Here is a 135404-nt window from a genome sequence, read left to right on the forward strand (position 1 = left end):
CCCCCCCCCAAAAAAAATTTTTTTTTGAGAGAGACAATTGCTAAGTTCGATGCTTCATCGAACGTGTGGTCTCGATTCACTGACAGAATCGTCATCTCGTAGCGGGCTATCAGGTTCAGAACGAGGAATAGCCAAGGTGCTTTATATCACAAATACTATGTGGAATAGCCTGCACAATGCAGATGAACAACTTCATGACTCTTGCGTGACGGCCCTTGTCAGGCGAGTGCCTTCTAGGCTTTTATACAAATTTCGTTCGCAGAAATAGCCGGTCTCAAGGTGGCAGGTGGTCTCGTGAGCTAAAATTGACCAGAGGCAGAATATAATAGGTATAGCAGCATAAACTAGTGCTGATTGATTCATCATAGCAGGTATGCAGGGACCTGAATAAGGAAGAACGAATCGTGCTTGACATTCATGAGCCCTCGGTTGCACGTGGGTTAACGGTCCACCAGCCCGATACTGTCGGTTGTAAATCTCGCTACCGAACGATAAGGGTCGCGTCAGCCTCAGTCACCGATGCCCGAATGGGCGCTAGGAAAGTAGCCATCTATGTCGACAATTGATTGGCAAGCCTGCGGACGGATCTGAAGATCGTTATCATGTTGATTTAAGGTTCTTAACCTTAACTCATGCATAGCTGGTATTGGGTCCATTGAAACTCCCATTTCCCAACCGAGTGATGAACATCCAAATAATACTGCATCAACCCCCGATCGCGCGAAAATGCATCCCAATTCGCAGCCTCTTCTCGCGTCTGGATTTGTCGTGCTCAAGTCTGCTTGGCATCCCCGAACACGTGGGCCCACCCGGTGCCGTGGTTGGCCTGCGGGATCCCACTGCTCAGGGTGGATCCCGGGCGATATAGACGGATCCTTGTCAGGGGAATGATCCAGCCCAGACTGTCGGTCCCAGAAACGGCAGCCCACCTCAGGAAACTCTGCAAGGCTCGCCCACCTGTCGAGAGGGAGAAAAAGCATACATCCATGCTGGTGTGAGACATCAGCTGACTTTTGAATCATATCGCGCAAAAAGTGCTGCATTCGAAGTTTCTGAGAGGTGGTGCTGTCGCGGGGACGTCTACAAAGCAAATCTGGGTGCCATACTTCGAACTAGGCGATACCAGGAGCTTGGTTCACATCGTCAGCACCAAGCGCGCGCACAGTCACACCAAAGCAAGGCCTGCGACCAGGCCTGCGGTTAAGCCCAAAATGGCGGTGGACGCTGAAGATCTCATCGTTCAACCTTTTAAAGAATTAGTTGAGCGTGGGAAGGAAGCTGTCAGGAATGCACAAGATGCACAAGATGACGAGGCCGACCTCGGCATCGTCAACCAGATGCTCAAATCTGCGAGCAGCGTCGTTAAAGAAGGTGAACGAGCGCTTCAAAGACTTCAACCACTGTGGACATCGCAGGTCGAGAAGCATGGCCAGGCCTTCCTAGACGCCATCAATGACAGTGGTAGGCATCCCATTCCCAATGCAAGGCATAATCACAGGTCAGATATTGACAGATGACCAGAAGTCATATCAGAAAGTCGGGTAGCCCTGGATGATCTGTTGTACGATTTCGATGACTTCATTGAGGTGGAAACTTTTGACGCAGAGAGGTTTTCCGACATTCAGAGTGCCGCCAAGTCCTTTGGTCGAACAGTCATTGAGACTATTAAGCGGCTGCGCATCGAGAAGTCTGATGCTACAGCACGACCCGCAACACCAGCAGACTCCCGGCCTGAGCAGCCTCTCTTTCCTCCTCTACCTCCGCTCCCGCCATTACCGCAGAAATCTTCTATCTCTCGGCCACCAACATCACATACAGTTCGAGAAGCAGACGAATTTGCGGTTCATCCATTACGGTCTACCCAGCACTCACTTAAGAGAGGCCCCAGTAGCCGTAGTGAGATTTCAGCCAAGAATGCCGTGAGGAGGTCTGTAGCTTCCGACGCCTCTAGCTTTGAAATCCGCTCTGCAAGAAGGTTGAATCTCCAGCAAATAGTTCAACCAGACACAGAGGCTGTGACTCATGCTTCCAGGCGGCCCTCCAGTCCCGAGGTTCTCGGAGCTGAGTTCGCCAATGTCCACCTCTCGAACGGGACCTCATCGCCTATAAATGGCAACGGGGAGATACAGCCGCTTCAGCTACTCGGCACTGCTCCACGAACCACGGCATGGGTTCACGAACAAGCTACATCAACCCGGCCACGGTCCGTGAGAGATTCGATCCCTGAAGAAATGCCCATGCCATCCAATGCTAGCAGCAGGTATACTGTTAGAAGTTCGGATCGCGACAGCTTGATCTTCGATGCCCCGACAAGTCCAACTACGGCAAGGACTTCTGTATTTAGTACTAATGAGTCGTTTTATAAGCACATGCCGTCCCTACCTCCACTTCCGGACTCTGCACTGCGCCTCAATTTACATCCTCCGGCACGGCTTGAGACGCCGATGGAAACGCCGCGAACGCCACGTGAGCCAGAAATACGATCCCCCACAGCTGAACAAACCTTCGACAGCGGACTAATTCTAGCCGACGAGGCTCCAGGAGGCAACAGAGTCGCAGCTAATGACGACTCTGCTCAACCAATCTGGTATTCCCGGAAGGTGAACTGCGAGATCGGACCGCGAAGCAGTCTTTTTAGCATGGGTGGCTTCTGCAAAGGGGCGCACCTCTTTGCTGAGGGAGGAATGGAGGCTGGGACAAAGTCTTCGTATGATTATGTGAGCTTGCACAGCTGATTCTGTAGGTTACATCTGTGAGCTGACAAATTCTCAAGATGAGCAAAACATACGAGGCTTGTTGTGTCGATTGCCAATACAGTCAAGATATGTCCAAGTTACTGGCGGATGCGAAGAAAGACAGTAGGTTCTCCTTGACTGGTAAATCTTCTGCTTATATTAACGATGCGTTTTCAGAGAAGGCAAACTTCCTCACGCACGGAGTCCGCTACAGACTTCGATACCTATACAAGAGCCACGTGTTTACCAATACCCCCGGCGTTAAGAATTATGGCTGTCTTTTTTGCTCGCAGGACGGGCATACGACGCGAGAGGGCGATGCCACTGTGTTTGGCTCTCTTGATAGTCTGTTCGCTCACTTAGCACGCCACCCACAGCCACTACAACCCGTGGCCGGCATCAAGGTCTTATATGGTACGGAGGAGAATCTTACTGATGAGGACCTCCAAGAATATGACTTGTACTTTCCAAATTCCCCGCTTCCAAGCAACATTCCCGACGACGAGACAGTGAGGCTAGCCCGTCTACCCGTCGCTCGCGCCACCAAGTCCCACGACATCGGTGAGGAAGAGGTGGAACTGGTAGGGCCAGGAGGCAAGAAAGAGCGTCCACTGCCATTCCTTGCCGGTGGGCGGATCATTGGTCTCGAGTTCCTCGAAAAGTGGGAGAGCAAGTACTGCATCGGGTGGCACGATGGGGTGCGCGGTTACTTTCCCAGCAAGATTGTCGAGCTCGAGGCCCCAGCCCGGGGTGAAGTAAGACTACCAGGCATGAACGGTGATGGGGTCACTGTCAAAGCACGTTGGAAGTGGGCGCCAAAAGACTCGACTATGGGGTGGCTAAATTTCAAGGCCGGTGATACGATCAGTAATGTTAGCTGTAAGGTTTCCCTATTTAAGCCCTCTCGTAACTATATCATGGACACAATCACTAATGGTTTGTACAGGGACATTCCAAGACCAGTGGTGCTGGTCCGGCATGACTAAGAACGGCAAGGTCGGCTTTTTCCCACAGTCGCACATCAAGCCAGAGTCAATCCGTGAGGCGCTCAGCAACAACTCTTCGGCAGCCAGCATCAAGTCGGGAAACACCACAAAAACGAAGAAAACCACACGTTTGTTTAGTATCAAAAGATAATCCACCGGTAAGTACAGGCGCCATGCGCGCCTTGTATCCACCGAGATATCCAGGGGAAGGTCATTTCTAAGGATCCCTGAGAGGCGCATAGAGAAAGGGGATTCGGCGTCACTCGCCACTTTGAAACGGGTTGAATTAAATTTTCACTGTTTAGGGCCACCTTACCTAGATCGCTGGCGAATCTCCTACCATAGATGAAAGCGATAAGGATTTGAGGAACACGTCGGCGTCTGAAGCGTCTTAATATCTAACGTCTTGGACACCGATCAACATTCAATAGTTCATTACGGGCTACTTCTACTGACGATTGCATAATCGAGGAACGGTTTTGAGCAGTCGAAGTGTGATTATAATTATACTTTAAAGCTATTGTGTCTCCAAAAACAGGTCAAAACATCATCTATCACCAATAAGTGGCATACGATGAGTTACCAGACACTAATTTTGCGAACTCTTTGCCAATGATCTCGTCTACAAGTTTGTTAGTACTGCCGTAGCATAGCAGTGTACCAAACTGGTGCTTACCTGTTCTTTCTGATGGGTGTAGCTCGTCATACCTGTGGTTACGTTAGTGGATTAGATGGGCGGATTTTCTCGAAGATACTTACCACAAGAATGAAGAAAGTGGGTTTTCAGAGGTTATGCAATTTGAACCGTCCAGAGCACAGTGGTTATAGAACCCGGTAACATTAGCTGGGGCGTCTAGGTACTTCTCGGGCTCACTGCGGATGTCAAGGATGAGCTGATGCACGTTGAAGATGGCCACCGAGGCGTCGGGCCACCTTGATTTGATTTTCACTTGTACTGGCACACCATAGTCAAACATCGTGTTCACGCTAGTTGTGTACTCCTTCATCTTTTGCTCGTACTCGGTCATATTGTAGGTTGTCTTATCAGTCCAGTAGTGGTCGTCGCCAACTCCCGAATTTTGCGGAGCTGCGTAGAGGGGCGAGTATTCCAGGGGAGCCTCATTCAAGAGCACGAAGTGGCGGCCTCCAGTCTTGTAGATGGCATCGAAAACATCCCAAATACACTCGACAAAGTTCGTGATGGTCAATCCAGATTTCTGGGAGTCTGTGAGGAAAGCATTTGTCCCCAGATCATTGGTCCCAATCCAGAGAGCGTAGACGGTGTTGTCAGACTGTCGGTTCGGATAGAACGTGTTAGTGCCCGCAGCAGGGTCGACATATGCTACGTCCTCTAGGAAAGAGGGTATTTCGTCCTCCAGAACCGACGGGAAGCTGCGGTTGATTCCAGCGAGATAGCGAGAAAAGATTTCGTTGGAACAGAAAGCGCCGCTCACTAGGTTGAGATTTTGTTTAGTCTCTGTGGAAGAGCAGCCAGACCATGGCCTAAGAGCAACCCTCAGGCAACATCGTCTGATGGAGGGGGGCTATGTTCATACCGGCATAATCATAGTACTTTGCGCCCAACAGCTGTGTAGCAAAATGGCCCCAGGCATAGCCTCCGCTCGCAGTGAAGTTTGAGCCGGCTGTATTGGTAGCCGGTGGCGGTGCGCTGCCGTTGTTGGCGAAGTACGCAGACAATCGGCCCTCATCAGTGTAGCTGTCACCGAATGATACGACGTTGTCGACACTTTTCAGTTGACTCTTGCCACAAGACGTAGCAACAACAGCAGCAGCCGTCGCAAGCAATTGAAGGAGAAGCATATTGGTCACTGGAGATGCCTAAAGGGTACAGAAGGAAACCGAGGCTACGCAAAACACTCTTTCATATAGGTCGCGCTGGCTAGGCTATCTACTTATTTCGCGAGTCCGGTGGACCTGCTACATTCATCCGGAAGCGAGGACGACCAGGGCAAGGTGCTGGTGGGTATGAATCTGTAGTAGCAGTCATTGGCTAATTGTGAGGGGTATCAACACTCATCATAGTTAAAACCCAGGAATACTGACGTGCCGTGTCGGGAAGACGGGAGTCAACCCCCAAAAGATCCATTGACTAATAGGAAAGCGGGAAAGTGGAAATGCTCGTGTAAGTCGGCATGCATTGTGGTTGGAGGAGCTTCAAGAGCCGTGGGCAGAATGCAACCTGGGGGTCGAGAACATCGGGGTAATGTGGAGAAATTGGAGAACCCAAACCCCAGACATGCATCACCCCATGCCCAAGCCGTGTCGTCATGATAGGGAGTTACAACTAACGGTGAGGACGACAGTAGTTGTATGCAGCCTAGCAAGGCCCGCAAAGCTTGTCTGGCGTGAAGGTGGCTGGGTGAAGGAGGGACACAAGAGAGACTTGCAACGAAAGTAAGGGTGCTCATATCCGTCAGCCCGAGGAGGCCAGTTCCGAGCACAAGGCGCAGGTCGCTATCAGTTCATGCTAATTCGGCAGCAGGAACTAAGTAAGCATGCTACCTTGGCTGCGAAGCTGGTCATCTTACTTCCGCTTTCTTCCAGAACTGCAACCCAGCCCAGGCTTTGTTCAACTTCAAGTTTCCAAGAAACTTGGATGTTGAAGCGGCCAGTGCGCGAAGCTGTCTTTGGCCGCAGCTGGCTGCCTACTGTCCCGCCTGGAGCCCTAGCTTGGTTCACCGCCCGGCAAAAACTGCCCACCGCCCCCAAAAGCCGGCAGAATCGCCACCGCCTTGGGCGCGCACCATATCAATTCTCGCAGGCTGCCGTGAACTGCGTTTGCTTTTCCTTTCTCTCCTCAGTCTTAGGTGAGTTACCGAACCCGACCCATACTGCCAATCGTGAATTCTAACCCCTCCCAGTGCACGGGCGTTACGTATATCAGTGAGGATTCGTCCGAGATTACGTTTTTGCTAGTTGAAAACTATAACATGACCACTTCTATTTGGGCAATGCCTGGGTAGAGAATTTTTGGCATACTCATCTCGTAAGAGAATTCCTTTTTTTTTCATCACTTTGGGTCCCTTGCGGATCGGAGCGAAGAAGAAATTTCAACAGCCGCAGCTAGCACCTGCCTCGCCTCGATGGGTAGCACATGCATGTGAAGGGTCGTAGACGGCACGCACTTTCTACGGACCCCGCGTTAACGACGACAGCGCTGTATGTTGACGCGTGCAATGCAAACGGACTGTTTATGGGACTTCGGCAAAGGTTGGCATGTCATAAATCCACTCTCATGTGTACCGCGACCAGGCGCGCGACGCGAATGGACACGCGACCTTTCCGCATGCAGCAAAAACGACGATTCCCTCGGTGTTTTCGTCAGCAAACGCGACTGGCGGACTCTGTTCAGCCCTACTAGTAGATCCATGACGCACATCGACGTGTCGTGGTTCATAGATGGTGAATTCACCGGCGTTACTCGGCCTTGAAGAAGAGCGCTTGGGCATCACAACATGTGAACAACCGCTAAGTTGGTATCAATGTGCTGATCTGCCCCGCGACTACGCCGCCACGACAGGAGCGCCTCGCTCAGAAGGAGCTGCCACGATCACTGTACAACATTCACTTCGGCACGACGTGACACAAATCAACGTGGAAAATCTTATTTATCAAGTTCAGATACTCGGTTGCGTTACGCGCTCACCCCAAAATTCAACCCTTAACGAGCCTTCCCCCAAAGGCACGGCACTGTCTGGACACATTCTTACATCGGGGAAATCAGCCCCATCAACTCTAATAATAAGATGATGACCACTGGTACTGAGATACCAAGGGCATACCAAAGCACATTGGCAAATGCTTAGAGGCACTGCGAGTAGTAGTCGTTCGAATAGGAGCATGACGAACCGCTTGCGCAGGTCGTACATCCGCTGTACCCTGAACCTCCACATTGTCCGTACCTGGCTACCGTGCAACCGCCGCTTCCGCCGCCCGCGGTTGTTGTGGTTGAAGGTGCCTTCGTAGTAGTTGTTGCTAGAGTCGTGGTCGTGGGTGTTCCGCCACCGCTACCCCAAGCGTTCAGCGCAGATGTGTAAGCTGGTTTCTTAGCCAGTGCCGAGTTCCACGGCAAAGGCGCACCGCCGGAGATCCAGGTGTACTTGTCAGCAACTCCCCATTGAGTGATGCCAACACACTTCGAGACTGCCTTGCAAGCATTGACAACGCTTGCGTAGTCCTTCGCCTGCTGCTCGAGGGTTGAAGATGTCCCTGGGGCCGGAGTGTTGATATCAAGCTCAGTGTATGCTACCTCAACGTTCAGGGCAGCGAAAGCGTTCAGGTTGCTAATGAGATTCGCCTGATTGACGTTCCCGACAGACATGTGGCCTTGCAAACCCATGCCATCAACTCTCGCACCATATGCCCTAATCGTCTTGATAAGGTTCTGCGCACCAGTAGACTTGGACCCGGGAACATCGCAGTTGTAGTCATTGTAGTACAGCTTGGCAGATGGGTCGACCGTGGCGGCATGTGCGAAGGCAATGGGGATGAATGCCGGTCCGATGGCCTTGTACCAAGCGGAGTCAGTCCGATACCCTCCATTCTCGGCCAGGGCTTCGTTGACGACATCCCAGGCGTAGCACTTGCCCTTGAAGTGTGTCATGACGTTGGTGATATGGTTCTTCATGATCGAAATCATCGTCGCATTGTCGAAGTTGCCGTTGGTGACTAAAGAACCTGTCAGAATCGCAGTCGGACTCGGATTACAAGTATCGAGACTCACCCCATGATGGTAGTTGGCTGTGCCATACCAAGGTATGACAGCGCATGGATTGCCCCGTGCTTGCTGCTTGGGAAACGATTTTATCAGCATTTCCGTAAGAGAACGAACCCCGGGAAGGCTCTGTGGCGTCGAATTTCATCTCATTCTCGCAGGTGAATGACCCGAAATCCTGGCTGTTCGTCCCAATGGCCTTTGCAGAGGCATCGTTCAACACGTTCGGGTTGATAGCAGTCCCCCAGTACAGTTTACCGGCAGCCTTCGCGCGAGACGAGAGGCCGTCTGCAGACACAAGGCCTGATACAAGCGAGAACACGCAGATATCCCGAACGGAAACCATGGTGGACACGTCAATAAGGAGAAGGGTTGCGGACAAGGGAACCGCAGTTACTATCTGTGCGGGTAGCACTGATTATATAAGGTCAAGGAGAAGCTTACCGTGAAGATGCCTCCTGATTCCAACCTAAAAGTAGGCAAGACCGCATAGGACTATTGGCGGTGCGGCCATTGTAAATACTACCTTGCCTGGCAGGATCGTTTGTCATAGTGTGTGCTCACCGGACAAGTAGAGGTCCGCCAATCGTCATGAGCAACGGGTCGCCTTATCTGAGTTTTCATGATTCACGTGGGATATACTCTTAAGCCTTTGGGAGCCCACCACTAGGTCTCAGCTCGGAAGTTGTCCTCACAGGGCTCAGCGTGTGCCCTAGAAACCTAGGCGCACCTATGGCTGCGTAGATACCGTCAAAATAGCAAGCGTTGATGATATCTCGTGGCCACGGCATGGCAAGATATTTCCCCTGGCCCGTGGATTCCGTAGCATTGAAAATTGTGGCCCTTGCCAATGTCGATCCCGAAACGGAGCTGCGGAGGCAGCAGCCCGGAGCTGGCGCCCACCTCCGGAACGCGGACGGCATAGTGCGATCCCAATGACCAGGTAGGGGTTGCCGCTGTCGCCACTCGGTGTAACATCATTGAGACGAGGTTCCGCGATTCCGCAAACAGTGCAATAAAGGTCGACCTTCTCTGGAGCGCAAGATATGCCTGACCACGGCGAACACGCCAAGTCTCCGGATTAATGTCCTGGTTACCTTGAATAGGAAGTTTCAAAATTCAATAGTAGCAATACGCACCGTCCAGCATAACATGGTACGACATCTGTTGGGATCATTCTTGCCATGAGAGATGCCGTATTCCGTGCAGACTCTAGTGAAGGCAGCGAGCTAGGCACTCTCCCTAGACCTGCCGTTTAAACGAGCCATTCTCGCTCCCACCATGGAGAAGAGGCCAGAAAAGAAGATTGTCCGTCAAATCGATGGCCGGAGCGCGCTTGTTGCTTCAAGTCTTTTGTTTTCACTTCATCGTTCGGCCACATCTACACAGACCCGCACCAGAGAACAAGGGTCGTAGGCATGGTGCTTGAGACAACTTCTCCGACGGCCTCTACATTGGTATTTTTCCCACGTCTCCTTCCCGCACTCCTGCAATGAATTAACGGCTAGCTTTTCATGGCCCATGTCTCTGGGGAAGACGGCGTTGATTGCACCGATCACGCAGTCTACCGTTAGTGCCGTCTGAGGGCAATGGGGGATGGTAGGGGTGGGGCTCAAGGACACCCGACTGCCGGCGCTTCGGACGTCTTCCGACGGAACAGGAGTCGACGACTTGGGCTGCCTCTCTTCCAATGTCGCGACTCCGATCAAACCAGTAATAAGCGCCCTCGGTGGCCCTGAGTGGATCCTATCGTCAGATGATATGAGCCGATCAACGATTGGAATAAGTGCGGACCCGATAACCGTCTCCGCCCAATGCTCCCGTGCCACCTCCGAATCTACGGGGTCAGTACAGTGGCGATAACTTGAACGTCAAATGGTTAACGGTTTCCATTTCTTGAGCTGGTTGATATAAAGATTGCTACACGTTGGAGTTGGTGGTCAGATCAATCATATTGCTAGCCATTTCCTTATAGGAACCGTACCCAGCCATCAGCTTGTAAAACCTGTTGTCGCCTTACCACTCATTACACATAATGGCCGGCATCGTACCAAAGCCTTCGGGCCCGAACAAGCTCTTCAATAACCCCGGCCAAAAGTTTGGGGATTTTAGGGACGATATCCTGAGGGATGGATATGTTGTTGTCAAAGGCGCTGTCCCACGAGAGCGTGCAGAGAAGTACGCCGAAGAAATGTACAGCTACTTAGAGAACTTCAAAGGCGGCCTAGGATTCAAGCGTTTCGATCCCTCAACGCATACGGAGCAATACTTACCAGTCATCAACGAGAAGGGCATGTGCTCAGGCTACGGGGTCAACCACGAAACATTCACATGGGACATTCGCTGCGAGCCTGGTGTCGTCGATGCCTTCGCCAAGGTGTTTGACACTGAGGACTTGATCGTATCATTCGATGCTGTCAACTTTGCTCTACCAAACCGAAAGGATACCAAGGAGAACAAACCCTGGCCGCACCAGGATCAAGACCCTGAGAAGCCTGGCTTTAGGTGCCTGCAGGGCATCGTCAACCTCCTACCAAACGGCCCCAAGGACGGTGGTCTGATTGTTTGCAAGGGTGCACACCACCTTTCCGAACAGTTCCACGAGGAGTTCCGCGACGAGCCCGACAAGGTCTGGGCATGGACGAAGGAGTGGTATGGCTTCAGCGACAGGGGCATGAGGTGGCTTGCAGACAAGGGAATGGAATGGGTCAAGGTCGAGTGTGAACCGGGCGACTTGCTGCTCTGGGACTCACGAACTCCTCATTACAACCTTAGCCCTACCGGAGACAGGCCACGATTCGCTACATACACTTGCTACATGCCTGCCGCAGATGCCACTCAAGAAGATCTGCTGCGCAAGAAGGAGGCCTTCGAGAAGCAGCTCGGCACCACACACTGGCCCAACGCAGCCCACGTTCGCGATGTTAGCCAGCCGTTGATGCGGAAAGATGGCACGCCTTGCCCGTACAATGATGACAAGCCCCGACAGCCGATCAAGCTGGATGAGAGGGGAATGAAGCTCACAGGCATTTCTTATATTACCGCGAGCGCTTAGTGGAGTAAGTAAGTGCCTCGGGATGTTTGAACAGTGTATGTAGCAAATTGATATCAATGTCGATCCGTTCTACTATAGAAAGTTTTGCAACATGAACTTCATCTGTGATGCAGTAACTCGTTCATCGAAACTTTGGCGACGGCTCCTTGTGATCTACTTGCTCATTTGGCAGTGGCTCACACGGTCCTGATCCCTGGTCCAACATTAGCGACACGTATAGTTTGGGCAATATCGATGACTTACGTAGACCGTTCGGGGGAAAGCCGACTTCACTTGGTATAGAGCCTCATGCGGCAATCATGTCTGCCAATAACCAACTGCCGTGTGCCCCGAGATAGCTTGGTAAAAGAGATGCGACCTTTTCAGTGAAGTTGCCCACAGCGTTCGTTTGGAGTCATCCAGAATCTCCAACAAGGGACATATCTTGAACGGCTTTCGACAAGCCGCCTAAGTCCTTTTCCCCAGGCCGGCGCCAGTGGATTGTAGTGCTTGTGAAAATCGGGTAGAAGTCTTTGTCGTCAGGAAATACTGCTTTGTCGCAGCACTCATCTAGTTGCCGCATTTTGGCCCATTCAGAGGCTTCAGCAGTTGCATAACTATAGTGTGTCAGTCACTGGCTACAATTATAGGAGGGTAAAGGCCAGGCGCATCGTTCGCGCCTTACCAGTTCAGGGGGCTACCTACTCTTCCCAAACGTCATATCCAGTCCCGATGAATATCGCTGGTATGGCCTTCTCGATGGCGGCTGAGTATATGTCTCTGTACAGATGTACTCCAAATAAAATGGAATCCTCCGATACCTCGTCAAAGCCTGATGGAGAATCGACAACTTCGAAACCGAGGGTTTGGAGGAATTTCTTGTCAGCGTTGGTGAAGCAGGGCTCCTGAAATATGCAGCGTATCTTGATCTTATCGGATGCCTCCAGCCGCTTGACAATTGTAATAAAGGCGGCGAGTTGAACGTGACTTCGCCGGCGAATTTGCCATGATCCGTCTTCTGGGTCGAAAGAACCGAGGCCCAGGCATATTGCCTTCGTAGGACGCGACGAGCATTCTTTTGATGACAGAAGCTCTTGCAGACGGCGGCAGCATTCAGACTCAGCCCATTGACGAGAGAATTTCTCATGGTCCAACTGGATCTCTTGAAGTGAAAGGTGCGTGGATGCCCTTGCCTGTGGTGAAGGTTTCGTGACTGGGACCGTGGCACTGGCCAATGGGACGGCTTTCCTCTTCCCAGTTTGGCGGTGCCGTTTGCTCGTAACAAACGTCCAGGATTCCTCCTCACCTTTCGGTGATGAATCGCCTGACCGTTCCATAGCCCGTGTTTCTGCGGATGACTGTTTCTACCATAGATTCCCTAAGCATGGGAGCCCTAAACTCACCGCGCCTTGATCAACTACTGCGACCAAGGCGAGCTTCCCACTCCCCCCAAAGATGGTCTACGCTTTTTACCTCTCAGTCAACAGCAAGTGCCCCTCCCTCTCAAATGCAGTGCACGCAGAGCTCTTCACTAATGTTTGAGTCGACTCCGCAGATGATTACTCAAGCGCAACTGGCTGGTTTGTGGTCATAGAATTCGCGGTGCAAGGGTACTCCACACTATTAAGCTTTGTTCCAAAGCGCCGATGATTTCCCGCATACGCCGCCAGACTTGTAACAATGGGAACACCGCGGACCGTTGCGACCCCATGGCTTTTAAGTAGCGATGTCTGCCTATATCATGATGCTAATGGCTATAATTACTGACTACATTCGAAGATTGTAGCCCGTCTAAGGCCCTTATGTTGTGTGAGGTGAACTTGACGTCAGCCACCTGCACATTGGATACAGACTGACTGTAGCATCACGAGCCTCGCTAAAACGTTATACAAGCTGGATTGAAGACACCAAACAATATCTCGGAAGAACAATACACCATAAACCGTGTTACAAAGATGGATATTGGAGCCAATTACAGGCATGGACATGAGAGGAAATTTAGTGTTAGTTGCGGTATCACTACCACCAATTCATGCTGTCCAGTCACTTCAATGTACAACTTGAATGATTTGTCTGTGAACGAGACCTTGCCATATATTCAGAATGTTAAGATGCATTCAGACTACAGGTATAGTATACTGCCAAAGGCAGGATGAGTGCAGTAAGATTGGGTCGTCGGTTACTGTTTGCGAGCGCAACTGAACAGCGCAACCCAATAGCCAATGTAGGTAGGTAGGCCCTCAAGGTTGCCACAGTCCAATCATGGTCGTCTCCTACATAGATCGCGCTCCAATATTGTCGCAATCACCAAATCCTACCTTGATACCTTGCTTCATTTCCAAGTGGCCTACATAATACCGGTGACGCTATTGAAGATGTCGGCCCGTCGCGTAGTCCATATTTAGTTCCGTGCATCTTCAGCAGCTCCGAGTGAGGAGCGTGGTAATACGTAGTATGGGGCGAGCCTGCATCTGGAGGATAAAAATGGCAACTTCGCAGTGTGTCGTTGCAACCCCACCAAACCGACAAATGCCTATTTCAGCGCCTCGTGGTACCTTTCGACCAGACCAAATGCTGACAGCATAAACAGGCTTTTTGCACTAATTGTCAATTGTTTGCTTATGGTGATCGCCTGCAGAGGCATCAGTCTGAGTAGTCACGAAGTGCGGCAACCAAGCCCAACCTCTAAGATAGTCTGTCAAGTGCTCCTGTACGGTCGAGACAAGTGATGGACGAATCGGGAGGGATGAAGGCGTCGCGAACATCTGCGGGAGAGCCCGGTGGGCTGTCGCGATCCTTCGAGGTACCCGGCCCCCGGAAAAGACATACTAAAAGCCTGAAGTGCCATTTCAAGCGGCACAGGCAATTCTGGCAATGATCTGAGCTTGTTGGCCAGGACCCTGAGTCCACAACATGCCGGTAACAAACAAGCGCTCCGCTGCTACAGCCATCTTACATCACCAACAAACTTCGATCATCACATCGCGAGGCCACGCTGATAGGTTCGCCATAGCAGACAAGCGGATCAATCTTGAGATCGTCGTTCGACGCTTCATATCTTCAAGGCTGCTTGGATTTGGGGAAGCACCATCGCTAAGGGTGCAGCTGATGCAGGAGAAGCGCCCAAAAATAGCCCCCACCGAAGGGCCGTTGCGCAAACTAAGACTCGGCATGCTGGTGCCACCACTCTTCGAAATCCTTCGTCGCCCGGATGGGATTGGCAGATTTCAGCCCCGAATGCTCTCGCCGGCGCTTAGGTGCCTGCAGTGTGCCATGATCTCGCCATTCAGAGGGCCCGGGGGCCAAGCGATCCCTGCCCTGTAGCCCCCAGCCGTCCCCGCCGCCCATTGGCCAGATACCAGCGAATCACTCGCGATGTCACCTCTCGCCAGCGACTCGCCCAGCCAGGTAAGCGCCCGGTGATTGGCTCCACCAGATCGACGACAAGGGGATGCCAGGGTCGGGTCCATCTTGTGCAGGTCTTTGCACATGTACCAGGCCTTCTCACTGGTCCAGCCCGGCCAGAAATGCCGCCCGCGTTGATTACCCTGGGCCATCGCGAAGCGGGGATTATCCAGTCGTTGATATCGAGCATGCGAGTCCCATCTGGCCAGAGGGCCACGAAAAGGCCATGCATGCAGGGCGGCGGTTGGTTGGTAGCTCTCTAGCCCTCTCAAATAATACCCAATGCGCATCTCGCCATGCGACCTGTTCCCGTCCTCTTTAATTCTGCTGTCGTAATTCTATAGTCTTGGAAACAAGCTACACTTTTGGCCTCTCTACTCAAGGCTCCTTTGTCGTTGAGCTGTGGGACAGTATCTTTACAAATCTTGGCTGGCGCCATCTCTACCCAAGTCATCCCTGTGTGACCATATCCGGATTCTTACATACTCGAAGAGCTCGTTCCCGATAGGACCGCTCTGAGGTGGCTGACTGTTGAGTCGAAACGACGAAATCTACCAACACTAGACACAAGAGGAGTTCGAGGAGCCTGTGAGAGGCACACTGAACACGACCTGAGAATATTGGTCTTATTCTTTGGAAGCCGTCCTTTTCTCCACACCAACAAACCCGACAAAATGATGTCCTCTCTATTCTTGATTATAGCCGCGTCCACGCTGGCAGCCGCGCACACCATCATCACATACCCAGGCTGGAGAGGCGACAACCTGATATCGAACTCGACCTTCCCTTATGGCATGCAGTGGATGTATCCATGTAAGTAACAATTTCTTCTGAAGAGCTTCAAGTCCTCTCTTGGAGTTCCCTCTTGTGCCGGCCGTCTGCAAACAGGGACGTCTTGCTAACAAGACAACACAGGTGGCGGTATGCCCCTGACGACGAACAGGACCTACTGGCCAACAACCGGTGGTGCAGTCGCTTTCCAGCCGGGTTGGTTTCAGGGTCACTCGACGGCATTCCTCTATGTCAACCTGGGTATTGGCTCCGACGGACCGGACGGCGGCCCATTGAACATGTCGCTGCCCATGGTCCCGCCGTTCCAACTCCTTGGCCCATCCAACAACCCGTTTCCCGGCACAGTGTGCTTGCCCCAGGTACCGCTGCCCACCAACCTGACGGTCAAGGCTGGTGACAACGCCACCATCCAAGTCGTCGAGATTGCTCAGCATGGTGCTGCGCTGTTCTCGGTAAGCCACCATTCTCCCTCTCCCCGGGCATCAGGCGTCCACTAGGAAGAAAGTAGAATGCCAAGCTAACATACTGGCTGACAGTGTGTCGACATCATCTTCGTCGAGCCCGGCGACAGCCGTCTGGCCGAGGTCAACGAGACCAACTGCCTCAACAGCACCGAGCTCGGCTTCGCCGAACTCTACACCATCACTACCAAGGCCGTCGGCAGCACGGCGAACGCAACTCTGTCGAGCGCAACATCTCTCGTCCGCTCTAGCTCATCGTGGCTGGGCTACACACCACTGCTCCTCGGCGCTTTGTGGTTCCTCGCCTAAGACGATCCCAGAGCACATGCTGCTGGCGCAAGACCGTTGATACTGGAAAGGAAGGGTGGTGGGGGGTTAGTGTGACATAATCGGCCTTTTTAAACACTCTGTACATTGGCATCTCGACAGGCGTTTGTGGCGATTCTTGCGGGTATTCCCAACGGGATTTATTGGATTTTTGTTGATGGCTATTTGAAAGTGCCCCTGTCCGGTCTGTTTATACACGGCGCCGAGAAGAAAAACGGGCCAGCTGGTTTTCCCGCTTTCTGAGATAGGAAAGGGGGGCGAGGAGATGGAATCTGATGAGATCTTATACGCCATTATACCAGTTCTGCTCAGGGATCTTTGCGTTCCCGTAGCGAAATTAGATATTTTCATGCTGAAGAAAATGGAAAACATCACAGATCTCCCTCGTGCTTATTTCATAACAATCTGTCGTCCACGCTGTGACGGACCCAGGGCATAGTCCTTCCTTCAGTTTCCAGAAGCACGAGGGAGCCGACCAGGTCCAGAAATCGTCGTATAGGAGAAACGCCGAATTCGCACTCTCAGTCCAGCTCACTAATCCGGTCTTCCGGGAGTTGCTAGCTACTGACCGGCCCACGAACACATCCGGTCGCAGCAACCGCCCGCCGTTCTGCGACCTGACGACATCCATCCCTTCTGCCGGCATTCTTCGGCAATCTTGAAACTTGACATGTGTCCTTTGCGCCAATAAAGTCCCACGTCACAACGCCGGGCGGCAGAGCAGGCCAGGCCAACCCTAAGAGGCCAGCTGCCAGGGCGTCTTTGTCCGTTCTTGGTCACATTTGCCACAGACGCTTGTCGAGAAGGAGCCGCGGTCATTGGCATGTAAGCATGAAATCTGTGACTTGCCATCCGTAATGAGGACGTGTTTAACATAAGCCGGTGTCAGATCCTTACGTACCACTGTCACAATGTGCCGTGCAACCTGTTCAGGATGAATCACCGAGCATCCCATATTGTAGATCATGCAGTTGTATCATTCATCTCATCATGATTTCATCTATCTTGGGGGGTTCCTCTATCCCATCTTCCTCGAGAACCCGTTCTTCGCTTTCTGACGCTAAACCGATGATATGATATGAGCCATGAAGGCCGATGGAATTATTGGCTTTCGTTACCACGACATGACTTCTCATCGAAGCAAGGCCAAGCATTCATCGGCTACTTCCTTAACTCTTGGCTCGATGGCTCGATCCTTTGCTGCCACAACGGCTGGGATGAGGGACTCAGAATCACTCTTGCCCAGGATGGTGACAAGAGTGCCTGCAGCAACGAGAGAACGGAACATGACTTCGCTGTCCTTCTGGTTGGACACGAGATGGCCGGTGGCACCCAGCAGCTTGGTGAGCAGCTCCTTAGGCAGGCCGCCGCCCTTCGTAGCCAGAACGGCATAGTTGATGGCCACGGTGCTCAAAGCAATCAGGAGGTTACGGTTGAATTTGCCAATAGCCTCACCGCCAGAAAGACCCAAGGTTCTGCAGATGAACTCGATAGCGTTGTTTGCCTCGGACGGTTTAGCAGCAACTTGTCGTCCTTCCTTAGTCGCAAACAGATTGGCAATGGTCCGTAAGGCCATCATCACTGAGTTCTCGTTAGGTTGGCTGCCCTGAGGATATCCCTCCAGACTCGCTGCAATCACTGTCTGTATCGGACTGCCGATGCTGGAACTGGCTGCCAGAAGTGGTGAAGTCGCTGCGCATCGAAGGAGATCCAGAGGAGCCAGACGGTCGGCGTAGTCCCAAGACGTACACATCTTGACAAGTATGCTTAGCGAATCTTCATCTGTGACGGGCTTGTTGGCCTCCAGAGACTGTCGTAAAGAGTCGAGGAGCGACTGGGCGGAGGGGTTGAGGGAGTGGTCTTTGCGACCGGCGGAAACTAGACCAGAGTTGACACTCAGAATCTTCTTGAAGATAGCTGTGCCATGTTAGCATAACTTGTCCTTCCACAACGGCAGTAAATGGAGCGAGTTTGACTTACGTTCATACTTGGCCGCGGTGATGGTGAGATACTCCTTCTGAGGTAGCGCCTTGGCCCTCGCCGATACTTCGGACTCGCCTGGTCGATATCTCGACTCAGTGCCGTAAGGATCTGGCCCACCTGAACTGGTGCCCTCGCCGATTGTGGCACCTTGTGTGTTTTGCACAATGAACTGTGCAACTTGATCCAGGTAGTTGAGTGACAGCTCGTTGTCGTTGATGAACTTGGTAGCCGTGTCGTAGGGATTTTCGGATAGGTTGTACGGCAGCTTCAGCGACGGTTGACCCTCCTCAATGGCGACGTCAAAGACAAAGTCGTACTCCTTGCCATTGTACTGCTGCTTGCGCCCACTGCTGGCAGCAGAATCCACGACGGTGCCGACATGAACCCACGTCTGGGCCCCCGAGGACCAAGTGTAGGCAGAGATAGAGCCGTTGGTCTCCTTTATCATTTGCACCTGTCCTTCTTTGGTGCCTGCTTTCGACGTCAGGAACTCGGGACCGGGCAGCTTCTCCTTGTTGACATCGCCCATCTGCTGCTGCGGTATCGAGGAAGACTTGACGGCCTCGTCGAACAGCTGGAGGACCTCGGCGCTCGCCACGCGGTCTGGGCTTCTTGTATAGATGCGAATAACGCCATCACTTGTACCGGATACGATGTCGCCCGTCTGCGGACATACAGCAATGGCCCAAACCGAAATGGCAGGATGTGTGATGGTCTGTACGCACTCGGTTCCTCTCCAGACGCGAACGGTCCTGTCCTCGGCGGCACTGACAATCTCGCCCGAAGGCAGAGCTGCCAGACGATAAACGAAGCTCTCGTGTCCATGCAGCTCGGCCACGGGCTCACCGGTGAGCTTCCATAACCTGATTATGCCGTCATTGTGGGAGCTCGCGAGCTCAGCACCCGTCGGGTGGCCGGCGGGCACGCGGCACAGACCGCGGACGACATCGGGCGTGGCAATGGTAGAGCGCGCCTCGGCTTGGCCGCCAGCTACGTTCCGCAGGTCGAAGATGCGTATACTCTTGTCGGCGCAGGCGGTCGCAACGGCGTTGTCGCTTAGGGGCAGAACATCCCACACAGAGCCCTCGTGGCCGACGAGGGTGGCCTCACTCTCCCAGGTTGCGGTGCTCCATACTTTGGCCGTGTGGTCCCAGCTTCCGGACACAAAATACTTGCCACTCGGGGCGGCGGCGAGGGCGCAGATGTTGTTGGAATGGCCGGGAAGGAGGCGCTCGGCACTCTCGGAGGACACAGCGGAAGGCTTTCTGACGTCGAGACACGGGTCCTTGCCTCCAGAAACGACGAGGCCGTCGGGGAACTCGTCGCTGGGCGGGAGGTAGGCCAGGGCGTTGAGGTAGGCATCAATCTGGTTTGCTATGGTGTCGTCGTACTCGGGCGGAGATGCTGCTGTTCGCTTCCACGATCGGACTGTGCGGTCTCTCGATACAGAGACAAGGAGCTCGGGGGAGGGGAAAGCCAGGTCACGGATCTATAAGGAGCAGGAGCAGGAGCAGTATTAGACGACGGCGGATGACAGATGGGAATGCCACGGGGGCGGGGCAGTTAGAAACCGTGGGATTGTGTATACTTACATCGCTCTCGTGGCCGGTCAGTTGGGCCGACAGCTTGAAGTCGGCCATGATGAGGGCGTACTGGCTGTTTATGTGCAGCTTCGGACGGACGGTCTGGTAGTGTACGTATGGCGGACAGTCGTATGTGTGTGTACCTTTGGCGGGGTAGTTCCTGAGCACTCGGGATCCGGAGGCCAACACGCCGTGGGATCAGACGTAGCGAGGTGAGGAACTGTAGTCGAGGGAAAGATGGAGGTGATGATGAGGACTGGTCGGAATGGTTTACATGAGGCCCGTGGATTCCCTGGGAACTCTGGGTCGCGAGGGTCGATTTCAAAGCGGGATGCCACCCACGAGTTACTGCGCGGGCCAACAGGGTGGAAGCCAGTCGAACAATCGTCACCGTTGCTCCCCCCAGCACCATCAGCTCCACCATCACACGCGTGGACACCTCTCAGCTCCCCGGACCAGCTCCCAGCTCCCAGCTCCGACCACTGACCAGGCAAGGCCAAGAGGAGCCTGGGCCTGCCTGGAGTTAGGAACGTCGAGGACCTCGGGAGCCACTAATCAAGGTACGGAAAGGTCCCTCTGCTGGCGTCTGGTTTTAGTGCCCTGCCGCCCTGCCTGCCGCCCCTCCATGCGCTGCCCGTGCTCACTCACACCCTGACTGATGGATTTCAAGTCTGGAGGGCGACCCGCACATTGTTTCATCACTAACGACCGGGATTCAGGGTCTACCGTACCATCCTCAAGCCTCGAGGCCAGCCCGTGACGGAGCGCGGCTTCACGAAATTCGGCCCAGATTCCGCGACCTCCCACCGCATCCCCAAACCCACCACGTCCTCGACCGGGACCACGGCAACGACCACGACCACGACCACGACCACGACCACGGGCACATCCACGCCCACGAATCTCTGCTCGGCTACGCCTCCCCTTGCTCACGACGCTCACGCTTCCACGAAGACAAACTCAGTCCGTCTCGCGCATGCTTACGACCTGACACGACTCTCCCTTTCATCTCAATCTCTGTCCTCCTCCGCTCGTACTTCCCGTCCCTTGCTTGGCCACCATGGCTTCCGATGGACCTCGACAGTGTGTGCCCTTGACCTGCCATGGTCATTCGCGGCCCGTTCCACACATCGGCTTCTCTGCCCTGGGCAAAGATGGCGCCTACTATATGATATCCGCCTGCAAAGGTTTGTCTACCCCCACCCTCCATATCCCTCCATCCCGCCCTGCGCAATTCTTCCGCGACCGCTGCTGACAACCCGGCACCCCCTCCCCCAGACAACAACCCCATGCTCCGCGATGGCCAGACCGGCGACTGGATCGGCACCTTTATAGGGCACAAGGGCGCGGTGTGGCAGGCGAGATTGAGCCCTGACGCTTCTGCCGCCGCCACAGCCTCCGCCGATTTCACTGCCAAGGTCTGGGATACCCACACCGGCGAGTGTCTCTTCACCTTGTCGCATGCCCACATTGTGCGAGCTGTCGCCTACCCTCCCGACAACTCCGAGTTGCTCGCCACGGGCGGCCTGGAGAAGAAGTTGCGCATCTTCGACTTGTCCGAGTCGGGCAATGCCGCCCCCGAGGATGCCAAGACGTCGACCGATGGCATTACCGTCAAGGCCGATTCTGCCTTCGAGGTCGGCGCCGGCGTGCACACAGCCTCGATCAAGTTCATTGTCTGGACCAGAGACCCCAACATCCTCGTCACATCGTCCGGCAACACTCTGCGCTGGTTCGACTTGCCCAGCCGTAGCGTGATCAAGGAAGAGGTTTTGGATGGCGAGATCGGCTCGTGCGAGTTCAACGCCCCCGCCCCCGAGCTGCAGGAGCAGTCCGACCTTGGAGGGGGCCTGCCCGTCCTGGCCGTGGCCGCCGGCAAGTCGGTGTACTTTTGGGGTGGTGCCCGTGCTATGGATGAGCTCAAGCGCGTCAAGCTGGACTACAAGGTTGCCAGCGTCGCTATCGACACCAAGCAGCGGAGATTTATCGTCGGCGAGGATATTCCCGCCACGTGGGCGCGTGTCTACCGATGGGACGACGGCAGCGAGTTTGGTGCGTGTAATCGGATTATCCTTGCCCCGTGTGCTGCTTTACTAACGAGTTTCCTAGACATTCACAAGGGCCACCATGGTCCTGTCTGGTCGATTGCCTACTCGCCCGACAACAAGCTCTATGCTACTGCTTCCGAGGATGGTACTATCAAGCTGTGGAAGAACTGCGACGGGCCGTATGGTCTGTGGCGGCAACAAGGTGACGGGAAGCCCGCCGAATAGGATGGCGGGGCTCCCCTCCACCCACGTTCGCGGTCGTCTACGGCCTCGAGTGCTTTTAGTCACCCGGACTACAGCCATTCGAACACACCCTCACCCCGTCCAGACAAAGCCCCTTGGGACGGGCTACGACAGGCTTTTGGGGGACACGGCGCCTAGAAGGCCCACCGTAGGGAGCCCGTACTTCCTCCCTGGGAGGAGCCAAAAGTCAGAGATCGACAATGGCGAGGAGACTGAGCGGCAAGACGAGATTAGCTTTACCGAAAGCTTGAATCAGTCGCCTGGAATACCGTACAGGTATGGTGGGCGGATGGACAACTGCTCCATCTCACAACCACCAGCAACAGCGTAGGACAGCGTTTGATTACGTTGCTCATTTATGTACACCACACACTGCCGAATCTCAGCCTTAGGCCAAGTATCCTAGATTGGCTGAGCATACTCAGAATAAATCTAGCAAAAGCGATACTATCAAACCCACGATCCGCTCCTCATGAAAGTCCCGTGATACGAAGGGAACCAGGAAAATAACATAAAGAACATCCCATAAAGCAATACTGTCATTTACACTGCTGTTCATGGAGAGGCATCTTCTCTGCCCGATCCACTTGACTGTAACATTATCCACCCCTTAGATGGATCAAGTGTATAAGCGATTTGACGTAGGGGCCACTAGTATAAGTGCGGCGCTGCTGCGTAGTTCAAAATTCCGTAGTGTTTTAGCAGGGCATTTTGACATGCGTGCGTGCTGATATTTGCAAGGAGGTTCCCCCGGCTTGGACAATATGGACATCTGATTGAGTGCGAGAGTCCAAGTCACCATTCGTTCCCCTTCTACGCCTTGCGAGCCAGACACGCTGCTCGTTCTTCATATTTGTCCCTTGCATGCTCCTCTGGTCTCAAGTGTAGGGGAGCGAGCGTATATGATCTTAATGTACGATACGACTGCATCGCGCACACGTGTTGACAGCAGTACTTAACTTCTGGTATCCACTACGGCATCCGCATATTTTGGGAGCATCGAAGTACCTAGGTGGCAAGAATTCGGTCATTGATAGGATACGGCCCAGGAAGCGTCATACCAGTCTTTGCCCGTAGCTCCATAATCGAGTGACGGTATTGGAAACTGTACATGGGTATGCTCAAAGAGCGAGGTTTATTCCTACGGCTATGGCCTCACTTGACATGGGAGCTGGACTCATGACCACTAGGGGTTCTCCCAGCTTGCTTCTATGCTCTCCAGAAGGAGCACATATGGGAAGGGGGACGGTGCTCTGTATCTTGATTCACGATTGTGGCAGGGCTATCAGTTCCCCCGCATCGATGATGTATATTATTTTTTCTTCACCGATTTTGAGTAAGTTCCCATGGCATTGATTGGTGTTAACAATACTTGATTGTTGTAGTGTTTTCAGTGTTAATAACAAGAGCAGTCAGGCTTTATTAAAAATCGAAAGGCACAGCCTCGAAGGTGCTTGTGGTTCATTCTTGCCATTTTGACTCTCTTACAAATATCTCGTTTATTTTTGTTCAACCAAACACCTGCGTAGGTGCTTCCACAACCCAAAGCTGTCAGGCCGCTATTGACGCTCGTCTGAGCAATAATAAACGGCGATTCCCTCGAACAATCAAAGGCTTCCGTTCCTCGACTTGTCCCGGCAGATGCGTAGCTAAGGCTAAGACCTGAAACGTAAATTGAGCAACACTCACCTCCCCTGTAGCGCTCTTTAGGCATCCTGTCGACCTAACATTCACAATCGGCCCCAGGACCCAAGTGCGGTGTTGATCAAAGTCGCTTCACGATTTGTTCGCCTCATAATAACAAAGGTGAGTCTACTTACCGTCTCGTATTCATATTCACCTGTTATTCACGCCGATGGTTCAGTTGGTGTCGACGCTTTCTTGCGATGGGTTTCCAGTGGGCTGGTCATGGCCTCGTTGTACCTTCCAGAATTATTCGTGCCACTTTCCAGTGTCAATCCGGTCACAGGATCAGGATCTCAGACGCGCCTTCCTATCCGATTTTACTCGGATTTCCCACTGAACGGTACCATCTACTTCCCACTCCCAGCCCATGACTCTATTCCTCCTCGCGCCCCTCTCGTTGTCTCACCTGCCTTTCAAGCCATTCGGTTATATCACCCGAATGACCAGCCCCACAAGCCGAACCCATCAATTTCGTCTGATCTTTTGCCCCCTTTCGAGTCATCTGGAGTCCCCTGCTTCGAGATGCCGTGGTCGGACCAGTGCGGTAAGGTCATGAAGAAGCCCGGAGAGTACTCCAAAAACCCCAATACCATCCGTGCCCGCGCTCGAAAGGCTCGCCTCACCCCATTCCGTCGAGAGATCGAGCAGGCGAAGGCCTCTGACTCCAAGGCCATTACCCGCGCCTGGAAGATCCGCACCGAGACTGAAGCCTACAAGATGGCCAGTGCGGGCGACCGGAAGGCCATCCTCGAGAAAGTCGAGCATGATGTTATGCAGCGTCGGTTCGTCTTCATTGACTTTATGGGATCCATCACCGCACTCACTCACTGCCGTTGAGAAGTCTCATCCGGTGTTTGCCTTTCGTTCGACATTTCGTCCCACCCTATCTTGATACTGCCCCAATGCTCTAGAAGATAACTTTTATACTAATTTTCCGCCTCGTCCTAGTCGAGAGAAGGGTTACGACGCCGAAACAAAGATCAACCGGTTTCTCCAGCAGCACGGCAGCGACATTGATTCTTCTGCAGCCCCTTCTACGCCCACCATGGACAGTCACTTTGACCAACGCATCAATATGGGAACGCCTGCTTCTCAGGGTTATCCGATGCAGCCCATGGCCCCAATGGCCCCCATGCAGGGTGTTCCGCTGGCCAGCCAGGCTGGCAGCCGCTTCGCCACCCCGGGTTCTTTCTTTCCGCATGTCATGTCCAGTGCTGAGAGCTCCAGAGCTGGCACACCCCGCGGTCCTCCCCCGTACCATCAGGGCCAGTACATGTACGGCGCCGGTCATGACGGTGCCGAGGCTTCCGCCCGCTACCAGATGGAGGCGGCATCAGACGCCATGAGCCGCGCCCATCTGATGACCAAGGTCAAGGAGCTCGAGAAGACGGTCAAGGGCCTCACCGATGACCTAGTCCTTGCGAAGAGCACCATATCTTCTCAGGAGAAGCGCATGGCTGACCTTCATGAGCGAATGCTCCTCTTTGACGGCACTGCCTCTGGCATGAGCAACGCCGAGGCCGAGTTCGCCAAACAGGCTGGCAAGCTGCGCAATGTCGTCAACGGAGTTCAGACCCTAGCCCAAGTAGCTGCCAAGATCTACGCAGACCTCGCCGACGGTAGCGTTCCGAGTGGAAGGGTCAGTGTTGACCATGGTGTTGTCGAGTACACCAAGGACGGCGATGCCCAAGGTATCAACGGGTACGGCGTTGATAAGAATGGTAACAATGATGACGCCGTGGACGATGTCCAGGATGCTGCCGGCGCTACTCGTGTCAGTGGTGGCCAGGAGCAGCATCACGGCTTGGACTCTCCAGAGTAACGAACCTCGGCTTGCAGTTACTAGTACCAAGATCCATGGTCCAGGTTTGCAGCATCACATTGACAGATGAGAGTGGATTCGATTTGAGATCGGAATAGGGATTATTTTCTGCTTGCTTCGCGAATCTATATATGACAATGGTGGACGGACTGATGGGAACACATCGCGTTAGTTTTCGCTAAACTACTGCTTTACTCGACACGGCATTGGGGTTTCAGGGGAGCTTCTCAATACAGGCACAAGGTAGAGAAAAGTCCCTTCCACAGCTAGATGAATAGAAAAACCCGAAACTAGACTTCACTGCCTATACCAAGACCGTTATAACAAGTATAAGATACAACCAGGGTGGCCTCATTGTTGAGAAATTGCGCGCCAATAAGTATTAGGGCCAACAATAACCAGTCTGCTAGCGATGCGGAGTGCTGTCGCCCCTTATGAGACGCCAGCCAGCTGAATGGATGTCAGCCAATCGTTTGATCGGCTACTTCTGAATTCGATGCTATATCTATGTACTAATCAGGACCGTGGCTAGGATCATCCCCAACTACCAGGGGCATGTGGGAGTGTCCCTAAACGAGGTGAGCCTGAGGTAGACGACAGGCCGCACGTGCTCTTTTCAAATTCACGATAAATGACAGATACTAGTGTTGGGGGACGGCAATGGACTACGAAAGTATCAGAAGATCTCCCAAAACTACTCAAGAACAGTCTCTATTCAACCAGAGGATCTTTCTGTCTGTCTGCTACTGCCGTCTCCAGGCTTGAAGCGTGCAATCTTTAGGTAGCTTTAGTCCAAATAACAACCGCAATGTACCCATGTGTGCAGTCCCTAATACATTCCAACGAAGAAATTATGTCCGTGAAGAACTATCAAACCCAATCTCCCCCGCTTCGCAATAATGCATGCGTGCTTCGACATTACCAAATTCCCCATCCATGCAGTTGGCTCTATGATTTCTGTGCATTAGGTCGTCAAAAATAATTACAAGGCAACATTCAAAACGTCTCATATCCCACAAAGTAACAAGGCCAGACTTCGCTCAACGACCCCCAAAGAAGCTGTTTCGGAAGCGGTCCTTGATCCCCATCTTCTGCTGCGACGACCTGCCGAACGACTGCTGCGACTGCACACGCCGGTGGGCCGGAGGCCGGAACTCATCCTCGTCATCTTCGTAGTCATCCTCGTCGTCCCGCATGCTCATGGCGCGCTGCTGGTGCTGGTGTTGCTGCTGGTGCTGGTGCTGCGGCGGCCCGCCGTTGAGTCTCTGGGGCTCGCGCGGGATCGGCAGCTCGCCGCGCATCGCGCGCTCCACGTCCTGGTACTGGCGCTCGTAGTCGTCGTGCTTGGCCTTCGCCTCGAGGAAGCGGGTCTCGGCCTGGGCGCGGCGGTCCTGCAGCGAGCGGATCTCGGCGTCCAGCCGCGCCATCTCGTCCTGCTCCTGGGCCATCATGCCGTCGTACTCGTGCACCTTCTGGTCCAGCGGCTTCAGCACGCTGGTCATGATGCTGGGGCTCTTCAGCCGCTGGATCCCCACCGCCGCCGTCGTCGACTGCGAGTCCGACGACGTGGGCCGCCCCGAGTTGTCGTGGTGCCGCCCCGGCGACCCGCCTGCTGACGTCCGCGGCGGCGAGTTGTCCGCCGGGCCCCCTGACGTGGGCGGTCTGGCGCCCGAGGGGGCGCCGCTGCGCCGGCCGTTCTGGCGCTGGACCTTGTGGTAATTGTCGCCTCCCTTGCCCACGAGCAACTCCTCAGACTTGCTGCCCGAGTAAGACGGAGGCCTCGACCTGCCACTGCTGGATCTCTGTGCAGGGAACGTGTTGGTCACGGGAGGCCGGCTCTGGTCTGTTGTCGGACTGTGCTGCCCGACCGCACCGCGGCGCTGCTGCTGCTGCTGCTGTTGTCCATGTGAAGGGACTGGCACGCGCATGGCCGCGCCGGCATTGGCGTTGCCATTGGCATTGTCGTTGCCATTGGCATTGTTGCCGGGGATCCTGTTGCTGTCCAGGAAAGCATAGAAGTCATCGTGGCTGTCAAAACGGGCCGAGTGCGGTTTGCCTGACAGCAGCGCGTCGTCAAAATCGCGGGGCGCCTGGTGCGGGCGGGCCCTGGGCGAGTTCAGCGCCGCCGACGGGTATTGGGCCGTGACGTTCATGATGCTCTCTCTCTCTTCTATCTTCTACAGTTGCCTAACCCTTCACAACTGCGACAAACAAGATATATGCACGACACACTCAAAATTCGATAATAAGATGCGGGATAAGAAGTACGGATTGGGAAAACTCGTCCTCGGTCTTCGCCAATTGGGCTTGGGGCCTTTTGTCTAAGACCTTGAAATCCCAGGAGGTTGGTTTGCGCAGGCCCGCCTTGCCATCCCCAGCCCCCATTTTCGCGGGTGGGCCAGGGGTGGCCGCCCGACGCAGCCACCCGTACGACAACGGAATTCGTTGCCTCCCCCCAGCGCTAGCTTCCCTCATCTAAAGATTCGCATCTGCAGTCCAACTAAAACTACATAATCTGCGTCGAGCTGCAGATACGACCATTTTCTTCAAGGCCGGACCCTGGCAGTTGCCGGTTTAAAGTGGGGAATTCCGACCTCCTCGTCGCACACACGCAATCAGACAAACTCAGCCATGAGCAGCAAAGAAAAAGCCTGGCAGCGGCGGACCTATGGAAAGACGCACCTGGATCTTAGATCTTAGACACCTGCGACTGCCCGAAGAGTATTTGGAGCGTTTGCTCTGCGATCATTAGCAAAGATAGGCTTAGCACCCTTCCTGTCTCATTTGACGGGTCTTCGATGGCGACCGGGATATCCAGTGCGATGGGAGTCAAATAAGCGTAGAAGGTTTCAAAGTTACAGATCTAACCTCACTAACACGCTAACACGTGGTCTGCATGTCTCAGTTTGCATGGAGACCGCACATGTGCTATAAGCCAGACTCCACAATTCCGACCCGGGGCTGCAATCGAGTATAGCATCGTTGAGAGCACGCCACGGCGCTGGGTAGTCGCTTTCGCTACTAACCACGCCACATTGCCCTGAACTTTGCGAGAGGTCTTTTTGGTTTTGAAGTAGGTCAAGTTGTGGAGCGAAATAGAACCAGGTATGACTGGCTATTGAAAGAAAGTAAGGGTCTCGCAGTGCTATTATACCTTGAGCCACTGTGAAATTCCTTTCATTCTGAAGTGAGCAACGACACGCATGTGAAATCTAGTCAACATATACATATGTAGTACACATCACCTGCTGGATTTACATCGTTTTTCTTCCGTAATCCTACCATGGTTCTTTTCCAGTTGCCGACCTTCGGAACGAGCTGAGGGAAATACTAGCTTGGCCATAGTCGTAACATAAGATGAGCTCAACACAGTGGGGCCTGACGGCGTCCCGGGGCATAGGGACAACCGCACACCGCACAGTCAGCTGTCTTCAGAACGGATTCAACTATAAATTTACCGCATGGGAGACTTCAGGAAACGGTAGAAGTCTTCATACAACAAGCAATCAAACGGGGATATGTTCAAATTGTAAGGGCCATTCACCGTATTTAAGTATATCATGTAATTGCCGCTCCGATCTAGCGTCGCGATGATCAAGCTTGATTGCAACGAGGGCAATAGTAGGCAGGACTCCCGCACCGTCCGCCTCCAAGACGTCATAGAAGTTCCGTGATCCACAAAAGACACAACAACATGAGTACATTACAAAGCTAGTAACCCACAGCCATAAATGACGTGCGTGCGATTTATATATCTAGTCTGTTTCCCCCACAAGGTTTTGCTAGCATTTCTCATCAAGCAGGATACCCCCTATACACTACCAGACTTATACTAGACATACCTATTCTTCAAATATTCGCAATGGCACCGAGAAGACATGAAGGAGAGCCAGCCGACGCGAGTCGCCTTGGCGAGCCGCTTAAATTCGAATTCAGTGGGAAGAGCGCGCACAACCGTTTTCTCAAGGCGGCTATGACAGAGAGATTGTCGACATGGGATCCGAAGGACCTGCCGAAGCGTGGCATTCCCACGAAGGAACTTGTCAATGTGTACCGCCGATGGGGAGAGGGAGGATTTGGCGTCATCCTTACGGGTAACGTGATGGTTGACTACAATCAGTTGGAAGCCGCAGGCAATCCTATCGTCCCTCGCGATGCTGCCTTTTCCGGCGAGCGTTTTGAGGCGTTCAAGGAGCTCGCCACGCAAGGCAAAAAGCACGGCAGTCTCGTCATCGCGCAGGTCTCACACCCCGGTCGGCAAGTCGCCGAGAATATCAACACCAATCCCATCAGCGCCAGCGATGTCCAGTTGGAAGGAAACGTGATGGGCATGACTTTCGCCAAGCCTCGCGCCATGGAGAAGAGGGACTTCGACGAGGTCATTGGCGGCTTTGCGCATGCTGCAGAATTCCTGTACAAGGCTGGGTATGACGGTGTAGAATTACACGGTGCACAGTAAGCCTTCCCATCTTCGAACGACCAGACGCACGTATTGATAGTCTTTTCAGCGGTTACCTGCTTGCCCAGTTCCTATCCCCTACAACCAACAAGCGGACAGATCAGTACGGCGGGTCGCTGCTGAACCGTGCTCGCATCATCTTTGAGATCAGTGATGCGATCCGGGCTCGTGTCTCTGATAAGTCATTCAGTATCAGCATCAAGCTCAACAGTATTGAGTTCCAGGACGGTGGCTTCTCGACAGACGATTGCAAGGACCTCTGCGTGGAGCTAGAGAAGCATGGTTTCGACTTCGTCGAACTTTCGGGCGGCACCTACCAATCGTTAGCATTTGGCCACAAGCGCGACAGTACAAAGAAGAGAGAGGCTTTCTTCCTGGATTTTGCGGATGCTATTGTGCCTCAGTTGAAAAAGACAAAAGCCTACGTTACTGGTGGTTTGAGAAGCGTGAGCGCCATGGTCAAGGCACTAGATAGCGTGCACGGCGTAGGCCTGGCCAGGCCAATCACCCACGAGTTCGATCTTCCCAACAAGATTCTGGCTGGGAAAGCAAGTGGAGCCGTTGACTACAAACTAGATGAGCAGGACTTTGGCACCACCAACGTTGCGGCTGGTACTCAGTATGTATCCGTCTATGTTCAACGACTTGATTCACGACGCTGACACTAGTTAGGATTCGACTTGTTGGTCAGGATAAGGAGCCGCTTGATCTCACTCAGGATAAGTATGTCGAGATTTTCAAGAAGTCGGTAGAACAATGGAGCAAGCAAATGGCAGACAATGAGGACGGCTCCAAGTACGGCTATGTTGACATAGAAGGTACAAAGCTAGAGCCTTTCGGTACAGCGTATGCTTCAGCATAACTGGACTGCAAGACAAGAAAGCCCTAAGACTATTTGATTTAGCCCAGTCTGCAATGGGATGGATTCGCAACGTACGCACCTGGCAACACTTCATTGGGTGCCCCCGGTTTCATCATGTGGGATTACATGCCTTGCATAGACTTAGCACGGGTCACCTCGGTGTAAGGTACGTTTGTTAAGCATCAAGTAGTGGCATTCATAACGTTTTTCTACACATAAGTAGATACTTACGTCGCATGTGAAGAATAATGAGTCCAATAATACATAACACATCATCCACGTTTGCCATGGACCATGTTGCCACGAGCACATCTAAATCAAATCACCCACAATACAGATCACCTCTGCAGCCAACCACTGACCAAGCCTGGCCTCCATCCAAGCGACAGCCTTCTTAACAAGCAGCTCCCAGCTGTCTTCCTTGGCTGCCATGTCTTTACGAAGCCATGCAATAGCACAAGCTGTCGCCACAATTTTCTCATCCTTTGCATCATCAGAAAGTTTCTGCATTGCCACAGGTTGAATCTTGTCAGCCTTCCAACCCATGTTGCTCACCAAACCGTGGTTCCACTCCCAGTAGCCCTCGAAATTCTGCATATTCACGAGGGCTTGATATTTAGTCTCCGAAAGCTGGTCTTCCTCTTGTAAATCGCCTGCAGGCTCAGTCTCGCTGAAATCTGGCTGTACCCTTCGCGGCTCATATTTGGAGCTCATCAAAGCTAGAGATTCAGGTTGGACATTTCCAAGGTCGCACATCATTGTTTCTGCCAAGTCGTAGTAAGAAATACCTTTATACATGCCTGCAGCACGCCTTGTCCTTCGTACCTTGGCTTCTGTAGGTCTGGGCTTTTTTGGGACATAATCTGACCCCGTAGCAACGAAAGAGCACCACATCCCGCCGACTTGGTACTGAACTCCCAGACGCACCGCCTCGCGTTCAGCCATGTCCGGAAAGAGTCCCGGGTAGGTAGCCTCAATGAGACCGCTCTGCTCGCCGCTTTCCCTAGCATGATAGATCCAGCCTCTACCTTGCTCCAGTTCCGTAACCACCTTCTTAGCTGCAAGCTGATGAATAGTCTCCCCCTTGGTGGCAAGGACGTTCACAGCAATCTGTAGTTCCAGGGGGCCATGATCAGAAGTACCGCGAAGGATAACCGACTTGGGCTTTCTCTGAGCTGATTCTTCCGACATAAGAAGGTAGACTGTGGTACGATTGAAGGGAAAGAGAGGCGGAATGGTAAAGGGAGCTTGGAGCTGCTTGGGGGTCTCTATGTGAGGCAGATGAGAGTACCGGCCTCTCTTGTCCCCACCAGTTGAGTCATGGTCCAGGTCAATGGAGTGGTCGAATAAAGAGATCGTTGGTTTTGTTGTTGAGTCAACAGATGGTTCTGTTGATGTGAGCGACGGGAGCACTGGCTCATCTACAACCCGGTCGACGACCTCAAAGTCGTCATCAACAGACTCCAGAGCACTTTCATATTCCATTTCCAGTGAATAGTCCTTCACGTGCGGGTAAAGTGCCCCCTTGAGCATGCGTATGACCTTGCTGCCCATCTCCTCGTTGTCGGCAACGGACTGCGAGAAACCATTGCCGGCACGCGCGACTCCCTCGATCAAAGCGTGACTGACGTTACTGCCGATACCGAGACTGAAAACTCTAATGGCACCGTTGCTCGCTGCCACCTTCTTGTTGATGAGGTCGAATAATTGATGATGACCCCAAATCTCACCGTCTGTAAGCAAGAAGACCTCGACGTTCATATCCTTGTACCTGCGGGTAAATGCCTCCTCCAATGGCGCATACATTTCCGTTCCCCCGAAGTCTGCTGCAAACGTCTCGATATGGTTCATCGCCTCATCCATACTTGCTTTATCGTAAGTCCGTGACTGCTGCCACAAGAAGCTATACTTCGAACCAAAGCTGCAAATGTTGAACTTTACTCCCACGTCCAGAGATTTGATAAACAACTGGAGTGCGAACTTCAAGTCGCGGATTTTGTCGGCCATGCTTCCACTTCGGTCACACACAAAGACGATTTCAGGTTTTGCGGCAGGCAACTGAAACTTCGGCACCAGGGTGACCATAATGGCTCGCTGGTTGGGGATTGACGGATGCTCTTCAAGTATAGCTACCGGGTTGCCCGCGTCGGTGATCTTGAGCTGCAGAATGAAGTCTTTGTATAGCTCTGCTGTTCCAAGTGCCAGAGTCGCTGAGGCCTTCTGTAGCGAAGGCGTGGCGTCAGGTTCAGTAGACGTCCTGCCCAAAGTGACGGCCAATGAGTGAGAGGGAGACTGGATGGATGTGATGCTAGAACCAGTCGACGCTTCAGCATCTACTGTAATCCGAATACCGCCGTCTATTTGCAGGTGCGACGTTACCAAGTCACCGGGGTATGAACCATATCGCGGTGCAATGGCTGTAGGGATAACCAAGCGAACGCCGTCCACCTGCGCATCATGCTTAAGCTCGCCCAAGTAGGTGATCTGCACCACAACCTTGTCTCCAGCGGGGATGTTGCCGATGATGGTTGTGAACACATCTGCTGAAGTGGGTAACTGTTCCAGGAGACCTGCAGTCTCGCGTCGTCCAATAGTTTCGCGGTACTCTTCACGAGCTTGTTGTTTCTCCTTCACAACACCTCGAATAACACGCTCGCCAATAGTGCAGATGAACTCGACCACCGTGACACCATCAAATAGTGGGAAGGAGTATCTGATCTCGGGTATATGTTCTGCGAAGTTGGCAAACGTCTGCGTCAGTGTGGTTCTCGAGATGGAGGAGATGATGGAAGTGTGAGCATCGAGCTGCACCTGTGGGAGGTACTTGACCCGTCGTGAGGACGGGTCTAAGAAGCATAATCCTGATATCCTATCCATAATGTGGAAATGGAGTAGTTGTAGGAGGTTGGAAGGGAATTATAAGAGTTGTGAAACAGGTTGGTAGGATGGCTTTCGCTCATTAATATGGCCGACGTCTATGCGTCCCTAAGGCACAACAACCAACAGTCTCAGGCTGGTTCCCCGCTCTTTGTTTCCATTCTCACGGCCTAGCAAATGACTTACTGGAAACTTCGTGTTGGGCCTCAACATGGTGCTTCATGCATAAAACATCAAATATTTGCTACAAGAAAGGATAACAGTGCTCCATGGAATATCTGGAAAGCTGTCTGAGGCAGCCAGAAACGCGATATGCTGCATAATCGCCTTAGGGACCAGAACAAGTGCCAGATAACGTTCAGGGCTTTGTTAATTGACTGCCCTCAAAAAGAAATTCAAATAGCAGTGCATTGTGCCTGGTGCATGTTGACAGGAGGAAACTCTGCAGTTTTCTCAAGCCAACTACCATATGCTTCAGCATTCATGTTTGTTGCACCACTGTTACTTGACCTTCTTTCATCATGTGTTATGCCAGTAATATTCATGCAGCATTGAGCAAACTTAGAAGCTGAAAGTGGTAGTTTCGGTCCAGCTTGGTGGGCGATCCTCAGTTCTTGTCCCCCATAGTGACTCTTGACTTCCTAGAGTTATTTCCATTGTCCACCCTTCAGTGAATAATTCATGACCGATCCAGTTTCTCGGCCAGGTTGCTCCATTGACTGTGACATTTTGAATATAGACGTTTTCGTACGCCGAATCGAATCCAACCGTCTTGATGATAGCGGTATTCCCGGTGAGACCATTACGAATGCTGATTTCCTCGAAAAAAGGAGCGGAGATGAGATACACATTCTGCCCAGCAATGGGGAAAAGCCCAAGCATGCCAAACACTACAAATGCTCCCATCGATCCACTATCGTCGTTTCCAGGAAGTCCGCCATTTGAGTTATTGAAGGAAGCTGGGATGTAGGTGTGCAGGCGTTTCGTAGAGAGCGCTGGCCGGCCGGCGTAGTGATAGAGGTATACAGTGCTGAATACCGGTTCATTGGATATGTCAGCGAGTCCAGAAGAATGGAAGTAATCGAGGCGGCTGATAAAGGCTTCATCGCCACCCATTAGGTTGATAAGCGATGTTGTTTGATGAGGTACAATGCTGTGCTGGTCAGCCTTCCACTTCCCCAGGCTTGTGGTTTATTGACTCACAATTGGTACTGCCATATACTGGCCTCGAATGTTTCTGAGGGGTTGGTTGTAAGCGAGCAGAAGTCAGCCAGTGCCGAACAAGCTATAGTGTCTTGATAACCCCAGGTACCGTTCAAATATTTTGGCTGAAAGAACCCGGTGAAGCCCGAGTCATTTCCTCTGATCATAGATTTCTGGTCATCCCTCCAGAGATTCTGCCAGTTTGTGCTCCGCTGAACATACTTGTTGTAAATTTCCGTCTTCCCTAAGCCTTCGGCAAGCGTCGCAAGGCAATAGTCGTTATACGAGTACTCAAGTGTACGCGAGATACTCCGTGAGTTAGTACCGAAGCCAATAGGGTCAAAGTCAAGATATGGAATGTAATTCAAACTTTTCCAGCTTTGCAGGCCGCCTCGTCCATGATAAGACCATTCTAGTGGTCCCACCTCTGCGTCTTGCACAATTGCATCGAGGGCAAGATTCCAATCGATGCCCGTGAGGTTCTTCACATAAGCATCGACAAGCACGACGTCCGCATTCGATCCGCCTTGCGTCCAGCCATTGCATAAACTCATATGGCAGTCTGGCAGCCATCCTTCATGCTGATATATATCCAGCAGCCCGTTGACCATTTGGGCCTGGGCGACGGGGTCGACAATAGTGAGCAGAGGATGTTGAACCCGAAAGGCGTCCCAGATGCAGTAATAGGAGTCGAAGTACGGAATGCCGCTGTCCCACTTGGGGTTTTCGCCTGTGTAGTTCTGCGGAGAGATCATTGAGCGGTATATGCCGCTCCAGAAGCTGGTCTGGAGATCGTCGCTAGCTCCTCCAGGATTGATGGAGATCGGACTGAGCTTTGCACGCCATTCTTCTCCAACCTGCGTCACCAAGCGATCAAAGTCGCTGGCCGGCTCAGGGATTTCCTCGGCTGCCCGAGTGCAGGCTTGATCCGAGCTGATGAAGCTGATACCTACTCTTGCTGTGAGGGTGTTGTCGACAAGGTCGCTGAAACGTGCCCAACCCCCAGCTTCCAGGAAGAAAAGATTGAAGCCTCGAGTTACGTACAAATCCTTGGGCTCCGGCCCGGCGCGATTGTTGACCCAGACACCGTTTTCGACCGGCTTGCCGCCGAAAAAGTCGACACAGAAATGCATAACATAGGATCCAGCCCCGAAGCTCGGAAGGAAAGTCCCATTGCCCTTCAACTGCCCCGTGCCGGGGTCGACGCTTACGGATGCATTCTGACGACTCTGCCAAAGATCTGTCAGATCGAGAAGAACGAGTGGGTGCTGTGTGGCATTTCCTGAGGGGAACTGAAACCGATATAATGCAGCATGTTCACTTGATGTCATCTCAGCCTTGATGCCATCGACAAGCTCAACCGCAAAGTAGCCCGGCCTAGCGTTGGTTGCATCCGCTACGTAGGGAGTAGCCCGGTCCCCGATCCTGAAACTGCAGGAGTTGACATCATCCCCAGGGCAAAGTTGAGGAAACAAGGGGAAGTTTCCAAGACTTGGGTTGCCGCCTGTGCCCGAGTCGTGCACAGAACTGAAGCCGGTGATGTTGGACCCGTCAGTCGCAAAGCCACCAGTGTTGGCCCCATCAACATTGGCTACGGGTTTTGCAAGGGCATATGGCCGTGTTGAGCCGGCAAATACATTGCCGCCATTCGTGCTGCCAATCAAAGGGTTGATGTAGTTTAAGACGTCGAATGCGGTGCTCGATGAAGCCAACACGATAATGGTCTGTGGAGACAGGAGGAGCCCGGCGATCATAGCACGCGGGGTACCCCAGAATGCCCCACGAAGGAGTGCCATTTTGAAGAGACTCTACTGTAGAAACCTTGTGCTCCAAAGCCGTAGATGAATGCTATGTGTGATGATGTTGAGGCAACATTGCGAGTTCTTGCAGTGTTGATTATAGGATCGCGCCCGACAAACCACCTGAGAGCACCTGCCTATCTAAGAGGTGAGGGCCAATCCGAGTCGCCGGACGTTGTGTTGTTGTGATGTGATCGACAGCTTCCATGGCTTTAGGCAGACTGGTCTGCAGCCGTCCGTCCCACCCCATGCGGTCATGATGCACGCTTCCAACGTTGCACCTGCCATTTCCCCGCCTGCAAGACTAGGAGTCTGCTTGCTGTGCCTTACTCATGCATGGGACGTTGAGATGACGAGGCTACAGCACATGTGCAGATTGTCGTAGGTCGCGAGGGTATTGAAATGCGCAGGCAACTTTGCCAAATAGTTGCAAGATCAGCGACGCCTACAGCTGCAGACAGCTGCGGTGCTTCACCTGACATCGCGCCGGTTTGGCGTTGGTGATGATGCGCAAGTACCGTTCCGATTTGCCACTCATTGTCACTTCCCAGAGACGTGCAAAGCTTTTGTTCGACGATGCATCTCGCCATCCTTACTGGTATCAAGGACGGCAGGACGGCGATAAATACCTACTTACTGCCCGTCAACCGGAGCACTTGTGATTTTGGCGGCTGGTGCGCTCTCCAGCCCGGCCAATAGCCACCACTGCGACTTATTCACCACACTGTTCAACATCCGCGCTCCACTTTCATAACTAGGGCAGACACTCCTGTGATACCAAGATGGCAGGCGAAAGCACATCTACTTACCCCCAGGCTTCGCAAGCCCCCCGCAAGCGCAAGCTGTCGGCCAACTACGATGGCCCAGGTCCGTCAGCGAGTAATACCACTGGCGCCTCCGCCGATGCGTTGGTGGGTTCACAAGAATATAAGCAGGTTGCCGGTGAGAAGCCCAAGAAGCCGCGCAGGAGCAGAGGTCAAGACGAAGAGAAGAGACTCCGCAGGTTCCGCCCAAAACCACCGCAAAGCTTCAATGAGATCTACCACCGTGCAACATCCCAACGATTTTACGTCTTAAACAGATCTCGATGTGGCACCGCAAAGTGCCCAGAGGAACGTGTTGAGCTCACAGGATCTACTGGCAACATCTATACAGTACATATCAGCCGTCGACCAAGCTGCAACTGTCCGCACGCTGAGCAGGGGAACCAATGCAAGCACATGTTATACGTAATGTCACGCGTTCTCCGGGCACGGTATGAACTCGTCTATCAGCTGGCACTGCTGTCAACAGAGCTTGTCGAGATCATAGCAGGCGCGCCTCCGATCGAGGTTGGCGATGATGCTGAGAAGCCCAAGGAAGACAAGAACCGCAAGGCAGTTGAGGGTGATTGTCCCATCTGCTTCATGCCCTTCGAGGACACAGAAGCAACTGTGTATTGTCGCGCGACTTGTGGTCAGAATATGCACAAACAATGCTTCGAAATGTGGGCAGCAACAAAGTCTCGCGACAGCGTCACCTGCCCCATGTGCCGGACAAAATGGCAAGGCGACGATGATATGGTCAAGAAGATCCGGAACACAGGCGTGGTAGGCCGAGATGGCTATGTCAATGTTGCTGATCAGTTGGGCATCAGCAGGGTCAGAGGTTTGGTTTTTATCGCTTGTTCGCCGAATCTGTTGCTAATTCTTGATTCCAGATACAAGTACATATTACTCTGGACGACGTCGAGGTTATGGGCACTACAGATCGTGGTAAATAAAGCAGAGACGGGTTTGAACCCGATGGCTTTTAGGTGGTAACATTTATATGGAGCGCGCGCTGTTCTTGCACATAATGCAGAAATATGACCACGCGCTTCCAGGCCTGACGATGGAACTCATCACAAGCTCAAAGCCTTATGAATGTGCGGTAGCAATTCTAATCAGCATCAAGAACAGCTAGCCGTGACTAAGCTTTCTAGGCCCATACTAGACGTATTGACAAGCGACATCCTTGTTTTGCATATCCATTAAATGAACTTCCCGAGAAACTTCTTGTCAGCTAGCACACAAGGGGCTTGCTGGCTCTGTGGGTTTGGATGTGGAGTGTACTCCGAAATCTGTAGTTACACTAATCTGGCCGGACCGAGATGCAGGAGAGGCTGTTTCGACAGGTGGTCAGTATGGACTCCTTAACGCACGATTTTATTCGAGAGCGCAAAAAGTGAAGTCACGGGTCGTGATATAATCTCGAGCCACTCACCATTGATGCCCACCAAAGGCAACTCCGATTCAGGCATTTTCTGGAACCGACTTCCACTGCTTCCTGTATTGCTTGACTTTCTTGTTTGGCTCGTGAGCAATGACGAGCGAAAGATTCTCTGAAAGGCCGGGCCCATGATCGGTAGGTTTGCATTGGTGATCCCGAGCAATGGGACGAGTGTCGAAAGGAGAGCGATCTTGGAAAACGTATAGGTGAAATCGAAAGGATCAAGTTCTAAGAAAAACTTGAGGCGAATGGACGTTATGAAGATGATTCTGGGTAAAATTGAGCAATGGTTCGTAGTCAAGGGTGGGGAGAACATACATAAACCCTAGGCCAAAGACGAAGGTAAGAGCGACCTTTCTCGCGGCTGGGAGTTGGAGGCCCCATAATATAGGCATGGGAAGTATCAAGACAACAATATCTATAGCAAGGTCCGCGCTGGCCATGCCAATGTACATGCTACTGCTCTCTCCACACCGCCCAGGTGTCTCCGGGAGCCAGGTTTTGTGCACGGGAATGCAGAAGAAGACGTCGGCAAAGAAGGCTGAAATCCAGAACGCAATTACTATGGCCATGACTGCGTAGACGATGCGGATGAAAGCGGTATTTTGGAAAGTCTGGCCGTAGAAATGCAAAATGGCAGATTTTACCAGGGCGACTAGAGTCAGCCACATGAGATCGATCGAAAAGACAAGCTGAACATTTGCGATCAAAGTTAGCCGGATCCAATAACACAGCGAAGACAGTCTGGATGCTTCTACGGTACCTTTCGAAAGAGGACCACCATTCCAGTTCCCGCGATGCTTATTACTAGGTCTTGGTGTAATCCAAGTCCGCATTTTAGTACGAGAGCCATATCGATGGCATACCGCACTGTCATAAGCGCCTGTCTCGTCAACCAGATTAGCCGTTGGAATCGCAGGCCGGCGCTCATTGAAGACGCAGATGACTTACCAAAGCTAAAAGAATGAGCAAATCATTAATCTGTAGGCGCGCACCGATCAAGTGCCTTGACCATATTCTCAACCCAGTTGAAAAATACGCGACTACGAGGAAGACGGTCTCCACACCCAGGTCAGTCTTCCCAGCTGCGTTTATCGGGACCTGATCGATCAAGTTATCTGAACGTGCATGCATCTTGTGAAATGCTGTCAGATGGGGGTGCCAGTGCCAGGCTCATTGTCCAAAGACTGCGCGTTGGCAGAGTAGGCGGATATATGGCAGCAGAGCCTCATGGTGTAGAGGTCAGGCTTCAGGATGGTTTTCACGTTGGCGACTGAACTGTAGTAAAACCGCCTCGCATGGATGTCAATCGCCCAGAAACCTTATTTGTTCGACTCAGTGGTAGTTATAAGGCAAGGGCTCCGAGTAATGGTTACAGACAAGGCGCAAGGGTTGGAAAGGTGAACACGGCACTTGTAGAAGACTGACACTCTTAGTGCCGTTCTGTGCCTGCGCCCCATTTCCACCGCAGCGAATGCCCTTGAAGAGCTGGCCAGTATATTGCTACTCATGATTGCACAGTTGGATCTCATTTTGATTAATGGGCATCGATGAGCCATTACTTGGTAGTAACGTAAAAATTGCCGTAAAGTACTCCGTACCACTGCCAGTGTTTGCGGCGCTAATGTGATGCAACCTGCGATGCGCAGGGATAGAACGAGCAAGGGAGTGTCAATACCCCCCTGTGCACCGTGCAGGACATAAGCAAATCATTATGACCCTTACCCAGCCCAGAGCTCCAGCACTCGTCGCAGACAATCGGCTTTCGCTCGCCGCATGGCAAGTGTGGTGAATAATGCTTAGGATGGTCTGAACACGGTGAGAAATTAGCCTGACCAGCTTTTGCCGGCCATCGCAAGAACAATGAGTCAAAAACACACTCCACGGTCGGGGTATGCCCAATAGTGGAAAGCAATGTCTTGATTGCTATCAGGTACCGAGGTTCCAGGTAAGGAGGCATTATCATCAAACGACTAGGATGGTGTTGGGCAGCAGAGAGGGTCTTCCACTACACAGTAATATCCAGCAGCCACTTTGTGATCCTCCGCGTCTATTAAGTTCCCACTTTCAGTTACGCTATTGGCGCATAGAAACTGAACTTTCGCAGTGGGTCATACTTATCCTTCACGGCCAACAACTTGTCCTGACGCCACTGCTCAAAACCGTACCAGTTCTGCTTTGTCTCGTCTCCAAAGGCATAGTTGACGTATGTGAGCAGTTCGGACTGGCCGCTGGCCTCAAAAACGATGTTCCGAAGTTCGTTTCCCAAATCAGTAGCTTTCTGGGCTAGCGTTGAATCGCTGGGGTCCCATCTAATGACCGGTGCGATAAGTAAATTACCATCTCTGAAGGGAACCGCGGTCGTGTCACTTGGTATTGCTTTGACCCCTTGCAACGAGTAGCCCTCGATAAGGAAGAACGAGCCGTTGAACGCGGGTGTTTCTAAGCTGGCCTTGGCGAATAGGTCGTATGCTTTGCGCATAGCTTGAGGATCATACGTCTGCATGTCGACCGGGAATCGTGTATTAGCAAACCCGGTGTGCTGACATGGCGCAGCTGAATTATCCAAGTCCGTCCAAACCGGCAGGTCCAGGTAGTTACCGCTGCCCGCTTCGGTAGCAAACGGCCCGAGGTCGTGAAATGGTTGAGTATATACCGAATCAACGCTAGTCGCACCCTCCTGGAGAATCCAAAATGCAGTAACGGGACCCTAAGAATGAGTAAGCCCTCATGTAAAACATGCCTCAGGTTAGATGTCATCACCAACCTTGCTGTCAATCGTGGGATCGTTGTAGAAATACCCGTAATGGATGACATTCACAGGTAGTGATCCGTTATTGGGTATGGCGGCGTTGATGGTTTGGTAGAACTTCTCAACTTTATCACTTGTGACGGTGAACATCTCGTATGCCCAGTCGCTATACTCAATATCGTAGATCTTGACCGTGACAGACGTCACAATGCCGAAATTATGCCCAGCGCCTTGCATGGCCCACCACAAATCTGCGTCCGTCTTTTTGTCGATGTGATGCAGGCTTCCATTTGCAAACACAATGTTCATGGAAAGAAACTGGTCTGCGATAAGTCCGTGTCGACCTTGGAGGAATCCGTGACCGCCACCTAATCCTGGCCCAAGTAGACTGGTGCATTCACAGCTACCGGTCACTACGATCCGATTAGTATTCAAATTGGGACGGGCTATCATCCAAGTTCAACAGGAACGAGTTGATAACAATCAACAAGAAGCAGTCTCTGAGAATCAAACGCGTTTCACGACTTCGGATAGTATTGCAAGAGCCGTGCAGTGAGTGGTGGAATCTCCTGTGGAGGTGGCATACCTGTCTGTTTCCCAGCGGCCCAGAGAGTATCGAGTATTCGTTTCGATAGAGAACCCCCTCCAATCTTAGCCGACGCGCCATCTGCAGAGATCTCAATATCCTGCAGGTGATTCATCCAAATTTCAATCCCTGTCTTCATCCGACCAACAGTGGTGATTGCACCATGACCGCCGGTGACTGCGAGGAACGGAACATCCTGTTCATTGGCATATTTTACCTGTAGAGAGATGTGAACAATGAGTCAATTGAAATCCCGCAAAATCACAAGGATGCCTCACCGTCTCAGCCACATCGTTTTCCGTAGCCGGAACGACTACGATGTTTACTGTGGGCGCATCAAATACAGACCATCGAGAAGTGGCGTTGATGAAACCGTCGGACCCAGGAGTATAGATGGCAGCACCAGGGGATAGTCTTCCGGCGAGATCTGTTGCATTGCCGTCTCGCCGGCACACGGCCGACAGCCAGTGCTCCGAACCAGCGTTTTGGCACACAGAAGTGACAGCCCACGCGGCTACCGCGGCGACGACTTCCATCTTGAAGTGCCGGGTCGAACAGGAAACGAAATCAAACATTATGCGCCGAGAGAGTATCAAAATAGGTGACTGTACTCGATTTGATCACAATTTTCATGCAAATCGCGGCTGTGAAACGAGTACAAGATCGACCGCCCAGCTGCGACGAAACAACAGGTAACGCGGGGAAGTCGAAGGGTATTATCTCGATTCATTGGCTTCGCACCCCAGACATCTAATGCAAACAGCACACAGTGCCAGTCACACAGAATCGTTCAGGGGTCTCGCCCCTTGCAAACTCTATTTCCAAGCGGGGATACCGGAATATGCGGCCGTGGTTCGATCAAACCCAGTCTCGGATACTAAACCTTGAAGCCTCGTATATCCTTGCAAATCGGGTTATAGAAGACGCGGGAAGACTTTGCGGCCCGGACGCATTATCACCCTCTCCTTTCCGTAATCCATCAAGAAATATTAAAATAGCACCTCAAAGCGGGCGAAGCATCGGAGGAGAGCCATTGTGCTGGGCTACATGAGTGTCCGCTTTTCCACAGTTGTCAAAGGCGTGGGACATTCTTTTCAGTTCTAACACGACTGCGCATATGTGGGCAGAATAAAACCTGATTCGCAGTAGCATGTACCCCCAGAAGCAGGGCCGCTAGTTAATTCAACAATATGGCAAGTTTTTGAGTAATCAAATTCCAAATCACACTCAACGTATCACCGGTAGCTCACGCATTATCGCGCAACAGAGTACCCTGTATGGCCCGGTATCCCCATGGGGGGAAGCTTGGAATTGTACAATCAGGATCCCTTAATATCAAGCTGATGGTACGCTGGGTTTCGCCCGAAAGAATTTGGCGACCTTGGCATCACGGAATGCAGGGGCCCTTGTATCTTGGAGGCTCCACATGTTCCTTGCTCAGTAGTATTTATTGCCTAGGTTTTTTCCTGGGTTATCATGCTCCGAACGTACGAGAAGCTGAGAAATCTTGGAAGAATGGTCTGGTTTTGCAGAGATTGGACGTTACGGAGCCACGCTTCACCTGCTACGTTTCAATATTCTAAGGACAACGGGAGGTCGAGTGAATCGGGGCGCCGGCGTCCTTTGTTCCTTGGTCGGCCCGGGACTAGTGATGCCTAAAATATGACTCGACACTACTGATCGATTGCCATTGGCTGAGAACGCAAAATTTCGGCCATACAATACTTTCGAAATCACCTTTTCAGGTGGATGACAAAGATGCTACGTGGCAGGAGAGGTTCAACGTTCCACCAACTATCCAATGCCCTCGAAGAGTCTCCTGGATCAACAACGGAGTGGACGATTGTCGAATTAAAGAATAACCCGGATGACAGTTCTGACTGATTTCATGTTGTTTACACCTCTTAGCTTGAGTCTATCGTATCTTAAATTCACTGAGCAATTGTTCTCATCTGTTGATTTTGTAATAAAGGACTCCGCATCATTCTAGACGTTTACATAAATAAGTAGGTATCTGTTGCTGATCCAAGCTAACTGCGAGCCACAAGAATTACTACTTTCATTCACTCTAAAGGGTCTATGACCGGTGTTTAGATTAATCATTAATATATCCAATGGAGTTTTATGGACCTAAGGGAAATTCCAATATCTCAAGTGCTTGAGCGCGAGCTAGCCGCTGATTTTGCGACACTGTCGCCTCCTTGAGCCACAGTTGTGTCATGTGATTGGGACGCAGGGTTCCGATAAAGATTTTACTGTGTATCAAAGTAAGAAAAGGAGTATCCTAAAACAGTAGAAACCCGGATGCGGCTTAATAGGCGGACACGTCCCGGCTATAGTACCGCAAAAGACTGAACAGCACGTGACGTCTCCGATCGCCCAATGGCGCAACCGAGATAACGACAGGACGCTACGGTATATAGTCTGCGACAAACTGACCTGTCTGGTTTGAACATCCACCGTTCAGAGAACCAAGTCTCTTTGAAACCCAAGTCAAGGTTATACATGAGGTATTCCTTCAAAGCTAATGACACCACAACTTTCAGAGTTACTACGTTCAGCTCTCGGAAGGGGATTGGAAGTCATGGTCGGAGCTCGATATAGCATGACTCGAACCATTCCAACACCTCACTGTTTGCTGCTTGAGGATTTCTTCATACGTTTCGGCAGAGTCGGCGTCCAATTTCCTAGACTTGCGGTCCACTAATAAAGCTCGAAGTGTCGGGATGCATTGTGCCACGATCGTTACGCATGGCTCTGCGACATTCCAGATGCATTGTATCACCCTTCCATCTGCGCGCTTGTGTATTAGCATCCACCACTGGTACCAGAAACGTTCCGAACGTACGATAGTAAGAGCCATTGGCAACTGGATCTACACCGAGCATATTGACGGCTCTTTTAACGGCAATGATCCCGGCACTATCCCGTTAAAGGTCAGCAAGACCGAACTTCTCGTGCTCGTTGCATTGAACAAAACTCACAGGACCCCAAAACTCATGGCTATCCCCAGGCCCACCTTCTCCCGGTTTTTCATGTCTGTATGCCAGAGTATTTTCCACGGGAAGAGTGCAAGGGTAAAGTCCATCAGGGACGAATAGACTACGTCAAGCAAGTATATGTTAATATAATAGCTTATCATCTCAAAAAGGGCAAACCACATACGGACAACAGCAAGCGGAACAGCGATCTTCGCCGTCGGACTCCAGCAAGCACCAGCCAAATACATGTGTGAGTTACTCTGTACCACACACGGCCGGCCCCAAGCGGAGATCGAAAACACGGTATATGCTATATTGACCGTGGCGATAATAAACCACAAGAATATGGTTCCCGCTCGTTCTGTGAGCCGTGTTAGGGTAAGCGCGAAAGCCGACTTGGACCAGGCTGAGGCGAGCGCGCAGAACATGGAGCAGATGTTGAATAACAGAAGAACCCTATCACTTGAGGCTGTGACAATGCCTGAAGATGGGGCAGCGAAGGCACTGATAAAACCGCTGCCTATTACCACTATCACCTATGTCACAAGGTTAGTTGGTTCATTGGGATTGCTTTACCCAAGCCGCCACGAGGGCATAGTCATCCCACCTATTCTTGTGAGCACGTCTAAGGCGGTGATGGCATCTGGATGGGCTTACCACAGGGCACGATGCCGAGACAACTTCGAGTAAATCCTGAGGGAAAGAAATAGCACAGTGAACCCAACCATAACCCAAAGCCCGACCTGAACGGGCAACTCGGCGTTGCTCATGCTGGCTGGCTGGCTGATTCTCGCGGTATTTCTGGACCGACAGCATGAATTACGAATGGAAAAAGTCAAATAGCGTTGGTAAGTTGAGATTCGAGTATTGGGGTCGAATCTCACTAAGCCTGTCGATGGCGCTCATATAAGCCAGTCTGTACTGCTCTCGTCAGCCCCGTTCCATGTGAGGCTGGCCCCCAGAGCACTGTTGGGCCATGCAACGTCGGCAAAAGCTCTTGGCTGCATAACGACAGAAAAACTTGGCAAACTTCATCGTCGGCCGACGAATCAAGGCTTCTCCTCATGGAAAAGCCCGAGTTCAATGCCGATGCAGGGCATTTTCCAAATGCACTGCCTGCTAGGCTTGCTGTTTGCTTCGGCTGACTCCGCCCTAGTCTCATCCATTAGAACCCACGATCGACACGCCACACCGCCCGTCTACCGAAACATTTTTGTCGCCGTAAGGCCTCATAATATGTTGCCCTTGCGCCATTTCCGATATCAACCGTGAGACTAGGACAGTTTCGTGACCGAAAACTGCACAAACATGTTTGCCTCATCCATGAAACTGCCATCATTTAGGCATGAGCCTCAGGGGTCCTAATATTGTACGGAATCATACCAGAGTCGCGTAGGGGAGAAATCAGAGCCAGTGAAATAGAAGCTTCTTCATTGGCATATGCTGATCTGAAGTCATAAGAAATGTGAGCTGCAACATGCAATTCAAGGTCAATATGTGCTGTATTTTATTGGTGGAAAGTCCAATGGCGTAGGTGCACAGCGAGGTTTCTAGATCTTACAAATCAGTCACCACAGCTCTAGACCATGTATCGAAACTATTATCTGTCGTGCTACAAGTCCGCTGCTTTCATGGAATCTCCCATGCCTCGCAGAAAGTGGCCATCTCATGAGGTTTGCTTCAACTTCATTACCAACCGATGGATGGCATTAGCAACAAAGCCTGGGTCATCCCTTTGAATGAAGTGCCCACACCCCTTAGCCGTCACAGGACCCTCTGACCTCTCTTTTTCCGTCAAGCGTACAAGTCCCTCGTTGTAACGATGCCAGGCTGGGTTCATGTAGGCGTTTGTCAGACCCTTGGGCGTCTTCAGCGAACCCGTTAGGCCTTCCTCGGCAAAGGTATCCCAATCGTGCTCTACGACCGTGATCCATGCTCCTCTGCTATCGGGACCTTTTAGAACAGGTTTGTGGTCATATGGCAATAGATCCGCAACGTTGCGTCGGTCCAAATTCTCGGGGTTGCGGACGGAGGGGTGAAAAATAGCCTTATACTTAGCACGGGTGTCCCGCAGATCAGCTACACTGACTCCCGCTGGTAACGAAGTAGGATCAAAGTCCTGCAAATCTGGATCCGGGAAGATGGACACAAGGTCGCTGTTCGCGATGTTGCTGTCGAGGAGGAGCAGCGCGGTCACGCTCGACGGGTAGGTCTCCGCATACAGGCGCGCAATGACGCACCCTATGCTGTTGGCGACAAAGACCAAATGGGGCCTTGATGGTGCTCCATCTTGTTGCTTGTCGTACCAGATCTTGAAAAGCAGGTCGTTGAGGTCCCTGACAACTTCACGCATGTCATGCCCATATTTCGATTGCTCATCAGCCGGATCAGGTTCAGAATCTCCCTGACCGTAGCGATCGTAAGTAAGAAGCGAAGGATAATTGGCGGTCCCGGCGCCTGCACCCCACGTTTGTAGAAGTTTCTGTATTGTGGCGTCCCATCCGCGCTGGTGCATGATCAGTCCATTAAGGAAGACAAGTAAATGCGTCGTCGAGAGCGGACCGTGGCCTTGAGCGATACCATAAGATAGCGTGGCTGTCGGCTTGCGGGGAAGGCGGACAACACCGCGCTCGACAATCGTTTGGATGTCGACATTTTCCAAGTTGGACATGGTAATGCTGGAACTAACTTGCGTTCTTTCAAATCGTGTTGCGTTCCGAGGCAGAATAATTGGGTGAGTACCTGTTCTAAGAGATGATGAAAGTAAGCAAACGGCCTCCTACACAGTCAACACGGGTTCGTGGTTCCCAATTGTCGAAGCCTCCGTTAGCGCCTGCAGCCGCTGACCAGTTCCGTGCTGAATTGCAGCAAACACTGTAATTTTAGCAGACAGCCGTTGTGGTGATAAGCGACCAGCCAACGTACATATATGAATACATTATGTGAGAGCCTTCTGGCAACATTCACCAAGTCTATGGACATTCTGTTCGTTATATTCACAAAAAGATTGGCATGGCTGTGACTACTCAAGAGTGCACAGTGATAGCCGTGGTTCGCATTGATTACTTGTGTATCTACTCTGGTGAATCTCTACCCAAATCCAGACGCCGAAGAGCGTAATTCATATCCACAAAATATCATTTCTAAACTTGTGAACCAGTCATGACTATACTGTTGTACGTTCCCTCCCCGTGGAGCTATTCCACAAGTAGAGTAGTTGTATTATAGTTACCAGTCTATCTAACTCTCCAAGTTAGTTGCCCCGCTCAGCTTGCATTTTCCTGTCTTCTTCTTCCGTCTTCGGGACCTTTACCATCGTGGGCACTGTAACCGCATTTAACTTGCGGAAAGCCTAGATAATCATGTTAGCTCGCAGCACTCTCTCCCAAACATATCCCTCACCAGAAAGGGCCACCACCAGCTCGCGGCGCAGAAAGCCCACCAGCCCCAATCCAGCCCAACACCGACGACGACTCGAACGATCTCAAACGGGAGCCAACGTACCTCTGATATCCCGCCCTCTGGAAGCTTGCCGTTCCATTTGTCCTCAACTTTCTCAATCTTTCCATCACTGCCAACATGAATTTTCACGACAGAGTCCATGACCTGTTCCTTTTTGATCCCCTTGACGACATACTTGTTTGAGAGGCTGAGCTCGATCGGGTTCCCGCCGGACGTTACCTGGTGGCTCTGGATCTTGATGGGGTTGAAGACTGCAGGTAATCCATACCACTGCGCTGCGAACTTGTCATATCCGACGGCGTTTGTGATGTTGTCGGCAAATGTAGCATTGCGCGACCACAGAGACAGGTGCTTCAGCGTGGGGTTGCCCTCAAACAGCTGTGGTCTGTAGTTAGCCCTGAAGCATTCCGAGAGAATGGAAAGGAACTCGCATCAAGCACACTGCCGACTAACACCTTCTGCTGGTCTGACAATTTCACACCAGAACCCTCATTGATGCTGGTGTTCTTAATGTTATAAGATGCGAAGGACGCAGCTGAGGCATTCGCCTGGTCTTGCGCCTGAGCGGTCGCGGACGGTGCGCCTGTAGCCATGGTTTTGCGAGATGTGAAGAGTGTGTTTATTGGGGAACGTAATCTACGTGAAGGTGCAGAAGCAATTGTGCTGACCAAAATGGATCGTGAGGACATAAGGTGGACTTGTGATACGTAAATCTACATAGAATGCTGACAAGTGGGCGACGTGGGATGTTTACAACTACTTAATCAAGCTTATTCGAGCTGGGAGATCACCCTGTTAGAAAGTCCTATGCTACAATGAGGCGCTCTGTATCATCATGGTTGTCGTATTATGCGATCATGACTTTCGTAAGGATCACAACAAGATCGACTACGTCATGAGCTCAATGATGACCTAGGGGCGATGCACAACGGAGCTAACATTCCGGTCCCAGCGCATTGGAACGCCAAGTAGTTCACGGCTCGGCCCGGGCCAGTCGATTAACAACTTGTGTAGAAGAATACGTTGGAAGCATTCAGTAGACTTAGTCGGCATATTGTTTTATGAACAGTTGATAGAGAAGGGCAGGTGTATGAATAGTGCTGGGCCGTCACTTGTCTAGCCTTCCTTCACTCTGTTGAATTGAACATTAGCCAATAATGTCCTCTCGTTCAACCGCCAGCATTCCGGGCCACTTGCTCCTGATTTTTCTGTTGGTCAATCGCGGCATTACGGAGATATTGTTGATGAGGCTGTGAGGGTGATAAATCTTGATCTGCTGGACTGGATTCGGTCCTTGGTATGGTGACCAGTGAATACGGTCGTTTCCCTTTCCGCTTTAAAGCTGCTGGCTTTTCCTCCGCCTGGATCATTAGCAACTTCATCGGCTGTTCGGCATATGGCAAACTCAACAGTCTCGGACCCAGTGTCCAGATATTTGCGGCAGGTTTTGCAGACAAGGAAGTATTCGTCACTAACAATTCCAAGAGCCTCTAGCAATTCAATAGCATAAGATACCAGCAATGTGCCAACAAGAGTAAAGATCAAATAGAAAAGTTACATTAGATCACTTTGCAGCAAAATGACCCTGTCTGATCGGAATCTCTACTCAACCAGAAGGCAGAACGCAAAAGTGACGTCCCAAGCTCCTGACAATGCTCCGCAAAGTGCAATGAGTATACCAAACGCCGTGTGAAGACTGTGCCACGGGTATCGCCTTCTACTCCAGAAAGTCTCCCCGTCTTTTACACCAAAAAGAGCAGCACCAAGCTGCTGCAAATGCAATTGGGCTGCGAAATACATCGCATATCACAGCTTACTTTGGAACACTGATTTCATACCCAATCATGACCTCGGTGCTCGTTCCTTCCCATCCTCGAGTTCCAGCAGTAGATATCATGAACCTACTCGTCGCGTCGATGTATAGATTGGAGATGACACCGGCTCGGGGCGGGCCTGGGACAATCAAAAAGGGCGGGGCAGAGTGTTTTGATGATTTCTCATCGGCTTTGACGTCGTACAATCGCAGGATATCGTGCGAGGCGCAGATAAGATGACGACCGTTGGGCATAGGGCGGACGCAGCTGACAGGTCCACTGCCGTTTGGAAACTTCAACACCCGCTCAGGTTGCCAGCCCTTATGTCCTCCTCTGGCTTTTTCCACGCTGAACTCCTCAACGGTGCCGTTTCGCCGACCAACGTAGATCCAGTTACCATCCGGTGACCAGCAGGCGCCCATACACCATGGGGGTACCCCGATTCGGTTACCGATACGGGCGACCGGATTGGGCACGCGGCGGTCCCATATGCGGAGCGTCCCGTCAATGGAAGCAGATAGGAATGTGGAGTCTGAAGTTTGCGTGATATCGTACTGAGCAGCCGGGGCTTCGGCAAATATAGCAGAAGGAGATTCTGGTGCTGGCGCTGCTGAATCAAGGAACGCAGATGGAGACTGCGGCGCATGTCCTGGTTCGGTATCTACAGGTTGTGAGAAGTCTGTGATTTGCTCTGTCGGTTGTGTGATATCAAAGCTGGTGTCAACATTGACATCACCTGCGCTCATCGCGTTGCTGTTGGGTAAGTCGCCGTTTACGGCATCGTGGCTCTCCTCATTGTTCGTCCCGTCAATTGTAGGCAGCGACATGTCAAAGTCGGTTATCGTATTGTCGCCAGTAGTGCCAGGTTGCACATTCGTGTCCTGAGCAGCATCTTGTGCAGCGTCTTGCGCCGAGTCCTGCATCATGGCCCGGGAGAACCCGTTCTCATCATCAGCACCGAAGTTGTCTCCAAATAGATCATCGGCGTTACCGGGACTGCCGCCAAAGAGACTGTCATTCGTCGGGCTCGCCTGGCCGTTCATGTCTGCGCCATTGACCCCACCATCGGCGCCGTTGTTCTCATTCCCAAATGAATTGCCAATATCTCCGTTGACAACGCCGTTGGCGGCACCATCCACCCCTTCCATCGAAAAGTCGAAATCCCCAGCCGGGGGAGCACTGTTGTTGGAAAAGAAGGTGTCGCCGAGGGTATCTTCTTCCGCAGCTTCGGGTGGGAACGGCGTACCACTCATGGGCCTTGTTTCAAGGGCTGATAGTTGACTGCCACTGCCGTCAAACTGGCGTTTAACCGCGCCCGTGTTTAAGTCCCAGTCAAAGATATTCTTGTCCCAACTGCCACTCAAGACGCTCTTCTCATCAGCCGAGAGATTTAGCACACTGACAGCGTTGGTGTGTTTCTGCAGGCAGGCAATCCGCTTGCCCTCGTCGTGGCGCACGCTGAAGAGATTAATTCCACCGCTCTCGAGTCCCGAAAGCAACCACAGAGCCTGGGAGTGGACGGCCAAAGAATATACGGGGCTCAGCACAACATCCTCGGCCCGCATCGAGGGTGTCTGTGGCTCGGCATTCTCCCAGTACGACATGAGAACCCCTGACTTGACCACCGAGTCGACAAAGGGGTGTCTTTGGGCGACAGTAAGGAGCTGCTTCCCGTTTATGGTGTCCGGCCCATGGTATTTCCTGATATACCCGTCGGAACCGCCGGCCACCCAATAACGAAGATCTGGCGTAATGGAGATGGCATTGACGCTGGTGGCCATTGGCGCGGCCATGGTGGGCACGATATCGTACGTGGTGGCATTCAGTGCCTCAGGCCGGACTGATGGGAGCCATCTGGGGGTCGCAGACGAGGGCGCTGGTGTCGCCGAGGTGCGCGTGACCGTGGGCTGGGACGTCGACGCATCATTGGTAGCATCGTTGCTACCACGGCGCTGCTGGTCCTGGGTCTGATTCTCGTCATCATCGTCATCGTTGTCGCCGTCGTCATCGTCATCATCGTCGTTCTCGTTCTCATCGTCGTCGTGGTCTTGATCATCGGGCTGGTCGTTGTTCTCGCGGTCGTCCGCATCGACCATCAGCTCATCCTCCTGCTCGTCTGAGCTGGCATTGGAGTCTCGGTCGAAGTCATCCATGTTGGGCGGACGACACAGGGGCTAATAGCGAACTGTCTGCAACTGACTATGCGACTCGGTGGTCGGGAGGATGCCACGGAGGACGACCTAGTTCATCCTTGCCGTCGCTTCGGCGCAGGGCGAGGGTGTCGGAGGGTATGCGGTCTCTTGAGAGGCTGCAGTGATCGGCCCCAGAGCCCGGAGCGCACCAGGCTGGTCGTGAGGTTTGGCAATGAAGCAATTAGGATAGCCACTATACTGCGCTGTCGTAGCTGTAGCGGTTGCTGCCGTTGCCGTCGCCGTCGCGCGTGTCAATGATTGCGATCGGTGCTCTGTTCCGTGCCGCGGGTAGGGGCTGAATCCACTACGCGTCCGGGATGCATGGATGGGCTGGGGTGTCGGTCGGTGGCGCGTGGCTACCGCCTTCATGCATTTGGCGGGGCTAGCGGTGCTTCTGTAAGCTCAAAGGCCTGGAACAGCTCTCCAGGTTCCGACGCCCCAGTGCCCCTGGGGGCCCAAGTTTACCTGCCCAGCGGCTTCCAGGAGTGGGAAGCGCCAAGATTTTCCCTTCAAGAGCCGCATGGTGCGCATTGGTGTAGAGAGGCACCTAAAATCTCAGTCAGCCCACTGCGTTATCCTCCGCTGCTCGGGCTGTCCCTATGAGATGGTCTCTTGGCCGTCGCAAGACCTGCTTATTCCCAAGTCCCTATGCCTACCTAGATACCTCTCTGTAGGTATTCATCACTCGGTTGAGGTAGAGCTCGACGTTCGGCCACGCACTGGCACACCTCGCAACCTAGGTACCTAGGTACACAGCAGGGGCGGGGTGAGATCGAACGTCTACTCAACGTCACCACTCCTGTTTCTACTGTATCACAGAAGTGACCACTGCAAATTGCCGAAGGTACCGTAAAAATTGGTTATCACAAAGAGCTACCTGGGAATACCATCTAATCGCGTTTCGGTGTTCGGCCTCTGCGGACCAAATGCTCCTCGTTCCAGAGCTTGGCTGAGGAAGGCCCAGTCACATTATTAATGCTTCTCCCTACCAGATATCCAATCGCCTTTCCGATGTTTCGTGCATCAGATGAAAAGCGGCTGCGGCCTTCTAGTGGAACGTCCAATGACGCCCAGCGGTACCGGGCCCTTTGGTGTCTGAAAATCTGAGATCTCTCTCCTCATATTGGCTAAGAGTCGGTCCATATGATGTTGCACTATTCGCTATAGATCCTCGGCTTCTTCGAGACGCACGAACAGGGCTTTGAACAGGCCACTGTTCGTAGGTCGTGGAGAGATATTGCTGCGTTTCCAATCCGATGCCCTCATGTGTCTCTACCGGCCGCTTTCACGGTCTAAGCACTAGGCAGTCTGATGAATTCAGCATGCCACTGTACCAGTCAACTAGCAGATAAAGTATATCAGAGCGTAGTCCCATCCTGGTACCCGACGTTCCACTACGACCTATGACGAGTACATGGACTCCGTACCCGAGGCGCGTCTACCACCTGCAGATGTATTTGCGTAATAACCATGCATAGATGCCGGGCCTTGCTTCCATCCGCTCCACCATCGCCGTCGAGTTCTGCTCTCACGTCCAAGTCAACACGCAGTTGGTGTTCTCGACCGCTCTAACGCCGTCCTGTCATTATGACGCTTAGACGCTTGGGATCATGGACATTATGTGCCACTAGATTGGTTTGTAATCGAAGTCAACGATACCATAGTATATCCCGGCCCCACGTGGGCTCCGACGGTACTTATATAAACTTGCTGTGTTGCCCACTGTGCTAAAGTGGTTGTCACAACTCCGCAACAACCAGAGATCATAGGCGGCAGAAACGATGTTTTTTTATAGAATTTACGGGAGCGTCACCCTGCTCGCGCTTGCTGCTCAATCGCTCGCTGCCCCAGTCATTGAAGAGCGGGTTTACTCGGAGGCTACAACAACATACACCTCAGCGGCAGCGACCACCGTGCCTATTGTACCTGTAACCAACGTCACATCTCATGGGCCGTACACTGGAACACCAACCACAACTGGTGCTCTATCCACCACTGTAACCGCGGCATCCGTTCCAGCTTTGCCAGCAGACCCAATCAAGTATGAATATCCAGCAGACGGTCAGCTGCACATGGACGAGCCAGCTCCTTACACTCCTGGCGGCGGGCAAGGTGTCAACGGATCAGCCCCTGTATACCGTCCCCAGAGCGATTTTGATTACGAATCGCTCGCCCTGGCCCTCTACCAAGAATGGATCGAGCTTGACCTCTTCCATTGGGGCCTTGCGACTTTCAGCACCGAGGAGTTTGAAGCAGCTGGTCTGAACGCCGAAGACCGCTTCCTCTTGGAATTCATGGCGGATCAGGAGGCTGGTCACGCTACTTTGTTGACCAACATTCTGGGCGCCCAGGCCCCCGTCCAATGCACATACAACTACCCGGTCACCAACGTGCAAGAATACATCGACTTCAGCCAGAAGTTGACCAGATTCGGCGAGTCGGGCGTCTATGGCTTCCTCCCTCATCTGGACTCGCGTGAGAGCGCTCAGCTGTTACTCCAGTCAATCACGACCGAGGCACGCCAGCAGATGATCTTTCGTCAGTTCGAAGGTCTATTCCCAATGCCCGTCTGGTTCGAGGTCGGCATTCCCCAATCGTGGGCGTGGACACTTCTAGCTCCTTACATCTCATCTTGCCCTGCCAATCAGACCCGTCTGATCTGGCAAAACTTCCCATCGCTCAACATCCTCAACCAGCCTAATCCTGCTCGGATAAATGGCTCAAACGCCTGGAATGAGACTACAGGCGGCTACACCAACACATTGTCGACCAAGGGCATTAAAGAAGGCGATGCCTGTCTGAATGCCACTGACCCATCTGAGGACTGTGGCCCAGCCATCACTCAGAACCGTACGCAGCCATTGTCGTATCCCGGTCGCAAGGTTCATTTGAACTGGGATGAGCCTGGTATGGCTCTTGGTCCTAACAACAGCTATGTAACCTCCACCACTGTCACCGAACCCCGTTTTGCCGCGTGGGTTACTCAATTGAACGTTACCTACAGTCCTCTCATGGATATCAGTGGCAACAGCGCATGGACCATCCAGCCCAACGTCAGTGTCTTTGAGGGAGATCCGGCGATCAATGGGACTATGTTCCTGGCTATTACCGACGAGGACCTTTACGTTACTCCTTTCAACCTGACGCAGCTGAACCCACATGTTGCCGCTTTGGCTTTGTATCAGGCCGGATGAGGCCATATACCTTTTGCTAGGGAAAGAATATTGGCATAGGCAGTCGCCGGGCCTGATTCGTCCGGGGCGTATAGCTGATCGTAGAAGATGTTGAAGTTGCAAGTTGCTTGGGTATATTGTAATACAAATAGCGTTGTTTGATCACAAGTATGTCTACGCACTATCATAGGTTCATGTTGTAAAGTGACTTTGTGTACCACTACTCTGCTCGCAAGCAAGCCTTTTACGAACATATACTGAAATTTGTATCTGGTGCAACGTGTAGATAAAGGATCCGAGATTTCTACCCTACAGCATTACCACAGCACGAATCCTTGGTGAGGGTTAAAATTGCAGTGAAAAGGAATTTGTGAGGCTCTGCCGTTGACAAGGTACTTTGGAGGCTCAAGTTTTACCATCCCTGTCACGTACCGATTTACAATCGCTATACGGCATCTGGTTAGCGGAAGGCCCTGCCAGCTGTTGGATTTCGCGGACAATTTGCACAAAGTGCGCATAACATACCCTGTTCAACTAGCGCGGTACATAAACAGATGCTAAAATATACCCCTAACACCACAGTATATTGAGTCGCTAAGAATCTAAGACAGCGGGCATAGAATACCGTATTACGTGGGAGACTTTGGTATAGCGGCAAAACCACGAACTTGAGGTGGCTGAGAATCTGAACAAAACATCCTTTGAGGCTTGGTACAAATCATACTAGTTGACACAGTACACTACTTATTCAAATAGCGGTATGAATGCTTGTAAAGCCTTATGGTGTTGGCTTCAGACTTACGCCCAATTGGCCAAGGGCTGAGGCCCACCGCCTACGTCATACTTATGGACGGGACAACCTCTCGTTGCATGTCGCATGTAATGCTGGTAGACGTCACATACCTGTCAACCCACTTTTGGTCTGGTCCAAATTTCCAGAGTAAGATTGATATACTTTTATCTGTTGCACACTTTCAATTTTTTTTTACTTTTACATCTCGAGCGTTGACATATCTCCAACTACTGTTCAAACATATCCACTTCCGGATTTAGAAAACCATAATATCTCCCAACATCATGTCAAACCTAGGACAGGACATCAAATCGGGCCTCAAGGGCATCCGAGGAGCCGGTGAAGCCATTCGGGGCACCTTTAACGAAGCTGCCGACCAGGCCCTCGACACCAACCAGAAGCACCCGGCAGCTCAGGAAAGCCAGCTCAAGAACCGCGGCATCGCGGAGAAGGGAAAGGAGGACATCAGAGGCGCGGACGACATGATCGCGCGTCACGAGTGGAAACATAAGGGCGTCGCACCACCCGCTACGGCTGCTCAGACTGCTCCGGTCACCGGGCAACAAACGACCATGGCTGGCACCACAGCTGGCCCTACGGCTGGTACCACCGACGGGCTAGGGTCAACGGCGCCGGCGACACAAGCTGGCCGGTATTAGGCTCACACTTCACCATAGGTGCAAGTTGCCGCTTTGCATCGGGGAACATACTGCCGACCATAAGTCCACCAGTATGGAGCACTGCGTATTCTTTTTCTGCTTTACCTTCATCCCGGTCTTTGATGGAGTGGTATCGATGGATCAACCCAAAGGGTGCCAAGCGTGAAGGAACATAGCTTCAGCCGCCTCAGGGCAGGAGGATTAATGATTGAATGTATCATGACACATGTATTATAGTAAAGCAAATATCCAAACAGTTTCGTGGTGGTTCCAAAGATGAAGCGTCACGTGGCAGGATCCATAAATGTATTTATCCTGGCCCAGGCCTTGCAACCGCCTTAATTGGAGAACCACGTTCCATTATATGAACAGGCTATGAATTCTACCGCGAATACTGGTGATTTCAGTGAGTATGTTTTTCTAGGCAATTGTAACGATAGCCTCATGTCTTTGTAAGAAGTCTTGAACACAGCGAACAAAACGGTCCAGTTCTTCATCAGGTGTGCCCAGAATCAGTGCCATCATCCCTCTTCTCGTGATCCAGTACCCGTTCTCGAGCATCTCCATCCAGAACAGGTCTTTCAGGTCTGATCGTTCCACAATGTCATCCACGGAGCTGATATCTTCCGAACCGCTGTCTGAGAAGTGGGATGCAAGTATCGCCCCCAAGCCGGTGAAAGAGAGTTTGGTGCCCTTGCTCGCAGCCCGCAGTTTCTCTCGGAAGCTATCACCCTTCGCGTTGAAGGCAACGTTGACCTCATCCGTGAAGACTTGGGAAAGGCCTGCATATCCAGCATACATTGTCATCGTGTTATTGTTGAACGTACCAGAATGGGTTAGGGAGCCTGGTACCCGCGGATCGTACACGGCCATGATATCCGCACGTCCTCCGAAGGCTCCGATCGGGAAGCCACCGCCCAAGTATTTCCCAAAGGTCGTTATGTCGGGCTTCAGATCTAGAAGTCTCTGGATGCCTCCGGGGTGGATTCTCGATGTCATGACCTCATCCAGCATAAAGATAACACCAGCCTTCTTGGATTCTTCCTGGATAGTGAGGAGGAAATCTCTGGTCCCGCGGATGCACCCAGCCGAGCCCTGCATTCCTTCGACCAACACAGCAGCCAAGTCAGGCGTGTTCTGAATTAACGTTCTGGTTGATTCGACATCATTGTATTTTCCAACCACCCAGTCAGCTCTGTCAACGTTGTTTTCGGCCACCTTTCCGTCACCGAACGAAAGCACAGCACCGTGGTAGCCCCCGCAGAATACGAGGACCTTGCGCCGGCCCGTGAACTTCTTGACCCCGTTGAGGGCATGCAGGTTTGCCTCCGTGCCCGTATTGGTGAAACGCAGCCGTTCGAGTCCGAATCGACTGCAAATCAGCTCCGCGTGCTTGTATTCTTGGGTCGTAGTGGAACCCAGGCTGAGTCCTACATTGTCAAATGTAGAGATGATGGCCTCCCGAATCACTGGGTTGGAATGGCCATATATACCAGCCGTGAGTTCACCAACAAAGTCGGTCATCCTAAACCTACGTCAGTCGCATTCCAAGGTGAACTGAGAGGGTTGTGTTGTACTTGTGGCCATCCTCATCCCAGACAAAGGGCCCTTTCCCGCATTTCATGCTTAAAGGGAAGGGCGAGGTGTGCAGCAGAGTTCGGGTGTTACCTCCCGGTAAGGTGCCGGCTGCAGTTTCATGGAGCTTCTTGGAAACTGGGTTCCGCTCCTCGAAACGCTTCGTCGCAGCATCAAGCGCGGCTTGTACGGCATCTCCTGAATTATTCGATGCGCTCTTGGTCTGCACCCCAGCGCTGGCGTCGCCCACTGTTTCGCTGATGGCGATAGGAGCCATGATGTTCAGTACTGACGTGGTTCGGTGCTCTCTATTCTTCTTGCTCTTCTGATGTGCCTGTGTGAACTCACTCCCGTCAGATGAAAAATGTTGAGGATGACTATCAAAGCACCTGGTATGATATACTAACCCACTGGGCGGGGACCCCCGCTATCGGCGACTACTACTATCGGTTCCCCACAACGTGTGGGAATCTGGCTTAGACAGTTTGGCAGATCATGTTGAGATCCCCGAATTCCTCCGAGTATCAAGATTCACAGAGTTTCAAGGAGCACCTGAAAACATCCGTCTGGTCGAAGAAGAGATTGAGATTCGTAGTGGCGGGTCATAGCGTATCACCAGATCCGCCGAGTCTATGTACTGCATCTGCTGTGCCTGGCCAGCTCGTAGTATCCCTAGGTTTGGCCGGAAACAGAAAGTCTATAAAATTGCTTGGGCCTGCCAATCTCCGTCATGGTCTGCTGATAAAGCAAGCCACGCATGTGGACAGCACTAGAGAACAAGAACCAACATTTTTGTCAAAGCACACTGACTACCGATTCCTCAACACCAATCTCCTGCAAGTGCGCAGCCCAAGAGATCAGATGACCTCTCCAGGAGTATTGGCACCGCTGCGCTCAGCCATTTCCTCGCTCGTGGGAAGTGAACCGGGGCATTCGTCGTCCCACGCATCCCGGCTCAGGAACATGTAGATGTTCCACCAACCCTCGGGTATGGAATTGAACCAGGTTGTATAATCAGCTCTGGCGCCAGAGTAGCCATTGGATCGGAACATGTGAGTGATAAACCACACGTCAGCGGGACCACTATCCTCGTCATGGTACTTCGCAACGATGGACGGTATGTCAATGAAGCGACGGGAAGTTCCATCCGGTTTCTTGAGCGTGCTGTACCAAAGGTCGGGTTCTACGTCAGTAGGGCCACAACCTCGCGGTCGAGGCTGCTGGAAAGGGCCGATGGGGCGGCCGGAAAGACGGTCAAAAATGGTAAGGCTGTGATTCAACAACAGCTCGGTGACATAGCCACAGAGAAATCCGTATCCAACGCCGGGCTTGAAGACTAAATTGCAGCCTTATGTTAGAATACACAGTGAGAAAGCTGTGAAAGAATTAAAGTCATCGACTTACATCGGCAGGCGGATCGCAGCAAGTAACCATGAGCAACGATAACCTGTTCGCGTTCCCAAGGTGCAAAGCATCGCCAGAAGACGTGTGACACAGAGTCGGAATAGCTTGCCAAGGCAGCGCTCATGCGCATCAACAGCTTGGAGATCTCATCGATGTAGAGGCACTTGGTAATTCTTCGTCTCTCGACAGCGGTCAGAATTATCTCGGCTTCGTCAATACAGAGTGACGTGAGTCGCTCTACTGCAGCGTGGAACTTGCTCAGCACGAGAGCTAGCTGAAGAGAGAACCACGTAGGCATGATCGGCATGACACGGCATTGATTCTCCACGAAATTGTTGCAAAAGTCTCTAAGGTTCTTCTCCACGTTCTCGGAGTCGTCGGACATGGCCGCAGCCAGTGTTGTCGGTACGGCTTCGTCTGCCTTGAAACGGGCAAGGGCTAGAGGTAAACATTGTTGACCGATTTCGTTCTCAGTGACTGCATGGGAAACAATTCCAGGGCTACCCAGAAATGCGTTGCGGAGAGACTTGCAGGTGTGGATGAATGAAAGCAGTGATCTGACGTCGCTAAGCGATTTCATGATTCCTTGCTTGAGTTCGAGAGGCAGCCGCTCAAGACTTGCAGAAGGTGCAGCCATCTCGAATGGTCTGATGTTGATACTACAGATTAGTGATAGCAACGCAGAGAAGGGCTAATTTCATTGATGTTTGACTGCTCCCAATTTTGCGAGTAATGCTTGGTCGGCTCTCATCCCCACCGCGACAGCCAAGTGCACTATCAGGAAGTCGACTTGGGCTGAAATCGGGAGATGTAAACTCACTCACCTGGATTACTTCTCGAAAAGCAACCGATGGGCTTATGACTGAAGCGCCCGGCTGCGTTCTCTGGAGACGGGAGGGAAGAGCGAGGGATCGTAACGTGAGGTCTGTCCTCTCCAAGAATCGTGCCCAAGCGGCAATGGAAAGATGTGTAAACCTCCGTTGCTGAGCAGCTCACTCAGTGAATTACAGAATCAGACGCTTGGACCTTTGTTTAAACGTGGCGCCGTTTGTCAGGTGAATGATCTCAAGTGAAAAGATAAGTCAAACTTTGCGTTGCCCGGTACCTACGCGGATAGGTATTGGCCACAGCGTCATGCTACATATTCACAATCTGACATTCAACGCCATAGCTTTCCTTCCAAAACAATGACTCGCATCTATTCAGAGTCAATCACCTACTGCATTTCCCGGGCCTGGCAACTATGATCGTATCTCATGCTCAGACAGCGCACCTTGACTTGTCTCAAATCGAAGGCATATACAGCAACAAGACGGCGGAGGTTTGGTACCAAAGATTTTCCGTTGTATTAACAACCCATCCATCATATTTTCCCCGCCTTAATACAAGTCTCCAATTGTCAAGGCATTCTCAGGTTGTCAGATTCGACAGTGAAAATCCCCATTTAAGTAGATGGCTATTGTGCGCAGCCTGCGCGGGCCACGAGCCCATTTACCAACCCATAGCGATTCCCATGTTGTTTAACTCGTCTATGAAACACATTCTTCTTCCATAACAGCTTACAGCTCTTTTTTTTTTTTTTTTTGGATGAGTCAGCGATGTTCAGAGTGTCTGTGGGACTATCAAGGATGGGATTGGATGACTCCACTGAGGGGAAGATTGATTTACGAAAGCTGCTTGATTGCGTCGCAAGAGATATGCTCTCTGTGCGATGACCTTCCAGCCTGTCTTTGTTCAGTTCAGACGCTCTACATCATACTATTATCCAAAGCTTTACTACTCGCTATGGCTGATCTCAGTCAGTTACCCAGAGACTACTATGTCAAAGCCATGGCATTCACGCGGAACACATTCCAGGATGTGTATCCCTCTATCGATCCTGCGCGGCCTGAGCTCAGTCTTGCGGGAGAAGTCGCCATCATCACTGGAGCAAGTCGAGGCATTGGAGCCAAGGTTATTTTCTGGTTTCTTAGTTCCTTGTGAGGGTTGCTAATCATGCCATAGGGGATGGTGCCTTCATTCATCAAGGCTGGTGTTCGTGGTTTGGCACTCCTTGCTACGAACAAAGAAAAGTTGGATGCGATAAAGGAAGAAGCCAGGGCGGTCAACCCGAACATCGAGATCGTGGCAGTGGCGTTGGATATATCCAACGTTGGAGAGGTAGAAGCTGCATTTTCCGAGATTAAACGAAAATTCCAGTCGGCCAGGGTGCTTGTGAACTGCGCAGGCATGTGCTCAGGGGATGGCCCAGATATAATGGATGCTGATCCCGAGCTGTGGTGGAGGAACTTTGTAAGTACCGAGATCAGTCTCTCTACCTCTTGCTTCTCTAATTATTCCCATAGGAAGTCAACGGCAAGGGTGCTTTCCTCCTGACGCGCTCATTTCTGCGCCTCCAAGGGGATAAGGACTCGCATGCAACTATTGTCAACGTCTCCTCCTGGCAAGGTTTCTACGTTGTGCCGCCGATGTCTGGTTACTTCATATCAAAGTTCATCGGCGACTCTCTGATGACGTACATCGCGGAACAGCACAAGAATGTGAACGCAGTGGCGGTCTACCCTGGTCTTGTAGAAACTGACATGCTCCGCGAACCGTTTCGTTCACTGTTCAGTCTAGACACTGCTGAGCTCGTTGGTGGGGTTGCCGTTTGGCTGTGTCAGGAGAAAGCTCGTTTCCTCAGCGGGCGTTTCATTGCGGCCAACTGGAGTGTCGATGACCTGCTTGAGAAGAAAGAGGAAATATTGAAGAATGATTTATTGAAGGTTAAGTTGAGTGGGCAATTCGGTATGGATTCTGTCTAGTGGCTCGACTTATGCCATGGGCACAAGAAATCAACCTTACTTTTAGTTACTCGTCAAGCACGAGCAGTTAGGCTCTATTACGCTGTGCTATGTAACTACATCTCAGGTTCTCAGGTAGGAGTTGTTAAGTGAACGATTTAGCGTAATGGTTCTAGCGTCAGTAAAGTGGCCCGGGTTGCGGCGATGATAATTGAGTTATCCCACCTTATCCCGAAAATGGTTTTGAATAAGAAGTAGTAATTCGAAGTAACCTGCTAGTAAAGTCATTGATTTTAACCGTATAAGCTATGGACTTTGACAAATGGGCGTAAAATCACAATTCAAAGGCGGATGCAGGTGGAAACGAGCATCCTAACGCTAATAACTTAACAAGACCAGACCGTCTGACAGTTGAACTGTTGCTTTTCGTCCAAAGCTGCACGGCGACATTTTTATCGGAATCTCAAAGCTGATCATCGCGATAGCCTGATGGCCTGATACATGCACATCCAATCGACTCGTAATCCTGTCGCAGCTTGACGCCCAACAAAAATAGCTCCTGTCTGTCTCACACCAGGGCAGCAAATCAGTTTTATATGCCCAGCCTTTCCACCCGCAGGGGGTCCTGAGACGCCCCGCCGCCGTGCAAGCAGGGCCCCCGAGGCCGTTTCAGCCGCTGGGACCCCACTATTCCTCGACTGATCCTCGCGGCTGATCGCCGCCAAGCGCCTGTCTCGTCCAATGGAAGGGCCATGAAACACAGCACGCCGTCACGCTCAGAAGGTTCGCGCCTGATCGCTGTGCAGGTCGGTGGCTCTGGGGAGGCTCCTGGTTGCGGCTCAAGTGGACACTTGGCCGTCGTTCAAGGCTTAATTGGCGACGGGCAGACCGTAGGCCTGGAGTAGAAACCCGCTTCGTGACTGCGGTTCGTGGCCCTTGTTTCATTGTGGTGGTCCTTTGTTACCTATAAGTGTTAATGCCAGGCCCTTCTTTGAACCCATCACTTCGCCGGATTGAACCCTTCGACTGTAATACCACGTTCACTGCAACAACTGTACCTTGCATTAATGAACCCTACCGCGTTGAAAAATAACTTGAGATGGCAACCGGCGTGGGCAGCACTGGCGATTTCACGGGTGCTCTGGGCACCGGGATCGCCGTGAGCATAGTCGTCGTCTCGGTCATTGGTGGAATCATACTCCTAGGTGCGCTTCACTGGAGGAATATTGCGCGACGAGTCTCTCGGCACAAAGGAGCGATGCCACCAAGCGAGAAGCCATGGCCCAAACCGCCAAGAAAATCCATGGATTCGAATAACTTTACACCGCCATCATCAATACCGTCCTCGAGATCGAGTTCTCTCCGCAGGAAAGACCCGGTCATACTCAAAGAGCTCCAGCCGGCCCCAACTAGGATTGCACTCCCATCCATGGTCTTCGACAGGCCCTTTCAAGAAAACGAGCCAAGAATGGCGAATTCGGGCTAATCGCCGTCTGGCGTGGTTTGATATGAGTTTGGAAGCATAGCGGGTTGGTTAGGAAAAGGTGTTCTGGGTTTTCCTCATTTCAGCATTTACAAGGAGTTTTGGTCCACTGGAGGGTTCACAGTAGAGGAGCTGGCGTTTCAGGAAGTCGTTGCAACGGCGCAACTTGTTGTGTGCGCATTGCACAACAGATACCAGGATGTTCTACGTCATCCGATGGCTTCTAGAATGCAGATGATGGTTTATAAGTCTATGTTAGCTGAGATACATGGGACGTATCTTCAACCCTTTCTATCGTGGACACAAATCTACAAATAGGGTATACCAAAAGCCAACTTACATGCGACAATCGCTGCATGGAAACAAAGTAAACTCTCCAATCCCACTCAAGGCGTTAGAATGGCCCGGCTTTCAGCGCACGATAGTGCCTAATTGCTCCGGTGTGAGAGGCCCTTGGGCTCGTTCAAATTCCAAGCTCCCACCTCGATCGTACCGCCAGGTAAGAAGCTGGTTCTTGAGCGACCATTCCCCCTCGGAGACTGTCACTTTCAGATCGAGTTCTTCATTCTGATCTGATTTCCTGTAGTGTAGCCACGGTACATAGATGGTGGCGTCGCCCGGAGTATTCGACTCGATCTCCAGGTGAAATTTGCTAGACTGAACGTCGAACGACAATGAGATGGGCTGCCCAACAAGTGACTGGGCATAGGGGCGACACCACGCAGCTGCCGCCCTGAATCCCTGGAGGACCGGGTGATGTGGGAAAGATCCTGTTTCGTTACAAAATATCGACAAGTCCTCACCATTCCACTGGTCGCCCCACTCTTGATTGTTTATGGCTGAGTATGCCCATATCGTGTAGTTGAGCAGATGGTCGTCACATCCGCTGAGGATCGCATCGAGGGCTTTGATGTGGCTGGAGTAATCGCCGTCCCGGTATGCCTTGGAATCATCGAGGTTGAATGGAATCCCCGTCTCCCCAATAAGAGTTGGGACCTTGATATCGTGGGCGAGTTGTCCTAGCTGGCTCGAGATGACTTTGCGGACATTGTCCTTCCCAACCCTCAGTCCAAATACCTTTGACTTATAGCTTCCTCGCAATAGACCCACTACATCGGCATTCCACCTCTCGTGCCAATGTCTCTGCATAATAGTCAAGCCATCGTAGTAATGGGGACTATAGGCTGAGAGAGGCTCTTCTCGGGGAGGCGGGGCCGAAAAAACGCTAGGCTGCACGAAAATAGTGGCCCGTGGCGAGATCTCACGGATCATATGCGTCCATTGCTGGTGAAACTCTTGCCAGTACGACGAAATGAAGTTGAGCTGGCCGCTCGACTCGTTCTCTCGTTTTGTCGCAGCTGCTGACGTTTCTGGAAGTCTGGCAAAGTAGTCTGGCTTTGACAACTCCCCGGTCTCTAGATTCCATACGCCATGTAAAGCCCAGACGCAGGTGTTGAGAGGCCATGAAGGAGAACGCTCCCAAGTCCATCGGGGGTCTTCTGTTTTCAACCAACAGGAGTTGTCTGGGTCTATCGATATCTTGCCCGTCTTGTGTGGCCCTGTGGAGCCGAGTCGGAACTCGGGGACTGTCTGCGCCATGCCCATGCCCAAGCGCATGCTATCGATCGGCGAAGGGGTGCTCCCAATCTTGGCTGTGTCGCATCTGTCGTTCTTGCTCAGATCCGGCACGCTGATGTATCCCGCTTCCGGCTCATTCATGCTATCATAACCAAAAGGTAGATCACCCAGCCTCTCAATCAACCGAGCATAAGCTGCAAAGTAGTGTCTCTGCAAGTAGTCCTGTATATTCAGACCGTCGATCTGGCATTTCGGCGCGTAATCACGGCCGCCAAAAAACAGAGCGAAAAGTGTAGATGTGGCGAGGCGATTGTGGTTTGTCGTCCACATCATGCCTGGAATGTCCTTTGGGTCCTTTTCGTCCTGGTTTATTGGCCATTCGCTATACCTCACAGCAGCATGAGTCCGAGAGAAGTGATCTGGGTCGAGGCCACACGCGTGTATAGTCCACAGAGGTGCGCCACTTCCCCCCGCATGCCTTGACCAGAGGTCTTGATGGGGGTTGATGACGACTTTGAAGCCATGGTCCACACATATTTGCACCAGCTTCCTCAGATAATCGATGTACTCATCGTCGTAGATGCCAGGTCCCTCGTGCTCGAGCCCTTCCCAAAGGACGGGCAGCCGCAGCACGTTGAACCCTAAGTAGCGCAGCTTTTCGAGGTGGGCTGCGGCGTCGTCTAGCTTGAGGGGAGCATTGACATAGGAACACTTGTCCGCATTATCAAACGAGTCGAGGCGGTAAGTCGGATGGCCCGGCGGGAACTTAGCATCGGCAAGATTGACCCCACGCAATAAGACCGTTCTGCCGGCTTCCTGGAAGAACATATTATGCAGCCCGTGCTGTGGTTGGCGGCTTCAGGTTGTAATGCAACGGTGCTGCCGCAAGTGTGGAAAACTTGGAGAACCCCTGATAAAGGGATGCTATGTAGCTATCTTTGGTATTTTTTGGGCACAGAATAATTGAACTCGGAAGTAAGGCGGATCACGCAAGTCTCGAAAAACAGGTTCTTCTTTTCCGCGACACACAACGTTATTCATAAGATGCACATGACGTCAACAGTCAATTGCTGCAGCTGGTGCACAAGCGAGACTCAACAAGCAGCTGTTGGGCAAAGCCGGCCGCGGGCGCTGCACTCAGTAGCACGTGTGGTGCTTTAGCGTTGCCGGATTGCCGCACCAGACGGACAGCTGTGGAGGCCGTGTCAGCCAACGTTAGGCACGCTCACACGGCTAACAAGCTAAAAGATTATGAGTGAACGATAAAGGTAATACGGTACATTGATTATCTCTATTTGCGTCTGCGCCTATATTGTAGTGCTACTCCGATGCGCGCATCCAGAGTTGGTCTGGACGTTCGCACTGGTCCTCTCCAATTCCGGCCAGCCAGGGGACTAATTGCCAACCCCTGACCAGATCCAGTTCTTCGGGACCTGGATGTCTTTTCAGCCAAGTCTCCGTACAGCTAAGCAGTATGGATAACAGACCTTAAATCATCACAGTGGTGTTACTGCGTAGAGCGACATGTGCCGCCGTTTGTAAGTGCCCTGTGACCTCCGGGTACGTAGATTGTACATCCCGTGCATTTGGGCGTGGATACAACGGCGTTCATCTCCAAGGCATTTCCTGGGGCGCAGTTACTCGAGGAACGTTTATGCTCTTTACGCCTAACAGGCACTACTAGGTTGAACAGTCTAGACTTCACTGTCGTGTCAAGGTGGTGTTACACATTTCATTCAGTCGGTGGTATTTTAGAGCTTTGAAAACACCGTAGGTACACTGCCACCCATCTCGACAAGTGTGCTCTTGTTCCTCACCCACGCTTCCAGGCCACGTCTGCCGTTCTCTACTCCCAAGCCACTTTGCTTCCAACCACCGACGGCCATCTCCGCCGGAGACTCGCCCCACGTGTTGACCCAGGTGATTCCAGCTTCTAGCTGACCAACCACGCGGTGACATTCGTTCACATCCTTCCCGAATACGCCGGCAGCCAGGCCGAGCTCAGTGGTGTTGGCCCGCTTGACTGCCTCTTCCACCGTATCGTACGGCAGAATGGACATGACGGGTCCGAAGATTTCCTCCTTGACAATCTTCATGTCATCCGTGCAGTCCGTGAATACCGTGGGTTCGACCCAATACCCTTGCTTCAACGATTGGGGAAGGTTGGCAGGTTGCCGTGGACCACCACACAGCATCTTGGCCTTGTCAACATCGGCACCATGTCTGATATAGCTGAGGACCTTCTCGTAATGCGCCTTGCTGCTCAGAGGGCCAAAATTTGTTGCTGGGTCATGGAGGTCCCCTGCCCGCACGTATTGTATCTTCCCCAGTAAGATACGCTCGAATTCGGCCTTCATTGACCGAGGCACAAACACACGGGTTCCGTTCGTGCACACCTGGCCGGTGCTGAAGAAGTTGGCCAACATGGCACCGTCGACTGCCTGATCAACGTCCGCATCGGGTAACACAACGAGCGGGCTTTTCCCTCCCAGTTCCATGGTGACGTATTTCATTCTGCCTGCAGCAGAGCCGGCAACCTTCTTGCCCGTGCTGACCTGGCCGGTGAAGCTGACCTTTGCGATGGCCGGGTGACTGGTCAGGCGCGCACCGACGTCGCCAGCGCCGTAGACAACGTTGAACACACCATCCGGCACTCCGGCCTCTTTGTAGATACTCGCCAGGTATTGTGCATGCAGCGGGGTGAACTCACTCGGCTTGTAGACCATGCAGTTACCCGCAGCCAGGCAGGGAGCGGATTTCCACAGAGCGATCTGTATGGGGTAGTTCCACGCCCCTATAGCCGCGCATACACCGAGTGGTTCCTTGGAGGTGTAGACCCAGGCAGTCGGCCGGAGGCGGAAAGACTCGCCATTGAGGCCACCACTGGAAACGAGGTTTGCAAAATATTCCAGAACGTCGGCGCCAGTGACTATATCAACCGTCGAGGTCTCGGAGAACGGCTTGCCCGTATCCAAAGTCTCAATCTTGGCCAACTCATCATTCTTTTCCCTGAGGAGGGCCACGGCGCGCTGCAGGATGCGCGTCCGCTCAATTGGCGGCGTTGCTGACCACGAAGGGAACGCAGACTGTGCCGACTGGATAGCCTTGTCAATAGAGCCGGCGGATGAAATGTGAATAGTGCCTGCCGACTGACCAGTCGAGGGATCAATGGTCTCAAAAGTTCCAGCCGAGCCTGACAGCTGGCTTTTGCCGGCGTAGAAGGCGTGGCGGTCCTCTTCACGATGCGGCGCCATTGTTGGATATTCTCTGTTACGAGTTCCCAGAAGTAGGTTGAGTATCCCAGACGGTTCGAAGCCCACGACCTTCAAAGACGGCAGCGAGCAGGCTGTGCGGTTCGGGCTAGAGAGTTGTGCTCTCCCTCACCAAGGCACGTCTAGCTCGTCCAGCTTGTTTCGGCTCCGCTAGCCTGACAAGGCTGCCGGCACCCCGGCCCACGCGACGTAGATTGCTAGGCTGACGACGACGGCGCCGTCCGATCTGATCGCCACTTGCCAATCAGATTTTTAGCTGCTCACCGATTGCGACTGTAGGCCGGCTTGAAATTGACTTTTGAGGCGAAGATACCCGAGTCATGCGGCAATTATCGACGGTGCACCTCGGAGGCGGAGTTTGGCTTGGGTTATCTTTAGGTAAAGAAACGCCGGTGGATTGGAAGAGCCAGGGGTGTGCTCGGTATCTCGACACCTACGTCATTGGTCAATGGGCTGATTCTTGGGTCCAAAGCCCGCGCTGATTCGTCACTGGCTCTTCGTGCAGGTGAGTGTCCAGCGAAAAGATCGCGTGTTCGTGATCCCCGTCGACGAATCCCTGGCGGCTTTCAACGGCGCAACCGGCATGGGAATACTTCTGAAGGATGGCCAAGACCAGGCAGCATGGGCCGTTTCTGCTACGCAGTGCTACGCAGGCTCGGTTGATTGGTCTTGCGACTGCCTACTCTTGCTACTGTACATAGATCCTAGAACCATCGCAAGTTCAAAAATGCACACGCCTGCATTCGGCTAATGCTGCGTCCTGGGCTACCTGTCGCCTCTGACTTATCGTCTGCGCGAGTCAGAGCCGCTCAGTTCCCTGGCTTGACAGTGCAATGCCGCCATCCCCACCGTTCCCTTTGCGTGCAGCGTCTAGCGCCCACTTAGCGGCGTCTCGAATTTTTCTAGTGGACCGACATGGGCTCCCTTCATACTTTCTAGTTCCAGAGGCTTACCGCATTCGACTCCTTGGTTTGCTTAAAACGCCTGCATGACCTGCCTCGAGAGGACGGGTGGGAGAAAAAAAGTAAGCAGTTGCTGTGTATTCCTGCTCCAAGAAAAAAAAACAATCGTGCTGTTTTTGTCGTTGAAGAACCCGTGAGACAACATGTCGACCACTACTCAGTTGCCTGCGTCGGAGACCGAAAGGTACGACTATGTGATTGTCGGTGGAGGCACAGCAGGATGCGTGATAGCATCTCGCTTGGCTGAGTACCTGCCTCACAAGAAGATATTGCTTATCGAGGCTGGTCCGAGTGACTATATGGATGACCGCGTGCTCGACCTGCGCCAATGGCTCAACCTTCTCGGTGGAGAGCTGGACTATGACTACGGCACCACTGAGCAGCCTGAGGGTAAGCCGCACTTCACTATGCTGACAAGGTCGATTCTAACGGCAATCCAGGCAACTCTTATATCCGCCACTCACGCGCAAAGGTCCTGGGAGGCTGCTCATCCCACAACACCCTGATCTCCTTCAGGCCATTTGAGTATGATCTGAAGATCTGGCAGTCATTGGGCGCCAAGGGCTGGACCTTTGAGACCATGATGAGAGTGCTGCACAAGCTGCGCAACACCGTCCAGCCAGTGCACTCCCGCCACCGGAACCAGCTGTGCCAGGACTGGGTTGATTCGTGCAGCACGGCCATGGATATTCCCGTCATTCACGACTTCAACAACCAGATTACCAACACCGGCTCGCTCAAGCAAGGAGTCGGCTTCTTCTCCGTCAGTTATAACCCAGATGATGGCCGTCGATCTAGTGCATCCGTGGCCTACATCCACCCCATCCTCAGGGGCGAGGAGAAGCGCCCCAACCTGACCATTCTCACCCACGCTTGGGTCTCCAAGATCAATGTGCGAGAGGGTGTAGTGGATGGAATTGCCTTGAAGCTCCAGGATGGTTCGCTCCGGACGGTCAAGGCGAGAAAGGAGACTGTCCTCTGCGCTGGTGCTGTTGACACTCCACGGCTGTTGTTGCTCTCCGGAATTGGACCCAAGGAGCAGCTTGCCTCCGTTGGCATCCCTCTGGTCCACGATCTCCCCGGAGTTGGCGAGAACCTCCAGGATCACCCCGAGAGCATCATCATGTGGGAGCTACACAAGCCTGTCCCCGCGAACCAGACGACCATGGACTCCGATGCAGGTATTTTCTTGCGACGTGAGGCCCCTAACGCCGGAGCCAAGAAGTCTGCCGCCAACCCGGAGGGCATTCCCGATGGCGACATCGCCGATGTTATGATGCATTGCTACCAGATTCCCTTCACTCTTAACACTTTGAGACTGGGATACGACGAGCCCAAGGACGGCTATGCTTTCTGCATGACCCCGAACATTCCCCGACCCCGGTCTCGTGGCCGCTTGTATTTGACGTCTTCTGACCCGAATGTCAAGCCCGCTCTCGACTTCCGTTACTTCACCGACCCCGAAGGCTACGATGCTGCGACTCTGGTTTACGGCATGCGTGCTGCACGCAAGGTCGCAGAGCAAGCTCCGTTCAAGGACTGGATCAAGCGCGAGATTGCCCCCGGACCTAAGCTCCAGAGCGACGAGGAGCTCAGTCTCTACGCAAGAAAGGCTGCACACACCGTGTACCACCCTTGCGGTACGACCCGTATGGGAGACGTCGCCAAGGACGACCTGGCCGTTGTTGATGAGAAGTTGAACGTCAAGGGGCTGAAGAAGTTGCGCATTGCTGACGCAGGAGTTTTCCCCACGATCCCCACTATCAACCCCATGCTCACCGTGCTTGGTATTGCCGAGCGATGCGCTGAGATCATTGCTGAGGAAGCCAGCAACGAGAGTTCCAGATTGTAGTCAAAAGCTCATGATAAATGAAGAGGATATGATATTATGTTTCAATAGAGAGAGAAAAGAATGCGCCTGGTCAAGGCGATTCATGAATTAGTTGTCCATAGCACCGGCGTTTTATCAGCCCAAACATACCCAACAAGTTTCGAATCAACAAAGTTATCATTTCCTTGTCTGTTGTCCAAATGAGAGTTGCACCGTATCCTCTCTGTAAGTAATGCCTGCTTGGGAATCGAACTGCTCATCGACTAAGAAGCAGCAATGACATCTGCTGAAACTCAGCACTCATCGCCTGCGCCGGTGTCCTTGTGTGAAAGTACCGGACACGAGTTCCTGGGCAGTGTGGTTTATAGCACAGCCGTAGGTCGACTCCAATAGATTCATGCACAAATTCCATTTCACGTGTTGGTTCAGCACCTTATTTAGTACAAGAAACATGGCGGCGCGGCCGGGCCCTTGGGGTTAACGCTGGTCTCATGCCGGCTAAATTGATGGCGATGCGTTATGACGATCATGGTCTTAATAGGCTCGGATATGGTTGCGGTACAAGCCGCGATCTTCCACCGCCGAGAATTTTATATTGGTCCCTTGTTTATCTGATGCTGCGTAGCAGGAGAAGTCGGTACCGTTCCCGGACATGCTTTCCTTTGCGGCTCATCGATGCACTAAGACACCCTACGTCCGCCGCATTGCGCGGCATCAGGTGTTGATTGCTACAATCTCTCTGCGACTACACAATCCTTTTCTTGGTTGAAAGTTGGTCTTGCCATGCAATACAACTGGGCATCGCGGAGCATGGACTTCCACACCCCAGATTCATTTCCAGTATGGATATCGAGATACAAGTTAACCAAACCGCCCAGAGCCTACTCAAAGCAGGAGACAATATATAAAGCCCTTGTTCAACGCACTCCAGCACACTCCAACAGCTCCATACGTACCACTGTAGACCCTATCCCCAGACACTCGAGACTTGCGTAGAAGATGAAGTCAACGATATTCTTATTTGCAGCGTGTTCGCTCACAACCAGTGTGGTTGGCCATGCGACGTTTCAGCAATTATGGGTGAACGGCGTCGATCAAAAGAGTACATGCGCCCGACTTCCGGTATGTCATAAAGACTGACCAGTCCCGATACATGTGCCCTCTGCTGACTGCAAATAGGGCAGCAACTCCCCCGTCACCAGCGTTGCCTCGAATGATATTCGATGCAATGCGAAGTCCAGTGCTGCACAGAGTGTTTGCAGCGTTGCTGGTATGTCCATCGCCCCCGATGCGTCCAGATACTGACAGTCTTTCTCAGCCGGAGATACGGTCACCGTCGAGATGCACCAACAACCCAACGACCGAAAATGCGATGCCGAAGCACTTGGCGGCAACCATTTCGGGCCCGTGATGGTCTACATGAGCAAAGTTGGAGACGCGAAGACGGCAGATGGGTCTTCCTCTTGGTTCAAGATCTACGAGAACGGCTATGACCCTGCCACTAAAATCTGGGGCAACGACCTCCTGAATAAGAACTGTGGGAAGCAGGATGTCAAGATCCCGTCGAACATCGCACCCGGCGACTACTTGCTCCGTGCTGAGACCATTGCTTTGCACTCAGCCTCGTCCGAGGGCGGGGCGCAATTCTACATGACTTGTTACGTGAGTTAATATCTTATATTCAGCTCAACAATGCAATATTGATTAACATCCGGCTAGCAACTGACGGTTACGGGAGGCGGGTCTGCAAACCCAACTGGTGTCAGCTTCCCTGGGGCCTACAAAGCTAGTGATCCAGGCATCAAGATCAATATTTACACTGACCTCAAGTCCTACACTATCCCTGGTCCCTCGGTCTACGGGAGTTAAATCCTGCACGGGGCTTAGGACTCGGGGCTTAGATCCGGCAAAGATTGAACTCAGAGTTTACTCAATCTTATCACCTTAAACTCCTTTGATATATATGCTCAGAGTTCAAAACACAAACGATGTTATAGCAGATCCAACATGCTTGTGGTTTACCTGCATGTGATGAGTACCATGACTAGAGTTATATGAAGTGTGTCTGCTCAATTGCTCAACCACAAAACAGATGATCAGCTCAATTCATAGAACACATGATTTCATCGCGTATTGTAAAGGCTTATGTTGCTATAGTTAGCCTCTTTAAACAGTGCTACAATATTCTTTGAAGCGATACGAAATAAAACCACCAGTGTGCACAGTAATCGCTGTTTTGGAAGGTTCATTGCAGAATCGAAATCAGTTTCCGCCGCTATATCTTCCACGCAGTGAGCAATGCCCAACCATAGAGTTGCACATCAGTCTAGCGCAAAGATGAGGACAACTATCCGCGAGATGGCTAGTCTGTGCTTCATCTTTCCGGTGGCAAAAGAACTCATGTCTACAAAGTGAACTAACGACAAGACTTCCAAGGGTCAAGAATGCCTTATTTGTGGGAATAAAAGACTTTCTCGTTGACATGCAAGGCATCAAGACTGAGCAATCTCCGCCGCTAGCGCTTCCCTCCGACTAACACTCTGCGGGTCAAAGTATGGTTTCTCGCCTAGACTAACGGATCTTGAACCACTGCGCTCTCCTAAATTCAGATGGATGTAGTCCGGAGTCGCAGCGTGGTATACACTGCGGTTGTCCCAGATGGCCAAATCGTTCACATTCTGCCACCTGTTTCTGACCTGCAGATCATGATTCTCAACGATGAGTTGCACAAACCAGTCAAGGAAGTGGCGTGACTCTTCGTCCGTGAGACCATGGATGCGTTGCACGTGATGGCCGACAGCGAAAACGCTCTTCCACCCCGTCACTGGGTTTGTCCGAATAACAGGATGGATGGCTTCGAGGATCTCGCCGACATTCTCAGGGGCGCCTCGCTCTGATGCGTACAATTTGAAGCCGTTGTGGTCGGCCGCATCCTTAAACCCAGGCTGCGCATAGAATGCCGTCAAGCTGTCGAGGAATCCACGCAGTGGTTTGGAGATTCGGTCATAGAGCTCATACCCAGATGCCCATAGTGTATCTTTGTATAGTATGTTAATATCGGTGTAAAGCAACACTTTAGGATATGGAGAGGCTCACCCCCACCGGTCTTTGGCAACTCCGTCAATCTTAGTAAAGCATAATCACTGGGAACTGGCTCGAACGTGATATCAGAATGCCATTGCTTCTTCTGGCTTTGATCTTTGTTGTACCGCAAAAACTGATTGGCATAAATCTTCTTTTGCAGTTTGGACGAAATGAGGCTGATCTCGTCGTCTGGGACAGCACCTTCGCGACTGCTGTTGGACACTGGATGAATGTGCAACTTCGATGTTGCCGGCTTCCCGGAGAGCTCGCCCAGGCGCTGGACAAGTTCCTTCTGCAAGTCGTTTGTTATATTGTCCTGTTTGCGGAAGAACACAACCCCACGTTGGGATACTGGAAGTACCAATATCAGCTATCTGTATGAAGAACCACCTAGAGTGTGACCGACTCACCGGTGATTGCGAGGTCTCGCAACAACTCGTCTGAATTGGGTGCCCTAAGCCACTCGGCGAGGTCGGCATTCGCAAACTCCTTCCCAATAGTCGGGGTAACATCGAACGATTCAAATTGGTCTAGAGCCCCACTCAGTTTGAGAGGCTCTTTGTGGCCAGTCAACACGCTGGGAAGCTCGTCGGTAGCTGGTTCGGATGCTTCATGGCCATTGGAGCCGTTTTTATTTGGACTCGCATCAACCGTGGAGCCTGGGCTCACCTTTTGCTTGATGTGCTCGGCAACCTGGGAGACTTGCTCAGTTGCAGATGGGGCCATTGTGAAAGTTGTCTTTATGAAAGTGATGTCCAGGAAGAGTGGTCAACCGCGGTGGTGTTACGTCTAGACGGAGGGTAAGGCTCAGTTCTTATACATCTCATTACCAAGATTGCACTCAATAGGTACTCTATGGCCGTAACCCAGATTGCGCCAGATCAACCTAGTTTTCATCATCGTACTTGTTTGGAGCTTCCAACCGGATGCTGCTTGGTTGCCTTGACTATTGGTGGCGACATCGGCAAGCTGGACCGGGGGAAAAGGCATACAAATGAGATGCATGCCATTGGCTTTTGCGATGCCGCCTTCACACCCAAATGTTTTAATGCGTCAGCCCACTGCATATTACCTTACATGATTGGAGACGCGGGACCATACTATCCCCGCATCCGATGGCGTAATACTGGCTCTGTATCACGACCCCAATAGCCTGTAGACACGATTGGTAGGTACGCTTATCACCGACTGCCGAACCCTTAGAGCCTATCGAATCGTTCAGAGGAATTGATAGTATCACTAATTAGATATAGTAAGTAACTTGCAAGGTTAGCAACTTGTTATACTTGGCACTAATACCGTAGGGGATTAACTTAGTTCGGATAGGCCCATTTCGTATAGGGATGATCAATTAGTAATACCCAAACGCCAGCACAATTCTGCTCAACTGCTGTATACAATGACTGAGTTCATGCGTTCAAAAGTTCGCCATGTCGGTCTGGCATATATACTGCCTTTAGACGAGTGTCCAATGTTTGACGGTCCAAAAAAAAAAATATTAGAAATTAACCATCTCTGTGGATGTGGGTGTGACACGTAGTTGCACAAAACGTAAATGCGGTGGCCTACACGTTACAACGAAGTGTTCATCGCAGTTTCTTTGCAAGGTCTTAAGGCAAAGTAAGACAATGCGGGAGTATACTGAGTCTATTTTCTCTCGAGATTGTCATGTGCCGCTTTGGATTGGCGGATGCAACGAGTGTTGATGTTTCACCAGAATTCTGCGCAGAATAAGGCATTGCGCATTAGACCAATGGCTATTGGTCCTCTTTCCTTTGTTGTTTATCACTACCTGTCACGCTAACGGCTGATGGTTGACACCTGTCTTATACTACCACTTCAGTTTATGACCAGACGTCTCCTTTTCGGCGTTATTATAACTGGAATTATGTGGGGAGTCAGTCGTGATATCTATCATGGCAAGCGTGTGGGGTTGGTCATAGACCTATAAACAAGGCTGGATATCCACATGCGCAGCAGTTTGCATTACCCGACCGTGTGCTGAGGGCCATCGTCCAGCCTTGCCAACCTGTCCGTCCCAGAGGGACAATTGATATTACGTACGTTCAGCTGCTTCCAGAGCTGGCACCCACCTACCCGCCCCAGACACCCAACGCAGACCCCATACGGGGCCAAGTCTCGATCGATCGAACACAGCGTCAAGAGTGTCATCTTTACCTCCAGGCCCACCTCCGCAGGCTGGAGGAGAATGTGTGAATTGCAGTAAAGAAATCTGGCGCTGCCTTGCGCGCTCAACACGACTTAGCCAAGCTTGCCAAGACAACCGTGACCACTACCAAAAAGGCGATCTACAGACGACGGTGCCAGTTAGTCAGCACTCGGAATTATACGAAGTTCAATCCGAAGGCTTAGTAGCCCATAGCGTCAAGCAGTTAGTCCGAATACCCGATAATAGAGCATGGCTACTATGATGGGAGCCTCATGCTATTTGCATGCCATGGTAGTTGAGCATTGGCGGTACAAATTCTTCCAGCTGTAGCCATGGGGAAAGAATGGACGAGCGTCGAGAAGGAGACCAGAAACAAGGCGACATGTGGGCTTCTGTGTACTGAGCGGTCTGATCTACATATTAGTTAACTTGGGGAGACCCGGTAACGCTTGACGATCACAGCGGGTCAGGCTACCAAGCCACCTTTTGGGACTTGGCTGCAAGGCGGGAAACCGGGCAACCTGGGTTCGTTTGGGGATGGAAATTGCACTGCGGATCTGGATCTCGCTGATTCCACCGTTGGTGTTACCTGGGTATAGTCCACAGTTGCATATTAAAGTGTGGCGTCCAGGTTCGGGTGGGACTCCTGAGTCCCGCCTTCAAACCCCTGAAGACGCAAATGGCAGTACAACACGCACACATGGCCTGCATGGCTATATTGTTCTGCTTTGCTTTTGGTGAGTTTGTAGTTTGTGGAGGAACTCCCGAATAGACGAACCGTCTGAGCCGAGTTTTACGAGGAGGCAAAACTGCGTTGGGAATGACGTATAGAGTGGATGAGGTGTGCCGGTTCAGCAGACCGTCTCGCGAGTATGGCGTGAAAACTCGGACCGTTTAGTTCGATCGCGCCTCCATGTAGCATGATCAACATCGTCACAGTAGTATCTGGAGCTTGGACAATGGAACGCAAGAACAACAACAACAATTGCATCCATGCTTCACCCCAGTTGAGGAACCGAAATAGATAGCCTCGCTACGAGAGGCCGCATGACGATTAACTTTAGAGAAATGTTTGCCAAGCTTTCTAGGGTGTTTTCCGGGAGCCGGCAAATACGAAGGGATAGCCAATCAAAGCGGCGCACGCACCGTTACGGGCCAATGAGGTGGGACCGGCACCCGAAGATCGCTCCTCGGGACTGCCCGATTCAGCCCAACGTGGTGCCGGTAGTGGCCCTGAAATCTGAACCCTGGATACGAGACTTTGCGAGAGTGGCAGCCGGCTGTGCGGTTATGACTTCATTTCGCGGCGCTTGAGCCTGATCGAGGAGGTTGCCTCTGTGGAATTTGGAAACTGTTAGTCAAGTTGCCGCAGATCGAGAAACATCACATTCGCTATATAAGGCCCAACTCGGCTTCACTGATTTATCTGCCATCACTGCAATCAACACCCTCAACACTAATCAACTCCTAAAAACCAACACATTCGCTATCCCGCACTTCCGAAACATCGACTCTTAATCAACAACTATTCATAATGCAGTTCAAGACCCTCGCCGTTGCCGCCGCCACCGCTGCTGGTGCGTCAGCCCAGAACAGCACCACTCCGTCCGCGTTTGGTGTCCTGTCCATCCGCTCGGGCAGCCAGCTGCAGTACGCCGGCTGGAGCGCCGCCAGCGGTGGCATCTTCAACCTGCTGCCGGAGCAGAAGGTGTCTTGCGACCCCGGTGCTGATGAGAGCTACGCCACCTTCACCATCGTCGACGGCGCTCTGAACCTCTACTCGAACCAGAACCCGCCCCAGCAGCTCTACGTCGACCGTTCCGGCATGGGCATGGGCAAGATCGGCTACACCACCGGCGCCGAGCCCGCCCCCCGCTCCGGCGAGCGCACCGGCTGGGCCGTCACCGGCACCGAGCTGACCTTTGACGGCTCCGGCTTCGTCGCCTGCCCCGGCTACGAGGGTGGCGCCTGGGAGATCTGGTTGGGCGGTGTCTCTGACCACCCTGGCTGGAACTACAACTGCACTGGTGTCGGCGCCCGTATCGTCCCCATCAGCGAGCCCGTCAGCTGCCTGTACGAGTAAAGGGTTTCCTTCGCGAACCAGGACATGTAATTTTTGAGCATGGGGATTGGATTGGGACTAGGATATATCACCTCGCATATGAGCGTTGCCAGGTCTAGCATTTACACTGTACATATTAAGGCGATTCAGCTACAAGTTGATCGTAACCGGCATATATAAAAGCAACTAGAGACTCACAAAATGGAGAAGTCAGCTAAAGTCAATTCATACACAACTGTGTTTTCACCTGTGGGAATTCTCCCACTTTCAAGTCTAAAGGGAATACAATCTCACCCATATTGATAAGCCAACGGTCACGTCGCATTACATCAACGATGAGACGGGTTACGGAGTAAGTGTTGGCAGTGAAAGACTCCATGTTTATTATGAGCTCTCAGTGGGGTAGGCCTAATGTTCTCTTCAAACAGACAAACTTCAATCCCTTGAACCTCAGACTGCTTACTGATTTAATTTGCACACTTCCCAAAAAAGAAAAAAATGACCGTGTCCGTCACAGGCCTTTCGCTTCACGGCGCTTCTCCTCAAGCAATAGTCCATTGATTATCCGTCTCATCTATTGAGCACTCCAAGCGTCTGGTGCATTGCGTGTGACACTCTTCTTACTTTCCAGCGCGCAGCGTGCTCCAAGCATTGGCCATCCTTGATATCTGGCCGGCCGTGAACGACTGGTAACAAGAATCCTGAGAATAATCCACTGGAGCAGAAAATGGATTAGCCACTGGTTCGACGGACTGGAAATGACTGGCAAGTCTCCGACGATATAGTTCATGGCAACGGCCACCAACTAATACTTGACGGGCAGCCACAGGCTTGAAAAGTGCACTCACTGTAGTTATGGATGGGGTCGACACCACTGATGTTGGGGCAGCTGTCCTTGCCCACGGGGCACCCGTAGCTCGGGCTGCTCTCCTGGGGGGTGTCACTGACGAAGTCGCCCGAGCCGGTGCAGCTGTTGCCCTCGAACGGGTGCAGCAGGCTGAACCAGTGGCCGACTTCGTGGACGGCCGTCATGCCGAGGTTGTAGTCGACGAAGTCCTGGCCGGGCATGGTGCCGGTGGCGATGTGGCAGCCGTCCTCGGCGTAGGCCAGGGACGTGGTCGCGGGCGTGGGCGAGGTCGGGAAGAAGCACTTGCCGAACGAGTCGCTGGGCGCGTTGGTGTAGAAGTACAGGTTCAGGTCCTTGTAGGTCCCCTTTCGGTTCTGCTTCAAATAGGTCTGCATGGCGGCGGAGGGAGTGTCGGCAAACAGGCCGCTGCCTGTCGCCAGGTCATTGTTGCGGACTCGGTCGGTGCCGGCGAGAACGAAGCGGATACCAGTACTGGCATAGGCGTTGTTCATGACAGAGAGCTGCGTGGAGAAGAGAGAGTCCGAAGGGTACGAGGCAGAGATGGAGGTGTTTGTAACGGCGTGAAAGTATACTTGGACAGTAATGGTTTGGCGAATGGTTAGGGTTGAGGGATCAACACCGCTCTGGTCCTCGGATTCCTTGAGGGCCTTGATGGCCGCTAGGGCTTCCGCAGAGGGAGCGCTGTCGCAGCCTGGTCTGCGAGAGGCACGTATGGGGAGAAGAGAAGAGGCATAAGTCAAGGTAATAAAAGCCAAGGGCAAGACACGGAGGAGGTTGAGATGCATTGTTTGAATGGGATTGCAGTGATCGGCGTATACACTGTAAAGGTAGAGTCAAAATAATAATGAGTCTGATATAGGTGCTGGGATTTGCTGCATTCACACGACTATAAGTGCTATATGCCCCGTCTATTATACCTTTTGTGACCATCGATCACTCTCCATTTCTTATATAACATGGCCGCGCGTTGATGTCCCAGCGCTGCAGCAACGTGCATATTCTGTCACAAGCAGGACAATGGATATCGCGTCTCAGTCTTCTGTCTGACTCGTGGATAAACCGTCATAGCCACAGCTTATCATGGTGATGGAGACACTCATTGCCCGTCTGATTCGCGAGTTGATGGTTCGATATTCAATAGTCTTGTCTGTGGTCACCTGCGCTTCCACACCGGGAGTGTCTCCTTGCAGATTGGGTCCATAAATCAGCCTTGAAGTCGCTGGATGGGCACACCACCTGCAGTCCGATGACACTTGAGGAAGGACGTCGTGACCAAAAGCAATCGCGCGGATGTGCGGCTGCCTGTCCAATGACAAGGGTCTTGACCAGTGGAATATTTTGGCCCCAAGTGCTCAGCTCCGCCTCGCAGACGCACCAATGCAGCCCTGCAGCCGCAAGGTGTGCCTCGGAGGTTAAGATGGCCAATGAAAATGGACGAGACCCCACGTCTATAGGATTTCAAGGGCGCCGACAGCTGCACCCTGCGCCTAAGAGTGGCAACAAACAGGATGGCAGGATGCCTATTCGATTCGAAACGGGGCTGCGCTACAAGTATTGAAATCCTCGGCCACGGCACTCACATACCCTTCTGGTATGTTGCTCGTCGATCGATAGCTGAAGGTCCAGGCCCTGGCTTACTCGGTATCTTCCACGAATTGAACCCGGCTTATTTTGGGATACGTGGATGCACATTGGGAATCAAGATCCGTGTCACCATGGGCTTGAGAGGTTGGCACCCAACGACTACAACGTCACTTTGCCGATGGAGAGGCTCAAGTCGTGATCGGATCAGGACTGCGGGTAGAGACCCTACCGCTTCATTTGGTGGGCTCGGTCGCCTCCTCGTCGGGGTCCTCTCCAGCTTCGATGGCCTGCTGACGCTTCTTCTCAGCTCGGGCTTTCTTTTTCTCCAATAACTTGTTCAGTGTCTTGGCGTTGTTGAAAACACCGTTGGTGCCTGCTCCGCAAGCAGCGCAGCTCGGGTCCTTCCTATACCGCTGGAGAGCGCACGGCTCGCAGAAGTAGTGGTCGCACCTGGTCCTGATAGGACTCCTGTACGGCCCTTTGCAGATGATACAAGCAAATGGGATCTTCTCCAGCATGGCAGCCTCGGCTGGATCCTCAGCGTCGTCCGCAGCTCCCTGTCGATCCGCGCTGGCCACGACGGTGCCGCCCATGTTCTTGCCTTTGCTTACATTCTCCCACTCCCGATCGAGCTGCCAGCCTTGCTTGTAGTCCTCGCGCGCATGCAAGAACTTGCAGTTGTCCCCAAAGCCACAGAAACCGGTCTGCTTGTAGTCCTTGCAGACGTCGGGGGCGAAGTCAGTCACGGTGATGGTGCGGATGTTGGTGGGCGCCTTGATAGGACCAACGGTGCGAGTCGGTGCATTGGGGTTCTTTTGGATGAAGGTAGTTCGGTTGGCCAGGCCCTTGTAGGTGCCGTCGGGACCCTGAGTTGCGTTGTCGGCAGCATCCTTCGGGACCGGGCGTGTCTTGCCTAGCAGGTTCGCATCCTCTTCGTACCAATTGCTCTGCTTGGTTGCATCGTTGGCGCTGGTAATGGGAACGTTGCGGTCGGCAGAGAAGACGGTGGCGGACTCGTGACGCGAGGTGGCATTGTTCTTCGACGAGGCTGTCACCACGGCGCGGTTCTTCTTCCTTCGCTTGACTCTCTGGCCGGACTCGTCCTCCGAAGAAGTGTAGTCCGAATCGTCAGAGTCGCTATTGGCGGGCGGGGGGGTCGCTGGCCGCTTTCTCAAGTTTGCCTTGGCCTTTGCGCCTCGCTTCTTGAAGATGGCCACCGGGGCGATGGGTGCGTTTGCGTCTGATGCCGCTGCTGTGCCATCCTCGTTGGCCATGGCGATATCGTGCGACGTATCTCGCGACGCTGCTTTGGTCCTCTTGTCTTGCCTGCTCTATCGTTCCAGGTGGGTGAGCCGCGCAGAGAACTGATCCGGTTCTGACGGTAACGCGGACAGCCTTCCTTTCAACTTTGGCTCAGCCTTCTCGACGAGTCGAGTTGCCACACGCGAGTGCCTGACTAATCAAGCCTAGCTTAGCCTCTCCTCTCCTGCGAGTGTCTGGCTTGGTGGCTCGGGTGGCAACGCGGGTAAAGTGACGTATAGCAAGCGATCCTTCGACTTGACGCTGGATAGCCGACAAGCTGACAGGCCTGACAGGGCTCAGCGCTCAAATCGAGCGGGTGCCCTGGTGCCCCAAGATGAAGACCGTTGCTCATCCAGAAGGCCGGCACCGAAATGTGGGGGTCTGCAAATTGGATGGGTCGAGAGCTTGCCCACGGTTGACAGCCACTTTACGCCCAGCACACTGTACGCACTATGATACCTGTGTCGTACGTGTGGGTGAGAACCAGTCCCGTCGCACTGCTGAGGGGAGGTGAGTGCAGTCGTACGGGAGTACAGTGTCAGAGCCCCCGGGGCTTGGTCATCTGACCGAGGAGCCCACCCCAGCTAATGAGGGCGACAGGGAGCTCCCTCGTAGGGTGGCCCAAGCTGGAAAGCTCCAAAATTGGACTCTTCAGCGGGCTTCATGCGCAGCACGGCGTAGCGCAAGCCATTGCCAGCGAGTTACAAGACCAGTCAGCCAGAGCCAACCAGGCGCTGCCTTGATGCCTGTCTCGACACGATTGACTGCCTGCCCAAACACCAAGACAATGTCAGATGCTGGAACCACCACACGGCACTTGCATGTTTGTACAAGTTATGCAAGGCAATCGACCGTACGTACGGTGAGGGTGACGGTGATCGCGGAGATCGGCCCCGGGGTTCATTTGCAGTGCCTGTCCCATCGTGGATCAAACTGTCCCTAATGTACGGAGTAGTGCTACCTAACAGTACCACGTCCTCCGTACTGTACCATAGTACTGGGCACCTACGGTAGAGGTAGTGGCAGTCGTCGTGCAGCCAGCCGTCGCGAGAAATGGCGGCCACCCGCGGCCGGTATATCGTGAAAAAAGAGACGAGCTTTTCAGATGCTGGCCTCGGTAAACAAATGCAAGAGTCATCCATGCATTGGAGTAAACAAACCTAACCAGACGCCCTGAAGCTTGAAGGCGAGTGTTGAGGTAAGCCCCGGCATTGAGCATGGAAATTGATTGCACGCCGGGCCCTGTCAGTGGTGTGTGGCCCTGTGTGGTCCTGGGCTGGCCTGGGACGAACACCTCCACAATCCTTGCACGATCCTGTCCGTGCTGGCATGGTCCTTGATGTTTCCACCGTGCCTCGACAAAACCTCCAGACGGGGGACACGCCGTGAGCATTTTCTTCCTCTTGCTCGATACGGGGCTTACCACGATCTTGACCTTTGGCAACCCTCTCCCGTCCCCCTTCCCCCCTTTCCCCCAGGTCCCTCCGCTCGTTTTCTCTTTGTTCCCATCCCGTCCCGTCGCGAAACACAGTTGCGTCCACCCAGGGAAACCAGCAGCTTCTTCGCAGGCCGCCTCCGTGTAAGTCGGCGTGCCAGAAGTGCTAATTCTCCGGGTCGAGAGCCCGCCGCCCATTGTTTTGGACCAGACGCGTCTCACTCAACACCACACGCATACACACCACCGACACCTCCACGGAACACACCCCTCATTTACCTATCCCATCCCACCACGACCGACCGACCGCCCGACCGGCCAATTGAATCTCTATCTGTCTTTCATTCGTAGGGAATTGGACCTCTTGCCGAACCCCGGTTTCTCTAATCTGTAATAATTCGACTTCGCTTCTGCTGAACGACTGCCCGGCACACATTTTTTTTTTCGTCTATAGTTTTACTTTATCTTTTTCCTCGCCCGCTGTAATCGGCCATTTGCGACTTTCCTGCACTGGGTTTCGCGTGGTGCCCATTCTCCAACGAGCCCGACCGACCCTTTTCTTTGGCGACTTGTTTCGGGGGCCACCTTTTCGACGTTGCCGGGACACGAAAACCGAGCAGAGCAGTCAGTAACTACACTTGCACTCTCTCGCACGACTCAGGGGACACCGGTTCCACGGCCCACTGCGGCGCGTATCTCTCGTGTCACTTTTGAGTTCAACGACGGCTGTGAACATCGAAAGTCAACAAACGAGCCTGTACTTGACCTTTTGGAGGCAGGCAAAAACCCGATCGGTATATGCACAGCAGCGAATATCTCTGCGGGCGTTGATAGCGTACCTACGACCTCCCGGCCGCCATTCTTGGACCCTGGCGCGTTTCAACCCGACCCGACGACATCTGCCGTATCATTGCAGCTGCCACGACGCTGCGTGCACACGACCAGCGCCGCCAAATAGACCACGCCGAGCTCCAGCTCTTCCGCTAGACTGAGCTCCATTGCATCGCAACAGGAGGCCGATCGTTCTCTCTCTCTCTCTGGACCGTCACGCATTCTCCAATCCGTCATCCTCGGGCACATACGCAGTCGCGTCTCGGCTGCTCTTAGCTCTTCCTGCAGGGCCTGGTCTGCTCCTGCCGCTTTCTGCTTTCTTTTGCCGCCGAGCACGACACTTGGCCAGTTTTAGGTAGTTTCGGGGGGAACGACGCAATTATCGCTCTTGCGAATTTCGGAATTCCTGATCTGAGTCCCGCGTAGCTCACTTTGATTTCGGGCTGCATGTCGCATTTCTGATCGCCAGGGGAACTCGCACTTCTCCTGCAGCGGTGCCTCCCCAACAACCGTCATCATGGCTGCTGCTACCGAAGCAGCCGACGGTTCGCCCTCGGCTGCCCCTGCCATGGCCGTCCAGAACGATCCATTTGTCACCAGCGACGCCTCGCCCGTCGAACGGGAGCCGAGGCATCGATACTCAACCTTCGACTCGCACCTATTCACCCTCGGACCCAATGCTTCACCCGCCCAGGCAAAGCGGGCACTGGAGGCACATCTTGCCGAGACAGACCGCCGGATGGAGGAAGCCGGAAAGTTGGGCACTGCCTTGGTCCAGCAGCGGAAAGAGCTGACCCAGCGTCTTCAGGAGGTCGAGAGCCTCCAGGCCGAGAGCGAGCTCTCCTCGGACTTGAAGGAAAAGCTCGTGGAGATTGAGAAGGATTACAATGATGTTGCCAGAGAGAGCGCAAGGGCGTTTCTTCCAAAACCTCGAGTTCCCAGCAACGAGGCTGCTGCCGGATCACCATTCGTGCCCGAAGGCAAAGGGGGCCGGGTAAGCACATCCCACGGCACCTGCGGTTCCATCACACTGCCACTAACATGTGTATTATTCTAGCGCTCCGTCAGTCCGTCCAAATTTGAGGCTCAGGCCACGGGCTCGCCAACCAAGCTCAGCGTGCCGAACCGGAAGCTTCGGAACCAACCTGCCAACCGCATACATGACATTGAGTTCGCCGCCGAGATCAGTCAGTCCCTCATCGTCCAAGTACGCAATCTGCAAGCTCTTCTCGCGGAGAGGGAAGAGGAGCTTCGGGATATCAAAATAGAGAAGTCCAAACTAGAGTACGACGCGGAAGGGTTCCAACAGCGCGTCAAGACTCTGGACGAAAGTCAGAACCGCTACAAGGATGAGAATTGGAGCCTGGAGACTCAGGTTCACGAGCTACTAGCGGCTCAGCGGGAAGCTGCAGACCGCGAAAAGAAGTTGCAGCAGTCCGTCAGCATTCTCCAGGCAGAGAAGAACACCGCGCAGCGGGATCTGGACGAAGTCAAGCTTAGCCACGCGAAACTGTCCGAGGAGCATGCTGCAGCAGTCAAGCACCACGACACCGAGCTCGGTGCGGCCAAGCGCAACATGGTCATGGCCGACTCGGAACGAGCAGCAATGCAACGCAAGATCGAGGAGTTGACGGGCCAAAATCAAGAGCTAGCCAAGGCAGTCTCGTCTCAGAGAGGCAGAACCTTCGATCGACAGGAGATTCAAGGCACAAGTGATGAGGACTTTGCAACTGCCAATGACGACAACACCCCTGAGCATTCCCCGCCACCGTCACCGATCAAGGGCACGCCGCGTCACTCTCTATTGGAATCGGAGACCCTGAAGACTTCACTGCAACACGCCCAGCGCACCATCCAGAGCTTACGAAACAATGTTCACCGCGAGAAGACGGAGAAGCTGGAGCTCAGACGTATGCTGCAGGACGCGCGGGATGAGATCGAGAAGGCACGTAACGATCCCATGCCTGGCCACAATAAGCGCGGCAGCAAGACGTCGTCGCGCGAATTCAAGAAGCCACCCAGGCTCCTTGGTGGTCTCCGCAGTGCTCGGAGTGAAATCTTTGCTGCTGATGACCCTGACTGGGAAGATCACCCTGCATCTTCCAGCCCGGCCCAGACCGTTGTTGGCCACCGCCCGTCGGGCAGCTTTGCACCTGTGCTCGAGAGCGTGGAGAACGAGCAGTTTGACACCGCAAATGAGACCAGCGACCAGGCATTCGAGACCGCCAACGAAAGAGGCACCGAAACCGACGACTTCCATACCGGCGCCGAGGAGTTCTCCAGCGATGAGGATGCCCAGACTGAAACAGACAGTCCGACAAAGCGCCTCACCCTGAGAGGCAAGCCTCCCAACCTCCCAATGGGACTCACCCGGAGCGGCTCAGTCCGCAGCACCGCGTCGACTGAGGACGAGTACGATTATGAGGATAGGCGCACCCCAACCTCCCAACTGCCACCATTGCAAAGTAGATTCCCTTTGAGGGTCAGCCGTGGCGCGAACCGCCGTTCCCGACAGGCAAGCGAGGACCCTACATTCCAGAGCAGCCCGGGCAGCTTTGCTCACAGTGCCGGGGGAACTCCCCAGGGTGTCCAGAGCCTTGCAGCTGAACTCGGTGATTTCGATGGTAGTGACAATGAATCCAACATGTCGGCAACTCCCAGTAGGAGAAGCATCCGCTCGAGGACCGGCTCCATCAGAGGTACCACCGCCTCTCCGCCGCCTCCTGTTCCACAGCTGCCCAGGCCTGCCATGGTTGACAGTGGTATGATGACGGAGCCTGTACAAGACTTCTCGTCCATCTCGATGCTTGCCGTTCCCGGCGCTGAGCGACCTGTGTCCATGGCCACGGTGGCCAGTGGTGTGTCTGAATACAGCGATGCAGGGACTCTCAACATGGAAGAGAACCTGGCTAAGTTCCCGTCCCCTCCTACCTCTCCGCCTAACAGAGACCTCTCCCTCTCCAACGTACACGCCCACGATCATGCAGAGCAAAACAACAAGCATGCTGAGGAATTGGAGGCCCTGAAGCAGGACCATGCCAAGCACGTTGAGACTTTGCACCACGAGAAAGCCGCCGCACAAGCAGCTGCACTGGCAGCCCTTGAGTTACAACACGCGTCAGAGCTCAGCCGCGCAACAGAGGATGCTCAAGCTGCCCATGCCCGGCAGTTGGAGACTCTCTACGCCTCGCATGCGGATGACAAGACCAAGGCTGTCGCGAATGCGGCTGCAAGTCATACATCTGAGCTGAAGGCCATACAAGATGCACATGCAGAGAAGTTGGCCCAGATGGAGAGCGAACACAAAGCCGCTCTCGATTCTGGACTGGAAGCTCTCAAAGCCAGCCATGCTCAGCAACTGCAGTCTTCCAAGAAGGCTAGTGATGCGGCTCATGCCGCAGAGTTGGCAAGCCTCGTGACAGCGCACACTGCCCAGATCCAGTTGGCCAAGAAAGAACTCAATGAAAGTCATGTGAAGGAGTTGGAGTCATTGAAGGCATCCCACGCGGCTCAGATCGAGCAGGCTAAGCAAGCGAGCGACGCGTCCCATGCAAAGGACTTGGACTCCATCAAGGCTACTCATTTGGAACAGATCGATGAAGTAAAGAAAGCATTGGCAGATACTCACAACCGCGAACTTGAGGCTCTCAGCGCTTCACATGCCACACAGGCGGATCAAGTCAAGAAGGACAGCGAGGCAGCTCATGCTGCGGCCATTGCAGCGCTTATTGCTTCTCATTCAGAGAAGCTCAGTGCCTCCACGGCGGAAGCTGATGTGGCTCTCAAGGAACGACTGGAAGCATTGAAGTTAACACACAGAGATCAATTAGAGGCTTCCAGAACAGAAGCCGAAGCAAGACTTGCAAAGGAGTTGGATGCTCTTCGGCTGACGCACAGTAATCAACTGGAGTCTTCTAAAGCCGACAGTGACAAGAAATTCGCTGCCGAACTGGAAGAGCTCAAGGCAGCACACGGCAAAGCATTGGATGTTTCAAGAGCAGATGGCGATGCTATGCTTGCCAAGGAGCTTGAGGCTCTGCGAGCCAGTCATGCTGAACAGCTCAGCAATCAAAAAGATGAGATCCTTGCAAATATGGCACAGGAGATTGCATCTATCAAGTCTGACCACACGCAGCAACTCGACAAATTGAAGCGGGAAAACGATGCAGCACACGCTGCTGAGTTGGCGGCATTGGCGGCATTGCACGCAAAGCAACTTGCCTCCTCCAAGACAGAGTCGGACGTCCACCTCTCCAAGCAACTGGCATCGCTGAAGGACTCCCACGCGCAAGAGCTGGAAACACTTAGGACCGAGCATGCCGCCGCACATGCCAAGGAGTTAGAGAGCTTCAAGTCTGCCCTTGGTAAACAATTAGAGTCATCCAAGTCTGAAGGAGATGCAGCCCATTCAGAGCAAATCGAAGCCCTGAAGGCTGCCAATGCTGAAATCATCGAAGCCCACAAAAGGGACAGTGCTAAAACGCTTGAGCAGGCTTTGGAGTCAGCTAAGGGCAACCATGAACGTCAAATCGAAGCCCTGAAGAGTGACCACTCCGCTGCACGATCAAAGGATTCCGACGAGCTTGCCGCCAAGCATGCAACAGAAATCGCAGCTCTGGGGGTCACACTGGCTGCCGCCAAAGCCAAAGAAATCGATGCGATGGTTGCTAAACACGACCAGCACATCTCAACTCTGCAATCCGAGCACGAGTCGGTGAAGGCAAAGGAGTTGGGCCACATGTCGTCGACCTACGAGAAGCAAATCGAGACGTTGAAGGCCGAGGCTGCTGCGGCCAAGCTTGCCGAACTTGAGCAGTTGACTTCGACCCACCAGACCCAGATTGATGCGCTCAAGGCCGAGTCGCTCGCATCGAAGGAGAAAGAGCTCCAAGACCTGAAGGATAAGCACAAGAACGAGATTGATGCTCTCAATGCTGAATCCTCCTCCTTGAGATCTCAAGGCCTGGATGATTTGAGCGCCACCCATGCAGCCGCACTCATGTCTTTGAAGAGTGAGCACGAGAATGCGATTGCCAAGCTGACGGAAGAGTTGCAAAATGCACACACATTGAAACTTGCAGACCTTCGCACTGAGCACGAATCTGCCAAGGCTACGGACCTGGATGCTTTGAAGTCAAAGCACGGGAAAGACCTTGAGTCTCTTCGGGCCGAGCACGAGACTTCTCGCGCTCAGGAGTTGGAAAACCTCAAGTCGGAGCATGCTGTGCTACTCGCTACCTTGCGCTCGGAACACCAGGCAACCCTAGACAATGCCGTTCAAAATCTTAAAGCAAGCCACGCTAAGGATCTCGACTCGCTTGACAGCAGCCATTCCTCCTCACTTGAAGCTGCTCTTGCAGCCATCAAGTCGGGTCACGCTAAAGAATTGGACGACTTGAGATTGGCCAATGACGCTGCATTGTCAAAAGCATTGGACGTGGCGACGGCCGAACATGCCAAGTCTCTAGACGCCTACCGTGCAGAGAGTTCAGCCGAGCGTGAGAAGCTTCTCGCTAGCCATGTTATGGAGCTCGAGGCCCTCAGGAAGGCCCTCACTGTGACGCGTCCGACGCTGGGCTTCTCGTCGATGAAGAGTGTTGCGACTGAGCCGATTGAGGAGCCAGAGCTTCTCCGCAGTCCCAAGCGGGAAGGATTCATTATTCCTCGCGAAGAGCAACCGCACACGCCGTTGTCGTCTGACGTTGGAGCGTTCGGAAAGAGAAGCAGGGATACCGCTGTTCCGTTCATTGCTGAAGACGACACACGCCAATCCCCAAGCGCGGCCGCTGGTCCCGAGACACCGGAATCCCAGCGACCTTTCAGGGAAATATCGACCAACACTGATGCGCGCTCTACTCGGAAACAAGCTACACCAACTGCTGATCAGAGCTCCCAAACCACACTCACGTCCGATGGCATCGACCAACTGCTGACCAAACCCTCGCGTCGCTACTCTCGGGACTCGTTGAAGATCGCAGTACCCTTCGACGACGGAACTCCGGCCACTGTACGCCATAGGCGGTCGCAAGAAATTATCGGGAGCCCTTCCAAGCTTAAGGGCAACCCGAGCGATTCCGGGGTCCTCTCCGCTCCAGGACCAGTCCCGTCTCGACGACCTGGTAGCTCGAGCAGCGTGCGAAGCTCACAGCAGACGATGCCGCCGTTGCCTCCGAATCACCGGGAAGCCATCGAGGCTGCCCGTGGCGGATCTTCTCACGGTGCTAAGGGCGCCATGGGTCCGCCATTACTGCCAGCATCAGCATATAAGAACCCTGCTGCTCGGCCTTGGACGCCACGGGACAGACCACAGTCGCCGCTCTACGCCCATGGCACGACCCCCCGGGCGATCAGGACCAACTCCTCGCAAGGGTATGGAGACGTTCACTCTCCTACCAGGTTGACAGCTCGGAGTAGGCAATCTTCTGTCACATCGTTTGCATCTGAAATTGACACAAGATTCAATATGCCAGGGGAAATGGGCATGGGCGCATCAGGTTTCGTTGGTCCCAATACCGATCCTCGCATGATCCAAGCCATCACGCAAACCATGATTGGCGAGTATCTTTGGAAATACACGCGGAAGCCTGGCAGAGGCGAGATGTCTGGCAACAGGCACAGGAGATACTTCTGGGTCCACCCGTACACACGCACTCTATACTGGAGCAACCGCGACCCATCAACTGCGGGTCGATCTGAGCTGAAAGCCAAGAGCGTACCGATCGAGGCCGTCCGGGTCGTTGCCGACGACAACCCCATGCCACCCGGCTTGCACCGCAAGAGTCTGGTCATTATCTCCCCTGGAAGAACTGTCAAGTTCACATGCACCACCGGTCAACGTCATGAAACTTGGTTCAACGCCCTATCCTATTTGCTGCTAAGGACAGGCAATGAAGGCCAGACAGATGCCGAGGAGATGGCGGGAAACATAACCCAGGAAGATGTCGATGAGTTCAACCCGTCGATTGGCCAGCGCCCAACAATTGGAAACCGACCACCGCCTTCCCTTTCATCCTACAACTCGCGAACGACACGAGTTGAGTCGCCAAATGTAGACATGTCTATTGGCATTCCAACCTTGACCCCGACTCATGAGAGAACATCAGTTAGACCAGGCACGCTCACCCGACTGAGCGGATACTTGAGTCGAACCAGCACTTCTGGCAGCCTCTTCAACAGCTTAAGAACCAGGAGTCATGGAGGCCACGGACATGACAGCGCCATATACGAGGCGAGCGAGGTGAACGATAGTGCCGAGGAACTGCGACAAATCATCGAGCAACAGGACAGGGAGGCAGATAGGCTGGAAAATGTGCGAGCGTGCTGTGATGGTAAGTCTTCTTTGTTGATGTCTTGACTGAATTGATAGGCTGACTTATGGCAGGCAAACACGATGTCGGCACATTGTCACATAGTACCAAGAGGAGTCGCAGTGCTCTGGGACACTCACACTCGCATACCCACCACCCGACCACTACCACGCCTCTGGGCACGGTTAGGTCCAGGGGTTAAGTGCATCCCGAATGTGGCCGTGTTGGTTACTCATGTTCAGACTGTACTTCAACATACCCTTCTATTCTCATCAATCGTTATATCTGAATTCGCAAAACACATTTTGGCGCAGACTCGCTGCTACGAAGTCCCACCATGGACTGTTACGACTCGACGACTTTCCTTGCATTGATTCACATTTTCCATTTATCGAAGTCCATTTCGCCCAAATGTCATTTCTAACCGACATTCAAAACTTGCACTAATCATATACCCACTCCACACATAACCTTGCGCATACACGGATGGCATTGCAGGAGTTAGTAATGTTTGTCCTAATCTTCGGCACCGGAGACGGGCGTAAAGGGAGGGAAGCGAACCAGTCTTTGGTCATTCAGTTCACTCGGTGTAATCTGCATGTTGAAAACATAAGCCGCACTTTGCGATCGCGTTGTGCTTTCTTCTCAGCAGTCAACAATACGGTTATGTATTTGATTTTTCTGTGTCTTGCAAAACACAGCCTGCCGGAAAGGACGGGATGGCGCAAGACCCTCTTGACAAATAGGAGTAAATAGTTGCAGGGATAGAACCGGTTGTTGAATGAGATTCTACCTTTTTATCTTTCATGTCTCCAGATGCACATGTTCACGCTGCCTCGCTCTGAGGAAACAGAGTGGGACAAAACGCATCGCCGCGCGGTCGCATGTGATGCAACGTGCTGATCCTCGAACATGCGGCCCCGAGTCATCCAGGTAGCTCTCATGGCACAACCTTAGAAAATCTCTTAGAAAACGCTTTACTTGCAGATCACACCGGCTGGCGCTGCAATTTCATCGTGGGATTTAGCCTCACCCTGAACAGCTGTGTGCTATGACTTTGTAGTACCAGTGTGTCGAAAGCACTTCTACAATGCTACATTCGCTCAAGTTCAGAGATGACCTTTTGAAATAAGAGACATTGGTACATTCTACGGCCAGGTACGATACGACTATGCGCAGGAGCAAGACTCGTATGCACATTTCGATAGGGCCAACGTAAAGGCACAAACAAAATTGCTGTGTTTCACCATGACGCTGGAGTCCTGCAGCGGCGTTATGCTGGACGCATCTCAAGAGGAACAGTGCTGTCTGACTGCAACTAGAGGTAGGCACTCGTAGATATGGCAACGGACCTGATTGGCTAGCTATGGTCCTAGACCTGCTGAGACCACTGGCTTTTCATACAGGCCGAATGAAGCGAGCACTTGCGTTTACCATATTCCACTCTTGCAGTTGGAGACCATATCAGGAGGTCGGCGCTAGTGACACGTTGCGCATACTTTGGGGAGCAGGTCACTATAGACATTAGGATATACGAGACAATACCATACGGCGATGGAGAAGCAATGAACTGCAACATTGCATGCATGACTGTATCTTGGCTCACATCGAGCATGAACACAGACGATCCTCATGAACAATTGAGATATTGTAGGTTGAGATGCCGGAGGTGCCTGAAAAAGGATCGGCGCTCTACTCCCCCCTGGATCCTGCCTGGTCATGAGAGACCAATAAAGTCAATGCAACCAGAACGGGATATAGTGGTTCATGACGTGAGATAAGCTACCCTTCCTCTTTACGTGCACTACTGTCAGAGATAGATGGCGATCAGATCGGTAGAGAGTTAAACCTGGCATTCCCGTTGGATCTGCCCGAGGTATCCCTTCGTACGGGCCGGCTGGTGGGCTGAAGGCGAAGCACACATCATCGAGTCTGGCCTCAGCAGCCTCCGCCTTGCTCTGAGGCAACGCTCGGCAAGGGTCTCCTGCACTGGCATTTGAGAACGGGCATAGGATGACTCAGGACTCGACGGCACTCGTCAGTCAACGAAGGTACTCTTATCAGCCTCAAGACACTGAGTTGCGGCCCTGATGAGTTTGCACCTCGTGTCTTACACCACCACCACACCTCGGGCGGATGGCATGTCCCGGCTGCAGGGCTGATGCCAAGCATCCACCTGGCGTGGGTAGAACCCTGGGGGGTCGGCATTGGCTGGTGGGTGGTTAGCTGAACGGGCCCCGAGAGTTTCAGCGGCCGCCACAGGATTCAGCTCTCACTGTATTCGGGGCAACCAAGCGCAGCCTCCACTAGGCCGTTCTATTTTTTGGGGGGGAATCGGCTTCTGGCGAGCCCGGTCGGTATGTAGTCACCGAGGACCCCAGCACTGGTGGGTGGCTGGGGTTCGGCTTTAGACAGGTTGGCCATTGAGTTACCTAAGTTAGGTCCATGGGAATGATGGGTCATCGCATCCTGATTTCAGAATGTCGTCGGCAGTGACAAATGGCTGTCAGTCGCTCTATGCAACACAGAGTTTCCCCCTGCAGTCACTGTGCGTGTGGCACCCCACGGGCGGCTGGGCCGGAGAGCGCGCAACGTATGGATTATCCCGATCAAGCAGCGGCGAAGAAAGCGACACAGCCACTCGAGGCGAAAGTCTGTCTATGCACAACGCCTTTTAAGCCGCGTCATGGTCCGGGGGCTCGCAGGTCATTGGCCTGCATCCCTACGTACTGCCACGATTGTGGCTGCACACGAAAACATACGTATGTAGTCCAACAGGTAAACTCGTGTAGTCTGCTGATGGACGACCCCGAGCATGACCACAGGGCTGGGATGGATGTGTCTAACTCACAAGTATGCTGGAGCTTGGCACCACCCCCATGCTCCCTCCCACCCATGTACTTCGTACCCACGGTTAGGCCGTATCCGTATTTCTCTACTTCTGGGCTTGCCTTGCACAGCACTAGTTTATCCTTAAATGTCTATTTCCGCTGCCTGTATATCTTACAGAGGGTATTTGAGATTCTCTTCCCTACCTTTTCTGTCCTGCATTGCATTCGGTCTGTTTCATCCCTGATTCTCGATCTCGACTCAACTTCAACTACTTAGAGGTTGCATACAACAGCTCACCTTGGTTGGCGCCCGTCCTTTTAAACACACCAGAGGCCTTGACGTCGTCGTTGACAGCAAACTTCCGGGTCCATCTTCACTGATATCAAGTCGGCACCTCGATTCCATCCCTACGGTTTCGACTACGAACTTTCGAAATGCAATTTGGCATCATCCTTTCGGCTCTTGTTGCCGTCGCTTCTCTAGGGTTCTCTGTGCATGCCACACCGATACGTTGCGCGGATGTAAGTCACACCGAGCCTCGTTCCTCAGACTGAACGGATGCTGACATGCATAATCAGGCGGTCCGTGATGGTATCCTCAACGGGAAATTGCCGCCAGAGTCTTGTTGCAGTTATGGTAGATGCAAGGGCGACGTACAGACGGAGTCGGGCTAGTTGCTAGGCAATGCCAGGAGGTCGACAAGGCCTCGTGACGGATCAACGAACACTCTTACGACCCTTTCATCACAACAGTATATATTTCCTCGCAACACACATACCAGCATACCAGCATCTGCATTCGGCGGCGTCACTTTGGGTTTCACGAATCACATCAGCGAACGGCGTTTTGGGAGCACTATCGGTGGAAGACAACTACAGAGTTGTTCATCAAGCATGGAAGGAGGCAAGGTCGTACGACCTGACCCGGCTGTTACCAGCTCTGGGATGGATTCGGCCGCCAGACGCAAGTTCGTGCCTCATGAACCTGTAGCCCCGGACACGGACACTCGGGTTGCTCCGCAGGCTGTCGGCGAGGCAACTGTCTGATTTTGGCGGTGTGCAACAACACGCGATGCACTCCATCAGGGGCATGGATCTTTTGCGGCGTCCACGGGTGTAACCGAACAGAACCATTCGGCTCTCGCCAAAGTGGGGAGAAACAATAGCTGCGTGCTGGTATCTCGTACCCGCACGGGCTATTTGGGCTGCACATACATAGAGCACAATACAAAGTATGGCTTATCAGCTTCCTGATTCACCACTGCCTTATCTTTATTGCGCCTTGGCGTGAAAGTTGAGGATATCGGCGACTAGTATGGGCGCTCGCCCACGTGGGCAGAGGTCCCGGCGAATCGTGCTCTTTGAACATTGAACTCCGGCGCGAGATAAAATCTACTCTAAAGTCCGGCTATTGGGCTGGACGGAAGAAAGCGAGACGCTAGACAATCAGAGGGCGCCACAATTTCGTATTTGATCAACGGTCTCGTAAAGCTTATCCCACGAGCGGCACAAGCTATAGATGACTCAGATAACAACGATCATCCACCAATCAAACTCAAAAATCTCGAACAGATCAAAATGCCATACGGGGTTATTATCAACGGTCACGTATCAGCCGCACATGCTCAAGTGCCTGCGTTCTGATATTCCGAATACTTGACGATAACTGCCCGCCCCACATACGGGTCGTCTTCACGCCTTGGGTCTGCAGGTTCTGATTTGACACTCCGGGACCCGTGTACACCCACGGGCACCAAGAAGAAACGGCGTGCCCAGCATGCTAAACTTCCATGCGGAAGGGAACAGCCTCTGTCTTCATCATTCCGAAACCCCTGAGGTAAATGCCTTGCTGTCAGTTACAAAGCCGTAGGAGTTCTGGCCGCATATTAGTTCTCGAGAAAGCCATCGCTGCATAAGGATTCTCAAATCGTCCAACCTACCGAAACATTGTACCCGCAGACATCGTGTCCGTTGACAGTGGTCGTGGCACAGCAGTCCGCAAGCATGATGCAATCCCAGCCCGCAGTGTAGGCGTTCGTCAGAGTCCCCAGGACGCACTGGTCGGTGTTGACGCCAGTGAAGAGCAACGTCCTCTTGCCGCTTTCCTCGAGGTACTTCCACAGCGGCTGCTTCTCGTTCCACATCCCCGACATGCGGTTCTTGGCGCAGTGCGTGTCTTTGGGGCTGACCGCGGCCGCCAGGGGCGGGTATATCTCCGAGTTCCACTCGCCGGCCACCAGCATCCGCCCCATGCCGTCCCCGAGGTCAAACCCGAGACCGTTGCGCGGCGGCTTGTCGTCGTCCTCGTTGATGCGGGTGCGCGCAAAGCTGCGGGCGACGCTCGCTGGCATTGTAGCCAGGTCTTCATCCGTCAGGCCCCAGTTCAGCCAGACAACCTAGCCGATGTCAGTACGCTTGAGCCCAAAGTAACATTCGTGGCTCAATGTCATGTTCACTCCGCCGATCTTCCAGGCGGGGGGCTAGGATTCAGAGGCATCTGAGACCGCGGATTTGACTTGCCTGGATTCCCAGCTTCCTGCACTTCGCAATGACAGACAAGGTGGGATCCACCGTTGCAAGCCCAGTGGGATGACTTCGAACCTTCGAGTCGAGAAAGTAGTTCTGCATGTCCACCACGACCAAGGCCGAGACATCAGGATTGATGGTAACCGACGTCTCTGGCGGACCCTGTGTGGTACCAATGGTGAACCTGTTGGACCCCCCGCGGCTGAGGTCGTATCTCTTCGAGCTTCGAATGTAATGCCATTGATCGCCCCTCGGCCCGAATGTTAGATTTGGTGCCATTGTTATATTCTTCCAAGTATTTCCAGCAGAGTAGAATTCAAACTTGCCCGCGACTTTGTTACTATACTATGTTTATCAGTTTGGCGATGCGAGGTAAGTATTGCCAGGATGATAGATAAGGAGGATGTCGGTGCGTCATTCCCCGCTTTCGATGTCGTCCCCCTAGGTCTGCATGCATCGTCTGTCTCCTAGACAGACTTGGAACGGCTCTGTGAGTCCGCAGCTTTGCATGGCATCCAGAGGCGGATGCGAAGCTCAAGGATTGATGCTCTCTATGAGCCACCCATTATCCTGGTGCACTTTGGTCAGAGGAGGTGTGAGGTCCAAGAATGGTACTATACGCAATATTCCACTGAGCCGTGCGTCAGGTCACAGCCAGAACCACACTTCTAGAGTCTAATATAGTATCACTTGATCATTAACACCGGCTTCTCGTGACGTGATAAAACTGGACCTGCGCCGCTAGAAACAGTAAAGAGCTGTGCTATCACGGTGACCTTCATTTTTAGGAAGACAAAGAGACACCGTATTCCAGAGTTTGTTTCTACATTTTCTTCCCCTGCCAACGCACAATGGGTCGCCAACAGACGCCAACTAAAAAGAATGCTTGGAGTGTCGAATGGAAAATTTGCCGGATAGCAACCAAAATATTCATGACGGTCAAAAAGAATGATAGTCAATGCAGGGATCGAACCTGCGATCCTCTGCGGTTACAGTTGATTTTGTAAAGCAGATGCCTTAACCGCTGGGCCAATTGACTTGTTGATGAGAAAATTTCGCGTAATCAGCTTATATATTAGTAGTACAGCTTGGCGGAGTAAAAAGTTTAGGCTCTAAACCCGGCTCCGGATTGCGATAGGTACCTCGGGTGAAAAACAAGGTACCACTCACATCGTAACTCCCCTTCCTGTTCTGATCGTTATCGCTCACATCGACGCTTGATTTTTTGTCCGTGATCCGCGTCGTGGTCGCTCTTCTCGTCTTTGTCTCTACTGAGCCACCAGCGCAAGTTGATGGTTGTGGCTGAAAAGCTTCTAAGACCAGGGAGGAATATTATAGCTACGGGTCATACTAACCCACTTTGATCTTGTACCTAAAGTAGCTCCGTGGAGTCTGCCAGATTCACAAACTGAACGCCGCAACCATGAGGGGTGCAACGACTTCTACAACTGTCCTACGGCAGAGCAAAGCTCTATACAAGCTGGTAGCAAGGTGGGACAATCCAATTGGCCACCGATTGATCCAACAAGTTCGCATACTGACCGCCTAGCAGCCCTCAGAATGTCACACGACCGGCCGCCGCCCTGAGCGCCTCGATGGGCTGCTCCAGCCATTGGAGCTTCGCCCCCAGGCCCTTCCACACGACACCGGCCTACTTGAAGAAGGGGAGAGGAAAGGCGCGCGAGGAGGAGAAGGCCCCGAGCAATGCCAAAGAAAAGCGAGCCGAAAAGGGCCGGTCCAATAAGGACACCGAAGCCACAGCCGACGCCTCCTCGTCGCCGGCGGCGTCCCAACACCCGACGCCCTCGGCCGAGGACCCGCTCGACTTCGCCGACGTGCGGTCGCGGCTGGCCAAGGGCTCCGAGTCGGCGCTGGACGCGCTCAAGAAGCTCAAGGCGGGCGGGCGGTTCAACCCGGACGCCATCGGGGCGCTGCGGGTGCAGCCGGACCGCAAGGAGGGCGCGACGTACCCGCTGCGCGAGCTGGCGCAGGTGGTGCCCAAGGGCGGGCGGACCATCAGCATCCTGGTGCACGAGGAGGCCTACGTCAAGCCCGTCATGAGCGCCATCCAGGCCTCGCGCGACTTCAACCAGCAGCCCCAGCGCGACCCGGACAACGAGCTCGAGCTCGTGCTCAAGATGGAGCTCGAGAAGCGCGAGGACGTGGCCAAGCGCGCCAAGGCCGTGTGCCACGACTGGCGCGAGCGCGTCCGCCAGATCCGCCAGAAGCGCGACAAGCTGCACGCCACCTGGAAGAAGGACGGCCTGATCGTGCCGGACCTTCAGAAGCGCGCCAACACGGAGCTGGACAAGGTGATCAAGGCCAAGATCGCCGAGATCGATGCTGCCGAAAAGGATGCTTTGAAGGCTGCGGAGGGAAAATAGGAAGTCGATCTGCCTACCCTTCCGTCGTGGGCCAGTCTAGTTCGGGGAACTCTGGTGGAAAGGATGAAAGTTGTGCGAATAAAGTCGTGCTTGTTTATATGTACACTAGTCTAGACAGGGTTTGTTGGTACAGCGTTTTGCATGATGCTACAAGATGGCCCATTGCTCTCTATTTCACATGTCGTCCCTCTGAACCCACTCCTCAAGCCTTCTTGCCCTTCGGCTTGGGAGCGCCGCCCTTGGGCGCCGCAACCAAGAGACTCCTGACCTTGGCCTCGATGCCCCTCTCGGCAACCATATTCCATGTGCCGTCCCTCTTGACGTAGCTCTGGATTGTACCAAAAGCATCTGTAGATGGGGCAAACTTGGGGCCCTCGTACTTGCCCTGTAGCGCCACGTTCAGGACAGCTGAAGTTGTCTCCTGAGGCGGTGCTTTGAAGTTGAAGTTCCCAGCCTTCTCGGTCCATGCCTTTGCTTCAGGACTGGGGAAGAAGATGCCTTCGCCCTCGGTGTACAGCTTCTTCGCATCTCGAGGGTGCGTGTACTCGTCGGGGTGGTATGGCTTTCCACCACCAAGCATTCTCGCCTGGAAGAGGGTAGTGGCGGTCTGCGAGATGGGCGCGCTGGAGGCAACCGCAGGAGAGTAGGCGGCGAGATCAGCAAGCAGCTCCTTTGGGGCCATCGGAGTGTACGTATGGACAACTCCACATTCGACCTTCTCGACGTAGGCAGAAACTTCAGGGTCCTCCTCCCCCATGTTCTTGAAACGCTGGTATTCTTGGTCGTCTTCTTTCTCCTCTTGAGTCCTCCGCGGTCCCCTCATCGGTCGATCGTCACCGCGTCCTCTGCGAAGGCCACGACCGCGGCCACCTCGGTAGCCTCCTGCACCACCTCGGTAGCCTCCTGCACCGCCCCGGCCGCCTACTGCACCACCTCGTCCGCCGGCTGCGCCGCCTCGGAAAGCACCCCCACGCCCCCGTCCACGGAAACCGCCGCGAATGACTGCACCAGATGAGGCTGCTGAGCCACCGGGGCCCTGGGCCTTGTTAGGACCGGCGAAACGGCCTTGGATCCCGCCTCGTAGACCACCGCCGCGTAGGTTGGCGATGGTGATGACCTTGGGCATTTCGGGGGCTCGAGTGGCGGCGGCTGGTCTGCTGGCGCTGGCGCGGGCGGCCTGGGGCGCGGCACCCCTCGCAGGCTTTCTGTCCTCGTTCATCGCAACGAGCTCGCTGGCGGCGGCGGCGGACCGCTGGCGACCGCTCGGCCGTGATGGCTTGTCATCGCAGCGGGCCTGTGCGATGGAGAACTGGCGGAGGGATGCGGCAATACCCTCGCTCAGACGCGTGAGCTCTGGCCTGCCCCGGCCGAGGGTGGAATGTATCGGGTTCCGGATCATTGGGGCGATTGGCGTGGGAGCTGTTGAACTCGTGAACTGGCCCCGAGAGATGGGAAATTTCGCGATGCTGAAAATCGGAGTGGGCCCCCAGGCTGGGACCAATGGCCCGAGCTCCCCCTACAGAAAAGGCGGCTTAGGTAATGCTGCCACCCCTTTTACATGACAGTCAGTACCTCCCTCACTCTTCCCACAAGAAACGCCATTGAAGAAGCGGGACATCAGTGCTGAGGGTACGTGTTCGCATGTTATAAATTAAGAAGTTATCCCCGATTCGCAATTGTTTCGCGCCCAAGGATGCAAATCGCGGGCCGTGGGTGGCAGTTGCCGTTGCGGGCATGTACTACAGCGGTTATCGAAGTCACATGCGCCGAAGTGGTTGCAGTGCGGTTGTAGATGCTCACATTAAACTGGTGATCAGAGAGAGATGTCCCGGCTCTAGAGCGGCTAAGCGTATCATGGGATTGGGTATGGCAGAGCATTCTTGCGCAATCATAATCATTGATGCAGAGCAATAACTCCAGGTAAATATACAACACATGCTAGGTATCAAATTCCATCACTTCCTCAACGTACTCCATAAATATTGGCTGTGGACCCCGCCGTTACTCCTGGAGCGGCTTGCCCATACCGCCATACGTGATCATCTTGATATGCTGGTACTCCTCAATACCGTACTTGGATCCCTCGCGTCCGAAACCAGACTGCTTCACACCACCAAACGGCGAGGCAGGGTCGGAGATAATGCCAGTGTTGACACCAACCATTCCCACCTCCAACGCTTCGGCGACGCGTGTGACACGCTCAATATCCTTCGAGAAGAAGTAGCCAGCCAAGCCAACTTCGGCGGCGTTTGCCAACTCGACGACCTCCTTCTCGGTGGCGAACGGGAACAGACCCGCGACAGGGCCGAACGTCTCCTCGGTCGAGATGGCCATCTCCTTGGTCATACCTGTAATGACGGTAGGCTGGTAGAAGTTGGCACCCAAGTCAGGCAGCGGCTGACCACCGACGATGACGGTTCCGCCCTTCTTCTCGGCGTCTTTGATGTGAGCCTCGACCTTGCTGACGGCACGGTCGTGGATCAGGGGCCCGTGAGTAATACCCTCATCGAAGCCGTTGCCAACCTTGAAGCCCTTGACCTTCTCGGCGAACTTCTTGGCAAACTCGTCGTAGATGCCCTTCTGGACGTAGATTCGGTTCGCACAGACGCATGTCTGGCCAGAGGAGCGGAATTTGGATGCGATGGCGCCTGCAACTGCGGCGTCTACATCCGCATCATCGAAAACAATGAAGGGCGCGTTGCCGCCCAGCTCCATGGACAGGATCTTCAACGTCGAAGAGGCCTGCTTCATGAGAAGCTTACCAACGCCCGTGGAGCCCGTGAAGGATACCTTCTGTATCGTGGGGTGTGTGGTCAAGACTTCACCGACCTCGACGGTGTTCTTCATCGCAGATATGACGTTGACAACACCCTTGGGGACTCCAGCCCGGTGAGCGAGCTCGGCCAGCGCCAAACTGGTGAAGGGAGTCTCGCCGGGGGATTTGCACACCGTGGTACAGCCTGCTGCCAGGGCAGGACCGATCTTCCGCGTGATCATGGCAGCGGGGAAGTTCCACGGGGTGATCAACCCGCACACACCGACGGGCTGCTTGAGAGTGACGACGCGGTTTCCAGGCACGGTCGCAGGGATCGTGTCGCCGTAGGCCCGCGGGGCCTCCTCGCTGAACCATTCAAAGAAGTTGGCTGCATAGCTAACCTCGCCCTTGGCATCTGCAAGCGGCTTGCCGTTCTCCCAGGTGATCAGTGTTGCCAGGTCCTCCGCGTTCTCGACCATTAGGTCGTACCATTTCCGGAGAAGCTTGGCCCGCTCGCGGCCGGTTGTGTTGCGGAAGGACTTGAAAGCCTCGGCGGCGGCAGCAATTGCCTTCTCGGTGTCCTTGGTGTCGAATTCGGGGGAGGTGCCGATGACCTTGCCCGTTGAGGGGTCATGAACCTCAAAGGTCTTGCCCGAGGCGGCCTTGACCCATTCGCCGTTTACATAGGCGACATCGGTCTTGAAGAGGGAGGGATCCTTGAGCTACAGCAGAGAGGGTCAGCTCCATCCAGCTCGGTCACAGCCAGATCAGGCCCGTGGAGTCGGCTGCTTACCTTGGGTACTGGAGCCATGTTGGAAGCTTTTCGGTTTGTTAAAAGAGGCAACGTTGTTCTCTGGAAGCAACTCTTGGTGGAGGGATATCTTGCGTTGGACGCGACGCTTCTTTGTAGACTGCGCAGTAGACTCATGGTACACACACGCAATTGGAGTGGGAACCGGAGGCGAGTAGGTATTAAAAGGTGGGAACTGGGCCTTTTAGTGGAGGGCCGGAAGGTGAGGACTGCCCGGGAGGAAAAGGACTGAATCGGACTGACTGATAGCCTCGGAAGGGATGGTCAATTGCTTGACTGATGGTTTGCTACTGGCTGCGGGCTTGGGGATGCTCTCCGAACAGCTTCGCCTACAGTCTGCAGATACCGGGGCGCTATCTGCATGGGTGCCGATAAACCTTCGGGACTAACGGTGACGTCGGCGTGATCCCTAGACGCCATCTGCTGAAGCTGCCCCTCCAGGCCCCCCTCAAGCCCCCTCAAAGCCCCGAGGCTCCTACTGGCCCCTCATCGTTGGAGCTTGGTGGTGCCGCTAGTGTGGGGTAGCTTTGCCGTATAGAGCAGGTCCATGCTGGGACTCTCAGCCCAGATTACATATTCTCGCACAGTTCACCAGGGCCGTGGACTGCTTCACGGGAGAGGAGCAGCGATCTCGGGCGTAGCGGAGCTTGGATCTGAGTCTTAGAATCTCGAGAGACTTACTCTTGCGAACAGGCAGGTCCACCCATCACCGGCCGCGTCCCGTCCCAGGGTCCAGCTGCCGGAAACGGCAATCAAGGGTCTCCATCGAAAAAAGTGCTACTCCGAGACTCAATATAAGACTGCGTACAGTACAGTATACTTCTTATCTAATCGCTTACAAAACGAGTCGGCAGTATGTGGTTCATTTGCCTCAGATTCTCTGCCAAAAACATATTGAGTTGACTGCCCTTCAGTATTAGCATCAAGAAGGCACAACAGAGGTGGACTGAGCCGGCATCGCATTTATAAGTTCGATGTTAACCCTCCTTGCGATGCGCATTGTCCTGGTATCTTGAAGCGTGTTTTGTGGCCGTATATCGTCGCAAAAGAGCCCAAACCGCCATGAGAGGAGACTAATTCCAGCAAAGGTATCTACCCCAAGTAGCATAGTCGTCTTCGAACCCTGCGTTGCGATGTGTTTCTAGACATTTCTGCACTCACCTCACGCGCTCAAACGTAGAAGAAAGGGGAGAGGGGTGAGAGAACCCCCTTTGTTGATCTCGCCATTCCTGACCGCAATGCTGAGGTTAGATGCGGTGAAAACAAATCGCCTAGTCTTGTTCCAGCCAAGGCAACCATCAGCAAGCGGTTCAATGTCCAGCTTGGCGTTGGCGAAGTGTAAGAGAAGCGCATTCACCGTATCCGTAGGAGTGCTTGACAATGAAGTCGAAAGAAGTCGCCATCTTGTGTGGAAACGAAAGATAACAAAAGGGAGAAAGGACCGGGGAAAGAGACAACTTACGATTCGCATCGAGACTGGATAGTAAAGTCTGGTGGGTGGGAAGTGGTGGTTAATAGTCTCAGTGATCATAAGGACTGCGGCTTGTTATTTGGAAGGCTGCCAAGAAATGCATACTGCAGCAACTTGATCCACAAGTAAATGCTCGGTATACCACGTATCCAAGCCCCATCCTTCTCGATGGACCAACATGTAAACTACGTCGAGAACAGGCCATCCAGCAAAGAAGGAGAAAATAGTTCTGCGCTTTTTGAGTCTACTTGACCGGGGATCTGAGGAACAAAAAACACAATATTTCGGCTTCCGAGAGATGTCCTTGGGGCTTCAAGTGGCGCACCGAATACGCATTCTTCCCTATAGTCCAAATAACCATCAAAGAAATCAGACCGGCGCTTCATTCATGAAAGAGTGATGACTACCTAGATATTCGAATACGTTGAGCATGAGAGACGCCTCAGAGGAAAATCGAGAGCAGCAGGGACGACAACGCATGAATTGCACCAGCTCACAGCCCCCGCATTTGGCAATGCCGCACCAATCGAGCCAACCCAGGCAGAGCAAGGCCTCCTCACCTCCTCTTTTGGGCATCTGGGTAAATCTGGGATCTAACTTCTCAACCCTGCCGCAGGATTGGCTCGTCATTGGGGCCGTCGATGTGTGGGATATATTATCCGTCCATTCGCCCCCAGAGACAACCCGGGACCCGTGCGGGAAGTGGTGGTGCGCAAGACCATGCACATTTTAGTAGTCCGGTTGCACCTGCCATCATCAACATCCCGAGGATCATTTGCTGCTCACGATGTGACTGAGAGTTTACATGCCTGTGGGGAAAATGCCAGTGCCTTTCTGAAGTAGGCTTCTGACTGTGCTGCCACTTTTAACGCTTGCACCCACTCTCAATCAACACTTTGTGTGCGGCGGAACGAAATCGATTCCTATAGTTGAACAGAGATTATTGAGAGCAGGTCGCGATGCGGAATCACTTTTCCCTGGTTGTGTGGGCTCGACTGGTGTCCGGGCAGCTTCACAGACTCTCGTCCAGCATCGCCATCGACGAGATCACTACCGGCGCGCCTCTAGAAAGCTTTGTAAGCTACTCGATCGAGTTCTCCTCTTTTCCAGACTTCGCAGGTAAGACCTACATGTTTTTGGCGAAAGAGAAAGCGTGCTGAATATTCTCAGGCACCAAGGCCAGTCCAAATGGCTTCTCCAGCACGCTGCTCAATAACCTTGGATATCTACAAGGAAGTAACCCGTATATACGGGTAGGAGGAAATACGCAGGACTATGCCATCTATGATGCCAATGAGAGCCTACCTCTTCGAGGGATTTTCAATACTAGTAGATCTTCCGACTACCCGACGACTATTACAATAGGGCCTACCTTCTTCGAAGCTTACAATACGTGGCCCAAGGTCAAATTCTCTCATGGCTTCAATCTGGGCGGAAACAGCGACGGCAGGGTGTTGGAAACTTTGAACCAGACAGTCCCTCTGGCCTGCAAGGCATTGAGTAACGGTAACTTGTATGCCTGGGAGTACGGCAATGAGCCTGACCTATTCGCGACCAGCGCTCAGGGTCCTGTTCGACCTGCCAACTACAACGAATCAGACTTTGTCAATGAGTGGTTAAAGGGCACTCGGACAATCAAGGATCTTCTCAAAGAGTCGTGTCCAGACCTCCTTGGGAACGACACATACGAGTATCTTGCACCATCCTTTGCTGGGACGAACAATCATCTCAAGGCTCCGCTGGCTTGGTCCGATGGCCTTTCCACCGATGGAAACATCAAATACTTCTCATCTCATAAGTGCGTCTAGAGACCCCTGAACAAATGTGTTTAGAACATCGGCTTACAGCTTTCCAGCTATATTAGCGGAGCAACCTCTCTTGGGGTCACCCTGCAAGGCACCTTGATGAATCACACGCGTACGAAGCAAAGTGTAGATGCCCACGTAACAGAATACAATGCCATCAAACCAGGCGTACCTCACATTTTCGGTGAGACCAATTCGCTATATAATCAGGGCCGGCCAGGCCTTTCGAACACTTTTGGCGCCGCTCTTTGGGTCGTTGATTTCATGCTATACAGTGCATCTGTCAACATCCAGCGTGTCCACATGCACATGGGCACCAACTACAGGTATCAGTCCTGGCAGCCCATCACTACGAATTCGACTTCGATCGGCACCAAAGCACCGTACTACGGTAACATCGCAGTGGCTGCTTTCCTTGGCAATCTGAACGTCCAGCCGGTTCGTGTTGCGAACTTTGACACGGGCGGTGGCGACCACGAGGCGGCTTACTTGTCGTACGTGGATGGCGTGCTCAGTCGAATTATGGTCATCAACATGAATGAGTACAACTACACCCTTAACGGAACAGGTCCCGGCTTGAACCCCGCGGCCAGGCCACTGAGGACATACAGCTTCAGCGTTGGGAACCTGACGGGAGAGGCCAGTGTTCAGCGGCTTTACGCCAACGGCAGCGATGCAATCAGCGGTGTCACCTGGGACGGCTGGAGTTATAACTACGAGCTGGATGCTGGACGGCCTGTGCGGTTGACCAACGTCACGATTGGCGAGAAAGTACCCATCACTGACGGGATTGTAGAGGTTGGTGTCGCTGATAGCTCGGCTGTAATCTTGAGCTTGCTAGTGTAGGTATGCATGTCGGGTGGCTTGACGACATACACTGCAATACAACATCCATAATATTTATATTTCGCAGTCTGAGTGTACAAGATGCGTTTTACGTGAGTTGGTTCGAAAATACTCGCATTTGGGCCCGTTAATGAGCCTATTGGGTATCGTATTGTACAAGGCTGTCCTTCGATACCGCGCGGTTCAATCGTTGCCTGCCTAACATCGATTCCCAAGACCTGATATATACAACATGAGAATGTACCCGTTGGCGAAATAACCCAATGCCATGAAAATTACTCTGACTCTCCTTATACCCATAGCTGACTTCAGCGTGCTCAAGCACTTAGAGACAAGCGCTTTGTATGGCGCACCCCTGCTGTTAAACCACTCCTGCTTCTGATAGAATAAATATGACCGTGTTCATGCGTACTGCTGCGACCTGAGGGGCAGTTTTCTGTCAAGCGTGTTGAAGGCCATGGTGCGTGGAGTATATGGCACCGTTGCCGTCCTCGGCGTTTGCGGAATGCCATGCATCTCCCACTTGTCGTTCCTCTTCAGGCTCGACGGCGAGTTTGTCTCCTCGTCCGAGTCGACGTCCGTGCCTCTCTTGTCGGCCTCGGTCGGTAGCAGAGCCCAGATGTTGAGGCCGAGATTCACGAGATATACGACACTATTGCGAAAACACATTAGTACATCACGATCACCGACAAGGCGAGACGGGCCGCCAGGGAAAGGCTGAACAGGACCTACAGCATGAGAACGGTCACTGCATACGTTCCTTTGGCCGTTCTGCAGGACTTCTGGACGCTCTGGTTTGCGGCGACGGTGCACGGCTTTGCGATGTACCACGCTATGGGGCTGGGGTGGTTCGGGTCCGCATAGTCGGGGCCCATCTGCCCGTATACGCTGGTGGTGTAGAGGGCCGCGAGGGCGACGTTGAAGAAAAGCGCCACTAGGGGAAACCACACGTGCATGATGACTGCAATCATCTTCGCAAGGAGGAAGAACAAGCTGATGACGGATATGGCCACATTGAAGTTGGTCAAGCTGTGTGCACCCGTGTTAATAATACCGTGGTATAACTGAGACAGGAGCGAGTTGGGACTCACGTCAAGGTCCAGACGAAAGGGATGTTCGGCAAGGGTCTGTGGTTGGCGTAGGCGTATAGGATGATGTTCGGGCTCGAGTTGAACCCCAAGTCATTGCCGGCGCGCCAGAGCTGCGTGCGATAGAGGTCGGGCTGTGCGATGCCAAAGAGCACCAATACCGCGACGGTTCCGGCCAGCTCTGCTATCATCGTAAACCACATCGCCCGGATAGACCGCCACTCGCGGTGCAAGATTCTGTACTTCATGGTCGTGAAAAATGGCCTGGCCAGCCTAGGTCGAATTCCTGATCTGAGTGGTTTCGGCTGTGCCTTCGGGCAACGGCACCAGCTCTTTGATCGAGTGGGGAGAGAAGGTTTGCTCTAATCCGCCCTTGCTGCGAGGTGAGGGTGCGTGTACTATATTGTCGCTGTCTGCCAGCCAGGTGTTGTTATACCTTCACATCGGACTATAGTCGCAACACCTTTCTGAGGCCTCTCGCATCGATCTCAACGTTCGCTTTCAAAAGGAAGAAGACGTGCAGAGGGCGGGCACAATGGGCCGGCCAGCCATTTCTTTAAGAGACGACCAAGCAGGCCAGCGGCAGCGAACGAGACGAACCCCCCGAGGGGCGGGAGTGCAGGCTCAATCACCAGGGTCGCATGGTGAGAGGCCCCAATCAGAGGCCGGCCGGCAGGGTCGCACGCATGGCCGTAAGCGCCGGCACCAAGTGTTGCTACTGGGCGCTTCCGCTCACCCACATTGCTGGGCACATTGTGATGGCGACAGCGGATTGGGCTGACGATCGCAGGGCAGGTGTTGGAACAGCCAATCACCCAGCGATACGCGAGCGCCCGTGAGCTGCAGGTCGTTGACATGAAGTCGGGGTCTTGATTGGCTCGCCTGGTGCCTGTGTGCTTTTTGGCCCCTCCCAAAGTGCCAACTGCCCCCCTGACTCCTCCCTGCTGCAAATGTGATGGGGGCCGAAAGTTCCAAAAGTCTGCATTGCAACCGCCAGAACAGGGGTTGTCAAGGCGCATTCTGCTGCGCTCGAAAGCTTCACATCTCCGGCAGCTGCAGCGGTGTCATACGACGCCAAACGATGGTCAGGGACCTTGGCGTTAAGAAACTTTGAGATCCACCCGAACCCGTTCCTCGGGTCTACTTAGCACCCGTAACATGGGAGAGACGCTTGGTGCAAAGGAGAGGTCCGAACGGAGAGTTCGCAGGCAGGTAGGTGTCTTGTCTTGATCGGGGCCCAATAAGCTGTTTGATTAATCTTGGATGGCTCAAGAGAGTATTGATCAGGTCTGAATGGTAGTATTATACGTGGGGAGGATCAGCACTAGTGAATAGCTGGATAGAGGGCTGCACACGGTGACTGCTTGATTGCTGGGTGTGAGACTGCAGCTTGCTATTAATAAACGCACCCTCTCAATTCGGTTATATGCAGTGCTTCGCGATCGACCTACGCAGACAATCGGGCGCTGCACAGCGACTTGGCCTGCGCCGCGTGGGGAGCGAAAGAGTACAAACAAAAGGTTTTGTGACTTGTGATTTCAATTTATCTGGCTGGCGGGGGAGAAGTCGCATCGGCACGGCATGGCATAATGAAACATGACAATTGGTCATTATGAACGTGAGAAATGATGAGGCTGATCTCAACGAAGCAGTATCGCGAGATTACTCGGAACCGCTATATACTGCCTTCGGCTCAATAGTCTGAGCTTGCGCTATACTTCCTTTTTACGAGCTGTGATTCAAGCCAAGGGAGGCCAGTATTATGTAGGCTCGAGGGTCTGCAGTTTGCATATCTTTCATAATGTTGTTGTTAACGCAAGCTAGTAAAGTTGTCAGGAAGCAATGACGCAGAGTATAGCGATGCCCTTTAAAGGTCGTGGCCGACTTCAACTGTGGGGGCAGATCTAGTTCGTCGTTCCCTATAGAATCCGAGAGTGTATTGAGACTATCGCTCCTCGAGCCAAATCCAAGATAGAAATCTGGGCAGCCTTAACTTCCCTTACGCACATCAGAGACAATACGATAACAGGGTTGGATCAAGTATGCGACGTGTGGATCAGAGAAAAACCGCTTCCCCGACAGACTGGCAAATTGTGCGAGTGACTACCTCAATCTGTGTAGTTTACAACGGCGTCAAATGAAGATCTGGGATAGATCTCGCTACGCCAAACCATCGTGGCCGGTGCTAGGTGGAGACACTCTGTCTCCCGGTGCCTCTTCTGAGTCCTATTACTACAAGATGCCGAAGTTCAAAGTTGAATCTGAATTTAGGCTGGCTTGCAAACACATCGGGCGGGGGAATGATAACGATGATGAGCGGATTTGTAGATGGGTGTGGACAATTTGTTCGTCAGGGCAGATTATCATTCTGTTTCACGATATATGTATGGCAGACCACGGAGTACGGCTTAGTGCAATGACGCTTGCGACGTTACATGCACGTTTGTCACCACGCGTCGAAGGAGCAGCTATCAGGCGCTATTGTTCAGTAGAACGGGTTCTGGAATGACAAGCAAGCCCGAGGCCGAGACGACATAACCGAAACGCAGCCAACAGCGATGATCGCTGTCACATTAGCCAACTCAGCTGATTTCTGGGCGTCGTGCCACGCTCGCAACTAATTAGCGGCTTGCGGTAAAGTGAGCTTTGGATTGGTCTAGACCGGAAGATCGTCGATCAAGTGCTGGAGTTACCAAGCAGGCTCCTAACCTGGAACCCGGAACTGGGCTGGAGTTCCAGGGCGCACGGAGGCAAAGATGCTCGTCTTCATTCGTCGGACGACGAAAGGTCGCCAAATGTCAAAGACAAGCCTTTTTGGAAAGGCTACCAAAGCAACCTTGTAAAGATGGCATGCTCGAGATCTGGGAAGATGGGAGTTTTGAAAATGCCGTCTGGGGAGCATGGGATTCTTCGTTAGTGCGGTTCCGGGTAAACGATCTTGGCGAAAAGCCGGGAATGCGCCCACATCTCACGGATCTTGACAGCAGCCCCAAACCCGACCACCCCGACTTGCCTAGCAAGCCCTGGTTTTGGTGGCAGCGGCCATCACTCGGAGGTATACATTGGCAAGAATGTCGTCGAATACAATGAGCATGCCTGCGTTTTATCTTGTGTGTTTGGGTTTGGGGTTTTCCCCTTCGGCAATGTCGGCGCTCAAACTACCTTTGTGAGATTGATCACTGAGGCCGAGTCCTGACCACCACCAGAGCTCCCAGGACGGTAATGGTAGGATACCGCGGCACCCATGAATCGTGGGGCACTAACTAGCACATGATGGGAATGTGTATTTCGTCAATGGCTGACGAAGTCTAAAACGTCTGTCCAAGATAGCTTAGAACCAAGCTGTTAAGGTTTAGACCTAGGTCCACGATGTGGCGGACAGGTGGACTGATTAGTTATCGTTCATGTTCGAGCTTTTCCACGAAAACACGTGCACTTGCTTGCAACCTGCGACATGTGTGTTGGAAGGAGGACGTCATGTTCCCGCAGAGACGAGGCCAACACGATGCCAGCGGTCTCTGATCTGGCTGTGCTGTGGTCTTGCTGTCGGCTGTTCGCTGCTACCTATTTAACCTACGCTCTTTGCTCTGAAGGCCTGGTTTCGCGGATGGCTCCCTCGGGCATCCTTATGCATGATATGCATATGCTGTAGTGTTGAGACATGGGGGAAACAGATGCCGGTCGGTATGATTACGAGATGCAGATACTAACTAGTCTGTATAACCCGAGATTTGTTCGGATCTTATAAACTAGCGGAAAATGAGAAGAGGGAGAAAAAAAAAAAAGGCCACGCGTGTCCGTTTTTGTACAGGTGGTGGCCGTTCTTGTCCATGAAGCTATCTATCAACTTAGAGCCAAGAGCCATCCATCCATCCATCGAAGCCCGGAGTACCTAGGCTCGGGGCAAGGATCGACGGTCTGTGGAGCGCCAGTGCTTGAAGCTGATTGAAGGGGCCTGTCAGCTTCTGGTGGTCGCAGACGGTGGGCGACCCAAGCAAACCAAAGCGTCACTTGGCTCCCACTTTTCTGATTGATATCCGCTCGGCTGTGGGTGGTGGTGACTGGCGGGACTGGCAGCTGGACCAGCAGCACGGGCGCCCAGTGGTCAGGGTCGGTGAGGAGCCCGAGCCGGGCCCCACGGGCATCGTTCTGGTGGGTTTGGACAGGTTCCAGACCGTGCAGATCGTGCTGACCCTGGTATCCTCTGGGCCCCCGGGACCCCCCAAACCCAGGGCCCCCGAGCTGAGTCGCAGAAGTCGGTAACTCGACTAACTCGACCGATTTGATGGGCAATGCAGGTTGCTCGCTCGGGTTGGGATTGTCTTTTCTGTCTGCTCTCTGATGAATGACTGAGTTCCCGTCTCCCCTAAAGCACTGCTGCACCACCGTCTTGACTCGCTGGTGCTGTGTTTCAACTCATCTTTGCTCGAAATCCGTCCCCTGTAGAGACCCGCCTCGCGTGCGACATTGCTGTTGCTCCCATCCCATACGGTAAACCACACCCGTGTCTGTGTGTGCGTCCGACAGTGTTGCCAGTACTGCCCGGTGCTTCGTTTCGCTGCGACCTCTGCTCTCTCTTCCAGACCAGCCGTTTCCCGTACCTGCGTTCTGCGTCGTAGGGATCTCGCCGCTTGCCCTCCCGCACGCCGTATTGTTGCTGGGTTCCTGGCCTGCTCTGCGGTGCGCTCAGCGGCTGCTCTGCTCCCCACATCATTGCGTCCGACCCCTGCAACCGCAAACCGTCGATTCGATCGATCGTCGACACCTCGGCCACTTCTCTCTTGACACGATCGAGACGTACTGGCACCCGTCAGGAAGAGACGAGGGAAAGAGAAGAGAAGAGAAAAAAAAAAAAAGGCTTCTCCCAAACCGGCGCCTTTGTTGCTGTTCAGAACCCACACGGAACCTGGGCGATTTGTGCAGCGCCTCTTCTTGACAGCCCCGTCCGCCAGTTTAATGCGCCTACTGCGTGCTGAACTTGCCGGCAGAAGCGATCTCTGGGGCCCCCTCCAACTCCTCCGGCCGTCATCGTCATCCCATGTCCAGCACCCGACGAACCGCCTGCTGCCCGTCCTCATCCCCGTCCGTCCAGTCGGACACGCAGCCGAGGAGGACCTGTCGTCCCCAACCGCAACCGCAGCCATCGGACCGCGGCCTTTCATTGTTCAGATGCTAGGCTAACATCGGTGCTACCACCTGCTGCCACCCTCCGTCGCCGTCGCCGTCGCCAGTACAACGTCCGGACTCGACTACTTCATGACTTTGGAGGGCATTCAGGATTCTTCTGCTTTCCATGCGCTCCACGGGGACGTAGCGACGTCGTCATCTCCCGCAATCGACGCGTCCAGCTCTCGTCCTTCACCCCTCCGTCCACAGTCGAGCCCCTCCAATTCCGCCCCAATCGTACCAAGCCCGCTCTCGCAGTCCGCCATTCACCGCCGTGTGTTCGGCACCCAGCTCCCCGGCGCGCGAGATACAGAGGTTGCTCTAGGGGAATGGTCTGCTGAGATAGGACGCTATGGATTGAGCGCTGCTACAGCACAACGAGCAACTTTCTTTGGGGACCACACGGCCCGCCCCTCGGGGGATATCAGTGCGACCCCGTCAGTACCGCAGCTGCAGAAGAACAACCTGCGAACCCATGGGAAACGGCCCCTGGCTGACGATAGATACGGTAGTGACAACGCCCTCCGCCCGCGAATGAAAAAGGCTCGGACAGGGCCCGCGCCTTGGAAGATCGATCTTAGCGATTTCAAAGCCCCAGCAGCACCACCTCAGCTCGAGACCGTCACCTCGCCCCTGTTCTTCTCCCACAAGGAGAGGCCGCTGATGGAGAGACCGCTGTTGGCGAGGCCGCCGAGCGTGTCTGGCACCGAGGCGGTGGGAACCATGCTGAGCCGCGTGAGGGACTCGGCCGAAGTGACCACGCTCAAACTACCCAGAGGAACCGTGACCTCGGCCAGCCCGGCGAGGTCTTCGAGCACGCCAGGCAGTTGGTCTTCGATTGATGCCACGGGTTTGACCCGAAGCCCCGACGCTCAAGGATCGACCCCAGGCCTGCAGTTCCTTCAAGGTGTCGGTGTCCTCGAATTGCTAGAGAGAGACGACAGACCGACGTTCGTTATCGATGCGACAAACGCAACCCTTGTGTCTCCAGGGCCATTTCCCATTTTATATTCAAATCCTGCTCTTCAGGTCTCGAACAGCATTCGCCATGTTCTCGCCGGGGACTTCACAGAGGAGGAGGCCAAGAGTGATTTTCTCATGTTCAAGTCATGGGTGAAGAACGCGGGCGGTAACGCGGATGGCTTGGACATATTTCTGCCCTCGCTCCATTACGGCGGTTTCGATTGGACTTGCTCCGTTATCAGGAATCGTTTTCGTTTTGTCAGCGCCAACAGGAGTGCGGCTTCGATAGCTCGCACTTCTCCAGAGCCGCCGCTTGAGAGGGAGAACAGTGCCGAATCCCGCGCTCGGGCGCCCAGTCCAAATCCGCCGCCGAAAACGCCCAGCGATATCGCCGTACCTGATGCCCCCGACTATTTCAGCGGCGTGGCCATGAACGTGGATGCGCCAGGTTCTTTAGTGGGCAGTGATGTCGGTGACCAGGTGCTCATTCGCCGGCACAGCGATTACTCTTCGGAGGTGGCCTCGATTCCCTCCGAACAACCTTCCTTCGACTGGACACGGATCCCCCTGACTATGGACCTACCGTCCCACATCCAATTTGCCCGCTCACGAGACTGGGCGTCAACTCCCCTAGGACCAATCGAGGATTGGTCTGCCGACTTACGTGCTATGGCCAACATGGTCATGGGTAGTCCGCACCCAGCTGCCATGTACTGGGGTCCTGAACACATCGCAATATACAACGAGGCGTACGTGCCAATGGCGGGACAGAAACATCCGTCCCTCATGGGACAGAGCTACAAGGATGCTTGGGCCGAGATATGGCCCGAAATAGAGCCCGTATTCATCAGCGCCTGGCAGTCTGGGCAGGCTACCATGAAAAATGACCATCGCCTCATTGTGAACCGCGATGGTTTTGATGAAGAAACTTTTTTCTCATGGTCTATAGTGCCTCTTGTTGGCGAGGACGGCTGCGTCGTTGGGCTCTATAACCCCGCGTTTGAGAACACAAGGCGGAAGGTCGCCGAGAGAAGAATGCTTACTCTGCGAGAGGTCGGCGAGAAAACAGCCTTGGCGCGAGATGTCAGGAGTTTCTGGTGCCAAGTTCAGCAGGGGCTTGAGTTCAATGTGGATGACATTCCGTTCGCCCTGATTTACTCTGTATCCGAGGATAGCGAGAGTGACATGTCCTCAATGCACTCGGGGAGTTTGTCCAACCCGCCACAGCTGGTCTTGGAAGCTTCCTTGGGTGTCCCCTTGGGACATCCGTGCCTCATAAGTTCTGTCGACTTACGAACTAGTGTCGAAGGATTCGCCCCTTATATGAGGGATTCCATGGCTCAGGCCGGCGTCCCTATCGTTTTATCTAAGGAGGATGGAACGCTCGCAGAGGACACCATGGAAGGATTCGACTTCAGAGGAGAGGCTACCAATTGCCGATCCATCGTGATCTTCCCAATACACCCAACAACAGGCGGCGAAACTGTCGTTGGCTTTCTTGTCATGGGGTTGAACCCCCAGCGACCGTACGATGATGACTACCAACTTTTCATACATCTTTTGTCCAGACAACTCGCGACATCGTTAGCGTCCGTGGTTCTGTTCGAGGAGGAGATCCGTCGGGGGCAGAGAGCGGCACGTCTGGCCGCTTTAGATCGCCAGGAACTGACCAAGCAACTCCACTTGAGAACGCAAGAGGTGGAAGAGAGTGAGCTGAAATTTACCCGAATGGCCGAGTTCGCCCCTGTCGGCATGTTCATCGCAAATCACGAGGGCCTCATCGATTTCTGCAACGATCAATGGTGGGAGATTGCACAGCAACCCAGGGGCAATTACAATATCGACTCTTGGATGAATGAGGTGTACGACGAGGATCGGCCCGCGCTGGAAGAAGCTTGGGAAAGGTTGACAAAGGAAAAGGTCGCCATCACACATGAGTTCCGCTTCAAGCGCTCCCACGAGGACAGCGATAACGTCATTGAGAATTGGGTGCTGATGAGCGCCTACCCGGAGAAGTATTACGATGGCAGTACCAAGGAAATATTCGGCTGCATAACCAACATCTCGCAACAGAAACTTGCCGAGCAGATTCAGAACCAGCGTCGCCAGGAAGCGGTGGAACTCAAGCGGCAGCAGGAAAACTTCATTGACATAACAAGTCACGAGATGCGTAATCCACTGAGTGCCATTTTGCAATGCGCAGACGAAATCTCAGGCATACTGGCAACCTACCGGTCCAAGAACGATTTGACCCAAGACATCGAGGCGCTGAGGCTAGCACTGGAGGGCGCCTTGGAAGCAGCAAATACGATTACCCTCTGCGCAAGTCACCAGAAGAGGATTGTGGATGATATCCTGACACTTTCGAAGCTTGACTCACAACTTCTTCTTGTTACGCCAGTAGATGTTCAGCCGGTCGCCGTTGTCCAGCGCGTTTTGAAGATGTTTGAAGGAGAGCTGAACACGAACGGAATCGAGCTCACCTTCCAGGTAAAGAACCGCTACATCGACATGGGCGTTGACTGGGTCAAGCTAGATCCATCCCGCTTACTGCAAGTCTTGATCAATCTGATGACGAATGCCATTAAATTCACTCATTCCCGGGAGCAGCGCAACATTGTAGTCACTTTGGATGCATCCAAGGCTGTCTCGGAGAGGACCGATTCGCATATTTCCTTCTTCACTAGTGATCGTCCTGACAGAGGGGAGATCACCGACGATCCCGATTGGGGTACAGGCGAGAAACTCAACCTGCACTTTTCTGTCCGGGATACAGGCAGGGGTCTAGATGAGCACGAGACAAAGTTGCTCTTCCAACGGTTCTCCCAAGCGTCTCCACGCACCCATGTCCAATACGGCGGCTCGGGATTGGGCCTGTTCATCTCGCGGATCTTAACAGAACTGCAAGGAGGCCAGATAGGTGTGGATTCACAGAAGGGCGTTGGCAGCACTTTCTCGTTCTATGTGCAAAGTCGTAAATCCGAGGGCCCCAGCGACTATACTGTGGCATCCGCGCCGCCTCTTACGAGAGCTCCGGGCTCATCCACAACAATCGAAAACCGACAGCCGAAACTCGATGGCCGTTCCCAGCTTGCTAAAGCGAAAGCAACACCGAAGCCGCCAATCCCAGCTGGTCAACGCCTCTTTGACATATTAATCGTTGAAGACAATCTTGTGAATCAAAAGGTTCTCCAACGCCAGCTGAAGAATAGTGGCAACAACACACAAGTGGCAAACCATGGCGGAGAAGCCATCGATGTGATCAAGAGATCCCGGTTCTGGTCTGGTCAAGAAAGGACAGGTACTAATATCTCCGTCGTCCTTATGGATCTCGAGATGCCTGTCATGGACGGCATGACTTGTGCTCGTAAGATCCGGGAACTAGAGAGCCAAGGAACCATCGTCAGTCATATTCCTATCATTGCCGTCACGGCATACGCACGGCCTGAGCAGATCGAGGATGCCAAAGCCGCAGGAGTTGTAAGTTCACCCTCACCGCTTTTCTCAAATGTGCACAGCTGATTCTTTCCCCTAGGACGACGTGATTTCAAAGCCGTTCCGCATACCAGAGCTTATCCCCCGGATTGAACAGCTTATCAACAAGTATCCTCCCTCCGAGAGATTTCCGGCTTCGTAGAGAAGCCGGACGAGTGCAAGAGCTACTTGCTGCACATCCCGTAGACGTCCGCGTTCTGCAACCCGGGTCATTATTTCCGCTCCGCTGTTCTTTAGCGGAGTATCTTCTTCATGCAAGGCGTTCAGGTGGTTGGCCAATTTCAGGCCTACGGGCAGTAAAATGGGTTATGTCCGTCGCATCTTGGCGAGATTGGCGACTCATAGACAGGCTAAAATAGGGGTCGGGCTTCGCTGCCTTGCGGGATTCAAGCGTATATAGTACCAGCATATCATTGTTCATGGCCAGGGTCCATGTCTGGGCTAGACATTCGCATTTGGGCCATCGTCAACCCGGTGCGGTAGAATATGAACGAATAATCATGACACATCCCTAATATTTCTCGTGTCCACGATATGTTATGAGCGCCAGCTCAGTCCAAACGTGTTTGTCATATCTTTTGATGGCCTCTTGACTTATCTGCATGGCCATATCTATAAACTCTATGCAAATGTTTAAATACTAATATTACAGGTACAAAATCGCCATGGACGATGGGTTTACAAACGGCAAGGCTCACGACCCTTGCTTCAGGGTAAACTTCATGTTGTCCCTATCCTCGTTGATCACTCTGCCCCATTCGAGGAGCAGTCTGAACCAATAAATCTCCATATCCTCGCGCCGGAGGACCTTGTCCGCCCATTTGCGGCCCTGCTCCGAGATCCAGCGCCCGTCGTCCATCCGCTGCTGCATCAGCGGCTGGCGGCCGTTGATCTTCCCGCGCCCCGTGAGGCCGGTGAAGTAGGCCAGCGTGTTGTGGAGGCCGTGGTAGCGGATGTCGATGGGCACGAAGTGGGACCAGGGCATGATGCGATCTGTGTACCATTCGCGGAAGATCGTGCTGATGAACGGGACGCTGTTTGCGCGGATCAAGGAAAGCGTGTCTGGAGAGGGCCCGTCGGCGGTATCGAGGAGCATGACATAGCGATTGTTCAGAGCATCCTGCCTGGGGCGCATGGGCAAGTTCTCACTCTGCACCATCTGGCAGCTGGGACCATCGCATTTCTCAGGGAATATGTAAGAGACCTCCATAGGGAGGATCTGGTTCATTTCGCTGGTCCTCACCTGCTCATATACGTATCTGGTCTCTTTCCCTGATTTGGTACTGATTATCAGGGATTGCTTGAGTGAATCGCTGGCTTGATTAATCAAGTGCACCAGGCGATTTCGATGGCCTCCGTGAAGCGACTGATGTGTGACCGGCTGTTCCTCTGGTTCTTGCTGCCAGATAAGCTTTTCTTCCTTGGTGTGGAAGGCCTTTGTGTCAGGTTCATGACTGACATTGGACCGGATCAGCGGTACGATGATGTCATTAAAGCTGTCCGTCTTGGACCTGCTGAATAGGGGCAACAGATCCTGATATAGCTCATAACGATGAGGAATTGTGTGGAAATCGTGTAGATGGAAGACATCGGGTTGGTAACAAACATCAAGGGAATGCCACCAGTCGAGCACCACTGGACCCCGTGAATGATGTTCTGCGCAGGACGCACAATGGTCCCGTACGTTCCAGGACACGCCTGCTCGGGTTTTGGAACCAGGGGGACAAGCGAGAGCCTGCAGGTGGTGGAAGTCTTTGGTTGTCACGTACGGGCGGGCTGTCGATTTCGGAGCGGCCTTGAAAGCTGAGCCTCCACTGTTCTCGAGAGGTTTCGAATCATCCGCTTGTCGCGGATCGATAGCACGAGAAAGAAGCTTTAGCTTCGACTTGGTCCCAGCCTGCTTGAGGCGGTTAATGTCCTCCCACGGGACCAGTATCCTGGGACGTTCTTGCAGGTTGATGGCAATTGACATCTCCGGGAGGTGCTGTGAAAACGAAGATATCATCGATACTGCGTCGTCAAGAATAAGCCTTTGCGATGGGTCGGCTGGCTGATTGTGGTAAGCCTTGCCATCCACAATCTTGATAATGCCAACGTCCGGTAAAGCCTTGACGACCTCCAAGCCTTCTTGGATCTTTGAGGGCTTCATACCCCAAAAAGGCAGGACGTCTTTATCTATTTGATCAAATTTGTCGATAATGGCAGACTTGCGCTGTAAGGCAAACTCGAACCACTTGTCATAATTTGCTGGTGGGTCGCGCCCGTTATGCCGTTCCTTGTATTCTGAGACTGCTGCAGTGATCGTATCGCTGGTCGCCGCATAGCGAAGCCATCTGTCTGTCTCCACTCGGCTTTCATAGATCAACTCATTAACATGGTGCTGCTTCATGATGGGATTCCTGAGCAGAGCCTTGACCGTGGCAGTGATGACCAGAGCGATTATGAGAAGGAGGAGAAAGATCCTCCGAATATACATGATCGACCGCATATTGCAGGCAAAGGTGAAGATGACGTAACCTGCTGAAATGAAGGAGAGGGCCACTAAAGGCTGAATCTTGGAAGTTTGCAGATATGTACCATATCGCAATACCTCTCGTGAGGCGGCGATGCTGCTGCAGACAAAAGTAGTTGTACCGGCTAACGGCAGAGGGGGCGAGTCGGACATCCACAACACTGCAGATACAGCCAAGATAGCACACGTAATGCCATGGCTTAAGATATCGAAGATGAAGATAGAATCCAGTCCTAGGTTCGACTGCGCGTTGAAGATCGAGCGGCGTTGGACAATCCGCGTTGACAGCCACAGAATACCTGTTGCTGTGGAGGACACAGCCAGGATTGCGCTCAGTGTACGCAGTCGGCCCTTCGTCGTTCTCGCCCACGAGAAAACTCTCCACAAGAGAACAATGATGGTGGCATCCATGAACACGCCAGCCCACTGGAGGAAGGTGATCCAAGAGGCACTGTCGGAGTATGTGGAGCAGATGTAAGAAGACCTGGTTGCGAATTGGCTGGCCGAGAAGACACCGTACGTGAAGATTGAAGTGCCGAGGAGCAAGGTCAAGTGGGAGTGCTTTATCCAGTCCAAGACATCCTCCCAGCAGTCACCCCATGGATCTTCGGGCTCATCGGACTGCACTGGTGGAGGAACCTTTTGGTTGAAGAAAAACTCATGAAGCGCCAGTAATAGGGGCAGAAACGCCTACCGTTTGTCAGGGACAATGTGTTTCCAGGGCGGGTTTGGCTGCCACTAACCTCAATACCATGTGCTGTGCACTGGAAGTCGTGTACTACGCTGTAAAGGACCTCCAGGCGCACTACAATGAGAAGTATAATACACGGGACATAGAAGCGACGGGGCCGCTGCGGGAGAGAGGACTTCATGCCCTTGAAGACAGCTTCCGAATCTACCACAATATCAGAAACCGGTCATGCAGATCATTCATGTCAATTCACTCACCAAACCGGCCATCCGCACCTGGGAGCCGTTTCGAGAAGAAGCTCAGGCCGAAAGCCACGGCGCCGGAGACTAGTAAGACAAGACATGCAGAAAGCCGGGGTCGTTCTGCACGAGGTCAGCTAACGGCGGTTATTGAGAATTGTGCTCGGCTCACGACTTACCCGTGAGGAATTGTTTATATAAAGAGTAGTAGAGCCACATAAACGACGCAAGGAAGCTGCCCGGTGTGCGTCAGTCAAGTTGGCCCGTATGCATGGATGTATCCAAAGTATACAAAAAGCGGGTCCCGGCGACGGGAACTCAGGGGGGAAATACAAAGATGCAGAGGCTCTCTCACTCACCAAACGCCTGCTAGCCGTGAACCGCCATCCCCGGCCATCGGAGCAGCATCGGCAGCGGGACTGCCCGGATGCGATCAATTGTCTCTTGGGATGATATCGAGGCCCTTTGTTAGGTACGCATTGCCAGCATGGAGAGGTGGCCTCGTCAAAAAAGCGATGCCAAACGACTTTGCAGGTTGCTGGGTAAGAAAGTTCGAATCCCTTGAGGCTCAGCCCATACCTAGGTACTCTCTGATCGTAGGTCGGCTGTGGCGGTGCCAGGGATGCTCAGGGGCCCGCGACGCGTAAACAGTGTATGACGTACGCTAATCCGTTATGTAGACTGTGCGAATACTGTGTTTGGCGACTAACATCATCGTCCACTCCTCAATCCGACTACCGTATAGCACGACGAGTTGTCACCCTATGCCTACATACATACCTACCAAATCGAGTAGTCACCAGAGATATGCAAATGATAGCAGTCATCATCATAAATATTCATTCAGAAGCGTGACTAGTTCAAATCAAAGCACACAACGCCCAACTCCCAGCCTGCAATGCCAATTTTCTTCAATGCGCATTTCTTTCAAATGGTTACCGTGTTCCTCTTCTCCAAGCCCAGCACTCATTCAAAAGAGGGCTATTCGCCATAGGCACGGTGATGTCGGTACTGGCTTCCTTTGTCGCGACCGTTTGCACTGAACAATCTTTTGAGTGTACCACCTCGACTCGGCGCTGGGCCCTCGATGCCAGCATTGCCATTGTCGACTTCAATTGAGGGTTCATGTGAAACCTCGGAGCCTTCCGAGCCTTCCTCTCCCATGTACTCGTACTCCAGCTTTGGTACCAGCAAGCGGTATGGCACTGTGATACCCGCTGGGTCTTTCGGGTTTACTTCGACATTCAGCTGGATATCCAGAGCCCCCTCGACGTCAACTTCATATCGCTCGGCTCCCTTCTTCAACTGCTTTGCGCTCAGGCCGGTCGGCGTGCGGTGGAAAGGTCTCGGTGCAGGTGGTGTTGCAAGGGAGTCTGGAGTATAATCACCACCACGAGAGTGTGAGGCAGGTAGAGTAGACGCACGATGCGGTACCCTCGCTGTCACCGAGAAGTAAGAGTCATCACCTGTGGTGTACTCCGCCGCCTCGCGAGCATTGCTGGCACCACCGCGGAGACCCATGCGCGCGAGTTTATTGCCATGTGTGCCCCCAGGTCCCTCAAAAGCTGTTGGCCGGGTACGTCGTTGAAGCGGAGGCGTCACATTGTAGAGATCGTCATCACGATCATCATCGCTTTCGGCACCCCAGTTGCCATTGATGCCACCGTCGTCAGCGTTGTGATCCATCGACGGTCGCCGGCCAAAGAAGCTCCTCTTAGGACCGGTCTTATCGCCACGACCAAGGGACAGGGTTCGCATCAACTTTCCAGGACGTTTTTCTGGTCCAGACAAAGATCCTCGGCGAGAAAACGACCGGAAAATGCCTCCAGAGACAGGCGGGCGAGACCTGTCTTTCTCATCTGGCACGTCGGGGCGATAGGAAGGGCCACGTTGTTTTGACATCGAGAGCTTTCGGAATATTCCACCGCGGGTAGCCGGCGGCGTGCCCTCTGGGGTGTAGCCAAAGTCTTCCGGTGGGGGAGTTGGAGGTGGTGTGTGCCCTGGAACATAAGATCGAATTTGACACCAATTGCGGTGAGGAAGAAGCCGTTTGTTGTTGCGGGGTTTGCCATCAACGCCTGTCATGAAAATGGGTATCATATCCTCGTCGGTCTCCTTGTCGAAGTGATGGACTTTGTTTCGCTTGTTTAGGATATCGGCCATGAGGTCGGGAGGGGGCGTATTTGCGATCGCTGACGAGATAACGTTGGGCATGTAGCGGAAATCTCGGTGTTTGGGAATATGAAGCTTGGGGTTGGAGTAGAACTGTCCGATGGCAGCTAAATGGACGTCACCGCTGAGAATCGTGATCCGCACCGACTTATCAGCGGCAAGATCCTGAAGGTCCTCAATGACATATTTTCGCTCATCCTTGTGGTTTTTCGCGGTCCAGTGGTCGTCAAGGTCATCAAGGACTTCGACGCCTCCATCGAAGTTATTGAGGAAGTTGCCGAGAAGCCCAGCCTTCCCTAGGGCTTTGACCGGATCCATAAGCCTTGAAGTCAATCTTGCAGTGTGTCAGTGACATTCACATTCCAGCTCCAATTTGAGTGACTTACATATTCTCCAGCCAGACCAGCCGAGGGTAGGCAATCGGAACACCGAGCAAAACCAGCAGATGCTTGGTTTCGCCTTTGATGATCTCGGCGTAGCACCGGTCGATGAGCTTCTTCCATGTATCCTCCCGTATTACATCATCTCTTGTGCGCTCAGTGCGCGCATCCACGGCAAGCAAGGCAAGATCTGAACCGAGTGACATATACAGACTGCGGCTCAACTCCTGAATGTACGGCCCAGGTTTACAACCAAGAACCCAACTTGGCTCTGTTTCCTCGCCCTCGCCCACGACGCTCTGGTGCTGAAACAGCATATAGTACTTGAAAGCAACAGCACCGAGGCCTGAGAATACAGGTGACCTCATAAAATGATCTGGATAGGAGCCAAAACCGTCAATGATGTCGTGGTCGTCGTACATGTTGACCATGGGAATTTGTGAGTTCGCCAGGCCGAATAGGCCCTGTGAAAACCACATGGAGTATCTGTCTAGGTAGAACGTCTCCAATTCGTCCTGTAACTCTGTAGTGAAGGGCGCATTGTGCTTATGCAGGGGGTTTCTGATATCCAACCATTCTCTGAAGATCTCGGCCTGCCTCATCACCGCATCATTGTAGATCTGGTCGCCTCCTCCAATCATAACATGGAACGGCTGCGTTTGGTGAGTATTGAGGACATCACGCCACATTGGGTCAGGTCCGCTGAGGTCGTCTGGCTTGACGCTGAGGCTGAAACCGTTGCAGCTGTGAAACATGACATTCATGGACTGGCCACGAGCGGGAACCCAGAAGCCTGTGGAAGGACCACGGTTGATGCGGTAGGCTATGCGCTGCTGCTTATCACGAAGTTCAACCTCGATGTTGAACCTCCAGAATGTGCAGCCCCTCTCAGCGTGTAATCGGAAACCACGCACATCCTTATACTTCCCGAGCTTCTCGCCGTCGACCTGAATACGTTTTCTGCGGCTTGTAAACGATCCAGGCGCATCCGGTGCGTTGTCGAAGTCAGTTGCTGTCCTCGTGACCTCAAACAGCCCGTCATCCGGCTCAAGCACAGATGCGTCCTTGGCCTCCTCGAGGTGTTCGACAGGTCTGACGTAGTAGGTTTCTCCACGTCGGCCGATTTTGGGCAGCCCAGCTATGGGGTCGACATATTCTGGCAGCAGAGCCTGCTCACCCTTCAGCTCGGCCGGGGGTGGGGGTAGGAGGTCAATGGGCTGAACAAATAGCCGCAGAGTAGGCATAATCTCATAGGAGCTCTCGGAGTCCTGGGTGACAATCATGATCGACCCTCTCCAGATTTCTTTGTCGGCCAGTGTGCCACTGCGATTGCGCACAGGTGTCTTTTCATGCCGGATGCCACAGTATCTCAATAAGGGGCCGCACTTCAGATAGAGAGCTGGTTTGAACCTGGTGGGAGCCTGAGTCTCATCGTATTCACCATCAAAGGCCTCCGCCTTCTGAGGCCTCGAGGACATGCTGTCTCTTCGCTTTCCACCATCCTCCCACCACGCTGTGTCCTTACCAACGGTGGTTTCGGGAGGTGCGGGTACCTCTGCTGTGATATCAAGCAGCGCACCCGAGAGAGTGCCCACTGTTGCCTTCTTCCACTCGTCGAGGTACTTGGGAGGCTTGTACATACCCTGGCCCGGCTGCAGCTTCTCCCTATGAAAATACTCTCGGAAGTGATGATGTTGGCTGCTAGTATCAGATTCATCATCGTGATGTCCGAGCACCCCAGGTTGTTGATCAGGGAATTTGACTGATTTGACACCATTGCCGTTTACTCGGCCAGAATGGGTCTCCTGGGAAGGAGGTGGTTGATTCCTGTTACCGAGAGATGCAGATCGACCCAAGCCAATGGCAGCTGCAAAACCCCTAGGCCGGCTCGGCTCCTCATAATCATCGTATTCGTCAAATTGCTTGCCCCTTGCCACAGGTCTCTCGACATCGTTGTGCGGAACCGGAGGCGGTTTTTTGAGCGTTGAGCCGGTGGATCGGGATCGTGAAACTCCAATTGCACCAGTATGCTGCGGTTCCTGGGTTTCCTCAGCACGACTTATGGCCGGAAACCTCTCCTCTGCCTCCACGCGCTTGCTGTACCAAGGGTCGCCGGGAGGGTTTTTCCTAAGCTTATTACTGCCAGTGCGGGCGAGAGCTATTCCTCCGCCAGGTGTTGTGACCGGAGACGATGCATCCGGCGAAGCACTATCGCCGCCTTGAGGTACGGCCACATCGGTCTTGGCTGCCCTATCCCGAAAACTCAAGTTACGCTGAGGCAGGTCGGATTTTGCGGTCTCGGACACACTGCGGTTTTTGGGCACAGGTATGTGGGACCTTGGGGACCGGCCGGCAGATTCAACTGTCCTGCCCTCGCCCGGCGTACCATGTGCGATTGGGTCTGTTCGTATCGACAATGCGTGGGCATCACGCGGGTCGGCGATAGCAGGCCGCTGTCTTTCCCCTTGTCCAACTGAAGGTCTTCGGTCTCTGAAACGAACTTGGTGGCCAACTGGACGATCGGGGCTGGTGGCTGTAGGATCGAAGCCCGGCTGGGCTGCCGCGGCGGCGGCGGCCCTCTCACGAGCGCGCCGCTCAGCGGCCTCAACCCGAGCCCGTTTTTCTTCTTTGGTGATGCTGTCGAGCGTCAGCTCAAGCTTCTGTAGTGGTGACCGGTCGTCTGCCCACTTGTCGCGCTTCCCCTCGGGCTCGAGCGAGTCCCTCCTACGAGAGGACAGAGCCCTGTCTAAGCCTTGTGCGTCCGCAGACCGCCTCGCAGACTCACGCCTCCCGTTGTCTACGCCTGAGCCACTAGCTGCCCGTCTCGCTCTACGCACCGCGAGATCGTCGTCGAAATGCCGCGGGCTTGCATCCGTGTCCATATCGACGGCAGCTTTTGCTTGGGCCATGGAGCGGTGAGCAGATGGTGGCGGTCCAGGTTGGCCCGAGGCATTGAAGGTGTAAGGCGAGTTGCGACCACTGCCGAGAGGATCTCGGTAGCTAATTGGGGGTGCCCTTGGAACGTCTGGGGCGGCAGGCGGTGTTGCGCGCGCAGCTTCCTGTAGCAGGTCGTCCTGGTTCCGCGCGCTCCTCCTCTTGCGCTTGTCTGACAGCTCCGACGGGTAGCTATTCTGGCCGTAGGAGAGTGAGGGAGGCCGAGGCGCCAGTCCAGCACCGCGGAAGCTCGACGCCACGGGGGACTCTAGGGGACTGTACGTGGATTCAGTAGGAGCGTCGGTCAGTTGGGTCTGGATCGAGGCACGATTCGACCTGGGCTGCGTGGGAGCGGGGGCTACGGCGGCATCCAATGACTGCCTGCGACGGTGAGCCTGAGTATAGTCTTCCGACGGACGACGGGTCTTGGTAGGCAAATGGCCCCAGTAGGGCGCAGTCCCAGACCCAGACATGACGGGCAAACGACCGGGCTCGCTGGCAGGCAGTGACAGCAAACAGCTAGGTCTACGACGGAGGGTTCAAGGAGCGTGATTGGGCTTCAAGCTGGGAAACGGGTGCGATTGGCCGCCCAGCCGCGGGTCTTGGGGGGGTCTGGCAGCGACGGGAGATGTCTATTATAACTCGTGCGTTGTGCGATGGCCGGCAACCTGTGTCTTCATGCGAGCGTCCATAGTAGTAGACCAATGTCGTGCAGACACATGCAGAGGAGGCTAGTCAAGGAAGGGGGTATCTGCAGGGAGTAGCGATGCGATGCGGGTTATAGGATGGGGAGCTTGTGGCTGCGGATGGCAGAGAGCTGTAGGTCTGTAATAAATTGACGAGGTTGACCTCCGGCGGAGCTTCAGCTTCCCAGTTCTCAGAGTCCCTGTCATGCCCGGCAAGGAAGCTGGTTGGTGGTTTGCTTCTGTCAATCCCTGCCTATGGGCGGTCTGGCGGAGAGACGGATCCTGGGCAGCAAGCCCGCGCTTTTCGGGCTGTACTACGGAGTCCAGTGCTACGTATTCAACTTACTTACGTACCAATACCATGGAAACAGGCGAGAGACGGCACCGGCGTTTCGATGCCTCGAGCTGGGCGACAACCACTATAGACACCCAGAGTCTCACCCTCGGCTGCGACTGAGCAGTTGTGGCCTCAAGCAATTGTCTTAACGCTGGCAGTGTCTACAGAAGGCGTGGAGCAGCTCGAGGCTACGTGCAGGAGGGCTGGATGGTGGAAATCGTCGGTTGGCGGACCTGGGAGTCTTCTGGGATCAGGGTACGGTGCCTGAACAAGGAGGGAAAATAGCAAAAAAGTCGGTGGCTGGCCTCTGCCGGACGGAGGAACAGAGGCCAAGTCCCAAAACTCGTTGCGTCAGAATCGGGTCTGACACGCAACCAGCGCATGCAGTGCTACGGCAAGAAATTGTGAGATTGTACAGTCGTTCATCGTGGCCGTACGTACCTGCATCCATTATCGTGCGAGGCGCGAATATACTTCTGTCTTCAACAACTTGTCGAGACGTGGTCATGCAGGGTCATGGTTTGGCCCAGCGTAAGGGTACGGAAGACTACTGACCACATCCATACATAGTACAGGCGGCGGGAAGAGCCGCGGCCGGTGTCCACATTAACTCTGAAAGCATCTTTTGAATGGTTTGATCCTGCTTGATGTCATTGGCGCTCACTGGGAGCTTTTATCTTTAGCAGGCTGAGCAGAGTTCAGAGAAAGACAATCTAGTGCTGCAGACACGGGCTGCCGAAACTTTGGCGATTCCAGGAACCCGAGCCAAGCAAGCGGGCCCTTCTGAAGAAGACGATTAATAAATACGCAGAGATTCTCCCATTAGCACCATCTTCTCCTTCCAACGCACGTCTGGCGTCTGGCTACGGCCCAAGTCTGCACTACTGACTCCCGAGGTTGGTGTTGCTACGCATGGGATAGATAGTGTAGACATTGCCCCATGCCTAAGTTAGAGCAGACGGCCACGAACTGCCCTCTGTAATCACTTCCCGTGCTACAACATTAAACAATAAGTATTGTCTGCGCATCCAGAGTTCCATGGCCAGACCGATCTGATTTCGGACTGCTGAGTCCGAAAGGGCGAGTCTCGCCAGAATGCGTGCCTGTATTCAGAGCACAACAACGAAAACCTCTCGAAACACAGGCTCCAGCCTCCTCGACTCTGCTTCAGTTCACCTCCACTAGCCGTTTGCAGCCACTAGCTGACCGGGGTACTATGGTACAAGCATACAACGCCGCTACGCGGTGGGTAAGGCTTGAAGGGGAGAGAGGCTTGAGAGAGCACGAAGCTATTGCCAAGGGGTTCAAGGATATCAAGCTTCAGACCAAGCTAGAATCCTGTAACGCGAACAGCGTCGCATGCAGGATCGATGGCATTCTGACCCAATGGCCTGGAGTGTCTGAGCGGCCCCGACTCGAAACAAAATATGGTCAAACGGTGGACAGCGCCTGTTTCCCATGGAATTGCGTGCCGTGCGCGATCTGAGAGGCTTGGCGATTTCGCCGTGGGCCTGCCTCTTCCAGCACGTAGCTTTTGAGCGGGCCAACCTTGGGAAGACTCAAGTCGGCGTGGCGTGCGTGCATCGTGGTGCTGACGAGTCGCTGGCGCTGCAGATTGCGGCGGCCGTCAACTCTAAGTGAACTCATCTATTCCTGGCAGCGAAAAGGCTCGGCTCCGCCAATTGCCACCGAGAGAAACCCCCCTGGTCGCCTTGCGGCAGCGGGTTGGCGGGGGGGGGAGGGGGCACACAGCAGGGACCACCTCCCATATCCGGGCGTGCTTGGGTGCCTTGGTTGCAGAGCAGTGGGCTTGGGGGGGTGCCTCTCGGGGGGGCTTAGCGGGTACCACTCCTTACTAACTGGGGTGCCGAGATACCCTGGACGGCTTAGATCAGACAGCGACACGACACCTAGACCCTCTGGACCTTCGGTGGCTGCGACCGTGCTGCCCTTTTTGCGACATACCGTGGCATCTGAACGTCTTACTAACTTGCATACCTTGGTGAACATAGCCTGTACCATTTCTATTCTCTTCAATTCACACTCACTCACTAACTCCTCGGTATTGGGGGAGGCCGCACATCCGTCGTCCCTGCTTTTGGCGATCCCCTCTCCTCGGGGAACCATCAACGTTGCTTGCAGCACGTCGACCGTCGACCGGCGCCCGACCATCTTTTTGAACGAGAACGAAGGGGCAGCCGCGGACATACGTACACGCATGGTGGACACGCGCCAACATCCTCGAGCCCCCTTCTCCCTCCCAGACGAGGTCTCGCAGCCTCTGCATCCGGCGGCCTAGCTGAGACGCCCCCGACTTCACCTTGATTCCTCCTAGACTTCTCTCCTCCGCTGCATCAGCATGAAGCTCTCGCCCCTGCTCGGCCTCGCCGTGGGCAGCCTGGCTGGTCTAGGATCCGCGACGCACCCGCAGCCCAGGAACTTCGCCGCCAACGACTACTACGTTCTGCATCTCGACCGCGCCGTACAGCCCGAACAGATTGCTTCGAGATTGGGTCTCAGGCACGAGGGAACTCTGGGCGAGCTCGCCGGTCATCACCTGTTCTCGGCGCGGAAGCAGGAGGAGGACATCGTCAGGCGGGAGCTGCAGGAAAGGAAGCGGAAGAGATCCCTCGGCGGCCAAGACCATCTCGACTTTGTCAGGTTTGCGCAGAAGCAGAAACTGCACGAGCCCCTGAAGAAGAGGATCATCCCGCCGAAGCCAGCTGGGTTCTACCCCCTCGAGCCCCGGCAACAGGCCGATGCCAATGCAGTCATCAGGCAGCAGGCTGTCATGCAGCAGCTCGGGATATCCGATCCCATCTTCCACGAGCAGTGGCACCTGTTCAACCCCGTTCAGCTGGGTCACGACGTCAACGTCACCGATGTCTGGCTATCGGGCATCACCGGCAAGAACGCCACCGTTGCGATTGTCGACGACGGCCTCGACATGTACAGTGGTGACCTGGCGCCGAATTATTACGCCGAGGGCAGTTACGACTTCAACGACCAGTCGCCCGAGCCCAAACCCCGGCTGAGCGATGACAAGCACGGAACCCGTTGCGCTGGCGAAGTCTCCGCTGCCAAGAACGACGTCTGCGGCATTGGTGTCGCTTACGATTCCAAGATTGCCGGCATCCGTATTCTCAGCAAGCTGATCACCGACGCCGATGAGGCTGTTGCCATGAACTACGACTTCCAACACAACCAGATCTACTCGTGCTCCTGGGGTCCCCCGGACGACGGTCTCACCATGGACGCACCGGGCATCCTCATCAAGCGTGCCATGCTCAACGGTATTCAGAATGGCCGCGGGTCTCGCGGTTCGATCTTCGTGTTCGCCAGTGGCAACGGCGCGGCCAACGATGACAACTGCAACTTTGACGGATACACCAACTCCATCTACAGCATCACGGTCGGCGCTGTGGATAGAAAGGGCCAGCATCCGTACTACTCGGAGAAATGCTCCGCGCAGCTCGTTGTGACCTACAGCAGCGGCAGCGGCGATGCCATCCACACCACCGACGTCGGAGCCAACGCTTGCTACACCGGCCATGGCGGTACCTCGGCTGCTGCCCCCCTGGCTGCTGGCATATTTGCTCTTGCTCTTGAAATCCGCCCGGATCTGAGCTGGCGCGACATGCAGTACATCGCGATTGAGAGCGCGGTCCCGATCGACCTCGACACCGAGGAGTGGCAAGACACCGCCGCGGGCAAGAAGTTCAGCCACACTTTTGGCTATGGCAAGGTCGACAGCTGGAAGTTGGTTGAGGTGGCCAAGACGTGGCAGAATGTCAAGCCCCAGTCTTGGTTCTTCTCTCCGTGGGTCCACGTCCATCACGAGATCCCTCAAGGTGACCTGGGCCTGAAGTCCACGTTCGAGGTGACTGCAGACATGCTAAAGGAGGCCAACCTGGAGACCCTTGAGCATGTGACCGTGACCATGAACGTTGAGCACGCCCGCCGCGGTGATCTCAGTGTTGATCTCATCAGTCCCAGTGGCGTCGTCAGCCATATTGCCACCAGCCGCAAGCACGATGCGAGCAAAGATGGATATGCCGACTGGACGTTCATGAGCGTGGCGCATTGGTGAGTTTCCCCCGTCGTCCTATACTTATCCGCAATCACTAACTCTAGATAGGGGCGAGAAGGGCGTTGGCACTTGGACAGTCATTGTCAAGGATACCAAGGTTGACACCAACAAGGGCACCTTTACCGATTGGCACTTGAAGCTATGGGGAACGACGATTGATGCCTCCAAGGCCAAGCTCCTCCCCATGCCTACCGACGAGGACGACGACAACCACGACGACGTCTCGACCACTACCATCCCACCGTCCACTACCACTCTGCCTCCTGGCGCTGCCGATACTAACACATTGCTTCACCCCACAGAGTTGCCTACAGATCATCCCGACAGGCCATCCAAAAAGCCAACTACCACCGGGGCTGACGGCCTCCCTGTCTCCACCGGCACACAAGAAGAGGCCGCCGCGTCGACGAGCGCCAGCTCCTGGCTCCCGTCCTTCCTCCCGACCTTTGGCGCCGCCCCCCACACGCTCGCCTGGATCTACGGCGCCATGGGGCTCATCGTGCTGTTCGTCTGCGGCCTCGGCGCCTGGTGGTGGATCGTCCGCCGCCGCCGCCTGCGCAACAGCCCCCGCGACGCCTACGAGTTCGAACTCCTCAACGAGGAGGAGGCCGAGGGCCTGGCCGGCGGCGTTGAGAAGAACAAGCGCAGGCGCGGCGGCGAGCTGTACGACGCCTTCGCGGGCGGCAGCGACGACGAAGACGACGGCGAGGACGATGATGATGATCACGTGCGCCGCGGTGCTGCTGCGGCGCGGCGGAGCATCGGTAGTGACAGCGACGAAGAGGTCGACGAGAAGCAGAGCTCGCGGCTGTTGAGCCACGGCCGGTAGAGAGAAAGGCTGAGGGAGGTCACGTGGGGGGAGATCAACTGGAGATAAAGGGGGGGGCTTATAGACATGTGCGCCCACGAGAGCATCATCGCGGCTCTTGAAGCCTCAACCTGTGATATCACCATCTTTGCTGTTCGAGGCGCTCTAGGCGTTCTTTGGGTGCTTGCATATATCAAATTGCATTGATTCTTATCATCCGCATGCACGTTCGCACGCACGCACATTAGAAGATTCCCACACGTTTGTCTTATCGTGTAATACATATGTGAGCTGAGTATCAGCTTGGCACGCCGTTCAGGTTCTACCGAATCCACGACCGTGGTCATCACGTAGGTATGGCGTGTCGGGTGCACTGTAAAGTCACCCATGCTCTAAAATCTCATAACGAATGCCCTCCAAACGCCACAATTCGCCTTGCCCCGTGCTTGAATACCAGCTCCATGATGACGCGACCCTCATCTCCGCCGATGATTCAGAATCGCTCAGCTACTCCTCGCAAACGGCCTATCTGCTTCGAGACCGTGTCCCTGCCCGGGAGAGCGCGGCGTTGTTCATTTCGTTGGAAGGATCCCGAGCTGCGTTGCTTCCCTCGCGTGTCCTTAGAAAACGTCCCGCCGGTCGCCCCGGGCCCGCTACACCTAGGCAGCGCGGACCTGGCCCTCCATCTCCTTGACGTAGCGTTCCCAGACCTCGATGACGCCGGCGTAGAAGTCGACGTGGGCGTCGGCGAGGCCGCCGAGCTGGTGCTTCATCTCGAGGCGCTTGATGCGCTCAAAGTCGACGACCTCCTTGACGACCTCCTCGTCGAACATCTCGCTCGTCTTCTTGGCGCGCTCGGCCTCGGTGGTCAGCTCGTCGATGCGGATCTCGAGCTTGCGCAGGCGCTCGCGGCGGGCGGCCTCGTGGTCGACGCCGCGCACGTCCTCGATCTTGCTGCGGATGAAGCCGCCGGCGCCCGAGGAGCCGTAGCCCGAGGCCAGGGCGTCGCGCTCCAGGGTGGACTTGTTGAGGTACTCGGTCAGCTGCTCGTGGTCGAGCTGCTTCTGCTCGCGGGCCTTGAGCAGGTTCTTGAGGGCGACGCTGTAGGCGCCCATGTCGCGCAGGCTGCCCAGGTAGTCCTGGTCCGTGTGGTCCTTGAGGCGGCGCAGGCCGGTGCCGGC

The 135404-nt window shown here is 53.5% G+C and overlaps 45 protein-coding genes across 45 annotated transcripts in view; 18 read left to right on the forward strand and 27 right to left on the reverse strand.

The window, feature by feature from the left end:
• Positions 1-1211: 1211 nt before the first annotated feature.
• Positions 1212-3872, forward strand: JN550_003878 (uncharacterized protein; the record flags this gene model as incomplete). Its single annotated transcript, XM_049315330.1, has 5 exons — positions 1212-1461; positions 1522-2717; positions 2774-2858; positions 2913-3614; positions 3682-3872. 5 exons carry the CDS (start codon positions 1212-1214, stop codon positions 3870-3872), a joined length of 2424 nt encoding a protein of 807 aa, XP_049173900.1.
• Positions 3873-4275: 403 nt separating this feature from the next.
• On the reverse strand, positions 4276-5542 carry JN550_003879 (uncharacterized protein; the record flags this gene model as incomplete). The annotated part of the gene is made up of 4 exons (XM_049315331.1): positions 4276-4343; positions 4398-4429; positions 4481-5174; positions 5278-5542. The coding sequence occupies 4 exons, from the start codon at positions 5540-5542 to the stop codon at positions 4276-4278; spliced, it is 1059 nt and encodes a 352-aa protein (XP_049173901.1).
• A 2002-nt stretch (positions 5543-7544) lies between these two features.
• JN550_003880 (uncharacterized protein) lies at positions 7545-8802 on the reverse strand (the record flags this gene model as incomplete). Its single annotated transcript, XM_049315332.1, has 2 exons — positions 7545-8410; positions 8574-8802. The coding sequence occupies 2 exons, from the start codon at positions 8800-8802 to the stop codon at positions 7545-7547; spliced, it is 1095 nt and encodes a 364-aa protein (XP_049173902.1).
• A 1689-nt stretch (positions 8803-10491) lies between these two features.
• On the forward strand, positions 10492-11511 carry JN550_003881 (uncharacterized protein; the record flags this gene model as incomplete). Its single annotated transcript, XM_049315335.1, has 1 exon — positions 10492-11511. The coding sequence occupies one exon, from the start codon at positions 10492-10494 to the stop codon at positions 11509-11511; it is 1020 nt and encodes a 339-aa protein (XP_049173903.1).
• Positions 11512-12191: 680 nt separating this feature from the next.
• On the reverse strand, positions 12192-12827 carry JN550_003882 (uncharacterized protein; the record flags this gene model as incomplete). Its single annotated transcript, XM_049315336.1, has 1 exon — positions 12192-12827. One exon carries the CDS (start codon positions 12825-12827, stop codon positions 12192-12194), a length of 636 nt encoding a protein of 211 aa, XP_049173904.1.
• A 2742-nt stretch (positions 12828-15569) lies between these two features.
• JN550_003883 (uncharacterized protein) lies at positions 15570-16457 on the forward strand (the record flags this gene model as incomplete). Its single annotated transcript, XM_049315337.1, has 3 exons — positions 15570-15708; positions 15811-16139; positions 16224-16457. The coding sequence occupies 3 exons, from the start codon at positions 15570-15572 to the stop codon at positions 16455-16457; spliced, it is 702 nt and encodes a 233-aa protein (XP_049173905.1).
• Positions 16458-17607: 1150 nt separating this feature from the next.
• JN550_003884 (uncharacterized protein) lies at positions 17608-20098 on the reverse strand (the record flags this gene model as incomplete). The annotated part of the gene is made up of 3 exons (XM_049315338.1): positions 17608-18392; positions 18456-19947; positions 20051-20098. The coding sequence occupies 3 exons, from the start codon at positions 20096-20098 to the stop codon at positions 17608-17610; spliced, it is 2325 nt and encodes a 774-aa protein (XP_049173906.1).
• Positions 20099-21101: 1003 nt separating this feature from the next.
• Positions 21102-22314, forward strand: JN550_003885 (uncharacterized protein; the record flags this gene model as incomplete). Its single annotated transcript, XM_049315339.1, has 3 exons — positions 21102-21228; positions 21320-22093; positions 22151-22314. 3 exons carry the CDS (start codon positions 21102-21104, stop codon positions 22312-22314), a joined length of 1065 nt encoding a protein of 354 aa, XP_049173907.1.
• Positions 22315-24240: 1926 nt separating this feature from the next.
• On the forward strand, positions 24241-25840 carry JN550_003886 (uncharacterized protein; the record flags this gene model as incomplete). The annotated part of the gene is made up of 2 exons (XM_049315340.1): positions 24241-24800; positions 24967-25840. The coding sequence occupies 2 exons, from the start codon at positions 24241-24243 to the stop codon at positions 25838-25840; spliced, it is 1434 nt and encodes a 477-aa protein (XP_049173908.1).
• A 1040-nt stretch (positions 25841-26880) lies between these two features.
• JN550_003887 (uncharacterized protein) lies at positions 26881-27993 on the reverse strand (the record flags this gene model as incomplete). The annotated part of the gene is made up of 1 exon (XM_049315341.1): positions 26881-27993. One exon carries the CDS (start codon positions 27991-27993, stop codon positions 26881-26883), a length of 1113 nt encoding a protein of 370 aa, XP_049173909.1.
• A 1709-nt stretch (positions 27994-29702) lies between these two features.
• Positions 29703-31161, forward strand: JN550_003888 (uncharacterized protein; the record flags this gene model as incomplete). The annotated part of the gene is made up of 3 exons (XM_049315342.1): positions 29703-30295; positions 30349-30918; positions 30972-31161. 3 exons carry the CDS (start codon positions 29703-29705, stop codon positions 31159-31161), a joined length of 1353 nt encoding a protein of 450 aa, XP_049173910.1.
• A 312-nt stretch (positions 31162-31473) lies between these two features.
• JN550_003889 (uncharacterized protein) lies at positions 31474-34038 on the reverse strand (the record flags this gene model as incomplete). The annotated part of the gene is made up of 1 exon (XM_049315343.1): positions 31474-34038. One exon carries the CDS (start codon positions 34036-34038, stop codon positions 31474-31476), a length of 2565 nt encoding a protein of 854 aa, XP_049173911.1.
• Positions 34039-34599: 561 nt separating this feature from the next.
• Positions 34600-37037, reverse strand: JN550_003890 (uncharacterized protein; the record flags this gene model as incomplete). Its single annotated transcript, XM_049315344.1, has 2 exons — positions 34600-35191; positions 35242-37037. The coding sequence occupies 2 exons, from the start codon at positions 37035-37037 to the stop codon at positions 34600-34602; spliced, it is 2388 nt and encodes a 795-aa protein (XP_049173912.1).
• Positions 37038-37822: 785 nt separating this feature from the next.
• On the forward strand, positions 37823-38984 carry JN550_003891 (uncharacterized protein; the record flags this gene model as incomplete). The annotated part of the gene is made up of 3 exons (XM_049315346.1): positions 37823-38680; positions 38740-38794; positions 38905-38984. The coding sequence occupies 3 exons, from the start codon at positions 37823-37825 to the stop codon at positions 38982-38984; spliced, it is 993 nt and encodes a 330-aa protein (XP_049173913.1).
• Positions 38985-39213: 229 nt separating this feature from the next.
• On the reverse strand, positions 39214-39961 carry JN550_003892 (uncharacterized protein; the record flags this gene model as incomplete). The annotated part of the gene is made up of 2 exons (XM_049315347.1): positions 39214-39559; positions 39609-39961. The coding sequence occupies 2 exons, from the start codon at positions 39959-39961 to the stop codon at positions 39214-39216; spliced, it is 699 nt and encodes a 232-aa protein (XP_049173914.1).
• A 1400-nt stretch (positions 39962-41361) lies between these two features.
• On the reverse strand, positions 41362-43164 carry JN550_003893 (uncharacterized protein; the record flags this gene model as incomplete). Its single annotated transcript, XM_049315348.1, has 4 exons — positions 41362-42000; positions 42058-42455; positions 42629-42845; positions 42907-43164. 4 exons carry the CDS (start codon positions 43162-43164, stop codon positions 41362-41364), a joined length of 1512 nt encoding a protein of 503 aa, XP_049173915.1.
• A 2021-nt stretch (positions 43165-45185) lies between these two features.
• JN550_003894 (uncharacterized protein) lies at positions 45186-46425 on the reverse strand (the record flags this gene model as incomplete). The annotated part of the gene is made up of 5 exons (XM_049315349.1): positions 45186-45421; positions 45477-45550; positions 45613-45730; positions 45794-46145; positions 46267-46425. 5 exons carry the CDS (start codon positions 46423-46425, stop codon positions 45186-45188), a joined length of 939 nt encoding a protein of 312 aa, XP_049173916.1.
• An 850-nt stretch (positions 46426-47275) lies between these two features.
• Positions 47276-48280, reverse strand: JN550_003895 (uncharacterized protein; the record flags this gene model as incomplete). The annotated part of the gene is made up of 1 exon (XM_049315350.1): positions 47276-48280. The coding sequence occupies one exon, from the start codon at positions 48278-48280 to the stop codon at positions 47276-47278; it is 1005 nt and encodes a 334-aa protein (XP_049173917.1).
• A 582-nt stretch (positions 48281-48862) lies between these two features.
• Positions 48863-49664, reverse strand: JN550_003896 (uncharacterized protein; the record flags this gene model as incomplete). Its single annotated transcript, XM_049315351.1, has 3 exons — positions 48863-48961; positions 49012-49468; positions 49525-49664. 3 exons carry the CDS (start codon positions 49662-49664, stop codon positions 48863-48865), a joined length of 696 nt encoding a protein of 231 aa, XP_049173918.1.
• A 1220-nt stretch (positions 49665-50884) lies between these two features.
• Positions 50885-53038, reverse strand: JN550_003897 (uncharacterized protein; the record flags this gene model as incomplete). The annotated part of the gene is made up of 1 exon (XM_049315352.1): positions 50885-53038. The coding sequence occupies one exon, from the start codon at positions 53036-53038 to the stop codon at positions 50885-50887; it is 2154 nt and encodes a 717-aa protein (XP_049173919.1).
• Positions 53039-54858: 1820 nt separating this feature from the next.
• JN550_003898 (uncharacterized protein) lies at positions 54859-56271 on the forward strand (the record flags this gene model as incomplete). The annotated part of the gene is made up of 1 exon (XM_049315353.1): positions 54859-56271. The coding sequence occupies one exon, from the start codon at positions 54859-54861 to the stop codon at positions 56269-56271; it is 1413 nt and encodes a 470-aa protein (XP_049173920.1).
• Positions 56272-57327: 1056 nt separating this feature from the next.
• Positions 57328-57702, forward strand: JN550_003899 (uncharacterized protein; the record flags this gene model as incomplete). Its single annotated transcript, XM_049315354.1, has 1 exon — positions 57328-57702. The coding sequence occupies one exon, from the start codon at positions 57328-57330 to the stop codon at positions 57700-57702; it is 375 nt and encodes a 124-aa protein (XP_049173921.1).
• Positions 57703-58122: 420 nt separating this feature from the next.
• On the reverse strand, positions 58123-59554 carry JN550_003900 (uncharacterized protein; the record flags this gene model as incomplete). Its single annotated transcript, XM_049315355.1, has 2 exons — positions 58123-59227; positions 59280-59554. The coding sequence occupies 2 exons, from the start codon at positions 59552-59554 to the stop codon at positions 58123-58125; spliced, it is 1380 nt and encodes a 459-aa protein (XP_049173922.1).
• Positions 59555-60134: 580 nt separating this feature from the next.
• Positions 60135-61318, reverse strand: JN550_003901 (uncharacterized protein; the record flags this gene model as incomplete). Its single annotated transcript, XM_049315357.1, has 2 exons — positions 60135-60613; positions 60682-61318. 2 exons carry the CDS (start codon positions 61316-61318, stop codon positions 60135-60137), a joined length of 1116 nt encoding a protein of 371 aa, XP_049173923.1.
• Positions 61319-62466: 1148 nt separating this feature from the next.
• On the forward strand, positions 62467-63485 carry JN550_003902 (uncharacterized protein; the record flags this gene model as incomplete). The annotated part of the gene is made up of 3 exons (XM_049315358.1): positions 62467-62634; positions 62686-62973; positions 63027-63485. 3 exons carry the CDS (start codon positions 62467-62469, stop codon positions 63483-63485), a joined length of 915 nt encoding a protein of 304 aa, XP_049173924.1.
• Positions 63486-65358: 1873 nt separating this feature from the next.
• Positions 65359-67353, reverse strand: JN550_003903 (uncharacterized protein; the record flags this gene model as incomplete). Its single annotated transcript, XM_049315359.1, has 1 exon — positions 65359-67353. The coding sequence occupies one exon, from the start codon at positions 67351-67353 to the stop codon at positions 65359-65361; it is 1995 nt and encodes a 664-aa protein (XP_049173925.1).
• Positions 67354-68276: 923 nt separating this feature from the next.
• JN550_003904 (uncharacterized protein) lies at positions 68277-69779 on the reverse strand (the record flags this gene model as incomplete). The annotated part of the gene is made up of 1 exon (XM_049315360.1): positions 68277-69779. One exon carries the CDS (start codon positions 69777-69779, stop codon positions 68277-68279), a length of 1503 nt encoding a protein of 500 aa, XP_049173926.1.
• Positions 69780-70902: 1123 nt separating this feature from the next.
• Positions 70903-72611, forward strand: JN550_003905 (uncharacterized protein; the record flags this gene model as incomplete). Its single annotated transcript, XM_049315361.1, has 2 exons — positions 70903-71149; positions 71200-72611. 2 exons carry the CDS (start codon positions 70903-70905, stop codon positions 72609-72611), a joined length of 1659 nt encoding a protein of 552 aa, XP_049173927.1.
• Positions 72612-73589: 978 nt separating this feature from the next.
• JN550_003906 (uncharacterized protein) lies at positions 73590-74459 on the forward strand (the record flags this gene model as incomplete). The annotated part of the gene is made up of 4 exons (XM_049315362.1): positions 73590-73712; positions 73770-73860; positions 73909-74252; positions 74310-74459. The coding sequence occupies 4 exons, from the start codon at positions 73590-73592 to the stop codon at positions 74457-74459; spliced, it is 708 nt and encodes a 235-aa protein (XP_049173928.1).
• A 623-nt stretch (positions 74460-75082) lies between these two features.
• Positions 75083-76400, reverse strand: JN550_003907 (uncharacterized protein; the record flags this gene model as incomplete). The annotated part of the gene is made up of 3 exons (XM_049315363.1): positions 75083-75627; positions 75687-76025; positions 76085-76400. 3 exons carry the CDS (start codon positions 76398-76400, stop codon positions 75083-75085), a joined length of 1200 nt encoding a protein of 399 aa, XP_049173929.1.
• Positions 76401-79378: 2978 nt separating this feature from the next.
• JN550_003908 (uncharacterized protein) lies at positions 79379-79927 on the forward strand (the record flags this gene model as incomplete). Its single annotated transcript, XM_049315364.1, has 1 exon — positions 79379-79927. One exon carries the CDS (start codon positions 79379-79381, stop codon positions 79925-79927), a length of 549 nt encoding a protein of 182 aa, XP_049173930.1.
• Positions 79928-80526: 599 nt separating this feature from the next.
• Positions 80527-81559, reverse strand: JN550_003909 (uncharacterized protein; the record flags this gene model as incomplete). The annotated part of the gene is made up of 2 exons (XM_049315365.1): positions 80527-80621; positions 80755-81559. 2 exons carry the CDS (start codon positions 81557-81559, stop codon positions 80527-80529), a joined length of 900 nt encoding a protein of 299 aa, XP_049173931.1.
• A 1032-nt stretch (positions 81560-82591) lies between these two features.
• On the reverse strand, positions 82592-83632 carry JN550_003910 (uncharacterized protein; the record flags this gene model as incomplete). The annotated part of the gene is made up of 1 exon (XM_049315366.1): positions 82592-83632. One exon carries the CDS (start codon positions 83630-83632, stop codon positions 82592-82594), a length of 1041 nt encoding a protein of 346 aa, XP_049173932.1.
• Positions 83633-86443: 2811 nt separating this feature from the next.
• On the forward strand, positions 86444-93435 carry JN550_003911 (uncharacterized protein; the record flags this gene model as incomplete). The annotated part of the gene is made up of 3 exons (XM_049315368.1): positions 86444-86920; positions 86984-93254; positions 93308-93435. The coding sequence occupies 3 exons, from the start codon at positions 86444-86446 to the stop codon at positions 93433-93435; spliced, it is 6876 nt and encodes a 2291-aa protein (XP_049173933.1).
• A 4447-nt stretch (positions 93436-97882) lies between these two features.
• JN550_003912 (uncharacterized protein) lies at positions 97883-98869 on the reverse strand (the record flags this gene model as incomplete). Its single annotated transcript, XM_049315369.1, has 3 exons — positions 97883-97939; positions 98005-98460; positions 98666-98869. 3 exons carry the CDS (start codon positions 98867-98869, stop codon positions 97883-97885), a joined length of 717 nt encoding a protein of 238 aa, XP_049173934.1.
• A 1144-nt stretch (positions 98870-100013) lies between these two features.
• JN550_003913 (uncharacterized protein) lies at positions 100014-100974 on the forward strand (the record flags this gene model as incomplete). The annotated part of the gene is made up of 2 exons (XM_049315370.1): positions 100014-100081; positions 100143-100974. 2 exons carry the CDS (start codon positions 100014-100016, stop codon positions 100972-100974), a joined length of 900 nt encoding a protein of 299 aa, XP_049173935.1.
• A 202-nt stretch (positions 100975-101176) lies between these two features.
• JN550_003914 (uncharacterized protein) lies at positions 101177-102373 on the reverse strand (the record flags this gene model as incomplete). Its single annotated transcript, XM_049315371.1, has 1 exon — positions 101177-102373. The coding sequence occupies one exon, from the start codon at positions 102371-102373 to the stop codon at positions 101177-101179; it is 1197 nt and encodes a 398-aa protein (XP_049173936.1).
• Positions 102374-102975: 602 nt separating this feature from the next.
• Positions 102976-104540, reverse strand: JN550_003915 (uncharacterized protein; the record flags this gene model as incomplete). The annotated part of the gene is made up of 2 exons (XM_049315372.1): positions 102976-104451; positions 104523-104540. 2 exons carry the CDS (start codon positions 104538-104540, stop codon positions 102976-102978), a joined length of 1494 nt encoding a protein of 497 aa, XP_049173937.1.
• Positions 104541-106970: 2430 nt separating this feature from the next.
• JN550_003916 (uncharacterized protein) lies at positions 106971-108662 on the forward strand (the record flags this gene model as incomplete). Its single annotated transcript, XM_049315373.1, has 3 exons — positions 106971-107130; positions 107182-107809; positions 107867-108662. The coding sequence occupies 3 exons, from the start codon at positions 106971-106973 to the stop codon at positions 108660-108662; spliced, it is 1584 nt and encodes a 527-aa protein (XP_049173938.1).
• Positions 108663-109064: 402 nt separating this feature from the next.
• On the reverse strand, positions 109065-109998 carry JN550_003917 (uncharacterized protein; the record flags this gene model as incomplete). The annotated part of the gene is made up of 3 exons (XM_049315374.1): positions 109065-109314; positions 109395-109691; positions 109754-109998. 3 exons carry the CDS (start codon positions 109996-109998, stop codon positions 109065-109067), a joined length of 792 nt encoding a protein of 263 aa, XP_049173939.1.
• Positions 109999-115006: 5008 nt separating this feature from the next.
• On the forward strand, positions 115007-119516 carry JN550_003918 (uncharacterized protein; the record flags this gene model as incomplete). The annotated part of the gene is made up of 2 exons (XM_049315375.1): positions 115007-119359; positions 119415-119516. 2 exons carry the CDS (start codon positions 115007-115009, stop codon positions 119514-119516), a joined length of 4455 nt encoding a protein of 1484 aa, XP_049173940.1.
• A 552-nt stretch (positions 119517-120068) lies between these two features.
• JN550_003919 (uncharacterized protein) lies at positions 120069-123213 on the reverse strand (the record flags this gene model as incomplete). The annotated part of the gene is made up of 5 exons (XM_049315376.1): positions 120069-122576; positions 122630-122781; positions 122835-122939; positions 122996-123051; positions 123176-123213. 5 exons carry the CDS (start codon positions 123211-123213, stop codon positions 120069-120071), a joined length of 2859 nt encoding a protein of 952 aa, XP_049173941.1.
• A 584-nt stretch (positions 123214-123797) lies between these two features.
• Positions 123798-128775, reverse strand: JN550_003920 (uncharacterized protein; the record flags this gene model as incomplete). Its single annotated transcript, XM_049315377.1, has 2 exons — positions 123798-125322; positions 125375-128775. 2 exons carry the CDS (start codon positions 128773-128775, stop codon positions 123798-123800), a joined length of 4926 nt encoding a protein of 1641 aa, XP_049173942.1.
• Positions 128776-131684: 2909 nt separating this feature from the next.
• JN550_003921 (uncharacterized protein) lies at positions 131685-134244 on the forward strand (the record flags this gene model as incomplete). Its single annotated transcript, XM_049315379.1, has 2 exons — positions 131685-133411; positions 133464-134244. 2 exons carry the CDS (start codon positions 131685-131687, stop codon positions 134242-134244), a joined length of 2508 nt encoding a protein of 835 aa, XP_049173943.1.
• Positions 134245-134882: 638 nt separating this feature from the next.
• Positions 134883-135404, reverse strand: part of JN550_003922 (uncharacterized protein) — a gene marked incomplete at both ends in the record, with an annotated part of 1525 nt that continues 1003 nt past the window's right edge. The window contains one exon of the mRNA XM_049315380.1: positions 134883-135404. This exon is cut by the window's right edge and continues 606 nt beyond it. Coding sequence (XP_049173944.1) covers positions 134883-135404 — 522 coding nt within the window.

This window comes from Neoarthrinium moseri (assembly GCF_022829205.1).
Source record: "Neoarthrinium moseri strain CBS 164.80 chromosome Unknown scaffold10_Wmoseri_CBS_16480, whole genome shotgun sequence".
NCBI classification, from domain to species: Eukaryota; Fungi; Ascomycota; class Sordariomycetes; order Amphisphaeriales; family Apiosporaceae; genus Neoarthrinium; species Neoarthrinium moseri.